The 144,179-nt window shown below is 44.1% G+C and overlaps 1 protein-coding gene and 1 long non-coding RNA gene across 4 annotated transcripts; one reads left to right on the top strand and one right to left on the bottom strand.

Moving 5' to 3' along the window:
• Window positions 1-32,314: 32,314 nt before the first annotated feature.
• Window positions 32,315-49,247, bottom strand: LOC121157094. Of its 2 annotated transcripts, none has more exons than XR_005883982.1 (3): window positions 49,208-49,247; window positions 48,197-48,301; window positions 32,315-32,394 (listed from the first exon to the last, which is right to left on the bottom strand). It is a non-coding gene; the product is annotated as an uncharacterized LOC121157094 (long non-coding RNA). The 2 variants fall into 2 exon arrangements; XR_005883983.1 differs by having other exon boundaries at window positions 48,197-48,370; window positions 49,208-49,221.
• An 11,890-nt stretch (window positions 49,248-61,137) lies between these two features.
• TOP1 (DNA topoisomerase I) lies at window positions 61,138-140,049 on the top strand. 2 transcript variants are annotated; one of them, XM_040981467.1, is made up of 21 exons: window positions 61,138-61,401; window positions 61,773-61,797; window positions 95,038-95,140; window positions 107,914-108,037; window positions 109,985-110,040; window positions 112,265-112,360; window positions 112,916-112,991; window positions 114,769-114,872; window positions 120,966-121,081; window positions 124,369-124,490; window positions 124,884-125,006; window positions 126,845-127,032; window positions 127,660-127,804; window positions 130,281-130,424; window positions 131,764-131,949; window positions 132,806-132,874; window positions 133,393-133,507; window positions 134,404-134,531; window positions 137,229-137,323; window positions 137,530-137,679; window positions 138,755-140,049. In XM_040981467.1, the coding sequence occupies exons 1-21, from the start codon at window positions 61,369-61,371 to the stop codon at window positions 138,855-138,857; spliced, it is 2,301 nt and encodes a 766-aa protein (XP_040837401.1). In that variant the 5' UTR covers window positions 61,138-61,368; the 3' UTR covers window positions 138,858-140,049. The 2 variants fall into 2 exon arrangements, with proteins under 2 accessions (XP_040837401.1, XP_040837402.1); XM_040981468.1 differs by lacking the exons at window positions 61,138-61,401; window positions 61,773-61,797 and adding an exon at window positions 90,982-91,004.
• The last annotated feature ends 4,130 nt before the right edge of the window (window positions 140,050-144,179 follow it).

Genomic DNA, 144,179 nt, shown 5'->3' with positions numbered 1-144,179 from the left:
CCAGCAAAGAGTGGGAAGAGTGGGTAGATGAACACCTGTTTCCTGGCCCCTTGGATGCAGTATCTGTGCTCTGTTCTCTGCAGGCCTTCACAGTTGGTCCTCAGGGGCGATGTTTACAAGGCACACCTTATCAGGCATCTTTTCTCCTCACTCCCCTACCTACCAAATAAAGCACCTGCATTGGGATCTATATCTGCTAAAACAGGGGAAAAGAACAACACCTCTGAGGCCAGTGTTGTGGCATAGCCTGTTAAGCCACTGCCTGTGATTTCAGCATCCCATATGAGTACTTGTTCAGGTCCTGGCTGCTTCACTTCTGATCCAACTCCCTGCTAATGTACCTCGGGAGAAGCAGAGAACAGGCCAGATGCCTGGCCCCTGCCGCCCATGTGGGAGATTCAGATGGAGTTCCTGACACCTGGCTGGCCGAGAAATGAAGGCCATTTGAGGGGTAAACTAGTGGATAGAAAATCTCTCCCCCTCTCTGTCACTCTGTATGTCAGATAAGTAAATATTTAACAAGTAATAACAATACCTTTTGCCCTGGAGGCCACAGAGTTAGCAAGTATAATGGAAATCAACTCCAAACCAGCATGCTGCATAGTAGGAAGTAGCTATGAAACCCAGCGTGATGGCTCAGTGGCTAAATCCTCACCTGGCAAGCGCCAGGACCCCATACGGGTGACTGGTTTGTGTCCTGGCTGTTCTACTTCCCATCTAGATCCCTGTCTCTGGCCTGGGAAAGCAGCAGAGGATGGTCTATGGCCTTGGGACCCTGCACCCATGTGGGAGACCCAGAGGAAGCCCCTGGCTCCTGGCTCCCGGCTTTGGATGGGCTCAACGCCAGCTGTTGTTAGCCACTTGGGGAGCGAACCAGCAGACAGAAGATCTTTCTGTTTCTCCTTCTCTCTGTGAATCTGCATTTCCACTGAAGATAAAAAGAAAACCTTTAAAAAGAAAAAAAAAAGTAGTAGATACGGGCTTTTGGAGCAAGAATGCCCAGAGTTTCAAATTAGGCCCAGATGTTAACTAGCTGTGTGACTCAGATAACAGTAGCTTCATTGAGCCTCACTTTCAGCTTCTTTAAAGTAGGGTTAGTAATGAGAGGCACTGCACACGGCTACTGAAAAGATGCATCGTAAACCTGAAGGTCATTTCCACGGCACATACAGGTGTTTACTCAACAAAATCCAGTAGAGGATTCCTTCCATGCTGGGCTCTGAGAGTGGCACAGCAGGCTGTGCAAAACATGAGGCCACAGACCCCTCTTCTTGATACATTCAGGGATAGAAAATGGAAGAAGCCAACCCAGCCGGGACATTGCTATTCACTGCGCTGGGACGCCTATGCAAGTCAGGGCTCCAAGGTCTCCCAGGGTCTAGAGCCACTCTCTTCAATGTGACAGACACCAAACTAATGTCCCTATTTGCATTTCCACTCACTGAAATCAGAAACAATTCCAGGATCAGCTCCTCTGTCCCACTAGCCACATTCCAAGTGCTCGGTAGCCGCATGTGGCTAGTGCCTGCTGCACTGGGCAGTGCGGATATGTAAACTAGGTCCATCCTCGCAGAAAGCTTTGCACTGGTCTAGTATCACTTAGAATTCAGTCTGGTCCGGTCCTTATTGACTGTAAGAATCTCCATTTTTTTCTACTGTAAAATGGGCTTTACTAACCATCTCACCCTAGCTAGCAGAATTGCCACACTTCCACATGGCTGTAGGGACCCAAGTACTTGGGCCGTCATCCACTGCCTTCCCAGATGTGTTAGTGCTGGATGAAAGCAGAGCAGCCAGGACTGCACCAGCACACCTCTATGGGATACTGGCCCACACACAGCAGCTTAACTCACTATCCCACAACCTCCGCCTTGGAACCTCCAACTTTTCCTTAGCCTTGTAGTGACTCTACAGATGCTCTTTCAAAATTAAGCCCATTTAAACAAAACCAAGGATAGCTCTGGTCTTTCAATAGCATGGTGCAGATGCCAAAGGCAGTAATCAAGCCAGCACACATAGGCCAAAGCTCAGACACTGAAAAAAAAAAATAGAAATAAAAAGATAAAGATTCTGGTCCCACCAGAATGAGAAAAAAAAAAAAAAGAGAACTAGACTTATCTTAGCCCTACGGAACCCAGCACGCCCTGGGACAATGGTGTCCCTCACCAGTCCCAGGCAAGCCCAGCCTTTCTTTCAGTGGAGCATTCGCAGGCTCACGGACATCGCAGCCCCTTTGCCTGACACCTTCATTTCTCTTTATTTGCTCTTTATCTTCATTCCACCACAATATGCTCAAATCACCCAAAACTTTCCCTTTATCACTGAGTCTCCCTAATTAAGCTAACATTATTAGAAGGTTGAAAAAAAAAAAAACCCTCCCAAATTCTCTTTGCGTTTCAGTAGCTCTTTAATATGCGAGGCAACGAGAGATGAGCTGCTCCTAATTGCCAGTCCCTGGAGTAGCCAGTCAGAAAGCGAATTGATGCGTTTTTTCCTTATGAACAATGCATGTAGCACAAATTGCGGGGCCGTCACCAGAGATTTAATTACAAAATATCATTACTTTCACACATCATTTCAGATTTGGCCTGATCAAATCAAAGTTAGGGCGAGAGGGAGAGGAAACTGCACTCTTAGCAGGGTCATTCGTTGAGGGGTGGCTACGAAACGGGTGAGAATTGGTGTGGCTGAAATCTCCCCAGGGCTACTGCAAAGGAAGCAGCTGCCAGAGACATGGTTGGAAAGGAAGATTCCTGGGGTGCGGGGCTGCAGGAGGGCCCCCAGAAACAGCCCTCCAGGAAAGTGAGCAGGCTGCCCAGAATCAGGACCGTGCAACCCACAAGTGCTATCATACGAAGTCTCTTCAACTGCAGGGCTCATATCCTGAGCTCTGCATGCCACGTGTTTCTGTTGAACACCTAAGGTGTGCCAAATGTGGTAGGCCCCAGGGAGATAGAAATAGGGAGCAAATAAATGTGGTCCCTGCCTTCCAAGGGTTCACATGTTGGTTGGAGTAAGAGCTTTGAACCAAACAATCATGATCTGGTGAGAGACAGGAAGGGGTTGTTCAGCCAGACTTCCTGTATTTGGATCCCTGCTCCACCACGGAACAGCTGTATGACCTTGGCTAAGTCACTCATCATCCTGGCACTTTGGCTTCCTCATCTGTGAAATGTAAATGTTGACAGCAGCACTCACCTCCTGTCAAGGATCAGAGACGGGAGGTGATATTTCTAACACATCTGGAACAGTGTGTTTGCTAAATGAGTACAAGCCAGAAGAGGCTAAGATCTCCTCTCTGGAGGGCCTAGACTACAGGGCTTCAATCTAGCCAGAGAAGCCCAGAAGAGCTCAAACTGGAATGCAAAGGAAGGGAACATGTTCATTAAGGAACACACCAAAGAGGAGTGGTCTTGGCCAAGGTCCTGTGGCAGGAATAAATATTTCCAGAAACACAGTGCGAGCTAAGGGTGAGAACAGGAGCAGGGCCAGCCCATGGAGTCCAGGCAAGAATCTGAGCCATAAAAATTACCCACGAACATTAAAGTCTCAAAAACAGTCACCCCTCACTGGCCTCCCTTGTGATAAATTTATTGCAAAGCTGACCCCAAATGTCTCTGTCCTGGTGTCCACATCCCTCGCAACATGAGTTTGCAGTTCCTCTCATCAACAGCCGGGTCTTTTTCCCCTTCCCGTGAACCTGGCCCAGCCTGGCTCACTTGTTTTGCCTAGCGAAATGTCTGGAAGTGGCATTGGTGCCAGGTAGGAGCCCAGGTCTCAAGCTGCTCTGCTTCCTTCTGCTGCTTCTCCTGGAACCCTAGTCAACCACCATTCGAACAAATTTGGCCCGGCCTGGTGGGAGACTGGAGATCACAGAACATAGAAATGAGCCATCCCAGCAAGGCAAGGACTTTAGCCACTAGGCTACTGCTCCAGGTCCAGGGTTTTTTGCAGAGAAATTGTTGAAAGGAAGAGAAAGATGCTTCGTCAACCGTCAAACCCAGCTGCTGCTCAAAGCAACTCTCATGAAGATGCTGCTATCCAGCCCACATTCGGGGAAGGGGATCCTGAGGCTCGGAGCCGGGACCCCAGCTCCCTGGGCTCACAGAGACACAGCTGGGCTTGGAATCCGGGCTGTCTGGAACCAAGGCAGACACGTACTCTCGCTCCATCGCCCACGCAGCAAAAAACCCGGGGAAGCAGCGGAAAACACAACAGCACCTGGTTTCTACCAGCTCCGCCAAGGAACGCAAGTGACAGGGATTGATTGATCTCAATGATCAGCTACAAATGGTCCCTACATGTGGCCATGTTAATCAGCTTCTACCAGCCAGGATCTGACCAGTTTGAAAGGTTTATAGCAACAATGTGCTGTTGATTTATTTCTCCTTAATAAAAAAGTGATCAAGTGAAACCTGCATCTATCATTCTATTTATCACTCGGGATGATTTATTAACTAATTACACTTGCAGTGGTCGCTGGCTCTAAGCACGGACAGAGAGGGGAGATGATGGGGTCAGCTTGGCCATCGGTGCTGCTCTGAGCACACCCACTGCCTTCCACTCGGGCCTTGCCACTCCCACGCCAGCAAGAGCAAGGTCTTGAATATGCATTTTGAGGCTGTGAGAAAAGGGAAAGAGAAGGGGGGAGAGGAGGAAAGGGGGGCGGGAAGTGGAGGGGCTGTCTGGTCCCAGCCAGTGCTCCCTTCTCTCTGTCAGTGAAGAAGACACGGTGCCGTGAGCGGAAGTTGGGATTGCCCAGTTAAACATCGAGCTCAGACAGACAACGAGTAATTCTGTAGTGCCAGAATACCCCAGATGCCGCGTGTGAAACCTGACAACTACTCCTTCTGCACCTGTCCCACCCCCGGCCCAGGAAGGCTCACCTCACCGGCTTGCTTGCCTGAGTGAGTTTCCAGGTGGTGAGAATGCATCTCCTGCAGGGCTGCTGGGCATGTTAACATAACCTTCCTGAGTTATCTGTAAGTCAGGAGCAGCCAGGCTGCCTCACTTCCTCACCTGCATGCTGCACAGGACCCATGGTCATGGGTAAGTCAGCCCCTCACCAACTACATATGGTGGAGCCCACCATGGGGGCTGGTGTGACTGGTCCCCCGCCTGTCCCGTGAAAACGAGGTTTCCTTTTCTCCTGTTGCAGCCCTAAAAGCTAGCACTGCAAACTCTTTTCATCATCCCCCTTGGAACCTTGGGTTTGGGGTGGGGGAAGTCAGAAGGTAACAGAAAAGCACAGTGCAGTAGTGATCAGCACTGACACCATGCTTAAAATAGCAGCACTGGGAGCAGCGACTTGGCCTAGTGTTTGAATGTAGGCCCAGGTTCAATTCCCAGCTCCGGCTCCACCCATGCACACCCAGGGAAGCAGCAGTTACGACTCAAGTAACTGGGTCCTGCTGCCCACATGAGAGACCTGGATTGTGTTCCAAGCTTCCAGCTCTGGCTCTGACCCAGCCCTGGCTACTGTGGACATTTAGGGAATGAACCAGCAGATGGGCGTTCTCTGTCTCTCTGCCTCTAACATTCATTTAAAATAATTTTTTAAAGATTTATTTTTTGAAAGCCCCAGTTAGGAGAGAGAATCTTCCACCCAGTAGTTCACTCCCCCAAAGGGCCACAGTGGCCAGAGATGGGCCATGCTGAAGCCAGAAGCCTCTTCCAGGTCTCCCATGTGTGTGCAGGGGCCGAGGACTTGGGCCATCTCCTGTTGCTTTCCCAGGTGCTTTAGCAAGGAGTGGGACTGGAAGTGGAGCAGCTGGGACTTGAACCACTATTCATACAAAATACTGGCACCACAGGTCGTGGCTTTACTTGCTCAACACCAGCCCCTAAATTATTGTTAACTGAGACACTATGTGAGAACTTAGTCAGCCAACCAGCCAATAACTGTCCCTGCATCCCAACCCCACACCAGGGAAAAACACAAGTGTGTCCACTAATCCTCCCCCAAATCAGAAAAAAAAAACCGACATCCACCAAAATTTAAAACAGCTGGACTACACTATAGTCAACAAAGATACAGAAAAAGGAAAATGGATTTGCTACCTGCCAACATTTCTTAGATACACTATTATTAGAATTAAGGAATCTTCTAAGCGAGGGTCTCTCAGCCCCAACACTATTGACATGCTGGGTGGCAACAGCGCGGAGACCCTCCTGGGTATTGTAGGGTGTTTAGGGCGCCCTCCTCGGTCACAAAGACCAAAAATGTCTCCAGTCGGGCTTAATGTCAGCTGGGGACAGCAACCCCTGCGGGAGAACCAGCATCTCAACGGCATCAAAACTGTGTCCATGAACCAAAGCAAACACCAAAGTACCACACCTACAAGATTTGGGGTAAAATTGCAGACGCCCAGAAAAATAGGAAGGTATGCCAGGTTGGTAGCTGGGTGTACCTCCAGGAAGGGGAGTGGGAGTCTGGGTGGGAGAGGAGGGGCCAAAGGAGACCTTCACCTGGTCCGTATCATCCACACGCTCCACGTGCGTGCAAGACAATAAGGATGAAGGGAGGTGAGAGAATGGAAGGGTGGAGGGAATCAAGGGGTCCCACAAGCCAGCTCTGCAGCTGAGGAGCTCTGGGTCTCAGCCCACTGCCTCACCCTCATTGACCTCACAGCGAAACAAGAGGCTGCAAAACAGAGCTTCAGGGATCCCCTCCTGTCCCCAGGGAGCAGGGCCCCAAGGTGACCCAGCCAGGCCCCCCAGGCCTCCCGCCTGCCTGCCCTGTGGTCACACAAAGGGAAGCTTGGGCCGGCCAGCCCCTCTGTGTGGCCCCGGCTGATTGCGCTCCTTGCTGGGGGAGGAATCAGTCTGGTCAGCCGCCCAGCTCCATGCCGAGGACACGGTCGGGGCTTGATTAAATAATTATACAGAACCTACTGAATAATCACACCGCCTTTCTCAGTGAGGAGTACCTTGCGAAGGAGACCCCATGAGTGATTTGGGGGCGTGGGTGTCTGTCTCCTGCCTGCAATTAAACTCAACCAAAGGCCTCCTTCACATCATATCCTGATCTCCCTTCTGGCTCGGTGTGGATGATGTGAGCCAGCTGGGGGGGTTGGGGCAGGCTCAGAGTTCCAGGGGGAGTTTGGAGACAAGCCTGGTGCTGGCTGCACCACGGGGGCTGCTGGCAAAGGTGGCTACCTGCCCAGAAGTACATCCAAGGCAAGGAGAAGGCTCGGGATGAAAAGACCCTCAACAAAGGCACTTAAGTTGCTGGGATTCAATTTTGGAAAGCAAATCTACAGGCAGCCCTACGAGCCTTCTTCATGTCTTGTGCCACTTGGCTGTTGCTGTCCCGGACAGCCCCAGAGGTCCAGCCCTCTGCTATCAGCCTCACCTCCTCCAGGTCAGGGGGCACCCCCACGGAGATGAGCCCCACAGCCCTCCTGCTCCCCCTCACCAGCTTCCTACCCATCGCTGCTCCTTGCTCTCCCAGCTCCTGGCCACTGGCTGCCCCGATTGGCTCATTTACACTGGAGCAGCCCAAATTCATTAATAATGATTAGCCTCTCCTCGAGAAGAGGCGTGCAATCAAAGGACCATTAAAATTAAGTGCCGGAGGGGCATGGTAGCGAAGGAGGAGGGGTAGGGGGAGGGAAGGAAAGAGCCGACAGAGCGGGCGACAATCCCCATGAGCCCCAGGGACCTCCCTGCCACAGGACCTTGAGTCGGCCGCCACCATCTCACTGCCAGGATTCCATGTCCTCATCGATGAAACGGAGGCAGAGGCAGCGAGGGGGTCAGCGTGACTGTGCAGAAGCCCCCAGCCTGGAGGGAGCTCACGTGACTTGGCCAGGGGGCTCCCAGCACTGCCAACCTTGTAGCAGGCAGGCTGTGGAGAAGCAGCAGAGGTTGACGCCAACCTGCCAAGCCAGGCAGCTGTGCAGCCGGGCAGCCCCAACCTGGTAAGTGCCCGTCGCCTCTGCTATCTAATCCCACCGCCCAAGGGTCCCCAGATTGGTCTCTGGATGGAAGCAGCTAAGGCACTGAAAGCAGCATGGGTAAGGGAACCAAAGGGGGCTGAGACCCCTGACCTCGGGGGAGGCAGGAGCGTCGGAACTCCCAGCCCTGAGCTCTCCTGCTCTCTGCCTGCTCGGAGCCTCGGGTGCCAAGAGACGTCCCCAGCACCCCGCAGCTGTCACAGGGCCTTCCCATGGCAGGGGCCCTGCTCCTTCCTACAGTAACGCCTCAGCATCGGAGTTAGTCATTCCTGGGCTCAGAAAGACACAAAGGCTCGTCTAAACCCACGTGTCAGGAAGGTCCCGGTGCTTAAGCCACAACCCAAGTCAAGGAATATCATCAGATCTGACAGTTGGTGTTTTTGGGTTTTTTTTAAGACAAAAATTCATCCATTCACTGATTCATCCCCCAAATGCCCACACGTGCTGGCATGAGGAGTTCACCGGGGGTCCTCCATGTGGGTAACGGGAACCCAGTGATTTGAGGCCATCACTGCTATCTCCCAGGATGCACATTAGCAGGAAGCTGGAGTGCGAACAGAGCTGGGACTCCACAGGCACCCTGGCCTGAGATGTGGACACCCCAAGCCCAGACGTCCACCACAGGGCATGCTCTTGGCTCTCAAAGATGGTCTGGTCAGGTCGGAGGGAGCCTTCTCCTTCACAATGCCATCCTCAGTTAAGACTTACACTCCCCTGTTGCTCCCAGGAGCTCTGCAGATTTCAGTCACTTGGGACTATCATGCCCATTCCACAGCTAAGATGCTTGAGGCACAGCCCCAGGATTGAAAAAAAAAAAACATAATCGAATGAACATTGCACAAGTGCTAGGGCAAAAGTGTCTGGTTTTGCTCTCGCAAGGGAGCAACAGCCTAATGAATCGTTGGCAGGTGGACAGGCTTCCAGTGGACAGATCAGCCCAGCGCAGAAAAAGAACGGCTAAGAGGTGGTGTCCAGGGGCAAACTACAGGGTACAAATCTCAGCCTTACTACCTGGTACTAGCAAGCTTTTTACCATTTGTCTCTGGGTCAATTTTCTTATCTAAGAAATGAGAGCAACAGGAGCGCTAACCAGCTAGTTCTGCAGAGAATCACGTAAGCCCAGCATGGGCCGGGGACCCTGCACGATAGTGGATAAGCAGGGGACTGAGCACCAGGTCGGCCTCACCTGTGTCCCACCCCATCCCTGAAATCTGGCAACGCCACCCAGCACGAATCTACAGCCTGAGCACGGGGAGTTCGAGTTGACAGCAGAGGTGGTGTGAAGACCCGGGCGCCTGCAGGCAGGATTCTAGCTCAAAAGCTTTTTGTGTAAGGCGCGGGGTTTGCGCATCGCCTGTGCGAATGACCACAGCGCCCCCTAGCGGCCCAGGCGCGGCCCTGCAGCACAGTCTGCGGAAAGGTTCAGTTGGATTTCCAGGACGTTCGAAACGCCCGGCGCCAACACTTCTCTCCGTGTTCCCAGAGCACACGGTGCCACCCTTGCACAGACGATGCCTAGCCCGGGGTTCCCGCGCGCACGTGTGTGTGTGTGTGGTCCCTCGGTGCTGCCCGGTGGTCGCCACGCCCGTGGCGGGGGCTCCTGGCCGGGAGGGCGGCCCCTGCCCCGCCTCCCGCCGCGACCCTTCCCTTCAGAAGCGAGCTGTCCGGCCGGGGTCTCCTCACAAGCAGAGGACGCCAGCTGCCCCCGAGTGAAGTCCGCCTCCTCCCGCGTGTCCGTCCCCCACTCACCCGTGGGGAGTCGGGCCCGGCGGCCCGGGAGGAGCGGAAGTTTCCTCAGGACTGAGAAGGCGCCCCGCGGGCGTGCCTGGCGGTGTGCCCGCTCGGAGAGGCTGCTTGTCAGGGCTCGGGCAGGGGATTCGAGAAAGGAAGCCCGTGAGGCGAGCGAGCGCAGCCGCCGCGGCGGGGCCCGAGCACAGACGGGTCCTGTGCGTGAGGGGGCTGTGGCGCGGGGGTCCCTCGGTCGCCGAGCCCCTGCTGCCCACGGGGTCCCCCTAGCCGGGGCTCCCGGGTGCCGCTTCTCTCCCGGCGGCCTCACAGTCGCCCCCTGTCGGCCGTGAGTCCTGCCGCGGCTGTCGGGCATCCTCCCCCAGGAGCCAGCCGGCCTCACTGGGGATCCTTTTCCTAAGCTACCAGCATCTCAACTCTGGATTCCACTGTATATTATGAAGCTGTTCCAGACGGGATCCCTGTCACCAAGCGAGGCTGATGCAAGAGATGGTCCGCAAGTGTCTCGTTTTTTAGCGGCCGCCTCTTGCTCCCCTTGGTTGGAATGGCCCCCGGCTGCTGCGTCCTCCCCTGCAGCAGTGGACCAGGGCCCGCCGCACGGTGGGCGTCCAATCAGCAAGAGTTAGGGAGGCTGCTCTGGCCAAAACCCTTACCGGCTCTCGCTGTCTCGCTGTCCCAGAAAGGAGATGAATGAACCAATGAGGTCATGATTCGAGACAAAACAGGGTCTTTGAGGACCAAGTTGGCAAGTAGGGGGATGCACTCCAACGAGAGACTCAGTTGGTCCTAAGGACAGTTGCAAGCCTGGACACCGGCCCAGGATGGATGAGAGGAGGAAAGCGTGAGCCGGGTCCCTCAGCCCACCTGCACCGGGAGACACTGAGGCCTTCAACTCAGAAAGCGCTGCACCATCGATTCAGGAAACCTTCAAGGGAGCGTTCAGCCTTCTCAGCATCTCTGTTAGATAAATACTGGGCACTGATATTTTTTAAAAATCACTTTTTTTTTTCTGCGTAGCAAATTAATACGAGGATTTCTGGGTCTGGCCAGATAAGCAGTGAGCATCCTGGGCACCGACTCTCGCTGCAAACACAAGGACGTACAGCAGACATGCCCTGTGCCAGGGAGGAGGGAGGAACGGACACCCGGCCGTGAACTTGAGAGCTGTTGAGTCCCCCGCCCCCTCCCCCACCCCAGCCCAGAAAGATCTGTGCTCTCAAACACCTTGCTGGGAGTGTTGGTTGTAACATCAGAGTGTCAGGCCCCTGACAGGTTGAAACGGACACCTTTGCATGAAGCTGAAACCCTCGAAATATCAGCATCCTGAGAAAACGGATCGACTACCCGAAAGATCCCGCGTGTCACCTGGAAAAGGATCAGCTGGAAACCTGAGTCTTCAGGGAGGAATGAGGAGCACCAGGATGGCGAATGTACCCTGTAACGTAAAGGCTACAGGGGCGCCGGCTTGTCCCCCAGGGCTGTCTCCACACTGCCCCCAGAAGCCCTGGCACTTGTCACAATGCAGACATTTTAGATGTCCAACGTATGAACCAGCGTCCTCACAGCACACACTGGTGAGTCATTTTTAAAGGTAATTTTTTTATTATTATTCAAAAGTCAGATTTACAGAGAGGAGAGACAGAGAGAAAGGTCTTTTGTCTGCTGGTTCACTTCCCAAGTGGCCGCAACAGCTGGAGCTAAGCCTATCCAAAGCCAGGAGCTTCCTCTGGGTCTCCCACGCGGGTACAGGGTCCCAAGGCTTTGGGCCGTCCTCTACTGCTTTCCCAGGCCACGCGTGAAGAGCTGGATGGAAGTGGAGCAGCCAGAACAGGAACCAGCGCCCATACGGGATCCCAGTGCATGCAAGGTGAGCACTTTAGCCACTAGGTTCTCATGCTTGGCTTAGTGAGTTGTTTTAATGCATTTTATTATTTAATGCTTGTATATTCTAAGAAGGGATCATGATACTTTTCAGACTGGACACTGAGCTTAGAGACACAACGTTGATTGTGTCACACAGTTAGTAAGTTGCAGAGCCAACTGGAGCTTAGGCCTGCTGGCTGCACCACCTGCCTTCCTAATCGAAGAAGCTTCTCAGATCCAAGCACAAAAGAAATCTGGCCCCGTGTTGTGACATAGCAGATTAAGCTGCTGCCTATAACACCAGCATCCCAAGTGAGCACTCATGCAAGTCCTGGCTGCTCCACCTCCACTCCTGATCTAGCATCTGGAAAAGCAGTGGAAGACGGTACAAGTGCTTGGGCCACCACCACCACCCATGTGGAGAGAGACCCGGATGGAGTCCCAGGATCCTAGTTATGGCCTGGCCAAGCATCAACGCTTACAGCCATTGAAGAGTAAGCCAGTAGATGCAAGTTCTCTCTCTCTCTCTCTCTCTCTCTCTCTCTCTCTCTCCCTCTCCCTCCTCCCTCCTCCCACGCACTTGCAGAGGAGTTCCCCTGCACATGACCTGTTCTCTAGAACAACTGGTCAGCATCAGTTTGGTGGTGAGGGAGAGAAAAAAAAATTGCAGTTACTAAAAAGCTTGTACATGAAATAAATTCATGCACTAGTTTTTTTGTCCCAGTTGAGGCCACGTTAAGGTGTTTAAAGAAACGTTTGCCAAAATGTCTCTCGCTTTGCTGAAGACCTTATTCTTTCTTTTCTTTTGTGATTCTTTCTCCAGGACACACAGTTTCCTAGGAGATGCGCATAAGGGTTTTTAAGGCTTTTTTGAAGGTTTACACATTATTTATTTATTTATATTTGAAAATCAGAGGCAGAGATAGCTTCCATCTGCTGGTTTAATCCTCCAAATGACCGCAGTGGCCAGTACTTGATCAGGCCACGACCAGAAGCCAGGAATTCCATGCTGGTCTCCCACGAGGGTGACAGTCATCGGCCATTGCCTCCCCCAGACACATTCACGAGAATGGGGATGAGCAGGGCAGCTGGGACTCAGATCGGCACTCTGTTTGGGGCAACTGTGTTACGAATGGTAACTTAACACTGTGCCACAACACTGGCCCAAGAAGTCACTTGTTTGACCAGCTGACTCTCCTGTGGCCTTTAGCCTGGCCGGTCTCAAAGTCGGTGGCACCCCCATCATAACACCATGTCACCTGCAGACGCACTGACCTGGAAGCAGGTGCAAACTGGGAGAGGTGGCCTACGCTGCTACTCAAGGGTAGATCCATCTGTTTGCTGCCCGTCTGTCAGGAGCTTCAGTTGAGAACTGCATTAGGCAGCTCCAGGTTTCCCCCTTGATTCCCAACACCAGATCCAGGTACAGCCATCAATTCCCCCAGAGACATTTTCAAGAGTGACAGGTCCTGGCCCGGCACGATAGCCTAGCGGCTAAAGTCCTCGCCTTGAACGCCCTGGGATCCCGTATGGGCACTGGTTCTAATCCTGGCAGCCCCACTTCCCATCCAGCTCCCTGCTTGTGGCCTGGGAAAGCAGTCGAGAATGGCCCAAAGCCTTGGGACCCTGCATCCATGTAGGAGACCAGGAAGAGCTCCGGGCTCCTGACTTCGGATCAGCGCAGCACCAGCTGTTTTGGCCACTTGGGAGTGAACCATTAGATCTTCCTCTCTATCTCTCCTCTGTATATCTGACTTTCCAATAAAAATAAATAAGTAAATCTGAGGGAGAAGTCAACCCTGACCTTGAGGCGCAGAAAGATGGAGGTGATCGCTCACTGATGGGGAGCAGGGTGCCTGCCTATTCCCAACAACAGTCCTTTCTCTGGCATTGTCCCTGAACCTGGTCACTACTGTGAAGGGTGAGAGGGCCCAGCAGTCAGCCCTCCCCAACTTCTCTACCTCACTCACTCTCCACTCAAAAAACCCCAGGGAGCAGAGCAGCTGATCCGGCAGAAGTTCCACAAATGGACACGAGGGGGCAGCACAGTCCTTGCTCTGGTTCTGGTCTCACTGGCTGATTTAGGCTTTCTCCACCTGACAAGGCATTCCAAATACCACACGCACACACACACACACACACACACCCTCGACCATGCATTCTGAATAATACACACACACACACGCCCCCTCAACCCCAGCCCCCATAGGAAACAGCCCTGCTTGCAGCTATCTCAGGGCCTACAATTAGTTGAGAGTCACTCCAGGCATGCTTGTTCTATTCTGTTGCCCTGGCAGCCTGGGGCAAGTCCAGGAGATGACATGAGCAGACCCAGAACAGTGACCGGCCCCTCCAGAGCCCAACAAGAGGTTCCGACTCCTATCCCTTCACCTACAGCCACAATACTCCAAACCCAGGGTAGGCCTTGGGCCTGGGCCGATTTCAGCCTGGGAAGCCCTTTTCATGGAGCTACTTCAGAAAAAGATAGCAAGGAACAAGAGTCAGCCACGTGCCAAGCCCTGCCTCCTTCCCTGCCCACCCCTCCAGGCTGCCCTTCCCTCACCGACTTTGAACACAGGCCCTTATGCCCCTAGAAGGCCTGGGGTCATCAGGCCAGCACAGCGCCACAGGGGCACCGGCCCCTGGCCCGGCACTTAGCTCCTGGATGCAGAGAAACCTGTGTGGAAGGTGGACAGGGACACACCACCACCCTGAGCCTATGGGCAGGGGGTCCCCAGTTCAGCACTCGCATAGCTGCCTGCACAACCACAGCACCACGCCAGGGCTGTGTGGCCTCCTGTCGTTCCTCTCCTCTCCCAACCCATCAGCCCCTAGAGAGAGCCATGTTCACCCCCGTGACCTCCGGCCCTTGTAGGTGCTCAGAAAGTAACTGTGAGCTATATACAAGAATAACTGGGGGGCTGCGATTGTACCTCAGTGGGCTATGCCACTGCTTGACACCAGCTCCCTGTGTGGGCATAAGTTCAAGTCCTGGCTGCTCTGCTTCCCATCCAGCTCCCTGTTTATGTGCCTGGGAGAGCAACAGAAGATGGCCCAAGTGCCTGGGCTGCTGCCACCCCTATGCGAGACCCCAGTGAAGTTCCTGGCTCCTGACTTTGGCCTGGCGCAGCCCTAGCTGTTACAGTCATTTGGAAAGTGAACCAGCAGATGGAAGAGTTCCTCTCTCTCGTCCCCTCCTGTCTCTTCCCCACCCTCCCCCCAACCCCCCCCCCCGTGTCACTCCGCCTTTCAAATAAGCAATATGTTAACAAGTGTTTCTTTTAAAAAGAGAGAAAATACATGGAGAAATCCCAGAGGAGACCTCTAGCACTTAGCAAATATTCTAGAATTTTTAATAAGTTACACTTCATGGTGATCTCATTTCCTTCTCCTTGCTGGTCTAGGACTGCCCACACATTACAGCAAACTCATTTCCTACCTCTGCAATCACAGATCACTTAGTAGCCGAAACAGCACACGTTTGTTGTCTTCACAATGCCAGAGGGCAGAAGCCCCACACAGTCCCAACCCAGAGCCAGCAGGGCTGCATACATGTGCCACAAAATGTCTTTCCTTGCTCACTCCAGCTTCTAGAAGCCAACCTCATCGCTTGGCTCACAGTGTGCTTTCTCCAGGTTCAAAGGCAGTGGGGCCATCATCTGACTGCCGCCAGGAAAGGGTCTCTGCCCTGGAGGACTCCTGTAGTCACACTGGGCCAGCAGGGCAGTGTCACACGCTGGCCACACAGGGCCAGCACGGCAGCGTCACACCTCGGCCACACAGGGCCAGCAGGGCAGCGTCACACCTCGGCCACACAGGGCCAGCAGGGCAGCATCACACCTCGGCCACACAGGGCCAGCAGGGCAGCATCACACCTCGGCCACACAGGGCCAGCAGGGCAGCATCACACCTCGGCCACACAGGGCCAGCAGGGCAAGGTCACACCTCGGCCACACAGGGCCAGCAGGGCAAGGTCACACCTCGGCCACACTGGGCCAGCAGGGCAGTGTCACACCTTGGCTACGTCTGTAGGGTTGCCACACGCGATGGCATGTCACGAGGTGGGTATCTTCTCAGATACCCAGGAGAGCTCAGGAGTCACGAGATGGGTGTCTTCTCATTTGTACTTTTTCTTTCTTTTTGGTGCAGTGGGGCACTGTATCCTGGCTAACCTGGGCCGCCCTGGAAACAGGAAGGTAAGCTGGCCACCCTGACCCAGCCAGCTGATGACAGAGGAGGTGGGATTCAGGCGCAAAGCCCCGTCCCCACTTGTTCGGTGTAAGCATCCAGGGTCTCCACACCCCTTTCCAACGGGAAGGACACGGGGGCAGGGCAACTGTCTTTTTAGAGTACTATATATTTTTTTCTTTTAAAAAGAGAAGAGTGGGTCCACAGCCATAAAGACCTTACTTAGGGTGCCTGCCTCTCCTATGAGGTTTAAGTCCCAACTCTGCTTCTAATCCCAGCTGCCTGCTCAGACACACCCCGGCTGGCAGATGGTGGATGGTGCCTCCAGTGCTTGTATTCTGCCAACCACATGGGCACCTGGATGGAGTTCCTGGCTCCTGGCTTGGGCCTGGCCCAGCACCAGCTATTGTGGGCATTTGATCAGATGGGAACTCTCTTTCTTCCTTCCAAATAAAATGAGTTAATAATTTAACAATTAATAAGGAAAACAGGTTTGCCTGGGCAGTAAATTATATGAGACAATGCTCTCTCGGTTAGCATTATTTTACCACAAATACACGTTTTCCAACCAGAAGGAAAAAAACAAAAAGATGAACCCTGAAGTTCCCAAGGGAGCCCGATTCCTTTCCTCTGCAATTAAAACATTGGCCACCAGATGGCACATCAGGCTCATGGCAGGTACTTCAACTCCCTGGACTCTGCCAGATTACAGAGTAAAATCCCCTGGAGAAGGAAATGCCCAGAGAGCAAGGACAGGGCAAAAGGTTAGGGAACACTGGCTTCAGAGGAAGCCTGTGGGGGGGTCTGCACCACCCCCTGCCAAGGAGCCAAACCCAAGGACCAAGGGCAGGGGCCAGAACCTGCTGTGTGACTAGTGGGTTAAAATAGCCAACTGGGCTAGGTCTTGGTACCCACCAAACTACACAAGAATTGTGTCTGGGCAAGGACCAGGTATGGCTGGGCAGTAGCACCCAACAGTAAGAACCAGAGTGGATGTGGGCTGCTTGGGCAAGGCCACTGTTCCTGCCAGGACAGGAGATAGATGAACTCGTTATGGGCCAAGGACACACCCATGTGTGTGAGATCTGCTGGCAGGAGCCCCCGGTAGAGGAGCTTGGGGAACTCCTCTGTCGGGATGCAGTCCCTGCAGGTGAATGCAAGAACCAAGGCTTGGAGCAGCCCAGACCAAGCCAGGTTATGGTACCTGCTGGCATATGTATGGATCAGGTCTGGGGGCGGGCCAGGATGGACTAGTTCATATCACCCACTGGGAGATCTGAGAACCTGGATGAAGAGCAGGACAGGACAGGTCAGGCTGCGACACCAGCCAGTTCACATTAGGGCTGGACTGGGGGCTGGGTTAGGCTGGGCTAGGTGGCAACATCCACCAGCATGAGCTGGAACTGGGAGCAGACTGGGCTGGGCCAGGCTAGAACACCCGCCGGCAAATGCCAAGCTGAGATGGGCCATGGCAGACTGGGGTGCAACACCCACCAGTACATGTATGACCCAGGGGGAGGGGTGCAAGCCTAGTAGGGTCACTGTGTGGGGTCTCTCCTGCTCCCACTGGAACCGGGGCGCAGACCAGGCTGGGCAGAGCCACAACACCTGTTGGCCTGCAAGTGAGCTGGATTAGGAGGAGATCCAGGCTGGGCTAACCAACTAGATACACTGGTGCAAGCATGGGCCATAGCAGGAGCAGGGTGGTTGGAATTTGCTACGGTATCAGCTGGCTAATGCTGGGACGGAAGGCAAGTACTGTCGGGCAAAATTGCAGAACCACCTGGAGAGTGCAAGATCTGGGACGAGGAGTGGACCTGTTTAGGGAAATTGGAGACACCCACCTCTCTGATGGGCTACAGCTCCCTCTGGTGAGCATGAGAACCAGGGCTGGGGACAGATCTGGCTAGATAGGCAGTGGCATTTGCTGGGATGAGTGTGGGTTGGATAATGAGGTTGGTTGGGTTGAGTTAGAGTTCAATGCCCATTGCTGGGCCAGTCTGCTGCACATACTGGCAAGCATAGGAACTAGGGATGGGGGCTAGCCTAGTGGGTGCTACTGGGAGTCGCTCCAACTAGGCTGCAGTTCCCACTTGTGTACATGAGGACCAAGTGTGAGGTGGGCAAGGCTGGTCTGGGCCGCAGCATCCATTGGTTTACAGAAGACGTAGAACTGACCCAGCAATTGCCACTAGCAGTATGTGCATAGGCTGATGTCGGTGACAGAACCCCAAACTGGCAAGCACATGCAAGAATCAGGTCTGGGGATCCCCCAACTGAACCACTGGACTCAGAACTCCAACCATGGGGAGAGTCACATTATCTGTGGTCTGACCATGGAGTGTGTGTGTGTCAGAGCTGGGCCTCCTCTGTGGCTCAGATGGAGCAGTGGACAGCCCGCACAGACGCACATGGAGGACATGGCAATCCACCGGGGCCTGCAGAGGACATTGGTGCCATAGTAGAGAAAGGAGGGCAGAACAAACTAGTCAACCGCACCAGCCAAGCATTGGCAGCAAATGTCTGGGTGAACGGAGACTCTGAGGTGGACTATGTCTGCCAATGGGCCTTGGAAGAATTTGCACATCCTTAGATTGTCGAGATCAACAGCATTTTAGAACTGTGGAAACCACTTGAGCAGAGCCCTCAGAACATGTCCACATCGGGCACCCTGGGATGACATCATGTTCCCTATCCCTGGGTACTGAGACAGTTGGAAGGCTGGGTACGGCTTCTCCTCCTATCTCCCTCCTCCCTCCAAGTACAGGAAGAAGAAAAAAGAAAATTTGGAAGCGATGGTGTCACCCACTTTCCCCTAGTCCTCAACCTTTCCCACCCTAGTCAACTATGTAAACATCATCAAAAATAGTTTTTTAAAACCAAGCAGGTCTTATTAATAAAAGCAGAAGATTATCTGAGTCAAAATTAGTTGCTAAGGTAACCCCACCATCACGTAAACATGAGTGGGGAGGCTCAGACCTATCCACGCAAGTGTATACCCACCTGTGTGCTATCCAGTGCTCCCAGGGTGCTCCCCATGACACTGCCTGGCTTGGTGTTTGCCCCACTCATGGGGCAGCAGAGGGAAGCAAGAAGGTGGCAGGTGGACCCAAGAAGAGCAGAACCCTAAAGTAGTCAATATGGAAATCCAACTGAGGAGAATGGCAGCCATGGGAAGGGGTCTTGCCAGGCCCCCAACAACGAGTCCACTGCCATGAATTCTTCGACCCTGACCCACCTGCGTTGGCTTCCAGGACAGAGTTCTCTAGTGCTGCGGGAGCAGGGGGTGGGGAGGGGAGCATTTAAAGGGAGCCAGGAGAGAAGAAGAGCAGAAACAGCCAGAACATATTCGCCCTGTGTGCATTGTAACAGGAGGGCATTCCCGAAGGCAGAGCTGCCATTCTGAACATCTCCATGGTCAAGTTTTGGGCGACTCATTTCACATGAAAGCGAGCAATGGAGAAACCATGTGACCATATCTCATGCAAAGTTATTTTTTGAGCAAAAGAATAAGGAGCGAGACAGCATTCCTGCAAATAGAGCAAGCAGGCCAGAAAGGCATTTCCCAGAACAGAGCGGCCCTTCTGTTTCAAAATGAACTAAAAGGCATTTCTAAATTATGCAAGATGTGAAAGAATAACATAGAAAGCCATATAAAAGCAGTAACAGAACCAAGGAAATAATTAGAAATATAAGGGTAAGATTATTTTAGAGATGAAGATCGAATGGCAGGAACGCAAGAGAAAACTAACCCAACCTTGAGATAATGCCTTAACAGAAAAGCAGGAAATGTTTAAATCAACATGAAAGTGCCCAGCACGATGGCTCAGTGGCTAAAGTCTCATTTTGCAAGTGCCAGGATCCCATATAGGCACCGGTTCATGTCCCGTCTGGCTCCCTGCTTGTGGCCTGGGAAAGCAGAGGAGGATGACCCAAAGCCTTGGGACCCTGCACCTGCGTGGGAGACCCAGCAGAAGCTCCTGGCTCCTGGCTCTGGATCAGCTCAGCTGCAGCTGTTGCGGTTACTTAAAAAGTGAACCAGAGGATGGGAGATCTTTCTCTCTGTGTCTCCTTCTCTGTTTAAATCTGCCTTTCCAGTAAAAATAATGAAATCTTTTCTAAAAAAATATATATAAGATAAATCAACATAAAACAGAGATTTTCTGACGTCGTCTGGAGAAAGTGATAAATATTAGACAGAGAACTTTCAACATATAAATAGTGAGAATTTCTAAAGAAACAAAGCAAGAGACCATAGCACTCAAAACAATTCTAGAAAATTGGTTTTTTTTTAACAATCAAAACTGTGTATTGCAAGAACTTACAGCAAGTGTAAAATATCAATCCAGAGTAATCATTCTTTTTAATATTTACTTTTATTTATTTGAAAGGCACAGTTACAAAGAGAGAGGGAGAGAATTTTTCACCTGCTGATTTATATCCTAAATGGTTGCAACGGACAGCGCTGGGCCAAGTCAAAAGCAGGAGCCAGGAGCTTCATCCAGGTCTCCCGCACGCGTGGAAGAACTGCAAAAAAAAAACGTGGGCTATCCTCCGTTGCTTGTCCCAGGTCGGGAGCAGAGAGCTGGATCAGAAGTGGAGCAGCCGGGACATGAACAGGCTCCCATGTGGGATGCCAGCATCGCTGCAGGCATTGGCTTTACCTGCTGTGCCAAATGCAAGCAAATGAGACATATTCTAATAAAAGTGCAGGAATTCAAGGAAATGGGGGAAAGCCGCTCAGACCCAAGATAAATGACAAGGAAAAATAAGTTAGGTTTTTTTTTTTTTTCAAGAGTACTGCTTCACATCAGAAGAAAGTAAAGTAACATATTTGAGATTAAAAAGGAGAGAGAATTCTGGTAAAGAACTCAGGGAATGACGATCTGATGAGCCCTTCCTGAAGCAGAAACTGTCCTAGAAAAGAGCTTCAGACAACCGGAGTGGCTAGAAAAATGAAAACCCCAAGGACTGGTAGTGAATATTAAACACATAGTTACTTGTACAACCAAGACTACCTGGAAATAGGAAAGACAATGATGGGCTTTGACAGCAGAGCCCACAGTCTCTAACATGTGGGCCTCGACGCAGGTGTTCAGCCTTAAGGTCAAGACGCCCGCGTCCCACACGGGAGCACCGGGGTGTGGTGCACGGTTTTGGTTTCTGATTTAGTTTCCTGCTGATGCAGACTCCAGCAGATTGGAGTTGTGACTCAAATCATCAGATTCCTGACTTCTGCATGGGAAACTGGGCTTGAACTCCAGGCTCCCAGCTTCAGTCCTTTCTAGCTCCTCAGATACGGACATTCTGCCTACTTCCCGGCTGTGGACATCGGAGGAGGAACCGGTGGGTGGGATGCTTGTAGGCAATCTCCAACTCTCTATTCCTCTTCCTTCCTTCCAAATAAATAAATCTAAATAATAGTAATATGGAAAATGGGAAAAAATGCTTTAAAATTTTTAAACTATTTCTAGTAGTTATGCTGGTGGTGGTACGACCATTAGCATTCGAGACCTGTATATATAATGTGAGATAAACTCCCCCCACTAAAAAGGCAATAATGGAATATTCCTTCATTCCCTGCACCCTTGAGCATCTGATTCTCAATTCTCTCTTACAATTTTCTCTTACCAACAATAACGAGGGAAAGTCTCTTTCTAAAAGTAGTCCAACTAACGAATGAAAAACAAAGGCTAGGCTCACGTGTCCTGTTACCACTGTGCAATCCCCAGCAGATTAACAGGCTGACCCGTGAGCATCACCAGCTGCTAACACAGGAACCATACATCATGATGTGTCTCCCATGAAAGAACAGATATCCCCCACCCAGAAATCTAGCCAAAGGGATTGTGGCCAAGCCTGATCAAATCCCTGGATCTAGTCCCAATCTGCAGCAAGTGTAAAGGAATAGAGACACACGTTAAACTACATGGGGAGGGTGCAGTCACCAAACCCAACTTTTGGGACTCTCCAGGCAGGAAAGACAACTGGTAAAGAAGGGGTTGAGGAGGGCCCAGTGCGGTGGCCTAGCAGCTAAAGTCCTCGCCTTGAATGCATTGGGATCTCATATAGGTGCCAGTTCTAATCCTGGCAGCCCTGCTTCCCATCCAGCTCCCAGCTTGTGGCCTGGGAAAGCAATTGAGGATGGCCCAAAGCCTTGGGACCCTGCACCTGCGTGGGAGACATAGAGGAAGTTCCTGGCTCCTGGCTTCAGATCGTCCCAGCTCCTGCTGTTGCAGCCATTTGGGGAGTGAATCATCAAATGGAAGAGCTTCCTCTCTGACTCTCCTCCTCTCTGAATATCAGACTTGCAACAAAAATAAATAAATCTTTTTTTTTTTTAAAGATTTATTTTTATTATTTTTTCATTGGAAAGGCGGATATACAGAGAGGAGAGACAGAGAGGAAGATCTTCCGTCCGATGATTCACTCCCCAAGTGAGCGCAACGGGCCGATACTATGCCGATCCGAAGCCAGGAGCCTCTTCCGGGTCTCCCACGCGGGTGCAGGGTCCCAAAGCTTCGGGCCGTCCTCGACTGCTTTCCCAGGCCACAGGCAGGGAGCTGGAAGGGAAGCGGGGCTGCCGGGATTAGAACCGGCGCCCATATGGGATCCCGGGCGTGCAAAGCGAGGACCTTTAACCACTTGCGCCACCGCGCCGGGCCCCAATAAATCTTTAGAAAAAGAAAAGAAAGTGTGGAAGAGTGTGAGAGGCCAGCTCCGGTCGAGTTCGGAGCTCAAGAAGGGTGTGTGGCGTCGGCAAAAAGAAGGGCCATGGACACGGTGACTCGGTGCCCTCCGCTAACAGCTCAGGAAGCTGTCCTGTTGATTTGCTCACAGCACAAGCTGCCTCCCAGGGTGTGTATAAGCAGTGAACTCAGTTGGAGGTAAGACTTGAATCCAGGTGCTCTAACACTGAATGTGGGCACATTGGGTGCTGTCTTCACTTCAAATGCCCAAGCCAAATGGGCAAGTCTAAGCAACAGTATCTGGGGGTACACATTTACCTGATAAAATATACAAGAAAGTGATTGCTATACAAGTCATGCTACGCATTCACTGTTGGACAAGTGTGGGAGCTCTAGGGAGGGGTATCTATGGTGAGGGCAAGGGACGTTTTTGTAGAGTTCTGGGTCTAACCTTGGGTAGTGGTTACAACAAGGTTTGACTTACGATCACTCATGAAGCCACACACTGGTCTTGTGTGGTTTCCTTTGCACTTGTCTCACAACTTGAAAAAAAAATGCTTTTCTGAAACAAAATATCGAAATGGATGAATGACAGAACAACCCCAGTGGGTCTCACTGTTTTCTCTTGATGATGACAAAGAGGAAACTCAGCAAGGGAAGCAGTTAGCACAGAGTCACACAGCTGTGGAGCTGTGCACCTGGGCTTGAAACCCAAATGAGGTTCATCTGTTCACTCAACAAACAATTGCCTTCACCAGCTGAGAGCGATGTCAGGGAAGGAGCCGAGTGACAACAGCCAGGTGTCCTGTCCACCAGCCCTGTGTGGGGGTGGGCCCAGAAGAGACACTGCCCGATCTTGGCATCCTGCTGGGCGTTGCCAGAGTGTACTCCGGAGCACCCACCAGCACCACCACCCACCACCACCACCACCTTACAAGGCCCACAGGGCTCTCAGAGGCAGCACCCAGGCCCAGGGCCTCCCACCCAGATGCTGGCGTTGAAAATGCATTTGAAATCACCAGACCGTCTGAAGAGGTTTCACTTCTGCTTCTCAATGCCTCTCTGGCCGTAAGAAAAGAGGAGGTCTGGGAAAGAATCTTGGCCTTGAACTAAGACATGGGCTTGGCCCTCCTAGATACCCCAGCTGGGGCAGCAGATACCAGAGTGGGGACACATGGGGAGGAGATAGAAACTCCTTTGTACCGACAACCCTTTATGTCTGCCTTGTCTTGTGGAATGCCTACACTTGACACTCAGCCATGTGGAATGCAGGAACATGACACGTGTTTATAGAATGAATGAGTGAACAACTGAATTTAACGCATTATTTCCATCCATTTCATGGCACACAAAACCCAGTTAACATCATTTAAATATATCTCTTGGGGCAGACATTTGATGCAGCTGCTAACACACTCTAGATCGAAGGGCCTGGGTTCTAGTTGCAGCTCCTTGTTAACGCACAGGAAGCAGTGAATGGTGGTTCAGGTACTTGGGCCAACTGCCAGCCACTGACTGAATTCTCTGCTTCTGGCTTCGGTCTGGCCCAGCTATAGTTGTTGCAGATTTTTGTTTGTTGTTTGTTTGTTTGAATGTTTTTTAGACTTACTTATTTTTATTGGAAGGGCAGATTTACAGAGAGAAGGAGATACAAAGAAAAAAAATCTTCCGTCCACTGGTTCACTCCCCAGATGGTTACAACAGCTAGAACTGAGCCAATCTAAAACCAGGAGCCAGGAGCTTCCCCAGAGCCTCTCTCATGGGTGCAGGATCCCAAAGCTTTAGGCCATCTTCCACTGCCTTTGCAGGCCACAAGCATGAAACTGGATGGGAAGTGGAGTAGCCAGGACATGAACTGGTGCCCATATGGAATCCCAGTGCTTGCAGGGGGAGTATTAGTCAATTGAGCCACTGAGCTGGGCCTGAAAATGAATTTTTTTTTCTTTTTTGAGATTCATTTTTGTTAGAAAGTCAGATTCACAGAAGATGTAGAGAAAAAGATCTTCTGTCCATTGGTTCACTACCCAAGAGGCCACAGTGCCTTGAACTGAGCTGATCTGAAGCCAGAAGCCAGGAGCGTCTTCCAGGTCTCCCATGTGGGTGCAGAGTGCCAAGGCATTTGACCATCCTCTACTGCCTTCACAAATCACAAACAGGGAGCTAGAAGGGTATCGGAGCAGCTGGGATACAAATCAGAGTCCATTTGGGATCCCAGCACGTGCAAGGTGATGAGTTTAGCCACTAGGTTACAGCACTGGGCTCAAAAATGAAATTTCTTAAAACATCTTAATAAAGTAGATGGATGTATCATCTTTTAGTCTAAAATAGGAGTAACAATTCTTCTCTAAGGTCATCAGAAGGACTAAGTCAGTGAATGTAAAACACTTGGTTGTCCAAGATTTGGACCCACTCTGGGTGGGATCGAGGTTCCTGTGGAGACAGGATCAGACACTGAGGGGGAGTACACCTAATGCACAGAACAAGGCTCGGGTTTCAGGACCAGTTTGTGGGCAGTCAGCAGTGGGCAGTCAGCAGTGGGCAGTCAGCAGTGGGCAGACAGCAGCCATAGGTCTTAACTGACCATCTATTTATTTATTATATGCTCACATTGTTCCAGAGGAAGTCAGGGTAGCTTTTTGGAGTAGCAACTGAAGAAATTAAAAAGTGGAAGTTGCTATGTACCAAAAGTTATGCTCAAAATAATGTGTTGAAACCTAGTCCCCAGTGCGAGTGCATGAAGAGGTGGGCACCGTGGGAGTGGACTAGGTCATAAAGGTACAGCCCTCTTAAATAGGATAGTGCCCTATAAGAGGAAACCAGGAGCCAGCGTGTGGCACAAAGCTCAAGCTGCCACTGCCAGCACCCCGCACTGATCAGAACACTGGGTTGAGAGTCCCAGCTGCACCACTTCACATCCAGTCCCTTGCTAATGTGCCTTGGATGGCAGCAGAAGATGGCTTAAACATTTGGGAAACCAGAGGAAGTTCCAAGCTCCTGCTTTTGGCCAGGCCCAGTCCTGGCTCTAGTCATTACAGCCACTTGCAGAGTGAACCCGTGGATGACAGATTTCTCTCTTCTCTTTCTCTTTCTCTCTGTCTCTCTCTGTCATTTTGCCTTCCAAATGCATAAATAAAATCTTTTTTTAAAAGAAAAAGAAGAAATACCAGAGCTCTCTCCCATAATTCTCCCACTCTATGACAATCCAAGACAGCCAGCTACAACCCGGGAGCACGGACCTCACCAAATCCTGCATCTAGCTGCACTGTGAATAATACAGTTCTGCTTTTTAAGCCCTCTAGTTTCTGGAATTCTGTCACAGTGGCCCAAACTGACTAAGACAAAAGTGGATGAGTTGTTCCTAAGTGCATTCATGTTGGGATCCTGAGGCCTTGCAGCCTAGAGCAAATCTCTGACCTCACAATCAACCCAAGGTGCACAGTGCCAACCTTGCAAAGATTTGGTGAGAATTCCTGAGTTAAGCTGAGGACGTTGCTGACCCAGAGTAAGCGCTCCATACATGTTTACTATTCCCATTAGTTCTGGGCTCATACAAAGTCTGGGTGCTTTTTCCCTCTGAGCAGTTCCAGAGTCAGATCCATGCTACCAGGACCTTTGTGAGATCAGCTCCCACCTCCTGTCCTTCAGCAGGCTTGGACAGCTCTAGGAGACCAAACCCCAACTCCACAAATACCCCCTTTATTTGTATGGCTGTATATATTTGCTTACATGAAGAAAGACTCCTCAAGGCATATTTTAAGTGCTGTATGTGCACATGCTAGAGGTTATATCCATATCCATTTGCTCCAACAACCTAACCAGTTAAGCAATACAAGGTGTCTCATGGTCCTGCAAGTCAGAACTAGGCTGAAATCAACACAGAGCCACATTCCTTCTGGAAGCTCCAGGGCAGAGTCTGTTCCCTGCCTCTCCTGGCTTCTAGCAGCTGCCTGTATTTCCCACCGAGTGGCCCCTGCCCACCTGCAAGCCAGCACTCATACCATTCTGGCCTCCACTTCCAGCGTGGCTTCTTCTCAGACGTTGATATTACATCCCTGGGACCACAACCCAGCAAATAGGTCTGACTCAGCAAGAGCATTCAACATCATCTTCCCGACTTGAGATCACTAATTCCTTCACATCGGCTAAGTCACTTTGGCCCTGTTGAGGAAGCACAGTCACAGGTTGAAGGGATTCACGTATGGCATTTCTTTGCAGGGCCTCTGCTCTGTCTACCCAGAGGCATAGCATGATAGGTTACTACAATGCTATGAATCCCCCGCCCTCTGCTCTTCCAAGAAGGAGACAGCAAAACAACCCCATTTCTTCGTCAAAAAATATTTTGGCAAGATGTAAGAAGATGAAGAAGTGAATGGAGGTAGACATCATGGTTTAGTGGGTTACGCGACTCTTTGGGACCCCTAAATCTCTTATCAAAGTGCCTGATTATTCGTGGTTATTCAGTAGCTCTGATCCAGCTTTCAGCTAGTGTGCATGGGAGGCAGTCAGTGACGGGCCAAACATTTGGACTCTTGCTACTTCATGTGAGAGGCCTGGATGGAGTTCCTGGTTCTGGGCTTAGGCCTGGCATAACTCTGGCTATTGTGAGCATTTGGGGAGAGAACCAGTAGATGAAAGATCCTCAATCTTTAACTTTCAAATAAATAAATCTCAAAAAGAAGGAGGATGAGAAAACACAGAAAAAAAGAATTATCCCTTTGAATCTTTCCTCCAGAGTTTGGACAAGACTTTTTGCCTACCACTCTGTAGTCCCAGTATCCACGTTAGGGGCCAGTCAAGGGCAGAGCACAGCATCCAGTATCAAGCTTCACCTGCCCCAGGCAATCCGGGACCATGAAAAACTTTGCCACTCCTGGGTCAAGTGTTTAGATTAGAAATGTCACAAGTTTACCTCCTGATATGACCTAAAGAATGGAGGCCAAGGGAGTATTTGAAGGGGCTGTCTACCAACCGTGCATGAAGTTTAAGGCACAAAGAAAACATTATTATTCATAGGGTTCCAGATCCATGTTCCCCTCAGAACTCCCCATCCTTGCTTTACCTGCTTACTGGGCCTGCATCTAGACTCCAAACCACAAAGACAATACGGGCATGGCAGAAATAAACACTCAGGAGATTCCCGGGAGCCACTCCTGCTGGGAATCAATCAAGTACTGCTCTTGTAAATACAGTTATTTTAGCAAAGGTCATAAATCTCTTTTTGTTTAAATGACAGCCTGGTTGCTGCCTTGACTTTCAGGAGATCTATATGTAGAAAACAGCCAACCTTGGAGTCTGGTCAATGAATCACCAGGTTAGAGTGCTGAAGTAACTAAAACCTTTCCATTGGGTTTTAGAAATATAGAGCTAAATCCTTCCTCAGTGTCAATAATAAGATAACAGAGCCAGTGTGCCTTCAAAGTCACCTATAATCGTTAACAATAAAACTGATCCATTCATATAACCTTATCTGCGTTGCAAGTTTATCCAAAAAGTGATGTCATCAAGTACACACCATCCAGAAAGTCTAAAATGGAAAAGACACAAAGCCTCCAATGAAATGCTGAAGATGTAGAGCAGGTGGAATTTGCATACTGAGCGCTGCATGTCAATCCACACAACCACATCAGGAAACTGTTTATTAGCATCTCCTGAAGCTAAACAAATACGTACCCTGTACTCCTGCAATCCCACCGTAAACGCAAAAATACCTACCTGTGTTTAACCCACAGACATAGAGTCATAGCATCACTGAGTTGGTAAAACAAAAAAAAAAAAAGGAAAAGAAAAGAAAAAAATCTCCAAATGGAAAAACACTCAATGCTTACTGACAGTAGAACAGGTAACCAAGTTGGAATATAAATTCACATGATGAAATACTGAACTTTGATAAATATAAGCAATTAACAACTGCACATAACCATTTGGGTGTACTTCATGGATGCAATGTTGAGCAAAAGAAGCCAGACACCCGCACAGGCAGATGAAAAATTGCTGAACATAGCCGATCAACAGGGAAATGCAAAGCAAAACCACAATGAGACATCATCTTACCCCAATTAGAAGGACTGTTATCAAAAAGACAAAAATAACAAAAGCTGTTGAGGATGCAAAGAAAGAGGAACTCTCATATGCTAATGATGGGGATGTAAATTAGTCCAGCCGTCACAGAAAACAGCATGGAGCTTCCTCAAAACAACTAGCAATAGATCTGCCATACAACCCAGTTCCACTAAGGAACTAAAATCAGCATGCCAGAGAGAAGTATACTTGCATGTCTGTGCAGCTCTGTTCAGAATAGCCAAGATATGGAATAAACCTGTTTGTCCACCAATGGATGAATGGACAACAACAGCAAAAAATGTGATGTCAGAGCCAATACTGTTGGCTTAGTGAGATAAGCAACTATCTGAAATGCAGGCATTTCATCTGGTTGCTGGCTCGAGTCCTGCTTGCTGCACTTCTAATCCAGCTCCTTGCAAATATGCCTGAGAAAGCAGTGAAATATGGCCCAAGTACATAGGACCTCAGATGAAACTCCTGGTTCCAGTTCACCCCAACCTTGGCCATTTTGGCCATTTCAGGGAGTGAGCTGGCAAACTAGTTTCTAGCTCTTTCCCTCACTCTCTCTGTAACTCTACCTTTTCAAATAAATACACAAATCTCTGTTTGAAAGTCTAAGTAACAATTTTTTAAAAGTCATGTCAATACACAATGGAATATTATCCATCCATAAAAAGAAATAAAATCCTGTCACTCGCGGTGACATGGATAAACTCAGAGAACATTTTGCTAAGTGAAATAACAGAATCATAATCAGGCACAAAAGGATAAATACCACATGTTATCACTTGTATTTGGGTGCTGAAAAAAAGTTGAAGTCACAGAAGTAGAGAAAAAGAAGTTACTAGACACTTGGAGTGGTGGGAATGGGGGACGGAAAGAAAAAAGTCCGTGGGTACAGGTGTTTAGCTGGGGGGCAAGACTGAATTCTTGTTGTTGTTGTTGTTATTTATTTATTTTTATATTTTGACTGATCAGGGTGAGAAGGGTCAAGGATTAGGGAAAAGGGGGTGAGACTGTCGCTTCCAAATTTTCTTTTTCTTCTCCTGTGTCTTGGGAAAAGGGAGAAATTAGGGGAGAAGCCTCACCCAGCCTTCCCACCACCTCAGCACCCAGGGATGGGGAACAGTCCCCCCCATATTAACCCAGACTCCCTGATGTGAAACATGCTCCATGGGTTCTGCTTCAGTGGTTTCCACTTAAGTTCTGAAATGCTGTCAATCTCACCAATCCAAGGATGAGGAAATTCTTCCAAGGTCCTTCAGCTGGCGTAGTCCACCTCAGAGTCTCCACTCACTCAACACTTGGCTGTGGTAGTTGTCCAATTTGTTCTGCTCTCCTTCCTCTGCTGTGGTTCTAGGGGAAGACTGGTTTCTATAAGACAATGTTCTGTAAGTCAGTGGGGGTAACTGTGGGTGATAACAATTAATTTCATATTTTAGAATAGCTAATGGGATTTTGGATATTCCCAATACAAAGAAATAATAAATGTTTGAAGTGACACATCTCCCAATGATCTTGATCTGATTATTATACATTACATGTGCATGTGTATAAATAAGTATGTTGATGTAGTCACACTATACCCCATTAATATGTACATTCTGTTCATTAAAAAGATATATGTCTATTAAAAAGCCGGACAAGGAAAGTATATACAATATGATTTCAAATATGTAGCATTATAAGACCAGCCAAAAGTAACACATCAGAAGGCAGGCCAGTGGTTACCCTTAGAGAGGAAGTGAGTAGAGCCCAACGTGAAAGGACTTCTGGGAAGCTGGTGGTGAGAATTCTCATAATACAATGGCTTTTCTGAATATATGTTACACTTCAATAAAAAGAAGTTTAAGGGGTGGGTGGACCTTTGGGCCTTAAACTATTTCCTGGGACAACTACATCCTGTATCAGAATACCTAGTTCAGGTTTTGGCTTTGATCCCAGCTGCCACTTCCCGGGGTGGAAGCAGGTGGCAGCTCAGCTGCTTGGTTCCTGCCGTCTACATGAGACCTTGGTTGAGTTCCGTACTCCCAGGCATTTGGGGAGTGGCCCAGTGCATGAAATAGCCTGTCTAGCAGGTGTGCTCTCTCGCACTCACTTTCTCTTCTCTTTTCATTAAATAAATACATAAATAACAGATAATTTTCAAAATTATTTTTTTAAGTGGTATTAGATCAGGTCATTATAACACAACTTTAAAGTTAGGAGTACTCTTTAAGGAGACGAGGTCTCTGTGTGTGACACAGGCCGGAGCTCATGCTGGGGTGCAGTACTTCAGGATAAAGCTCCACATTGCGGGAGGGAGTCAGGTCAGCCTGGCAGGAGTGCTCCGCCAGTGACTGTTACATTGCCTGCAGATCTTCAGCTTGACTGCTGCCATTCCAGGTTCTGACCACTTGATGTCTCCACTGGACAAAGGATCTGGGCCGGTCTAGGCGGGAGGTACTACTCCGGGCCCCTGCGCAACACCAGGGAATGAATCCCTGTTGGCAGTAGAGCTGGCCAACATGGGAAGAGAGTGCAGGCCCCACAGAACAGGGGGCACCCGTGGATACCACAAGGCAAGCCCAGCTCGGAAACTCCCTGCCTTGCCCTGATTCAGGTAGTGTTGCAACAGCGAGACAGCCCATGAGTCCCCACTCTGCACCAGGAATGGAGGACTCCGTGGAGGTCAAGTAGGGTATAGTCTCCAACTAATGAAGCTCGCAGTCATGCTGGCACCACCTCTCTCCTTCCTGGCCTCTTTCTGCCCAGCCCTCACTGTCCTCTCCATACCTAAAGATGCTCCACAATTAGAACCCAACCCTCAGGCTGGCTCCACAGTCAAGATCTCCTTTTCCCCTTTTCTTGTTCATCTTCTATGTCTCCCACAAGGACAGATGGCCAAAGAGCAGGACCTTCAACTGCCCTCAGGGTGTGATTCACAGTAGTGACCAATAAATATTCATTGAATATAACATGAGTAGAAATGATATGCATCCCTGCAAAAACAAAAACAACACAATCAGGGGCTTCCTCCAGATCTGTTACCCAGCTCTCCAGGTTTTGCAATCCTTGGGGAAGCCTCTGGCAGGGCTTTTTGTAGGGTGGGCATGGGCATGGGCACCTAAGGAGGATTGAGCACTAGCAGTTTCAGGCTGGAAGTCTGCACAATGTCCTGTCATCCCAGCTGGCCGACTCTGAGCAGGTCTACTTCCCCCTTTTCAGTAGTAGATGCTGTGGGGAGAGGGAAGAGCAGGCTGCCACGCAATGCTTTGAGAGGCCCAGAGATCTGGCTGTTGAAAGCAAGAAATAGAAGCCAACAGAAACTTGGTAGGAATGAGGAGGAGTAGCCCTGGGCACCTCTACCTCCAGGCAGCCACCTGCACCCAGACTGTACAGATGAGGAAAGATAAATGGACCAGCCAGACTGGGGCCTGTTGGACTTCCAAAGACAGCCCTGGGAACTGAGGCAGGACATGACTTGCAGGAAACCAGCTAGAGCTACCGGCCAGTGCTGCCTGAAGGAAGAGGTAGGATCAAGAGCCTGAGACAGACTTGGATGGCTACCTGGAAGCTGGCAGCCATCCAAGAACTTCAGAAGATCATTCTGGGGCCCAACACAAAGGTTCAATTGGCTCATCCTCACACTTCAAGCGCCAGGCTCCCATATAATTGTCGGTTCATGTCCCGGCTGCTCCACTTTCCATCCAGCTTCCTGCTTGTGGCCTGAGAAAACAGTGCAGAATGGCCCAAAATCTTGGGACCCTGCACCTACCTGGGAATTGTGGAAGAAACTCTTTGCTCTTGGCTTCAGATGGGTTCAGCTCCAGCCGTTGTAGTCATTTGGGGAGTGAACCATCAGATGGAAGATCTTTCCCTCTGTCTCAGCGTCTCTCCATACATATGATCTACCTCACCAATAAAAATAAACAAATCATACAAAAAAAGAAGACGAAAAAGACCAGTTTGAGCCCAATTTATTGAGCAGCATAGAAAAGGATACTAGCATTGACTTCTAGCACCAGGGCCTGTACTATACAACTCTATGAACATCTAATTAACACTTCCAGATGTGCTATTTCATAAAGTCAAGACATCTGAAAATGTTTTTCCTGTCACTAAAAGGGGCTAGAAACAACCACCAATGCAGTAAGCAAAGTACCCCTAGAGGAAAACAGTCAGATTTAAACATTCAGGGCCCCTGGAAGAGATACTGATCAAAAAGGTTAGGTACCAAAATATGCAAGGTAAACCTGAAAGACCTTGTCACTCCAGGAACAGCAAAGCTCTGGGGTCGTGTCAAAAGGACTCAGAACCAATGTGAAAAGACTCATGCTATAAATCAGGTTTAAAATTCGTAAATGATACTTGAAAAGAAAGAAAGAAAGAAAGAAAGAAAGAAAGAAAGAAAGAAAGAAAGAAAGAAAGAAAGAAAGAAAGAAAGAAAGAAAGAAAGAAAGAAATTAAAAATGAAAGGCAAAATCACATTAGATTCTTTATAAATATTTTGCTGTTGTTGTTTCTGTTACTTGAGGGCCAGAAAGAGAGAATAACAGAGTAAGACACGCAAAGATGCCATGTGCCAAATTCACTTCCCAAATGCCCTAACTAGCCTAGATTGAGAGATTGAGGCCAGGAGCCAAAACCTCAAATCCAGGTCCCCCTGTGGGTGGCAGGGACCCAAGAGCTTGAGCCAGCATTGGCTGCCTCCCAGGGTGCACTTTAGCAGAAAGTTGGAACTCAAACCAGGCTCTCCTGTGTGAGACACAACTGGCATCGGGCGGAAGGTATTCCTCTCTATCTCTCCTCCTCTCTGTATATCTGACTTTGCAATAAAAATAAATGTTTTTTTAAATAAATAAAATAAAATTGGTAAGCAAAAATTGAAGTGCTTTCCTGGATGAATATATGACAGATTTATGAAGAGAAGGAGGAACAGAGATAAAGATCTTCCATCTTCTTCACAAAACCAGGAGCCAGGAGCTTCTTCTGAGTCTCCCATGCAGGGTCCCGAGGACTTGGGCCATCCTCCACTGCTTTCCCAGGCCTTAAGTAGGGAGCTGAAAGGGAAGTGGAGCAGCCTGGACACAAACCGGTGCCCATATGGAATCCTGGCGCTTGAAGGGGGAGGATTTAGCCATTGAGCCATCATGCTAGACCCTAGAGAAAGTTTCTCTGTATATATATATATAAAAAATTTCAGCTTATAAATGAGAAAAAGTTAACAAGATTAGAAATTTTACTTTATGTTCTATAGCCTTTAATGAAGCAATGCACCTAAGTCACAATCCCAAATGGTTAGGAATCATATAGAGTGAGAAAGAAACAGAAAGAATGCGTCTCTTGGTAGAAGCACATGACATCTCTTGCTAAAAGCATTTAACTTGACTCTATTAGGATGCCAGGCACATGGAGCAGAGGGATGGGAATAATGTATTAAAGTGCACCACAGGGATGCAAAATCCAGAGTGCAGAAAACTAAAAAGCAAATACATCTTCAGTAAACAAGCAAAAGACAGAAAAAGGGAGATTCTCTCCCAATCCTGCCTCATGCAACTACCGCACTTTAGAAAGGGAGTCAGAGAGAAAGAGAGAGAGGACTGTGGACTTTGGATCTTGATTTTATACAAACAGATTACTGTTTTTAAATTATGCAATAATAGGGTACATTTAAACACCGACTATATGCTTGATAAAAGTAAGAATTTATTGTTCAGTCTTCTAAGTGTGGTAATGGAATTGTGGTTTCACATTTAAAGTTCTTATTTGGAAAGACAAAAATGTTTACAAATGAAAGAATATAATGTTTAAAATTTGTAAGAAATAACACAAGAGAGGAGGGAAGAAAATATAGAAGTGAATATTTTCTTCTTTTATCTATGTATTTAAATGTTCTGTGATTAAAAACTTAGCGCTAGCACTGTGGTTCAACAGGCTAATCCTCTGCCTGCTAGCACCAACATCCCATATTGGCACTGGTTCGTGTCCCGGTTGCCCCATTTCCAATCCAGTCCATGTTATTGTGTCTGGAAAACCAGTGAAGGATGATCCAAGTGCTTACCACCCATCTGAGAGACCCATATGGAGCTCCTCTATCCTGGATTCATTTTGACTAAACCCCTGCCATTGCAGCTACTAAAGAATAAACCAACAGGTGAAAGATCTCTCTCTCTCTCCCTCCCTCTCCATATCTATCTCTCCTGTCTGTATTACTCTTTGAAATATGTAAAGCTTTTAAAAATATTTTTATTAGAAAGGTAGATTAGGGTCCAAAGCAATGTCCCAGTGGCTAAACTCTTGTCTTGGCACATGCCAGGATACCACATGTACTCCAGTTCATGTCTTGGCTCCTCCACTTCCCTTCCAGCTCCCTGTTTGTCACTTTGGAGAGCAGCAGAGGATGGCCCAAACTCTTGGAACCCTGTACCCACATGGGAGATGCAGAGGAAGCTCCTGGCTCCTCGCTTTGGATTGGCTTAGATGCAGCCATTGTGGCCATTTGGGGAGTGAGCCAGAGGACAAAAGATCTTTCTCTTTGTAACACCTTTTATCTGTAAATATCTGCCTTTCCAATAAAATAAATATATCTTTTCTTAAAAAATCGGCAGATTTTATAGAGAGAGTCTTACACCTGCTGGTTCACTCCCCAAATGGCTGCAACAGTCAGAACTGAGTCGATCCAAGTCCAGGATTCAGGAGCCTCTTCCAGATCTCCCAGGATCCTAAAGATTTGTGGCATCCTCTGCTGCTTTCCCAGACCATAAGCAGAGAGCTGGATCAGAAGTGGAGCATCTGGGCCTGGAGCAATAGCATAGTAGCTAAAGTCTTCACCTTGCATGTGCCAGGATCCCATATGGGTGCCGGTCCCTTCTAGCTCCCTGCCTGTGGCCTGTGAAAGCAGTCGAGGACAGCCCAAAGCCTTGGAAACCTGCACCTGCATGGAAGACCCAGAAGAGGCTCCTGGATTTGGATTGGCTCAGCTCCAGCCACTGCAACTTATTGAGGAGCTATCAGCGAATGGAAGATCTTTCTCTTTGTCTCTTCTTCTCTCTGTAAATCTAACTTTCCAATAATAATAATAAATAGTCTTTAAAAGAAGAAGAAGAGGAGGAGGAAGAAGAAAAAGAGAAGAAGGAGGAGCATCCAAGACAGGGACCAACATCCATTTGGGTTGACGTTTCTGTAGGGAAGGATTAGTTTGCTGTGTCACTGCACCAGTCCCCCATCAAATAAATAAAACCGGAAAACAAAAAAGTCACTCACTCCTCATTCCTCTTTCCCCAGTTCCTGGCAACACCAATCTGCTTTCCATCCTAGAACCTACCAACTTTGGTCATTCCCTATAAATAGATTATATAATATGTAACATTCTGTTTCCAACCACACATGTACCAGGCATTACTTAAGGGCTGGAGGTTGAGATGGAGACAGACATGAGCCCTGACTTCATGGAGCTTACCAGACAGGCATTAGCCAAGTACATGCATCTAATTAACCTCTTATTGTGAATGTGCAAATGCTGAAGGGGTTGAAAAGAATCTAGGTAAGCAAAAATACGGGGCCTGATGTAGCGTGGGCAGTGAGTAGTGGCTTCTCTGAAGGGGTGACACATAAGTTGAATCTTTAAGTAGGTAAAAAAGTTAGACAAACTTTTCGGGCTGTGGACACTGAAAATTTTAAATAGAGGAGTCAGGAAACTTGACTGGTGGTAGGAAAATTTTGGTGTTGATTCAAGGCCACAATTTTCCTTAGGGTTCATTCTTGGTGTTACATACTTCCTTGATTAAAAAAAAAATAACATGTAATGAAACATATTCGTCATGGTAGAATCATTCAGAATGGTTTCGTTAACCTAAAAATATTCTGTGTTTCAGCCTGCCTTCCCTCCCCCGCTCACACCCTCTCCCCAGCTGCTGGCAGCCACTGATCTTTGTCCTATCCTCTAGAGCTTTGCCTCTTCCAAAATGTCATATAATTGAAATCACACAGTAGCCCTTTTAGAGTGATTTCTTCCACTTGGCAGTACGCATTTAAGGTTCCTCTCTGCCTTTTCGTGGTTTGTTAATTCATTCCTGGTGTGTGTGTGTGTGTGTGTGTGTGTGTGGTAAAATATACACTACATAAAATTTGCCATTTGGGCCATTTAAAAATGTACAATTCAGCAGAATTGAATATATTCGCATTATGCAACCATCTTCACCCCCCATTTGAGACCTTAGTTCTTTTTTTTTAAGATTTATATATTTTTATTGGAAAGGCGGATATACAGAGAGGAGGAGAGACAGAGAGAAAGATCTTCCGTCCGATGGTTCACTTCCCAAGTGAGCGCAACGGCTGGAGCTGAGCCAATCCGAAGCCAGGAGAAGGTGCAGGGAAAGCAGTTGAGGTCCCTGCACACGCGTGGGAGACCTGGAGGAAGTTCCTAGCTCCTGGCTTCAGATCGGCACAGCTCCGGTCATTGCAGCCACTTGCGGAGTGAATCATCGAATCAAAGACCTTCCTCTCTGTCTCTCCGCCCCCTCTCTGACTTCGCAGTTAAAAAGCAGAAGAAAGAGGAAAGCCAGGGAGGTGGCAACTACTATAGTGCAGGCAGGTGTCCCTGGCTTCAACAGGAGTGACCTCAGGGAACAGAAGTAGTTAAATGAAAGAAGGAGCAGGGGGCAGGGACCAGACTGGTGGACAGATTGGATGTGGGGGTTAAGAGACAGGGAAGCGTGAAGGATGAGTTGTGGCTTTCTGACTTGGATGACTAAGTGGATGGACAGGTGCATTGGCAGAGCTGGGGAAATATAGAAGACCAGGAGTTATGCTTTGGAGCCAAGGTTTGAATCTGAAGTTTCTGAGAGATATCCGAGTGGAAATATGTTTAATTTATGGGTCTTCTCTCTCACTCTCCACACACTATTGCTGAACAGGCCAAATTCTATCCCACCCTGGAACTGCGGAATAGCTGATCCTTTGCCTAGATCTTTCTCTCCCAGATGGTCACATGACTAGGCCCTTCTAAACATTCGGATCTCAGCTCTAGGGAATCCACATGAGTAAGATTTTGCTGTGATTACACTGCAAAAATTTGCTTTAAAAAAAAAAAAGCCTTTCATAGGGAACCGGGAAGAGGGACGAGAAAAGGACCAAATTACAGTTAGAAGGGAAAAATAAGTTCTACTGGGTGACTAATGTTAACAATAATTGTAGATTTTAAAATAACTAGGAGCAGATTTCGAACATTCTCACTACAAAGAAAAATGCTTGAAGCTAACTCTCCTGACTTGATTACTACACATTGCACACATCTATTGCAATACTACCCTGTGCCTGTTAATATATACAATTATCGTGGTCAACCGAAATAAAAAATCAGGGGAAAAAAACCATCAAATTTCCAGAAACTCGGTGCTTACAATAAGCATTCCTTTGTCACCCGTGCTCTGTGGTCAGCTGGGGCTCAGCAGGCTGTCCTGGGCCAGGCTGTGTGTGGTTCCTGTTGTCTTCTCATTCTGGGTCCAGGTTGAAGGACACTGCCCCATCCTGTCTGTGGTCTTCAGGGCCTGGAAGAGCTGCTCCAGGGAGGTGGGGAAGGGGGGAAAGCTGGCTCCTGTCACTTCTCTACACATTCTTTTGGCCAGAGCAAGTCACATGACCAAGCCTAATATCAACAGGGTGAGGAAGTATATTCCTCCCACGCTGAGAAGGGCTGCAGGAAGCAAATATTCGCTGGATTTACCAGATGACCCAGCTCTGTTTTTCCTAGATGTGCCTGTTCATTGAGTGATTCTTCCACACGCTGATAAAATATCATCTTTTATGAAGGAGTGATTGATAGAATGCCTTTCAAGGCAGGAAGGTATTGTCCACGCTTTAAATGAGGAAATGAGGCTCAGAGAAGGGAAGTGATTTGCCCCGGGTCATAGAAACCACCTGTGACGAGTCGTGTCTGCCTGGCTGCGTCAGCTCCGTTCCATTCCAACAGTGAGGGATGTGGGAGGATTGTGTTTTCTAGGTGGTGAGGCCTCAGCTCCGATTGTTTTCTCACCGAGGCTTGGTGGACAGCACATCATCAAGGAACAAGCACACCAGAGGGGCTCCTTGTGGATTCCATCTCAGTTCTGTCTCCAAAGCCAGGTAGGATGCTAACCCATCATTTCTGAGTCCCTGAGCCCCAAATGATGTGTATTTGTTGAGCAACTCAGTCACTGGCTTCACGGTAGTTTTATATTATTTTATTATTATTTTTTCTATTAGAAAAGCAAATTTAGGGGCCCAGCGCAGTGGCCTAGAAGCTAAAGTCCTCGCCTTGAACACGCCAGGATCCCATATGAGCGCCGGTTCTAAACCCAGCAGCTCCACTTCCCATGCAGCTCCCTGCCTGTGGCCTGGGAAAGCAGTGGAGGACGGCCCAAAGCCTTGGGACGCTGCACCCACGTGGGAGACCTGGAAGAGGTTCCTGGATCCTGGCTTCAGATTGGCACAGTACCGGCTGTTGCGCTCACTTGGGGAGTGAATCATTGGATGGAAGATCTTCCTCTCTGTCTCTCCTCCTCTCTGCATAGCTGACTTTGAAGTAAAAATAAATAAATCTTTTTTTAAAAAGAAAGAAAAACAAATTTACAGAGAGAAGGAGAGACAGAGAGACCGTTCTTCCACCGGTTCACTCCCCCAATGACTGCAATGGCCAGAGACAAGCACATCCAAATCCAGGATCCAGGAGCTTCTTCCGGGTCTCCCACAAGGACGCAGGAGCCTAAAGACTTGAACCATCATCCCCCACTAACTTTCCCAGGCCATCAGCAGAGAGCTAGATCAGAAGTTGAGCAGCCAGCAAAGGAACGAACCCCTATAGGAGATGCTGGTGCTACGGGAGGAGGATTGGCATGCTACGCCACCACACCAGCCTCTTCCCACCACCCCTCCTCCGCCCATCATTGTGATGGTTCTAACTGATGAGTAAGTGTTCCCATAGATTCTCCCTCCTGACCCGCTGTGCCTGTCCCTTTAGGTACAAACAGTCTTCTACTTTTTCAGGAAGTAACTGCAGTATCTAACTGCAGTGTGCAGACAAGAGCACACAGTAGTGCTCAAAAAACAAGATACAGGCACAGGAAAAGTCTGCAAGGCCATGCCCCAGATAAACAGTGGGTGACTGTGAAGCAGGGCTGCTCAGAGCTTTAACTGTCTGGGTTAGAGCTTTGTAAAGCAACACTGTAACAGTTCAAAACATCTAGGGTTCCCTCCTATAGCTATGATACATGCGGTTCTGTCTTGATTCGATTGCAATCAAGGAGAAAGCATCAGCCTGGAACTGTTTTCAAGTTCTCACTAGCGTGCTAGATGCAATTACTTGGTGGTTGGTTGGGAAACTCCTCAACATCATCTTCCTCCAAAATTCTACTCCCACGCATTGTCAGAAACCCATTTGCAGAAACACTGAGTCCATTCCCAACCATCCCTGCAGGGTGCGTGTACCAATGCCAAACTCTGAGTGAGCTACTACGGTGAAGGGTGACAGGCTGGGAGACAGGTGGTAGCCAGAGTCGGCAAAGGCCTGCATTCAGACCGTAGCTCGCAGAGACAGAGCTGGACCGTGGGCCAGACACTGTGCTAAGTGCTCTCTGGGGATTATCACGTTTAATCCACACAACCAGTTGATGAGGTAGAAGCTATTATTATGCTGTTTTACAGCTGGGGATACTGGAGTATACCAAGGCAAAGGCTCTTGCCCAAGGTCACATAACCGCCAGGAACTGACATTTGATTCCCAAGCTTGTGCTGTTAGCTGCTACCCCACACTGCCTCCCATTAGGAACTTGCCCAAATTCCACAGGAAGTAAGTGGAAGAGTCAAAATTCAACCAAAGAAAGGTTCATTGGCCACCAAAAAACATGACCCGAATCCATAAGACATCCTTCTCCCTTCCAATCCTTCTCCATGCTGGAGGGATGCGGGGGTGACCTTGGGTAGCCTCACCGGGCCTCAGTTTTCATAACTGCGAAATGGAAGAACACTGCTTATCCTAAGCGACTGGAGGAGGGCTTCTTTAAGAAGAGAATTCCTCCCATGGAGCAAGGTGGGCGCTCAGTCAAGGTTCATTTGTGCTCTCTTGTTAATTTTCAGTATGTCTGCTGATCTGATGAGCTTTTTCACTGAGGATGCACTAAGTACAGTGAGGCCAAGAGAGGCTGGGCCCAGGAAGAAAGTCCCAGGTTGCTGTGTACTCAGAAACTCAGCTAAGGTATCCCTGAAGCCAACAACCCAGAAGGAGGGAAATCGTGCGTCATCTTTCCTGTTTTCCTAAGCCTGGCCCACTCCCAGAGCCTTTTCTGAATCTTGTCAGGATTCTGGCTCTCTGCCCCAGGAAGGAGCTGCCAGGAGGCCGCGAGAGAGCCAAGACTTCAAGGAAGTGAGGTTTTCTGTGGGTCAAGAGAAGGCAAGAGGCTTCCTGGGAGAGAAAAGGAGGCAGGGGCAGAAACAGAGACAGGCCTCACTAGCAGACCCCACCCTTGAACCAGTGGGTAAACTGAGGCTTGGAACAGAGCAAGGTTACTGATTATGCTGCTGTTAGGGGTGGGAGAGTGAGCCTGTATTTTCTGCTTCCCAGTCTAAAGTTCTCCCCACTGCATACCTTGAGAACTCGGCCCTTTCATTCTCTAGGACTATTCAGGCAGGACAGAGCTGCTCTGCTCCCCCTTTTCCACAGCTGCTTTGCACAGTATCTTCCCATCACTGCACTGGGGACACTAAAAGCATGTTGCTCCAGTCATGCCCACACTAGAGGAAGAAGTAGTAGCTGCAAAGACCTTGGTGGGTTTAACAGTGTGGGAACCCATGGACAGACCCGCTGAGCACCTGCTGTGTGTGTTTGCACAGTCAGGCATGTTTAACATGTTGCATCATCCAATCATCACAGTAGCTTGGGTAAAAAGATGGCATCCCCCATTTTTCAGATTAGAGATCTGTAGCTCACGGGGGGATTACTTCCTGCCCACCTTTATCTCTAGCTCATAACACTTGAACCTCTAGCTCTGGCTGTCCACTTCATTGTAGGCAACCCTTTTATAGACCCTGCATGTCAAATTTAACTTGAATGATTCGAAACTGATTGTCTTCCTCCCTCAAAGATGCCTGGCTTCCCATCACAGCCTCACTACTCAGGAAAGAGGACAGCACCCACCTTAATTGTCTGCATGCCTGTTTCCTTTCTGTAACTGATAGGCTGGGTCACTAGTCTTACCTCTGACTCTGTAGTCCAGGCACTACATTTCCTCAGTTCCAAAGTTTGTAATATACTCCGGAATTTATTATCCTTAATGAGCTTGAGAGAGTCTGACACTGTGACACAGCATGATAAGCCACCAGTTTGGTTTTTGGTAGCCCATATTGAAGTGCCTGCTTGGGTCCCAGCTACACTGCTTCCAATCTACTCCCTGCTCACGTGCCTGGGAGGCAGTAGTTGATGGCTAAGTGTGTGGCTCCCAGCCATCTCGTTATTGCGGCCATTTGGGGAATAACTGGTGGATAGAAGATCTCTTGCTCACTCGCTCTTGCTTTATGTGTGTGCCTCTTAATCATCCTGCCTTTCAAAGATAAAGTCTTTGGTAAATTGTACTTGAGAGGCAATAAGACAGAATGCCTACAATGAGCAGAGCTGGGCCAGGCCAGAGCCAGGGGCTGGGGACTGCAGCTTGGGTCTCCCAAGTGAACAGCAGGGACACACCTACTTCATCCCTCACTTGCTACTTCCCGGGGTGTACTTCGTCAGGAAGCTAGAGTCGGGAGCTAGAGCTTGAACTTGGACCTGGGCACTGCAGTTTGTAGTGTGGGTATCCTGATGGGCTGGTCAGGATACTAGGCCAAATGCCCAACCCTCCAGTGGCTTTGAAATAGTCTGTGCCCAGTAAATTCTTCCCATCCATGTCCCACTTGAATGTTAGGGTAATTTTTCTAACTTGAATCTGCCTAGACTCACCCAACTGAAACCCTTCAGTAGCTTCTCAATACCCTCAAGATAAACACTTGACCCAGGCCCTCCAAACTCTCCAGTCTAGGACGTGTTGGGTCACTCCATAACCCAAGCCACAGTTATCCTGCAATGCACGGTTCCTCTTTCGCGTCAAGATCTGCGTGCTCTTTCCTCTGCCTCTGCCTGGCTGACTCCTTCTCATCTTTCAGATCTCAGTTTAGTCATCACTTCCTGACATCCCACTTCTCCCCTCCCCCCACGGCCTTTCTTTTATGAGCAGCCCCTCCAGTGAATTCCAGGCCCTAGATTTCCTGCGCTGGGCTTCCTATCCCCTCCCTCTCACAGGCCTCTGTCCCAGCCAACAAAGCTTTTATCACTGCCCCAGAATGTTGGAGCAACACTCTCCAATGGAAACAAAAAGGTACTTTGAAAAGTTCATGGAAAATGAAGTAAAAGATAAATTTATTTTTGGTACAAAAAATGTTTGAAATCCATACATGATCTTTTTGGCAACAATATTTTCTATAAATGTTGTTTAAAAGCTGCTTGGATTAATACTTTTTGTACCAAAATGAACATATTTTACTTCCCTTTTTTTAATGACCTTTTTTTTTTAAGGTTTACTTATTTTTTAATTGGAAAAGCATTTTTTTAAATTGGAAACCCAGATATACAGACAGAAGGAGATACAAAGAGTAAGATCTTCTATCCCCTAGCTCACCCTAAGCAGCCGCAACAGCCAAAGCTGAGCCAATCTGAAGCCAGGAGCTTCTTCTGGGTCTCCCACATGAGTGAAGGGTCTCGAGGCTGTGGGCCGTCCTCTACTGCTTTCCTGGCAGGGAGCTGGATGGGAAATAGAACAGCCTGGATTAGAATTGGAGCCCAGCTAGGATCCTGGCGCAGGCAAGGCGAGGACTTTAGCCATTAGGCTACAGTGCTGGGTCCTTCCTGAACTTTTTCTTAAGCTATATTTAAAAAAAAAAAAAAAAGATTTATTTGCTTGAAAGGCAGTGTTACAGATAGAGAGGTAGAGGTATTCCATTCATTAGTTCACGTCACAGGTGGCTACAATGAGCAGTGAGGAACCGGGACAAAGCCAGGAGCTGGGAGCTTCATCTGGATCTCCCATGTGTGTACAGGAACCCAAGAACTTGGGTCATTCTCCCTTGCTTTTTCCCTGATCATTGGCAGGGGGCTGGACCAGAAGTAAAGGCCCTGGCACTCGAACAGTACCCAAACAGGATGCCAGCATCCCAGGTAATGTCTTTACTCACTATGTTACAACCACTGCAAGTTACAACGGCCTACAATAACTTATTCATGCATGTATGCTTGTATTTAAAGGCAAACAGACAGAAAGGAGAGACAGTCATGAGAGCCAGATCTAGGCCGGCCAAACCATCCTGGTCTTCCAAGAAGATGACAGCAGCCTTGTACCTGCACCACTCTGCTGTTTTCCCAGCCACATTAGCAGGAAGCTGGATGAGAGCAGAGCAGATTGAACTCAAACTGTACTTGGATATAGCATGCTAGTGTTTAAGACAGTGGATTGACCCATTGTGTGACAACCATGGCTATTCACAACCCTTTAAAAAGTCCTTGTGGGACCGGCATGATAGCATAGCAGTTAAAGTCCTTGCTTTGAACACACTGGGTGCCGGTTCTAATCCCAGCAGCTCCACTTCCCTTCCAGCTCCCTGCCTGTGGCCTGGGAAAGCAGTCGAGGATGACCCAAAGCTTTGGGACCCTGCACCCGCTTGGGAGACCTGGAAGAGGCTCCTGCCTTTGGATTGGCTCAGCTCTAGCCGTTGCAGCCGCTTGTGGAATGAACCATCAGATGGAAGATCTTCCTCTCTGTCTCTCCTCCTCTCTGTATATCTGCCTATCCAATAAAAATAAATAAATGTTTTTTTTTAAAAAAAGTCCTTGTGTGGCAGGCATTTGGCCTAGTGGTTAGGATGATTTCCACCCACTTGGGAGTGGGTGTTCCCAGCTCCCAGGTCTAAGCAGGCCCACTCCTTCCTGTGGCAGGATTTTGGAAGTGAACCGAGAGATGGAAATCTTCTGCTTCTCTTTGCCCCTAAAATACACATAAAACATTTAAGATTTATTTTTTTTATTGCAAAATCAGATATATTTAGATGAGGAGTGACAGAGAGGAAGGTCTTCCATCCATTGATTCACTCCCCAAGTGGCCAGAATGGTCGGAGCTGAGCCGATCTGAAGCCAGGAGCCTCTTCTGTCTTCTGGATCTCCCATATGGGTGCAGGGTCCCAAGGCTTTGGTCTGTCCTTGACTGTTTTCCCAGACCACAGGCAGGGAGCTAGATAGGAAGCAAGGCCACCGGGATTAAAACCAGTGCCCATATGGCATCCTAACATGCAAAGGTGAGGACTTTAGCCACTAGGCTAATGTGCCAGGCCCACAAAGAGTTTTTTTAGAAATACTTATTTATTTTGAAAATCAGACTTACAAAATAGGGTGGGGGAAAGAGAAAGACACCTCTTCCGTATACTGGTATACTCCTCAGATGACTACAACAGCCAGCCAGAAGTTTCATACAGATTGCACATGTGGGTGGGAGGGGTCCAAATACTTGGGCCATCTAAGCTGTTGTTCCCAGGCCATTAGCAATGAGCTGGATTCGAGGTGGAGCAACTGGGACCCTATGCAGTAGCCTACTGAGCCTAAAGTCTTCACCTTGCACACGTTGGGATCCCATATGGGCGCCAGTTCTAATCCTGTGGCTCCACTTCCCATGCAGCTCCCTGCCTGTGGCCCGGGAAAGCAGTTGAGGATGGCCCAAAGCCTTGGGACGCTGCACTCACGGGGGAGACCCAGAAGAGGTCCTGGCTCCTGGCTTTGGATTGGCTCGGCTCTGGCCATCGTGGCCACTTGGGGAGTGAATCATCGGATGGAACATCTTCCTCACTGTGTCTCCTCCTCTCTGTATATATCTGACTTTCCAATGAGAAGAAATCAAATTGTAAAAAAAAAATAGATATATATATGAAGTGGAGCAACTGGTACTTGAGCCACTATTCACATGAGATACCAGCATCACAAGCAAGTACTTTAGCTACTATGCTACAACATAGGCCTCTAAATAATTTTTAAAATTTAATTAAAAGGGCCCAGTGTAATAGTGTAGTGGTTAAAGTCCTCAACTTGCATGTGCCAGGATCCCATATGGGCGCCAGTTCTAATCCCAGCAGCTCCGCTTCCCATCCAGTTCCCTGCCTGTGGCCTGGGAAAGCAGTTGAGAACAACCCAAAGCTTTGGGACCCTGCACCCGTGTGGGAGACCTGGAAGAGCTCCTGACTCCTAGTTTCGGATTGGCGCGTTACTGGCTGTTGCGCTCACCTGGGGAGTGAATCATTGGATGGAAGATCTTTCTCTCTGTCTCTCCTCCTCTCTGTATATCTGCCTTTCCAATAAAAATAAATTCATCTTTTTAATAATTTTAATTAAAAAGAGAGGGGTGCAAAATGATGGCTCAGTTGGCCTGACCTCCCATTGTAAGTACCAGGAACCCATATGGGGAAGACCTGTTCTTTTCTAAATAGTTTTAGTGGGACAAAACAGGAGCAGAGCCATCTCAGCTGGTAAAGGTCATCAGGACAGTGGTTACTCTCAAGGGTGAGGACAGGAAGCAAGCGCGGGGAGGGGGCGGTTTCAGGGTGCCGGCAATGTTCTGTTTCTTGATTTGGTGCCTGTTTCACAGATGTGTTTAGTTTGTGAAAATTCATCAACCTACACCTTTTCAAAAATTGTGACTTATTTATTTACTTGAAATTTGATCGAGAGATCTTTTATTTGCTGGTTCATACTTCAAATGGCCAGGGCTGTGTCAGGCTGAAACCAGGAGCCAGAGACTCCATCCTGGTCTCCCACGTGGGTGGCAGGGACACAGGTAGTCAGGCCATCTTCTGCTGCCATCTTGGGCTCAGTAACTGGAACCAGGATTGGAGGCACAGCAGCCTAGACTTCCGCTGTCACTCAGCTATAGAATCACAGGTAGCAGCTTAACGTACTGCTCCAAAATTCTTTTTATTTTTTTTAAAGATTTATTTTATTTTCATTAGAAAGTCAGATATAGAGAGGAGAGACACAGAGGAAGATCTTCCATACATTGATATGGGATCCCGGAGCATGCAAGGCAAGAACTTTAGCCACTAGGCTACCATGCTGGGCCCTCTTTTTATTTTTAAAAGCAGGATTACAGACAGAAGGGGAAACAGAGAGATCTTCAATCTTCTGGTTTACCCCAAAATGGTTACAATGGCCTTCACTGAGCCAATCTGAAGCCAGGAGTCAGCAGCTTCTTCTGGATCTCCTATGTGGGTGTAGGGTCCCACTGAGTTGAACTATCTTGTGCTGCTTTCCCAGGCCATAAGTAGAGCAGCTGCGACCGAACCAGCACCCAAATGAGACGCCGGTGCTGCACGTGGAGGCTTAGACTACTACTGCACAGCACTGGCCTCCTGTGATTATTTTATTCTGAGGCAAAGAGACTACATTCTCCAAGAAGCTCACTCACTCTCTCAGTTCTCACGATGACTAGGGCTGGACCAGACCAGGCTAGTGCCAGGAACAGAAAATCAAGCCGGGCCTCCAAGGCAGGGGACAGGGATCCAGCTACCTGAACCATCAGTGCTGCCCCCGGGACTTGCATTCACAGGAAGCTGAGATTAGGAGGTGCAGTGTGATTTCAAAATCAGTTTCTCTGATATGGGACACCAATGTCCTGCCAGTTTAATGGCTTGGGCCATTGTTGATACTTTTATACGTGTATACTATGCTTTGATTTTTAAAAAAGCACCTTTATAAATGATTCTGTGATAATATTTTATTACACAAAATAAAACAAAATCCCTGTGACTATGGTTACCCCGACTAAAATTATTGGGACAATCTGAGATTTGACCCGAGGAGGAAGAGATTAACCATTAGTCAGGTGTTCTTCTCGTGCAGGATCTGAGCAGCATTTTTTTTTGTAAGATTTATGTTATTTTTTATTGGAAAGGCAAATTTACTGCAGAGGAGAGACAGAGAGGAAGATCTTTACTCCCCAAGTGACCGCAATGGTCGGAGCTGGGACGATCTGAAGCCAGGATCCTGAAACCTCTTCCAGGTCTCCCGCACGGGTGCAGGGTCCCAAGGCTTTGGGCCGTCCTCAACTGCTTTCCCAGGCCACAGGCAGGGAGCTGGATGGGAAGTGGAGGTGCTGGGATTAGAACCGGCGCCCATATGGGATTCCGGCGCGTTCAAGCCGAGGACTTTAGCTTCTAGGCCCCACGCTAGGCCCCTGAGCAGCATTTTTATTAACTAAAAGAGAAACTAAAGGTTAGCTGTGCTCCATCTAGGCCCCTAACTGGGCACAGTCCAGGCACAGGCAAAATCTGACTAATCAGTTTAGAGCCCCCGGTGCCCATCAGTATGATTTATCCCGTATTGGTGCTGGTTCAAATCCCAGGTGCTGCTCTTCTGATCCAGTGCCCTGCTAAAGTGCCTGGGAAAGTAGCGGAAGATGGCCAATATGCTTTCATCTCCGCATGCACATGGAAGACTCAAAGATGGAGTTCCAGGCTCCTGGCTTAGACCCGCAAATGGAAGACAGCTCTCTCTGTGATTTTGCCTTTCAAATAAACCTTAAAAAAAAAAAAAAAAAAAACAGTTGGATTTTCTGTCCCTGTGTCAAGCACAGGGCTGAGTACAAAGCAGGTACTCAACTGGGTGTCTCTTCTTCTTACCTGATTTCAGGTGTGGCAGTCCCGGAAGCGCTGAGGCCTGCTGTCAGGAGAGATCGGAGCGCCCCATTTAGAGCCAGCGAGGATCACAAAGGCAGCACAGCTGGGCTAAGAATGGAAGGGGAAACGAAAGTCTTGCAGAGCCCACATGAACTCAAGCAGCTACAAAGAAGCCACCTGTGGTCAGTTGAAGAGAGGATGGGGGAGAAAGAAAGAGCTTCAGAGGAGTGGGTGTGGTGGTGAAATGGGGGGTTTCAGATGGTGAAGACCGGGCAGTCACTGAAAAAGGCGGTTAAAGAGCAGTCACAGGCTACGCAACATCATCGCATGAGAGTAGCAGTTGGGGGAAGGTAAATTTCAGATGGCAGACATGAGTATTGTAAGCTGAAACAGCAGCTAATAACACGTAGCACACCATTGTGCAGAGGAAAGAAACCCTGGACTTAGAGCTGTATGATGTTAGTAAAATACATAACCGACAGTTCTCTAATCTGCAAAAATGACTCAACAGGAGTTGCTTCCTCTTGAGGTTGTGGAGAAGACAAAAGTAGTTGATGCATGAAAAACATTGTACAATCTTGTGGTTTGTAATAATGACATTAATACTATGGTAGGGGGGAGAGTCTGCTTCCAAAAGGAGCCCAGGTACCATGGTTTGGAATCAAAATATGCAGAAATGGAGGAGGCAGAGGAAAAAGAGAACGGAGACCACCCAGAGAAGAGTTTCTAAGCGTCCTTGAACTTCTATGCAAATGCTGTGTCTTACAGATTTTTTGGAGGGAGAGGATCTGCTCACACACACACACACCCCTGATAGTTTAAGGGTTACTGACTTAGAGAAATGGAAGGCAAAGACAAGCACATGAAGCAAGAGACTTACAGTTACTCATGGATGGAAGCAGCCACCTGCATGAACTTGGGACACAGGGTTGGAGTTGGTAGAGAATATAAAGAGAAGAGGCAAAGAAGACAGAATTCATTGTAGTAAAGACTTAGCGAACCAAGCCAACTCACAGTGAGAAGGAATGGGGTCAGCTCAGTCCTCCTGTGGCTGGGAGAAGACTCACTGAAGCCGGTGGCTGAAGCTGAGTGAGTGGATGGATGAGTAGACAGTTTGATCCAGCAGCCCGGGGCCTGGGAAGCTAGAGAGACAGACTGCGGATTGGCAGTGGCCGAATAAGAAACCTTGACTGTGTGTCTAGGAAAGTATGGAGGGACTGAGTGGAGAAATTGTTTCCATTTGCCTGGTGTAATGAGGAAAAAACTACCAATCAGATTGTAATTTCTCCTCGTCTGGAATATTTCTGCCTCTGTGGCTAAGGTTTTGCTACAAGGCATTTTACCAGGGTAGAGACTTCCTTCTCAAATATTTATTTATTCATTTGTGTGTATTTGAAAGGCAGAGAGGGAGTGAGAACATAGGAAGTTAAGGGAGGGCTCAGAGGGAAGCAGTGGCAGTAGGGCCCTTCCCGGAGTGAGGTGGGAGCTGCTGTGCAGAGTGAGCTGAGAGTGACCCGGAGTAAGCTGAGCAGAACAATGACAGGCTTTTGTATTTTATTTTTTTTTTTTAAAGATTTATTTTTATTATTTTTTCATTGGAAAGGTGGATATACAGAGAGGAGAGACAGAGAGGAAGATCCTCCGTCCGATGATTCACTCCCCAAGTGAGCCGCAACGGGCCGATACTATGCCGATCCGAAGCCAGGAGCCTCTTCCGGGTCTCCCACGTTGGTGCAGGTTCCCAAAGCTTTGGGCCGTCCTCGACTGCTTTCCCAGGCCACAGGCAGGGAGCTGGAAGGGAAGTGGGGCTGCCGGGATTAGAACCGGCGCCCATATGGGATCCCGGGCGTGCAGGGCGAGGACCTTTAACCACTTGCGCCACCGCGCCGGGCCCAGGCTTTTGTATTTTAAAAGGGTCATTCTGAGGGCTGGTACTGTGATGCAATGGCTAAGCAGCTGCCTACTGCTCCATTTCTGCTCCAGGTTCTTGCTAATGTGCCTGGGAAGGAGGTAAAATTTGGCCCAGGTACTAGAACCCTGGCCAAGCCCCTGGGAGACCAGGATGAAGTCTCAGGCTGCAGGCTTTGGTCTGGCCCAGACCTCACTGTTGATGGCGTTTGAGAAGTGAACCAAGAAATGAGGATCTTTCTCCTATTTCTGTCATTCTGCTTTTCAAATAAATATGTATTTTATTTTTAAATTTTATTTATTTTTATTTGAAAGGAATATTTACAGTAAAGAGACACAGAGAGAGGTCTTCCATGTGCTAGCTTAGCCCTCAAAATGACCGCAATGGCCAGCCGGGAGTCGGGAACCCTCTCTTGGTCTCCGACACTGGGCAGGATCCCAAGGACTTGAACCATCCTCCACTGCTTTCCTAGGTCAAAACAAAGAACTGATTGGAAGTGGAGCAGCTGGACATGAACCGGTGCCTATATGGGATGATACAGGTGGAGAATTAGCCTGTTGTGCCATAGTGCTGGCCCTCATACACTTTTTAAGGCTCACTTGTCCAGAGTGTATACCAAGGGACAACAAGCACAGATACAGGAGCAACACTTAGGAGACTCCTGCATTAAACCGGATAGAGATGGAAGCTTGAGCTAAAGAAGAAGCAAGGGGAGTAGTGAGAAATGCTTAGCATTTGATGTGTGAAGGTGATGCCAACAGGATTTTCTGACAGACTGGATATGGGGTTGGTGACGTGGGGGGTGGTGGGGAGTGGCCAGCAGAGAGGAAAGAGAAATAAGCAAAGCTTTGGTCTGGGGACTGGTTTTGTGGTACCGCGGATTAAGTTGCAGCCTGTGACATTGGCCTTCAATATGGGTGCCAGATTTGAATACTGGTTGTTCCACTTCCCATGCAGCTCACTTCTAATGTGTCTGGGCAAACAGAAGATGGCCCAAGTGCTTAGACTGCTGTGCCCACATGGGAGATCCAGTGGAAACTCCTGGCTTCTGTCTCTAGCCTGTTCCAGTTTTAGCCACTATGATCATTTGGGGAGTGAGCCAGCACACTGAAGATCTCTCTCTCTCTTTCTGTGTGTGTCTGTCTTCCTCTCTATGTTACTTTACCTTTAAAATAAATTAATTAAACTTAAAAAAGAAGACCTTTTGGTCTAAGCCATTAACTATGATGGGGAAGACTAAGGGAGAATGAGGCTTAGGAGGAAAGACAGAGATTTGATTTGCAACACTTTAAGAAACCCATTAGAAATCCAAATAAGGGTACTGAGTAGGCAGCTGGAAATACCAGTCTGAGATTTGGGGGCAAGGTCTTGATTATATATAGATGAGAAGTATGTTGGTATAATATACTCATATATTACTCATATTATGCTTGCATAATTGGTATTTAAAGTTGTAAGAGTAAGATACTGAGAGATACTAACAGATCTGATCATTGAATCCAAGGGTTCTCCAAACATCCATCCATCAGTGGTGGCTTCATCTGCTTTTAATGTGGAGGTTCTAAGGCTAGATGTGAAAAAGTAAGTTTGTGCAAATATTTTCTCAATGTTCTGTCTCCCAATTCTGAATACAAATGCTTACAGGAAAGAAAAAGTGTGCCAAAGGAAAAATAATCAACATGAATTATCATAATTTCTGCCTAAATAGCAGGAGAGTCACGTTCTGGTTTGTTGGGAGGATTTGAGGTCCTCAATACTGTCTTTTATCAAACCCTTGAATGCGTTCCCAGCCTTGGGTACCCTCTCACAATGTCCCAGAACTCTTTAATTGATGGGTTTCTTGTTTATCCTCTGTACTGTGGCCTCCTCCAGGCAGGAGACTACATTGGCTTGATTCGTAGCCAACCTATTGGCAGGGCCTGGCACCAAACAGGCACCAGAAAGCGTTACTGTAAACAGCAGCTGAAGAACATTTGGACTTCCTGGACTCTGATCCTCTTTCTCCAGTTCCACTACCAGAGTTTTGTGTCTTTTCTGCTAGAGTTCTATGCTGGGAAGGTGGAGCCAGTTCCTGCAGGCCTGGACTCTGCTTAGGAGTAGAATATCCTCAAGGATCTCAATAAACCATCCAGAAAAACCAGTTCTCTGAGTCAGCCTCCAAACGTGTTCCTGTGGGAAAGGGGCCCTAGCCCTGAAGTGAGGTTGGAAGCAACTTGTGGGATCTTAGAGGCAAAGAAGGTGGCTTCCCCCAAAGGGACCTGACTCTATGTGACCCAGCATTTCTGGCACATTGACTACAGTATCACCTTATCAAGGGAAGAGTACAATGATCCCAAAGGTCCTGATGTAGAGATCAGCAGACTCTTTTGTCAGTCCCGAGTGTCGTGGCCTTGTCCATCAAAACAAATAAAATCCCGGTCTGAACCTCAGTTACTGCGGTACATTCCTGCTCTTGTTTATAACTAACGTCTTACTTGCCCAAACTTGTTTTCTCTACTTCTTCACCATCTGTTCACATCGTCACTTGGACCCATCCCTAAAATAAGGCCGTCCTTCCAGGTCCTCCCAAATGACATCATCTTATCAAATCACTTGAAGTAATTCGTTGATGCTGACAATTTCTGATTCCTCTCCTGAGCTTCAACTGCCTACTAGATATTTTTTCCTGTACATATTATTTATTTGCGAATTTGCATACTTTGAAAGGAGGGAGGGTTGGAAAGAGAAAGGGAGAGAAAAAGAGTGCTCCTATCCACTGATCCAGTCCCCAAATGTCTGTGATGGCTGGTGCCACGCTGACATGGTGGTGTAGCAAGCTAATCCTCCATCTGTACCACAGGCCTCTCAATTGGGCACTGGTTTGAGTCCCGGCTGCTTACTTCCAATCCAGCTCCCCCCCAATGGCTTGGAAAGCTAATCAAGAACTTGACCATTCATCATTTTTGCTTAGCTGGTGACAACAATCTTCTTAACTACAATCTAAGAAGCCTCTAATATTAACGATCTCAAAACTATTTTCCATATTGAGGATACAGAAAATGCATTTTATGACCCCACATTGCTTAAAACTCAGTGACTGCCCCATGTTCTGAGACTAACTTGCAAGCTCCTTACCCCAATTCAAGAGATCCTGCATGATTTGGACCTTGCTTACTCCTCTGACCTCATTTCTAATTACTCTTTATTTAACTCTTTACCCCTCAGCCATGCTGAATTACCAGTAGTCCCCTCAATGACTCATACTCCAATTTCCAAGTCTCTGAACATCTACTCTTTACCTCCACTGCTCATCTCTCTCACTCACCTTCTCTGATCTCTCTAACCTTTATCTGCTAACTTCTGTTTCCACATTCAGGACTAACTGAAGCGGCAATTCCTCTGAAAAATCTCACCCGGCCCTCAATTATGAAGGGAAGCTGTAAAGGGCTCCAATCACAAACGTACTATGCTTTATTCTCAAAGCATTTAGCAGTGAGCGCTTGTTCCCTTGTCTGTCTCATGCAGCAGATTTGAGATCTTTCAGGAGAGGAGTCTCATCTTCCTACTTCACATTTCGTGAATTCCTAGCATTAGACATGGCACTCAGCTCATAGTTGGATGTGTGTTTGTGTTTGTATAGCAGCCAGCACATGAACCGGAGCCCAATATGGGATGCTGCTGTCACAGGCTGTGGCTTTATCTGCTATGTCATAAGACCAGTTTTCTATTTTTTTTTTTTTTCACAGTATGCCTTCCTCCTAGGTAGAGAAAAGAAGGTTGATGATGGAACGTTTGGAAGCAAATTGTGCTAAGAGGAGGAGACTTAGATACAGCATTTGGGAGGCAAGTGGAAAACCAGGAGAATTAAGTATCATTGGAGTCAGGTACTAAGGCCCCAAACAGTGTGCTCATCTGTATTACTGAGTATTATGTTACAGAGGGGTGGAGAATAGGACTACTTTGCTGAGGAACTAGGAAGTCCCCTGTTAGAATGGAAGCTCATCAACAGTGCTTAAGGGATGAGAAATAAAGCCGAAAAGGCAACAAGCACAGAGCACTTTTCCCCAATCACTTCACAAAGGGTGAAGGCAACAGGGACCTAAGAAAAACTTTGGGGGTAACAAGGGTGGGGCAGGATAGCAGTTCAGAGACTGAGTTCAAATTGTAGGCCTTGTACCACTTAATAGCCTTGTGACTTTTTGTCCTAAGCCTTAACTGTCCTTGCCTACAAGATAGTATGACTAGTAGTGCCTGTTTCAAATGGCTATTGCAAGGATTAAATATGATTATGTATGTGAAGCAGTTAGCACAGGCTGGAACATTAGTAACCAATTAGTGTGCAAGGCTTTTTAAAAGGTCAAGGAGAGAAGAGAGAGGAGCAGGTAGATACATTGCCATGCAGGGAGGAGAGCAGCGGGCTCTGGAGAGCTTGAGAAGAGGAGGCAGAGGACTTGGAGGGGTTTATGGGTGGGGATTAGAGAGGTAGATCTTTTCAAAGCCTAACCAGGGAGGGCCTGGGAGCAGTGCACACAGCATATTTTCTTTGAAAGGATCATCTTAAAGATGACCACGGTGTTCCGTCCTCCGCCAAAGAGTTCCAACCGTCATAAACGCTTGCCAACTACAGCGAAAATGGTTTAGCCCTAAAGAGTAGTTCCTAAAGCATAAAGGAGGTTTAAATCGCATTGAAGAGTGTCATGGGATGTTGCTGTGACCTCTGTCTGCGTCCCTGAGGTCATGGCAGCGCAGCCAGCACCCAAGACTGGCATCCATGGAAGCATGGTATACCGATGTTTGGTATTAAAGTAAATAAATAAATAAAAAATAATTATGGCCAATCCATTGCCTGCCAGTTATTGAAGGAGACAGCCATTTTTGTTCCATTTTCTTGGCGAGCCATGCTGAGTCGGTTCAGGAAGGTGGTTTCTCTCATGGCTGGAATTTTCCAGCTTTTTCTGGAGCCTTAGCTCCTGCCTCTCTGCCTCTTTCTGCCCATCCAGTGAGTCTCAGGCTGAAGGGAGCTGAACCTGAGCATCCCAGAGTGCCCAGAACACATCTTAGAGCAGGAGTCAGAGACAGCTGCTGTCATAACTTCTTCTTGGGGTGCACCCTGGACACAGGCCAAAATCTTGCTTCCTCTCCCTGTTCCCATCCTCACAGTCATTCCAAATAACCTGCCATGGATATGGATGCTTTGGAAACTCTTGCAATGTTCTCCATAAGTCTCCTAGCTAGTTCCTCTGTCTCCAGTGTCAACTTCACCAAATTATCCCCACTTCTCTGTCCATGGATATTCTTAATCCCATCCAAAACGCTGCTCTAAGTCACCCTCCAGTAGCTCCAATACCTTCTTAGCTTTGTCCTCTGGCATATTGGTTGCATCCTAACCAAAGGTATTCATGTCCATAATTCTGTCTGCACTTTTTGCTCCTCTTCTTCTTTTTAGATTTAATTATTTTTAATTGCAAAATCAGATATACAGAGAGGAGGAGAGGAGGAGAGACAGAGAGGAAGATCTGGTTGTTGGTTCACTCCCCAGTGGCCACAGTGGCCAGAACTGAGTCGATTTGAAGCCAGGAGCTTCTTCCAAGTCTCCCACGTGGGTACAGGGTCCCAGGGCTTTGAGTCGTCCTTGACTGCTTTCCCAGGCCACAAGCAGGGAGCTGGATAGGAAGTGGGGCTGCCAGGACACGAACTAACACCCATATGAGATCCTGACACATGTAAGGTGAGGACTTTAGCCATTAGGCTATCATGTCGGGCCCTGCTTTTCTTCTTGAATCTATTCCCTGCTCCTTTCTTATCTTTCAACAATGGTAACCAATTGCAAATGTTTCCTGGTATTTCCTCTGCTACTACCACTGGTGCATTGGATGTGTTTCCCCCACCCCAGAGTTCCCATAGCAACTGGTGTCTGGCTACTTTTTCTCTATTATTCTTTGTACCTTAGAGTAACAGTTGGGGAATATGTCTGCTCCACTAAGAGACTAGGAACGCCTCCAAAACAAGGATTAAGTCTTATTAATATCTTTAACCTCCAGGGCTTAGCATTGGACCTCACTACTTCATAAGTGTTATTATATCCTCATTCTTTAAGGAATATAGGCTTAATGAACAAATGTCCTCATCACAGAAAGTATGTCTTCTGGCAAGAAATCAAGGAAATGAAAGTGGATTTCCCTCCTTGCCCTGAGCTACATGGCTGGGTTCTTATAGCCTGGTTGCTTGGCCTCCTATCATTTCATACATAATTCAAGGTTGTCAGCTTTCCTGTCAGTTCTGTTCTTTTTGTTCCACAATCTCCACCCTTTGCTGAGCTCTTTCATTGCCAGTAGGGTATTTGTTGTACTGGAATTCCCCGCCAGAATCTCCTTTCTGGAGCACCAAATGCATTCTTTTCTGAGGACATCTAAATCCTAAAAGGGCAGCAGATCCTTAGACCAGGTACCACAAACAGGGAGAACCGGTAGAAGACACTGTGGTTAGAATTGGCAAAGCCAAGAATGTCCCAGTATCCAAATGTCAAAATGTCAGGAGAGACACCCAAGTCCCATAACATGCAAGACCAGAGTGGAGACTAACAGAACAGCAGAGGGCCCAGCGTGATGGTTCAATTGGCTAATCCTCTCTTTGCAAATGCTGTGATCCCATGTAGGCATCAGTTTGTGTCCTAGCTGCTCCACTTCCCATCCAGCTTCCTGCTTATGGCCTGGGAAAGCAGTGAACAACGGCCCAAAACTTTGGGACCCTGCACCCATGTGGGAGACCCAGAAGAAGCTCCTGGCTGCAGAGCAGCTCAGCTCTGGCCATTGCAGCCACTTGGGGAAGAAAGCAGCAGATGGAAGATCTTTGTTTCTGTATCTCTTTCTTTCTATGAATCTGCTTTTCCAATAAAAATGAAAACAACTTTAAAATCAAATAAAGCTATAGAGGTATTAAGAATGCACAGGAATCATTGGCCTACATTCAGAACTCTACTAACAACACTTTCTGGTGTGGATGTGGGGAGAAAGGTACCCTTCTTCACTGCCGGTGGGAGTGTAGGCTAGTACAACCACTATGGAAATCAGTATGGACAGTGCTTAGAGAACTCCATATAAACCTGCCATAGGACCTAGCTATCGCGCTCCTAGGACTATATTGAAAGGAAATGAAAAGCACATACGAGAAGGGGATCCTATATTTACAGCAGCACAATCTACAATAGCAAAGACATGGAAACAACCCAGATGCCTGTCCAAAAAGGAGTGAGTGGATAAAGAAACTGTGGTACAGCTATTCCACGGGATACTACTCCGCAATTAGATGTTCCAAACTAGAAACCATTATGTTCAGTGAAATAAGTCAATCCCCAAAGGACAAATCCCATATCCTCTGTCTGATATAAGGCAGCCTTCATGCAAATTGTAAGATCAGTAACACTTTCCATACTGCTTTTTTGCTGCAACTCATGAGTTTCGATATTTTTGTTTTTATTTTCATTTCTTCCAGTTTCTTTTCTCTTACCCAATCCTTCGCACAATAGCATCATTTTACCCAAGAATCTTTTATGATTTTTTTCATTTCTTCATCGATATGTTGGTTATCAGTAGCATGTTGTTTAACTTCACGTGTTGTACATTTTTTCTTTTAACTTCATTCCTGCTGTTGACTTTGTTTCATGGCTTCTCATGTAAGGGAATGTGTAGTGACGGTGTGATGGAGACCGTCATATCCAGATAGGAAGATACAGCGCAGTATGCATCTCTACTTCAAATCAAAGATAGACTCGCAATGAAGCTGTTGGATTTATCCGGACAATAGGATGCTCCAAGCGCTCATAACCAGTCACTCATGCTGGCAGAGAAGCCAGCTCCTGGTAAGAATTCCAGATAATGGCATGTCCGCTCCCTGGAGCGCATCCTTGATAAGGCATTCTGGAGTCTCTGTTCAGAAGCCACTTCCTGGGACGGACCTGGAAACAAATGCAGAACCTCCTTGGGCCCTGGTGCGCTGGGGTAGGTAGCCCCGTTATTTCTTAGGTGAATTCTCAGATTTGCTAACTGCAGCAAGCAGCTGGAAGCAGATGGCTTCCTGGCTGGTCTGGGATTCCACCGCCAGTGAGAAGACTATAGGAAAAGATGCAGAGAGGAAAGTGAAACTGGCTTTGGCAGGTTGCTTCAGAGAAACAGCACGGGTTTGAAGTTACACTGACGTGTAAAGCCAGGATTTGCCAAATTACTAGGAGCGCTATATCTTTTTGATAGCGTATGAAATAAATGCCCACAGTTATTATCAAAGTCCAGATGAGAAATTGGGACTTAGGTAAACAACTTCTCTGAGGTGACACAGCTATTTAACACAGAGTAACTCAGGCACCAGTTGCTCTGATCCCAGTTACCATGATATTCCATTTGTTCACTTTTCCATTTGGCACTACTCTGAACTGAGGATTGAATGCAAAGCAAGATGGACAAGGTTCCTGCCTTCCCAGACCTTGTGTCGTATTGAAGAGCCTGACATTAAATTGCTAATCATCTCATTAGTAACTGGATAACATTGTGATAACTAGTTAAAAGCTTAAAGACATTCTATAAGCAGCCAGTGATTTGCAATTGGAAGAAGGGTTGGGGAGCTTCGCATTGGGTAGGACTCACTGAAGTGTGAAGCCTTCACAAGAACGTAGCCCTCCCCAGTGCTGACTGCTAGATGCAATAGGGACAATTTTACAGGCCATAGGTGAGCACTGGTATTTACTCTTTTCAAAAAAAATTTATTCATTTTTATTGGAAAGGCAGATTTACAGAGATAAGGAGAGAGCGAGTTCTTCCATTAACTCGTTCACTTCCCAAGTGGCTGCAACAGCCAGAACCGAGCTGATTCAAAACCAGAAGCCAGGAGTCTCCCACACGGGTGCAGGGTCCCAAGGCTTTGGGCCATCCTCTACTGCTCTGCCAGGCCACAGGCAGGGAGCTGGATGGGAAGCATGGCAGTCGGGATACGAACTGGCGCTCATATAGGATCCTGGCACATGCAAGAAAAGGACTTTAGCTACTAGGCTGCCGTACCAGGTGCACTGGTATTTACTTTTTATATACATATAGCTTTTTTTTTTAATCAGATGTTATTTTTTTATTTTTTTAAGACTTATTTTTATTTTTTAATAGCAAAGTCAGATATACAGAGAGGAGGAGAGACAGAAAGGAAGATCTGTCCGATGATTCACTGCCCAAGTGACCACAACGGCTGGAGCTGAGCCGATCTGAAGCCAGGAGCCAGGAACCTCCTCCAGATCTCCCACGCAGGTGCAGGGTCTCAAGGCTTTGGGCTGTCCTCAACTGCTTTCCCAGGCCACAGGCAGGGAGCTGGATGGGAATCAGAACTGCTGCTGGGATTAGAACCGGCGTCCAGATGGGATCCTGGCGCATTCAAGTCGAGGACTTTAGCTGCTAGGCCACCGCACCGGGCCCGGTATTTACTTTTAATGAGTATTTCATCGTATCACTACTTTGAACGAAGCTAACTAAAGAAGGCGATTAATTGAAATATTAAGAATAGTGAACGTGGTGGTACATTTTGCAAAACTCACAAAAGAGATAAGGGTTAGATTGGCAGGTTAGAGATGACCTGGCAGCTGTTCCTGGAGGGGAAGGGGACTGTCCCCTGTTAGGAGCATACACAGATGTCCCCTGAGAGAGAGATACACCCTGCTGGACCCATGAGCAGTGAGGGAGAGCATGATGTGAGGTTGCGATCTGAACTGGGTGATGAGTTCAGCTCTGGAGAAGGCTGTGAAGCACCCAAGGGTAGAAGTCAGGAAGGGTGTAGGTCACCTAACAGCTTGGCTTTCGTAAAGCAGGCCACCAGAGGGGCTACTGTGCAACGTCAAAGCCAGCGACAGAAAAGTTATCAAAGGTAGCTCCGTGCCGCGTCCTTCTTCGCCTTCACAGCGTGCCAGGGATACAGCTGCGGGTAGATCACATTTATCAGGAGTTCGGGTTCCCTTTGGGTCCTTGCGTCATCGCCGGCCCTCACCACATTCCCCTGCCTCCCAACAGATGCTCAGTAAACATTTGTGGCCGGAATGAAGGTTAGGGACACAAGGAGTCCCGTTAGCCTGGCGCGTCCCTATCAGCCTCAAGCTGGGCTTATTCGGGACAAGGAAAACACTGGGAGGAAGAGTGCCTTCGGGGGCTTTTACAGCCAGTGGGGTGAGGAGTCCTGCCCGTGGAGGAGGGGTAGCCGGAACGTACTTCTCCACATCCACCTTCGCCACACATTGTTTTTTTCAACAAATCTGACTCATACTGGCTGTCTTTTGTTTGCGGTGGTCTGGCTCTCTCTCAATACAATGTTGCAAGATACGCTTTCCTGGAACATCCTGGGCAAAACAAGCTCAAGCAAGTCAATTGTTTCAGATTCTCCGCCCGGGTCTCTGTGTCCTGCCCCTCGCCTAAATCCTACGCTGCGTTGGTTACATTCGGCCCCTCGTGAACCAGGGCTGCCAGGCGGAACCCTGCCTTAGCCCAAGAAGTGCAATAATTAAGCTGTGAAGTTGGGCGGGCCGTGAGGAAGGGGCTCTGTGCTCCCCCAAGCAGCCTCAGGGTTGGGTGGGCAACCGAGGCGGCGCTGCGGCTGAGCGACCTGGGGCCCAGGCCTCCACGGTCCCTTTGCAGCTCCCTGCTTCCTCAGGGACGCGGAGAGATGCGGCCCCAGCGGCCTGCCCGGGTCCCGCCGCGGCCTTTAAAGGCCCACCACGTGGCTCTGCCGGTTAACCCGGGTCCGGAGGCGGCGTTCGGGCTGCGCCTGCGCGCTGCGTATCACAGAGACTCCGGGTTTCCCGAAAAGGCGCCGGGTAAAGGAATTGCAGATTGCTCCTTAGGGGAGGAGTCGGCTCCTTATGCAAATCACAGCGGCGCGCGCGCGCGCGCTCGGGCTCGGGGGCGGGGCTTGATATGCAAAAAGCGATCCGCCTTTGGAACCGTGAGGGGGCGGGCCGCCACCCGCGGCCTGCTTCCTCGAGCTCTGACGTCGCCGACGTCCTGTTTAAAAGCGGCTGCGCAGGCGCAGTGAGCGGAAATGCGAACTTAGGCTGTTACACAACTGCTGGGGTCTGTTCTCGCCGCCCGCCGGGCAGTCTGTCAGCGTCGCCGCCGCTGTCGCCGCCTCAGCCGTTCTAGGAATCTGTGGCCCGCCGCCGCCGCAGCTTCCCCTCGCCTCAGCGAGCCACCGCGAGTCCCATCCTTCCGCACAGGCCGGCCCGACGGTCCGCGTCTCCCCTCAGCGCCGCCTCGCCGCTTCGGCCGACATGAGCGGGGACCATCTCCACAACGATTCGCAGGTACGGCCCGGCCGGCTCCCCGCGTCTCCCGGACTCCGCCCTGGCACAGTCCCGGCGACTCCGGGGCACAGGCCCCGGCGGGTCCGGCCGCCGTGACAGGCCGGAGTGTCCCCCCACGAGGAAGCCGTCCGCCTGAAGAGACGGGCTCCGTCAGCCCCCCCTCCCCACCGGGCGAAAACCGCCAAGTTAGAATTTGGGGGTGATGGTGGTGGTGGTGGCGGCGGCGGCTGCCCTTGGAAGCCCTTCCCGAGGACCCTACTCCTCCCGGGGGGCGCAGGGTGGGATAGGGCCCCGACCTCGCTCGCCCGCCCGCCCGCCCGCGGGGGCTCGTTTGCCCCTTGTTTCTCATCCTGTGCTTTTTCTTTCTCTAGATCGAAGCGGATTTCCGATTGAATGGTGAGTGTGCCGCCCCCTCCCCGGCCCCTGAGCCCCCCCAAGTCCTCGGCCGCCTCCCCCGCGGCCGGCCGGAGCCGGGCAGAGGACAGACATGGCGTCCCAGAGACTAAGTCCCGGCTCCTCGCTCACCGGCCCCATTGTTCCCATCGGGCCGCCTCTAGACCCCCTTTCCGGGGACCCCAGCCCCCCCAGATCGCCACCCCCCTTAGAGGGGGTCACGGAGATCCCGCGGCGCCCACCGCCGGGCTCGGGGCGCCTTTTCCGGGCCTGGATTCCTCCCGGGAAAGTCGCCTTGTCGACGGTCGGGACTTAGTCTCTGCGCCATTTTCTTTTTCTCTTTCCTTTCTGTGCCTTTCTCCCTCTCTCGGCTCTTTTCTGGAGCTCTACCCAGGGAGAGCTTTCGGTCGAGCAATGGCATGTAAATCACAGCTCTCACCGGAGAGGGAAGATCGGGGGAAGGAATTGTTACAATTTTTTCCCAAATAGAACTTTTTATTTTGGGAGTTATTCTCGTTCTTCTTGTTGTTCGTTTCCTTTTCTCTGTCCAGAATGGATGCCCTTAAGCAACTGTTGAATTTTTTTTTTTTTTTTTGTAAAGGCAGTTAGATGCCTGTGATACAGATTATGGCTTTTAAAAATTAAAGCCGCTGTTAATGGAATTCTCCGCATTTCGAGGTTGTTTTTTGTGAAGTGTGTTCTTTGGGAAGGTAGTAAGTAGTATCTTCCTTCAGAAAGTTTGCTAGTTCACTGTCACCCGTTGTAAGTGTATTGGTCTTTAAAAAATTGAAATTCATTAACTAGAATTTCTTACTGAGACTTGGGTTTCGAAGACAATGTTGTGCTTTTCTTTCTTTCTTTTTTTTTATAAGCAAAAACCCCACAGTTTAGTGTGTTCGTTGAAGGAAAGATTGTTGAGTATCTCATCTGTATCTGGTGCATTGGCTTTTCTGGCTCTGGTGGAAGGGGAGAAGAATTTTGTTTATTGAAACAAAGAGGACCAGCACCCACCCCTGCTTCCTGCTCATTCTTTTTCAGAAACCACTGTTTTTTGGGAATGGAGAATTAGCTTGCTTGTCCCACTTTTGAATGTTTTTGAACCCTTTTAGCCAGACCAAAGCATTTTAGTATCTACACTTGTTACTTGTGAAGCTTTCTCCAATAAAAAACTTACCCACGTAGACTTTCCATTAATTCCGTTGAAGGAGAAGCCCCTTTCTGTAGGGTGGTGGGAATTCCCACTGATTCCGATGGCACATAATCCTGTTCAGTTGAACTTGGGTTCTGGGAATTTCTTCAGTAGGAGAAGCTGATGAGTAGGTTTTCTGATGTTGTAATCAGTAGTATTTTGCGTTAGCTTGCTGTGCTGAAGGCAGCCTTATGTTCAGATTTGGGAGTGGGACCTCCAGCAAGAGGTGATGCTTGGGAGAAAACCTGGCTAAAATCCAGCATCTTCTGAGCACCTGTTAGTGCGAGACAAGCACTGTGCACAGTACACAGCACCTCAGTTGGTCTATTGGAGAGTACTAGGTTAATTCTAAGGTAGATGCTGGAGCACCTATGCACCCCCAACACTTAAGGCACAGAGGGGTCTGGATGTTGTCTGAGGCGGGGAGGTTGCTCAGAGGAGGTGACTTAAGAACAAGGTGTTGTGCAAGGCTAGGTGCTGAGAGTTGTTGAGTTGGAGAGTTTGTTTCCTAAGAACATTTAGCCAGCCTGTTGGGCTTGGAAAAATGGAGGAGATGGTGCCCCTGCAGCTCAACAAAGCAGAGTTAAGTTTCTTTGGAATGTGGCAGGTTGCAAGTAGCCTTTTTGACTTCTGGAGGAAGGTCAGATCTTAATACAGAAGAAGTGTTCTTTGGATTTTTAAGACTATACATTTAATAGACCTTGTATCTATGTTTAAGGTGTAAAACAAAATTTAGCCCTTTATCTTTAAAGAAAGGTAATGTCATACAATTTGTACAAAAGAACTGGTGACTGAATGATGTGAGCAAGGATAGGTTACTGATCTTTACTGCTGTTTTTGTAGATAGTAAGGTGAAACTATGTTTTATCCTAATTTTCTAGGAATAATAACAAGTGTTTTGAATTCATGCTCAGTGCCAGGCATGAGTCTTGGCTCTTTCCATGGACCATCAAATTGGTAGTTTTTTTTTTTTAAGATTTATTTTTATTGGAAAGTCAGATATACAGAGAAAGATCTTGCATCCATTGATTCATTCTCCAAGAGACCTCTACAGCTGATCCGAAGCCAGGAGCCAGGAGCTTCTCCTGGATTTCCCATGTGGGTGCAGGGTCCTAAGGTTTTCGCCTGTCCTCACTGCTTTCCCAAGCCACAAGCAGGGAGCTGGATGGGAAGCGGGGCTGCCAGGTTTAGAAGCAGTGCCTGGAATCCCAATGTGTGCAAGGCTAGGGTACTGCTTCGGGCCCTATTATTTCTATTTCACAAAAGAGTAAGTTGAGGCTTTGTAATGTTTAAAGAGCTGAGTGAGGAGATATGGGGGAAGATTTGGTAGTTTGCGATTCGCTCTTAATCAAAACCTGCTTCTTAAGAGAAAAAAAACACTGTTTTAGCTGTCTAGGCTCCTACTATCACAAAGGATGTAAAATCTTTGTGACTGAATTCTATAACTTCTTAATTGCAATACTTAAAATTTTAATTCACATTCAGCGGGGAAGATCTTTCATTTGTGAAAGATACTTATATTTGAAATAATGACAGTGTGCTAGGAAGCCTAGGAGCGTAGGCCGCAGCCTCTCTCTTGCCCAAGTGTTGGTAGCACTAACTACAGGGGGGCTGAGTCATTATATTGCTGTATGAGCTGCTTTGCTAGCCACATGGCCAATAATAGCAGGTCGCCCTGCTAGTGATTCTTTTACTGTTTCAAGTTTTTGCTTTTCTGTGGAGCTAGGATGTTGTTTCCTCTCCTCCCCTTGGGTTAAATACTTGACTGCATCAGTGTGTAACATTTGTGTTGATTCTAATTAGCTTACTGCATTGTGTGAGAGCAGTTAAATATGTTATTTCTGCTGTTACTGGATAGGTGTACTTTTACACTGTTTGGTATGGGTTGGGATGGATGATGAAAAGGCTGATAATATGCTTATCTGAACACTTGCATCACATTTTAAAAGCTGAAAGCTTGTAGCACATGAAATGAAATCCTCAGACGCAGTCTGGAAATACCTTAAACATTGCACTCCTGTGTTGTGTTTCCTGAGCTACTAGGATCTTCATATTCCATTTTAACATGAAGCAACGTTGCTTATCAATCTACGTTTTAGTTTTAGTTACTAATTTTTTTTTTTTTTTTTTTTTAAGATTTATTTTTATTATTTTTTTTATTGGAAAGGCGGATATACAGAGAGGAGATACAGAGAGGAAGATCTTCCAACCGATGATTCACTCCCCAAGTGAGCCGCAACGGGTCGATACTATGCCGATCCGAAGCCAGGAGCCTCTTCCGGGTCTCCCACGCGGGTGCAGGTTCCCAAAGCTTTGGGCCGTCCTCAACTGCCTTCCCAGGCCACAGGCAGGGAGCTGGAAGGGAAGCGGGGCTGCCGGGATTAGAACCGGCGCCCATATGGGATCCCGGGCGTGCAAGGCGAGGACTTAACCACTTGCGCCACCGCGCCGGGCCCTTAGTTACTAATTTTTAACATATCTTTTAGGTTGTTAGCAGATCAGCTCTCCCAAGTTTTAGGCTCTAATATTTCTAATAAAATAGGGAATGATAAGTACCCCACGGTTTGAAATGTGGAAGCTAGATAATACTGCCAACCTCACCAACTACTTTTCCTTGGGAAAAAGAATAAAAAGGAAATTAAAAACCTAGGTTAGCCCTCAAATCTCAGCTTTATCCAGCAGAAGGAAAAAGGGAAATGAGTTTTCTTTCCTTGCGGTCAGTTTAAAAATGAGGAACTGTCGGAGTTTAACCGAGATAATCTAATTTGTTTTGGATCACAGTGAATTAATACCAAGTTATATGCATGCCAGGGATTCGTTACCAACATGTCTTAAAGTTTATATTGCTGTGTTAATCTGTGAGATTTTTAAAAATTTGTTCTCAATGTGGAGTGGTACAGTGTAAAAATGACTGTCTTTTGGATCTAAGTATGTTAACAAAACTTTCTCAGCTACTAATGGCTTAGGAAGTGATTATATTTTCTGGATGTTTGTCATTTTAGGAGATTTCAGATTGTACTGAAAATTTGCTATTTCATACTTGTTGGGCATAAATGCGTGTGTACATTATAGATCCTTAATGACTTCTGTCATACTTTTCGTGCACAAGTCAAGCTGGTTTTCAAATCCAGAGTTTTCCTGGAAGTGTTTTGTATCCTTCAAGTATGAAATTATACTGAGCATCAGTAAAGTTCTAGACTCATTTGGAAGAAAGGATTCAGTTGTAATTGTTTTGATTAAGGCTATGAAATGCTTGAAATGAGTGCTTGATGTGGGACCCAGAAATCTTTTTAAAACCTGTTGAAAGACCAGCAAATCCTAGGCCATTCAGTCATCAGTGAATTTTCTGTGTCTTATGGTTTAGATCTGATTATACGTGTGTTATTTTTCAGCCATTAGTTTTGCATAGTAAGGAACATCTTGGTAAAAAGTTGAAATAGCTGAAGATAAAGTATAGGGTAGGAGACGTTCCAAAGTGGCTTTTATGAAGTGAATCATGTATTGTATTTAAAGAACACTCACTAGATTGTGTTCAAACTTACAGTGGTAGCTTTTGGGAATAAGTCTGTTTCCTTGCCTTGTAAATCTGTAGTTTGGGAAACAGCTTTCCATACCCATGGCTCCAGGACAGCAGCTGAAGTAGGAAATAATAAGATATAGTCCTTAGGCTTGGAATAATTATCATTTTGCCAATCAGCCACACCCTCCCTCCCCATGACCTGCCTATCTGGGTGCTGGAAATGTGCACTGTGTTGATACAGGGCCCCGGGCACCCATGGAAGGGGGTGGGTTGAGATGGGCGGAAGGTAGCAGGGTGGCCAGGGCCTGATTAGAGGGAAAAAAGCGATGGAAGGACATCTTTAGATATTAATGGACTTGAACATGTGGTCTTGCTCTCTCTTTCTCTCTCTCTCTCTCTCTCTTTTTTTTTTTAGAAATTTATTTTTACTGGAAAGGCATATGTATAGATAGAAGAAAAGACAGAGAAAGATCTGTCATCCACTGGTTCACTTCCAAAATTGCTGAAATAACTGGTGCTGAGCCAATCCAAAACCAACCAGGAACCAGGAGCTTCTTCTGGTTCTCCCACGTGGGTGCAGTAGCCTAAGGCTTTCGGCCATCCTTACTGTTTTCCTGGACCATAAGCTTGGAGCTGGCTGGGAAGAACAGCCAGGACACAAACTGGTGGTCACATGAGGTCCTGGCGCTTGTAAGGGAGGATTAGCTAGTAGAGCTGCCTTTGTCAGCCCCCCCCCCCTTTTTTTTTCTAAAACTTGTTTTTTCAATAAGTTTTTTTTTAAGATTTATTTAATTTTTATTGGAAAATTAGATTTACAGAGAGGAGAGACTGAGAGAAAGATCTTTGTTCTGCTGATTTATTCCCAAAGTAACCAAAACGACCAGAGCTGAGCCGATCCAAAGCCAGGAACCAGGAACTTGTTCCAGGTCTCCCATGTGGGTGCAGGATCCCAAGGCTTTGGGTCATCCTCTACTGCTTTACCAGGCCACAAGCAGGGAGCTGGATGGGAAGTAGAGCAGCCAGGATTAGAATCTGTGCCCATTACAGATCCCAGTGCATGCAAGGTGAGGACTTTAGTTATTAGACTACTGCACCAGGCCCAGATTATTTTTATTGGCAAGGTAGATTTACAGAGAGGAGAGCTAAAGAGAACATGTAATCTTAAAACAACTAATAGCTTGCAGAAGTGATTTAAAGGAAATAAACACTGTCAACCACTTCTATGGTATATATGATACAGAATACATTTTTGAAACCAGAGAGAAACGATGTTAATATTTGAGTATGTCTCTAAGGTATGTATAGATTATAATGTCACCAAATTGCCCATGTCAAAGTATACATTTAGTATCGATGTGTTTGTCACTTAGGTTTCTAAATTTTAGTAAATAAAGAAATTTCCAGGCAGATAGGAACTTAGGCTTTTTTGTGGTGTGTATTTGAGTGTTAACAGGAGAAACAGATCAGTCAGTCTCTCCCGCGGATTCGCTCTGCAGATGGCTGTGATTGCTGGGGCTGGGCCAGGCTGGAGCTTCTCTGGGTCAGCTGTCCCAGGGAGGTGCAGATGCTTGGGCCGCCTTCTGCTGCCCCTCCCAGGCCGTTTGAAGGGAAGAAGGTGAGAGTTGGTATAGCAGGAACGTGAACTGATGCTGAGGGGCTGTATGGGATGCGGGCATCACTAGACGCATTTTCGCCTAGTGTGTCACAGTGCTGGCCCCTTAGTTTCTTTTTTGTATGTATTCAGTTTTATTTATTTTTAAGCTTCCCCTCCCCTCCCCCAGCTTTACTTTTATGGGAATTTTTCTGAGAAGTATGTATTGTTATTTACCTTTCTACCCTCATCAGATTTGGGCTGGGTATATAGCCCTGCTGTTAATTTCCCTCTGAGCATTTGAAACAGAGGTTTTATTTTTATGGATTTAAGGAACTAAAGAACTTAAATTCATTAGTATTTCTGCGATACATCAGGCAGGTTCTAACAAAGAAGTTAACAAGCCATCAGCTCATCAAAGATCTCGTATCTTTGTTGTGGATGAATGATTTTTGTTGAAACAAATAATAAATGCTTGGTTTATTTTATTTTATTTTATTTATTTTTATTGAAAGGTTTACAGAGAGTAAGAGAGACAGAGAGGAAGATCTTCCGTCCGATGATTGACTCCCCAAGTGAGCGCAGCGGCCAGAGCTGAGCCAATCTGAAGCTAGGAACCCAGAGCCTCTTCCAGGTCCCCCAGGCGGGTGCAGGGTCCCAAGGCTTTGAGCTGTCCTCAACTGCTTTCCCAGGCCATAGGCAGGAAGCCGGGGTTGCTGGGATTAGAACCGGCACCCACATGGGATCTCATTGTGTGCAAGGCAAGGACTTTTAGTCACTAGGCTACTGTGCCTGGCCCAAGAATCCTTGGTATTTATTCTAACATGTTTGTGGAGGGTGTGTACATATATATAGTTAAATCTTAATATATTTGTATTTCAAAGAGTTAGAGAAGGGAAAGACAAAGATTTTCCATCTGCTGGTTTCCTCCCCAAATGACTGCAAAACCAATAGCCTGGAACTCTGTCCTGAACTCGCAAGGATGGTTGGGACATTTGCTTTTTCAGTGCATTAGCTGGGAGTTGTATCAGAAATGGAACTGGGGCAGTAGTACATTGCAGAAGACTTATGTCCCAACACAGGCCCTATATCTTCCTATGTTTTAAGAACATTAGACCAGCTAATGCTTGATCCTAGCCTGTGCTGTGTAGTTTGTTTTTCATTCATTCATTCATTCATTTTATTTGGAGGTCATTTTGACAGGTCTTCCATCTGTTAGTTCACTGCCCGAGAAGATGCAATGACCAGGGCCAGGCTGGAGCCAAGAGTTTCATCTGGGTCTCCATGGCTGGCAGGGACCCAAGTGTTTGGGCCATCTTCAGCTGCTTCTCCAGGCCGTTAGCAGGACATGAGTCAGCACACGTATGGGATGAGAGAGTCACAGGCAGCAACCGTAAAAGGGACCCCTGTACAGTTGTTTTTAGCGTGTACCTAATAAATATAGAGGGTTAGGACCTTTTTTAGACATCATTGGCTGTTGGACATTTTTTTGTTGAAGGTTAATCCTATGCTAGAATAATGCATCTTTTTGCCACTTAGGGGTTTTAATCTTGCTACCAAAACGAAGGCTCACATGTGTAAGGCTTCAAGTCATATTACTGATGTGGCAGACAATGGATCCAGCAGGATCCATTTGTGGATTTCGTTTGAGAAGCTCCTGACTTGATCTCTGCTCCTGTAAGATTCTTGTTCATTTCTTTGTAGTCAGCTGAACTGTTAACCAGCAGAGGAGGAGAGAGTGAGAGGAAGGGAACTAGTGTTTTGTTTTTAAATTCTGTTAATTCATTTTAAAACCACAGTTGCAGAGAAAGGGAGAGAGAGAGAGATCTTGAGAAAGAGATCTTTCATTTACTTGTTCACCTCACCAAATGGCTACAATAACCAGGCTGAAGCCAAAAGCTTCATCCAGGTCTCCAACATGGGTGACAGGGGCTCAAATACTTGGGCAATCATCTGCTTTCAGGCCATTAACAGGGAGCTGGATTGGAAATAGAACAGCCAGAACTTAAACTGATGCTTGTATGGGCAGCGGCTTCATCCACTTTGCCACAATGCTAATTGCAGGAAACTTGCTTTAAGAGTTTATACTGGGCCCGGCACAGTGGCCTAGAGTCTTAAGTCCTTGCCTTAAATGCGCCGGAATCCCATATGGGTGCCGGTTCTAATCCCGGCAGCTCCACTTCCCATCCAGCTCCCTGCTTGTGGCCTGGGAAAGCAGTAGAGGACGGCCCAAAGCTTTGCACCCGTGTGGGAGACCTGGAAGAGGTTCCTGGTTCCCGGCTTCGGATCAGCGCAGAACTGGCCATTGCGCTCACTTGGGGAGTGAATCATCGGACAGAAGATCTTCCTCTCTTCTCCTATCTGTATATCTGACCTTGTAATAAAAAAAATAAAATTTTTAAAAAAAAGAGTTTATACTGGACATGTCTTGAGAGTTTACTACTAGATACCATGTTTTTATTGAATTGAGGGGGATAGCACAGATTGGATTAGGTGTATGGGAGAAGCAGAGATGAGGAAAAGAATTTTTTTCTTTTTCGTTCTCATAAGCCCAGTCTGTTTGTGTGCTGCCTTGGTCCAGATTTTAGAAACACCACTCATACTGTGATTGGTAAGTGTCTAATATAGGTGTGTTGATTGGCCCTCTGTTACCTGTTGTTAGGTGATATCCTAGACTCCTTCAGCTAGGATGTTAGAGCCCAACGGATCTATTGGTATTAAGGGTGGAACTGATTGATACTTAAGGTATAGGAGTGAAAAGGGGGGTTGTAAGGAGATAAGCTCTGCAACAACTGCAGGGAAATAGATATTTGAGTAGAATTTGGAAAAACCTTAGATAAATTTTTGTGCATGCTCTGAAACTTGGGTTGGCCACCAAAACTGAGTGCTACAACTGTAGATAAGGATGTTACTTCTGTTTCACAAGCTATTGAAAAGTAAGAATGTGAGTAAACTTAAACTTAGTTCAGACAGCTAATACGAAATGGGTTTCATTTAAATTTTTTTTCTTAAGGACAATATCTTTATTTTAAAGGATTATGCATTTATTTGAAAGAGACTCACAGATGTTTTTAAAGGGTTATTTATTTATTTATTTCAAAGGCAAATCAGACTTATCCCAAGAGGGAGAGACAGAAAGATCCTCAGTCTGCTGAATGTCCCCCTCTGGACCCCCTCAGGTACTTATAACCACCGGAGCTGAGCTGATCTGAAGCCAGGAGCCAGGAGTAGCTTTTGGGTCTCCCACTTGTGTGCAGGGTCACTCTCAGAGGAAATGTGGTTGGCATTGTGGTATAGTGGGTAAAGCTGCTGCCTGTGGTACTGGGATCCCATGTGGACACTACTTCTATCTTGGATGCTGCACTTCCCATCCAGTTTCTTGCTAATGTACCTGGGAAAGCACAGAGGCTGGCCCCCATCGTGGGTCCCTGTATCCAGACACCCAGATAGCCTCGGCCTGCCCCAGTGCTGGTCTTTGTGGCCATTGGGAGCTGAACTAGCAGATCTTTCTTCTTCATCTATATAACTCTGCCTTTCAAAAAAAAAAAAATACATTTAAAAAAAATTAGAAATACCTCAAAATAAAATTATTGATGTGGTTAATTTCTTAGTCACTTAGTAAAACCGTGAATTTTCTGTGAAAGCTACATGGTGCCTTACTTTTTAGATGTACTTAACAAAATGAAACACCAAATTGTTATTTGTGATGGTGTAAAAGATGTGTTAACAGGAAGCTGGTTCATACATGGAGCAGTTGGACCCAGGAGAGTGAGTGTCCGTGTTACAGGGTTAGCCCACTGCACCACAGCACTGCCCTTGCACCCACAAACATTTTTCACAGGCCCAGCACAGTGTCCTAACGGCTAAAGTCCTCGCCTTGAATGCGCCAGAATCCCATATGGGTGCTGGTTCTAATCCCGGCAGCTCCACTTCCCATTCAGCTCCCTGCCTATGGCCTAGGAAAGCAGTAGAGGACGGACAAAGCCTTGGGATCCTGCACCTGTGTAGAGACCTGGAACAAGTTCCTGGTTTCTGGCTCCAGATCGTCACAGCACTAGCCCTTGCACTCACTTGGGGAGTGAATCATCAGATGGAAGATCTTCCTCTGTCTCTCCTCCTCTATGCATATCTGACTTTGTAATAAAAAAAATAAATCTTTAAAATTCACTTAATCTTAGCCAAAAGGCCGAGAAGCGATCACAAATATTTTTCAAATGAGAAAATTTAAAGCACCTGAGAATTATTTTAATTTTTTTGTTTATATAAATAGTTATTGAAAGTGACTAGCTCTGGGCCCGGTGCGGTGGCACAGTGGTTAAGGTCCTCGCCTTGCACTCCTGGGATCCAGTATGGGCACCGGTTCTAATCCCGGTGGCCCTGCTTCCCATCCAGCTCCCTGCCCGTGGCCCGGGAAAGCAGTCGAGGATGGCCCAAAGCTTTGCTACCCTGCACCCGTGTGGGAGACCCGGAACAGGCTCCTGGCTTCAGATCGGCATGGTATCAGCTGTTGAACTTGCTTGGGGAGTGAATCATCGGACGGAGGATCTTCCTCTCTGTCTCTCCTCTGTGTATATCCGCCTTTCCAATAAAAATAAAAAAAAAAAGAAGAAAGTGACCAGCTCGGCTTCCTATGGCAATAAGAACATCTTAAGTAATAAGGCTTAGGTATGTTAATTTCATAGCAAACTCCAAGTTAACAGTTTTGCGTAAGTATAGGCATTTGGGAAATTCTATGAGGAAAATTATGTAATCAACAGAAATTATAGTAATGGATCAAGTCTAGCTTACACTACATGTTGAATTTCCTTACATTTGTTGTTTCAGAAATGCTTCTTTAAGGAAGTAAGCCAAATAACTTAGGGATGGCATCAGATTAAGGCTAATGTATTTTAGTAGAGATCATATACCATTGATCGAAAGAACTGTTACGGAAGCATCCAAACGGGATTGATTCAGAATGTGAAAACTAATATTCAGTTAGAGGTAAAGCAGGAAAAATAATTTGTGTTACAGAACAGGGTGTAATTTATAACAGTTTTCAAAGATAAACATTTCTGAGAACTAAGATTTTTACAATACGTAAGGGAGAAGCTATGAAAAGATGAGTAGTAATACTATGTATGATCTTATTGCCCTTAGTAATTGTTATGTGAAGCAGTGTCATGATAAGGTTGGAATTAAATCTTCAAAACTTGGACCTCTTTTCTTGTTTAAGGTTTATTTTTTTTTTAAAGATTTATTTTATTTTTTTATTGGAAAGGCGGATAGACAGAGAGGAAGATCTTCAGCCCGATGATTCACTCCCCAAGTGAGCGCAACGGCCGATGCTATGCCGATCCGAAGCCAGGAGTCTCTTCCGGGTCTCCCACGCAGGTGCAGGGTCCCAAAGCTTTGTGCTGTCCTCCACTGCTTTCCCGGGCCTCAGGCAGGGAGCTGGATTAGAACCGTGCCCATACTGGATCCCAGGCGTGCAAGGCGAGGACCTTAACCACTGAGCCATTGCGCTGGGCCCGTTTAAGGTTTATTTTTAAAGGCAAAGCTACTGAGAGACAGAGGGAGAGATCCTCCATCCACTGGTTCACCCCTAAATCGCTGCTGGAGCTGGGCTGAATGAAAGGCAGAAGTTTTTTCTGGGTCTCCCATGTGTGGGTACAGCAACCCAACCAGTTGACCCATCCTTGGATCTTTTAAACCCATTTGTCTTCTGATACAGAATGCGTATAAACTTTGGTCTTTCTCCTTACCACTGCAAGCCAGATACTCATATTCAAATAATAAACTCTTGAGTTAAAGGAAATTTTGAGTTGTTTTGACTCTGTCTAGTAGTAATGTTTGAGCCAATTAATGTTAGAGTGTAAGTTTTTCGCCTGTGAATTAGATATACAACGAGATTGAGAATCATAGTGTTCGTGGTACGCCTAGAACAGTTTTTAGTTTCTTGCCAATCCTTAAATTTTCTTTAAACATCTTTTTCTGAATGTGCTTCATTAGTCTTTTTGTACAAATAAAATACCTTTAATTTCTGTAAACTTGAGTGTATCTCTGTTGCAAGATTGAACCCAAGCTAGGGGGGTCAGTAGGCAGCCTTGGGTATGATACTGTTTGTGTGAGTTGTAGACAGCCTGGCTTGCAAGAGTACTGTCGACAACCCTGACTTTATTGCACCTTGAGTTTGCTTGTTGACAGGTAGAACCACAGTGTATCTTTAAATTACAGATTAAGAATCCTGGATAATGAATAATGTGCCCTCTTTACGCTTGAGGCCAATATTTAGAAAGTCTACTTAGGAAGCTGAAAATGTGGTGTTTTTTATACATGGAAAATTTAAGTTGCCCATTAATTCTTATGAATAGTCAAAAAGGATCTAACTGCCAGCTATGAATGAGCAAGCAAATTCATAGAGCTCTCAGAATGGACATTTTGAAACTAGTAAGTTGTGTATGTACACGATTCAACTCCTTTGAGATTTTTAGTTGGGTCTCTATACAAAGGCTCTTGTCATGTCAAGGTGAGTCAAAACTGACAGTTAATGTCAGTTGGTTCAGGAGAATGATGTGTTGTGATTTTCAGAAATGATTTTCAACATTTTCTGAACAGGTAGATTGTCTCAGTATCTAGAAATGCTCACATTCTGTGTGTGAGATCCATGTGACAATGGCTAACTCAAGTAACTGAATAGTTTAAATTTTTAAGTTGAGTTGACCGAATTTGGAATTGTTATCTAAACGATCTGAAGAAAAAAAATAAAGTGATTAACTCAGTCTTAATTTTGCAAACAGTTTGGGTATATTGACTTGTGCCGTTTTCTAATCAGTGAGGTGTCTTGAAGTAGGAATACATGAAAGCTATTACACTTCTCCGAGGAAACGTGCACAGTGCTCCGAGGTGTGTACAGTAGTGCTCTCTCACCTACAGTTAAAGAATACTTTGAGAGGAAGAGCTCTTTCACTTGCTGGTTCGTTCTTCAAATGCCTTCAATGAATGGTAGGGAACACTAGAGCCAAGAACTGGGAATTCCAGCCCAGTCCTTCAAATGAGAGTTAGGAACCCAGTTGCTTGAGCATCACAGCTCTCTCCCAGGCTGCACATTAGTAGGAATCAAAACTAGAGCTGATTCTTGAACCCCAGTTATGTGTAGGATGAGGGCGTCCGGACCAGTGGTTTTGAGAAACGCAGAAAAGAGTACTCCCATCTGCTGGCTCATCCCGTAGATTCCTGTAGCAGAACCGCTGAGGCTGAGACGCCAATCGCCCCGTCACCACTGCCCCACAGGGTCTGCATTAGCAATGAGCTGGAGGCAGATAATGAATTCAGGCACTCTGATAATGGTAGACTGGTTACCTAACTAGCATCTTAGCCACCAGGTCAAACATTGAGAATTTTATTGTGTGTTAATCATTCCCAAATTAACATGCATTAGAATCACCTGGAAGTACTGTTAAAAACATGTATTTCTAGCACTCTTAGAAATTCATTATGCAATAGAGACTTCTAAAAATTTGCATTTTAAATGTGTCATTATTGGCAATCCCATATGGTTAATGTTAGTGACCCACAGACTGCCTTTGGAGAATGATCAGTCTGCGTTTGTCCCTTATTTGGCAAAAATGTGTATTTTGTTTCATTTTACTAAATTACTCCATTGGTTAAGCTATAAAGCTTACAGGATTTTTCAAAAGGATTACAAGATTGCTTTTCAGTGAATGCTTGTGAGAGCTTTGCTGACCCATTCTAAAACTAGTTTATACTTTTCAGTGAGCATCCAATATAAATAAGTAGCAATGATAATTAACTGCTCTGTATCCTGTCAGAATCCTAATCCTTTTTTTCTGCTTCCATGTTTAACAAGTTAATCCTAATGTCATCCTTCTTGGGTTGAATGATTAAGTGGAACACCAAGAACAAGAGGTTGTTCCTACTGATATTTCTAGGACAGTTTAGACAGGACCTTGGGAGTGAGTGATAGTGTCAGCATTATTCAGAGTACTAAAGATTCAATGTGTGGACATTTAACCCAGATTTGTTGGGAGTGTTCAGGTACCTGTGGCGGTGGTTAAATGGGAGGCTCTTAAGGGCAGTTTCATCATTAGCGTGAGCATTATCTGAGTACTTACTGGGAGTGCAAATTCTTTGCCCTTGCACATCTGTTGACTTAAAAGACTGAGTGGCTGGCTCAGCCGTCTGTATTTAATGACTGCACTAGCTATTCTGATACCCACCAACATTTCAGAACTGGTTGAATAGAGCGAAGATTTGAGAGGTTCCGCTTCTTGATGAAGTTCATGTACGAGTTGGTGAAATACAGGCCTTGGAGTAAGGTACATTTTTTAGTTCAATTGTAAACAGAGGGCCTTGTAAATTATAAAGCTAAATCCTAATTTTCTCATCTGTAAAGGTTGGGATAATTAACTACCTCATAGTCATAAATGACAACTAAAATATTTGGTATTGTGAAGTACAATAGTTGACATGAATGAGAAAAATTGGTTGGTCACAGTATGCTTCTGGCCAAATTCTGTCATCCTAGTAGTTACTCCTTCTTTTTAAGTCCCACAGCTGAGGCACATTACTTGTGCTTCCTTACAGTTATGAAAAGTAGTTATTAGTGAAAGGGGTTCATCTGGAGTGTAAGAATCTTTAAGGAGCCTATTATATGATTTTACACAAAGAAGGCTTTCATTCCTAAAGAGATGTTCAGGCTTATTCTTTTCTAGAGCTAGTTGCTTCAGAATAGCCCATGCATTCCAGGCACAGTTGATAGTGAAAATCCAGACAAAAATGGGCTCTTGCTTGAATTAGTAATAGGATACATGAAGTGATGCATCAACATAACTTGACACATTTATGCCACACGAAGTGTAGACTGCAGGGCATTTTAAGGCCTTTGACTATTAAAAACAATTGAGAGGGGCCAAGCTGTGGAATCCTATGTGATGTAGGCAGAATGTTACTCTCCCTACTTCTCAGGCAATAAGAGATCACTTTATAAAAGCAAAGGAGGACAGGCCTGCAAGAATGGGCCTGTCCCAATTGGACTGGCCTGTGAAGGTACATTTTCAGGTTAGACAAGTTCTTTTTTCCTTTTAGGTTCTGCCTCCTGGGAAAGAGGAAGCATGCGGTATGGGGATGTCCTTGAAAAAACGTGACTGACTGCAGAGAAGTGTGTGAAGTGTGAATGCTGGTCTTAAGGGTCTAGTACTAGCTAATTGCTTGCTGAGGCAGGAATAAAAATTCAACTTTGTTTTGTATTTAGAGAACAAGGAAGAGTTAATAAAAATGGGATTTGTTTGCTGTACAATTGAAGCTTAAAATAATTGCCTTATCTAGGTTTGTCTTACACCTCTGTGGACTAATATTGCAGTTAAAATGTTCTGAGCAGGCACTCTTTGAGGCTCTGATATTTAGCACCTTTGTGTAGAAGCAGGTGGCTTCTGAGGGTGATCAGCTTAATCAGGCATGGTTGTGGCCAGTCTTTAAGGAACAATAAAGCATACTACAGTGCCATGTAGGGGGAAGGCCCTTGACTGCTGCAGCAGGCAGAGCAGACACTGCTAGGTGCAGTCAGGATAAGGAAAGTCTCATTCTTAGTTTTGTCACCTGACCAGAGGAGATCACAGTGTGGTGCTTCAGGCTGCTTCTAGATAAAGGAGGGCGTTGTCTTGGATTAAATCTAAATCCATGCTGTTTGATACAAAACTTTGTCATGATGGAAAAATTCTTTATCTTCCTTAATATGATAAATATCAGCCACATGAGAATTTTGATCCCCTGAAATTTAATTTTATTTAAAAATTTATAAAGATGCATTTAGTTTTAGTTGAAAGGTAGGTTGACAAACAGGAGAGAGAGAGAGATCTTCCATCCACTGGTGCTCTGCACACATAGTTGCAACAGCTAGAGATGGACTTGTCCAAAGCAAGGAGCCTGGAGCTTCTTGCAGGGGCAGGAGAGCTCAAGGACTTGAGGTCATCTCTTGCTGCTTTCCTAGATACATTAGCAGTGAGTTGGGTAGGAAGTGGAGCATTTGGGGATCAAATCAGTACCCATGTGGGATACGGCAGCACAAGTGGAGACCCAAACTGCTACACTGTGGTGCCTGGCCCCCTATTTTAAATTTAATATAGTTGCTAACAGCTGTTACACTAGACAACACAGATTTGGATGAAATGTGAAAGAAAGCTGAAGGGGAGCCTGAGTTACTCCTAGGAACTCTTGATTTGGGACAGATCATTCATTTTACTTTAAAGGATTTATTTATTTATTTATTTATTTATTTGAAGTCAGCATTAGGTAGAGAAAGAGGGATGGACAGAGAGGAATTTTAATTCCCCTTGTTTACTCCCCAGATGACTGTAACAGACAGGGCTCAGCCAGACTTGTCTTCTACCTCACTGGAGCACTATGATCATCTGCTGCTTTTCCAGGTGCGTTAGCAAGAAGCTGGATTGGAGGTTAAGCAGGCAGGACTTGATATTGTACCCGTATGGGCTGCTGGTTTTGCAGGTGGAGGCCAAGTCCCCTGTGCCATAGTGCCCTGCCCAAGGCTCTGCCATACTGTATACTAATGTGTAATCCTTTTCCAATTAAGGAAAAGTTTCGTATTTAGCATCTATTTTTTGTTTGTTTGTTTCAGGTTGTGACTGGAACCAGTTATTTCAGAAACCAGTAAAAATTAGGTATTTGAATATTGAAGAAGAAGGATCTTAGGGCCAGTGTTATGATGTAGCAGATAAAGCTATCCTCTCATGTGGGTGCCTGTTCATGTTGCAGCTTCTCTACTTCCTTATGCAGTTCCCCACTAATGGCCTGGGAAAAAAGGTGGAAAATGGCCTGAGTGATTGGGCCTCTGCCACCCATATAGAAGATTCGGGTGAGGCCTGCCTTCATCCTGGCTCAACCCTGCTTTGGCTGCAGCTGTTGCTTTCCTCTGGGGAGTGAAGCAGTGGGTAAAGGAGCTCTCTAACTCTTAAATAAATAAATGGAAAATCTAAAAAGGAAAAAAAAATGTCTTTGTTACCTAAGGAATAGTTAAAAATTCTGTTGTTAAATAAAAAGATCCCTGAAATTTGCTTATTTCCTAACAAATTTCATCAGAGGTGGTTAATATTAGGTGAACCAATTTGATGTAGTTCCCACCTCACGGAACATATCCAACTTGCCTGGTGCTTAAGAATAAACAGTGAATAAATGAACAGTGGGCCCAGTGCTGATCTGCCTTTAGAATTCTAATTCGTAGGAAATATTTGCCTACATTTTCAGAGCTGTGTACATTTTGACCACTTTCAAATCAGGTTGATTAATGGCTGGCATTCATGTTCTGCTTTAAGGAGAAAGATAGGAAGGAAGCCTAGCATGGTTATAGTTTAGGGGACAGTTAAGAGTTAAAGAAAAGTTGAAAATAAGAAGAGATTTTTTTCAAAGCTGACTGCCAATTTGTTCCCTGGTTGCTCCACTTATCACCCAGCTTCCTGCTAATGTGCCTGGGAAAACTGAAAAATGACCCAAGTGCTTTGGCCATTGGATACACAGGGGGGACCTGGGTGAAGTTGGCTTTGACTTGGCCCAGCCCTGTCTGTGGTAGCCTTTTGGGGAGAGAACCAGTGGATGGGAAATTCCTCTCCTAGAACGGATGAAATGGGCTTCACGGCTACATTATTTGCTAGCCCTTTACTGAAAGACTTGCACTGATCTGAGTGTGCTTTTGTGTATTACAGGAAGTTGATAGGATTCTTATCATGGTAGTTTGTAGCCTCTGCCTCCTGAAGGACACTATAAGCCAAGTGTCAAGAACTTACTGTGAGTTTATAGCTTTATTAAGTCTTCATTTTTTTCCCCTAGAGGTTGCATTTTCTTAATGGAATTGCACAAACAAGTTCTCTCTCATTCTCTAAGCATAGCTGAAGAAAATTTCTATTTTGAAGAGCCTGACTATGCCATCCCTCAGATAAGAATTGGAAGAACAGCAGATGAGAACTTCTGGGAAGGCAGTAGTCTCAGCTCTTAAAAAATTCATGGGGTTCAGCACCTCATGCCTGCCCTTTTGTTTTGGCATGGGGTTGCAGGTGGAGGAGGGCTGAGAGAGGGTTTCCCAGACTTGTTTGATAGGGTGGTTTAAATTAAAGTACATAAGTGGATTTTTTGGTACAGTATATAGAAAGGTAAGGGTATGCACCCAGCTCGTATGCACTGCCTTAGTGCATAGCTAATCAAGTTGCACTCTGGCTGTGGGGAGGATAGCCTAAAGCGTTAGCTTGTGTTATCGCTGTGTCTCAGGTGTGCTTGTCAGGGAAATACTCTGCTATGCCAGATTCCAGGGACTCACGTGTTGCACATGTTGGTTCCATATCACCTAGTCACCTGTTCTTTCAGGTAATGAGGCTCAGTGAAGGCCATACAAGTGGGGTCACTTTTGTCAGTGGCCAATTTGCACATTCTGTTGCATTCAGTCCACTTTCTGTGATGTTATGAAGACAGACTGAACTGCCCTCATTGGTTCTGCAGCTTCATCAGCTTCTCAGTGTGTTCCTTCTGGTGAGACTGGTGGAGAAAGCATTTGGCAAGGCTCTTCATCACAGTCAAAGTAGTAAGACGTGGACAAGTAGACATAGGTAGGGGCTATAGAGCTACAGGCTGATCTGGCAATTGGTCACAGCCTCCCAGTCCTGGTTATAGTTCAGGAGCACGCACGATGGGGACACATGTGTCATGGCTGGCAACCAAGAGGCGGTCGGGGCCTGTGGATGGTCCTAGGGCACTTTGAGGTAGTGACAAAGGGTTCGTGCTGAGTGACCAGTTCGGGTGGGAGTTGAGCACTGTCTAAGCAGGAAACCGAGGTAACTCCGTGAAAACCGTCTATAAAGGAACTAGGAATATAGTTTAATAAAAATTAAAAATCAGTTACATGCCGCTTTTGTAGGTGGCTAGTATTTGATATTAATACTTAGAGATCTTATGAACCAAAGAATAATACGACAGCAATTTTCAAAATATGATTCCAGATAGTATAGGTTGTAGTCATGTGAAGAAATTTGTCTTAACATGTAACTGTTAACATGTAACAGTACTCATACATACAAAGTTTGAGAATCATTGCTTGTAAGCATTTAACATTTTTATCTTTGCCTAAATCCATTTGGACGTAACAGTTTAGTAGGCCTAGCGCAGTAGCCAAGTGGCTAAAGTCCTTGCCTTGCATGCACTGGGATCCCATGTGGGTACTTGTTCGTGTCCCTGCAGCCCCCCTTCCCATCCAGCTCCCTGCTTGTGGTCTGGGAAAGTATTCAAGGATGACCCAAAGCCTTGGGACCCTGTACCCACGTAGGAGACCTGGAAGAAGCTCCTGGCTCCTGGCTTTGGATCGGCTCAGCTCCAGCCATTGCTGCCATTTGGGGAGTGAATCATCAGACAGAAGATCTCTGTCTGCCTCTACTCTCTGTAAAAATCCGACTTTCCAATAAAAATAATAAATACATAAAAAAAAAAAGATCAGTAGAATTCCTGTGCCTGGAATTGTAAGGAATCAAAAGGCAAATTTAAAAATAGTTTTTTTAAAAGGCAGATCAGATTTACAGAGAGAAGAGGAACAGAAAAATCTTTCGTCTGCTGTTTCACTCCCCGAATGACTGCAACTGCTGTAGCTGAGCCCATCTGAAGTCAGGAGCCAGGAGCTGCTTCCAGGTGTCCCACGCAGGTGCAGGGCCCCAAGGCTTTGGGCAGCCCTCTCCTGTTTTCCCAGACCATGAGCAGGGAGTTAGGTGGGAAGTGGAGCAGCTGGGATAGGAACCCGTGCCCATATGGGATCCTGGCACTGGCAAGGTGCAGATTTAGCCATTGAACCATCACACCAGGACCCCAGAACAATTTTACAGATCAGAAACTGAGACCCAAGGCCAAAAAATAGTTTAGCTAAGATCCCTCCAGGACATTACATTAAAATATTTGAAATTGTTCTAAGGATGCCTTTTTACCGTCACAAAGTAGAATTGACTTTTAAAATCTGTCATTTAGTTAGTGCCTGACCTAGTAACAGTGGGTAGTCTTTTGGCCCTTACTTGTGCATAGAATCTCCAGCTCAGAAGATCTGTAGGTAATAAATAACAGACTTTGAAAGACAGTTTTGTGGTCTCATTATTTAAGTTGTTTTCTTTTGGGGGGGGGGGGTGGTGTTTTAAAATATTGGCCCAGGAAATGAGGATCAGAAGAAAGGAAAATGAACTTGAGTGTAAGTGCCATACTGGAAGGAGGTTATGAAATACAGTTTTGAGTGCTTAGACACAAAGGAACCCTGAAAAGACAGATTAAGATAATTGTACTGTTGTAAAAGCATAAAACTTGTCAAAGACGTTTAAATGTGAAAGTAGACAGGAAGAGAAAATATCCTGTGATCATTTAACTATCTTAGTTTGAGGCATAAAGCAGACCACATAAGCTACTGTAATATGTGCCTTTTTCAGGTAAAGATCCTTAAAAATAGTTCTGACCACCAATCTTACACAGGTTCTAATGTTAAAGAGCCCAAATAAGGTTCTTCCAAGTGCTAGTCAAATTTGTGGCATTTGTTCTGAATATCTGATGTTTTTGAAAATGCATTGGGAGGTTTTAGAAATACGAGGTTGTGTTGCAGAGCTGATGAGAACAAAATTGAAAATGCTCACTAGGTTCTTAAGAAGCTTGAGGTTTTTTTTAATGAGTCAGTGAAGAATTTAATGGGAAAGAAAATGTTTTTCAGAGATGAAACTAACAAAAAATTGAAAATCCATGAGATATAGTTTCTGCTGATTTATGTTGGTGAAATGTGTCTCCTGTAGACAACAAATAGATGGGTTTTGTTTTTAAATCCAGTCTACTAATCTATGACATTTGATTGATGAGGCTGCCGTTGACATTCAGGGTTAATATGAATGGGTGGTTATTTGGTACTGTCATATTAGGAATGGGTTGTTCATTGATTTAGTCTTCTGTTATTTTACTGGAATGTTCTTCACATTTGCCTTTGGTTTTGGTGGGTGCTATTCCTCTGTCAAGAGAACATCTTGAAGTATCATTTGTAGGACAGGTTTGGAAGAGGCATATTCTTTTAACTTTTATTTACTGTGGAAGAATTTTATTTCATTTTCAAAGACAAAGGAAAGCTTTGCTTGGTATGTTATCCTGGGCCAACAATTTTTTTGCTTTAGAATCTAGAATATATCGCTCCATTCTCTTCTGGCCTGCAGAGTTTCTTGTGAGAAGTCTCCTGTGAATTTAATTGACATTAGTTTATATGTCCGTTAATTTTTTTCATGTGCACATCTAAGAATCTTTTCATTATGTTCTGTTGAAGAGAGCTTGATTATCATGTGTCATGGTGAAAATTGCTTTTGGTCAACAAGGTTGGGAGTTCTGTGCCCCACCTGGATGTTTTTCCAATTCTTTCTCTAGATTAGGGAAATTTTCCTTTAATATTTCAGTAAATACATTTTTAAAAAAGTATTTATTTTTATTGGAAAGTCAGATATATAGAGAGGAGGAGAGACAGAGAGGAGGATCTCCCATCCAAGATTCACTTCCCGAGTGGTCCCAATGGCCGGAGCTGAGCCTAGGCAAAGCCAGAAACCCAGAGCCTCTTCTGGGTCTCTGATACAGGTGTAGGGTCCCAAGGCTTTGAGCCATCCTTTACTGCTTTCCCAGGCCACAAGCAAGGAGTTGGATGGAAAGCAGGGCTGCCAGCACATGAACCGAGGCCCGTATAGGATCCCAGAGTGTGCGAGGTGAGAATTTTAGCCGCTAGACTACTGCTCCAGGCCTTAGGTACATTTTAAAACCCAGCTTCTGTTTCTGCACCTTCTGGGACTCCCATAACTCTTATATTTGGCCTTTTAGTAGTGTGTTTCAATTCCTGGGTACTTTAAGCTTTTTTTTGAGCTTGAATACTTTTTCCAGCTCTGCTTCCAGCTTTTTGTTTGTTTCCCCTGATGTCAGGAAATATTCTCCAGTTCTGAGATCCTTTCTTCTACTTTCTTCATTCTATTTTGGAGACTCCACTGTACTTTTAATTTGCCTCCTCTGCATTCTTCGTTTCTGATATATCAGCTTTCATTTGATTCATTTTCTGTGTGACATATTCCTTAAATTCCTTGAACTCCTGTATTACGTACTTCTCGTTGTTGACAAGCTTTGTAACAAGTATTTTGAATTCTGTATCCCCCCCCCCCATTTTCTCAATGTCTTCCTCAGTTAACTCTGAGGTTGGCAAAGTCTTTTGCTCCTTTGCAGGGGAGTCTTCAGTAATATTCACTGTGCTTCTGTTTCTTCTTTTGCTCTTGGTCCTCATACTTCTGGTTATCAGATTCTTCTCCTTTGGGCAGGTTTCTAAGCTGTGTCAGCTACAGGTCTACAATTCGATTTTACTTAACTATGGTTGGCACACGGCACTTTGTAGTCTCTTGTGCCACTCTCCCCAGCGAGTTCCACGTCTGGCTTCTTACGTTAGACTTCCACCATGGTCTCTGTAGCCCCAGCTTCTGGCTCACCACTCTCTACCTCCTGTGATACTGTGTTGAGGCTGTATCATTTTGTACATTTTCTGTACAACTTTTTTCCCATTTCTAGTTCTAGTAGTTAACAGGTTTAGGGAGACACCAGGCATCCTATATAGCTAGGTTGTTGGTGGTGCTCATCTTGTTGGAACCTGTTGGCCGTTAAGTCTGAGGGTCATATGGACCTATTTTGGCCTGCACGATGCTGAAGTCGGTATTATTTACCCTGTGGGACCAGTGCAATGAGTTTGCTCCCAGCTCAGCGCATTCACAGTCTCACTGTTGTCCCTGCACACTGTACAAAATGGCACCTGATGTGCCACTGGTGGAGTTTTTGATCTGCTGGCCATCAGGTCTGAGGGCTACTTGTACCTATCTTGGGTGGAATCATCAGGATGCCACATTGTTGCAGTTCACTGAGCCAGAAATGAGTTCACTTCCAGCTAACTGCATGTGCAGTCCTGTCCCATAGTCTTTGCTTCCCTACTCAAAATGGTGCCAGTTTCCACTTTAGGGGGTAGACTGTGCTGTGAAATCCACCCTGTTGCGACGCCACCCATCTGGGACCTGCCGCTCTGTCTCTGCTCCTGGTCAAATCTAAGACCAGCAGGACAGGCAGTTTTTTTGTCTGGGGTCACCTCCTGGACTCCCTGTGATTGTCCCTTCCCACCTTGCTTCTGATGGGATTCTGGCTGCTGGTGCAATTCAGATCGCCACTCCCTGAATGCCGCTGGGGTATCAGTCACTGAAGCACCACACTGTTGTGTCCACTGCTTTTCTGTGTCTGTCATTCTCCAGATGCCCCTGTGATGTCGTCCTGTCCTCTCCTATTTCCTGGAACCTGGAATGTTTTCCCTCTGCTTCACACTAATGTTTCTCCCTCTGTTTAAACGTGTTATTGCCCTATTCTGCCATCTTGATTCTTCCTTTCTTTTTCCCCCAAGTTTTTTTTATTTTTATTTTTACTGGAAAGGCAGATCTACAGAGATAAAGTGATAAAGATCTTCCAATGCTGGTTCACTTCCCAAGTGGCTGCAGTGGCCAGGGCTGAGCCAATCCAAAGGCAGGGGCCTCTTCCAGGTCTTCCAAGCAGGTGCTAGGTCCCAAATGTTTGGGTCCTTGTTACGCTTATTGGAGAGCCAAAATAAAAAGTTCCTGTTTGGTTGGCTTTGCCCTGGCTATTGTAGTCATCTGGGGAGTGAACTAGTGAATGTAGGATCTCTCTAGCTATCTCTGTGTAGCTTTCAGATAAAAAAGTAAATCTTTTATAATTGAGGTTGATAAAGATCTTTAAAAATGATGCTTTCTTTATTCAGTGTGTTTATTTAAATGCTAAATGGTTTCAATGTCTACTTTCCTAATGGCCTGTTTGTATATTTATATGTCAAGGAGTGTGTACTTATATGTCAAGGAGGGGCAGAGATTATCTTTGACAGAAATTTTATTGAGTGCTTTTGACAGAAAGCAGGTTTTGATTGTGCATGTTGGTGCTGGGCAGCGAGGGCTGCCTGAAACTCAGGTCCTTGAAACAATTAAGAGAAAACAACGGATATAGTAAACAGCAGGTGTTTTCTTGAGACAGGAAAAGATGCACACTCCATAGAAAATAGTGTGGACAACCGGAAGTATACTGGCCCCCTCTCTGCTGAACTACGTTTAATATTGCATGAGTTATTGAGTTATAAAAATGATGTGTGTTCTAAGAAGGTGGAGGAATATTGATTCTTCTGGGAAATAAAAACCCTCTCCCTGGTCAAGAAGTATTTTTTTCAAACCTTAAATGTCTTGTGTTTTCTCTCATGGCCGCTGATATAGGTGTGTTTTAGAATGCTCATGTATTAAAGTGAACATATAAGACTAAGGGTCAATCCAGCTTGGATGTGGTTCACAGAGCTGTTGGGAACCTGATCCAAGCAAGAGGTCTATTTAGAGCAACAGGAACCAAATTCATATCCTCTAGGGTCTTGAGATAGTACATTTGCATATGGCTCAACTGCTGTCTTGGCTTCTCTGTCTCATTATTCCTCTTTTCCAGTTCCATCCACTACGTGCTTGACTTGATTACTATTTTTGGAGGAGGAGCCTATCATATTGTATGGTTACTTTAATTCTCAAAAATTGAGAATTAATAATGCATTGCAAAGAGCCCCCTTCTTACCAGAAAACTTTGCTTTTGTGAGGAAGTAAAGGTCTCTTCTCAAACTTGGCTGATTTGATTGTTCTAAAGCTTTGAGAGCTTGGAGTAGTGTTGGTGACGCTTAGCTTTTTCTCCAAGAAAGTGTATACTTGTTAAGTTGTGACTGCTTTAGTGATTCTAGGTGAATGCAGTAAGGTTGGCAGCATCATTGGCCACCTACTGGCTGCAGCTAAGCTAATACAGCTGCTCTTTTTGCATAAGAGATGTTGACCTATGTGATCAATGCATCTCACCAAAAAAATCTTCAGCTTTCTGAATATACCAGAGTTTCATGTCGTTCTTCATAACTGGTTTCTTTTCCCGGTCTTAGGAAAGAAAGTAACAAATTTTTGTATGTTGGTGGTTGGGCATGGGTGAATGGGCATGGGTGTTACCGTAACTGAGCATATAGAAAGTAAATTCTATGCCATATGAAATGATTGGATAGCTCAGATCAGTTTATTTAAATTAATCAGGAGATTTTTAAATAATGATTGTTACCTGACTGACAATTTTTCAGCAAGTTTATTAGTTCTTAGAGATTACCTCACAATTCTGTATGTACATAAATTTAAAATGCTTTTGGGATCATTTAAAATTTTCTGAACTCCAGTTACTGTGTATGTATTTATACACACACATACACATATTACTTTGAAAGACAGAGTTACACAGAGAAAAATGAGAGACAGAGAGATCTTAGATCTTCATCTGCTAGTTCATTCACCATATGGCCACAACAGCCGGAACTGAGCTGATCCTAAGCCGAGTATCAGGAGCTTCTTCTGGGTCTTCATGTTGGTGGAGGGCCTAAGGACTTGGGCCAGCCTCTGCTGTTTTCTCAGGCCATAGCAGGGAACTGGTTCAGAAGTGGAGCAGCAAGGATTTGTACCCACGTCCATATGAGATGTTGGTGTTGCAGATGGAGGTGTAGTATGCTATGCCACCCCACTGCTGTACCACTCCCTTCCCCCTGCCATTTGTCTATTTCTAGCTTTATTTTTATTTGAAAGGCAGATTTTCAGAGAGAAAGTGAAGCAGAGAAAAATCTTCCATCCTCTGGTTTCTTCCTCATGGCCACAATGGCCAGCGTTGAGATCATCCCAAAGCTAGGAGCTTGGAGCTTTGAATTTCTTCTAGGTGTCCCACATGGGTGCAGGGTACATCCTCTGCTGTTTTTCCCAAGCCATAAGCAGAGGGCTGAATTGGAAGTGAAGCAGCCTAAACATGAATCTGTGCTTATATGAGATGCCAGTACTACAGGCAGAGGGTTTGCTAGCTACATCTCTGTGCCCCTCATTGTTTCTTTGCCAAAGTTGTAGGTATCAGTAGAGGATGGACTGAAATGTCAAAGTTCTTAACTGCTGGTTCTGTCCTCTTAGAGATGTGAGGTAAGTGACTTGTACCCATGATCATAGTAAGTGGTAGGACTGGAATTTGAATCCGATGCTTTCCCCAGTGGTTGCTCCCATTCTGTGCTGTTTCATGATGTCTGTAATTACACTAGTGTTTTGGCCATGGCCTTTTGTGCTGTGCTTTACCCTTCAACGTGTTTATCCAAGGTTTCGTTGATTTGACTTCCTTTTTCATATAATTTGTGTATGGCGAATGAAGGCCTGGTTTCCCTGTGGCAAATGAAGAACTATTAGCCCTAATTTGACCACTTGGGGGCAGTTCCTGTGCTTGGTTTACAATCGTGGAGCTTCATTGTTATTCTGGTATTAGCCCAGCTTTCAAAGATGTAAAAACAGTTGGATCAGATTTTACTGGAGAGATTTAATACTAAAGTTTCTTATTCCTGGGTGTCTTGTTTCTCTTTCTAAGCAGAAGGAGAAATATGTAACTTTAAAAAATTATGAGAAATACGTAACTTTTAAAAAATTACTTTTATTTAACTTGGTCAATTCACAGATGGCTGAAGTAAGGGCTGGGCTAGTTAGTCACGAGCTCCGTCTTGGTCTTCCACATGGGTGTCGGGCCCACACACATAGGTCATTTTCTACTGCTTTCCCGTGCATGTTAGCAGGAGCTGGGACTTGATATCAGGTCTGGGATGTGGGATTACTTACACTGTGACAGAGGTGCCTACGAGAAAAGTTAACACTAGCTTTCACCTTTCACAGGTTACATGTTCACTGAAAACATGTATTCTTTTTGGTAAATGGAGTTATTTTCTTACAATATGAATAGTAAAGAAAATTAAAACAAGAGTGGGTATTGTGGCAGTGTGGGTTAAGCTGCTGCTAGGGATTCCACACATTTCAAACCAGAGAATCAGTTAAAATCCTGACTACTTCATGCTTCTGATCCGGTTCCTTGCTGTTCAGATAGTGGCTCAGGTACTTGTCCATGCTACCCATATGAGAGACCTGGTAGTTTTGCCTCCTGGCTCTTTAGCCTAGTCCAGTTTTGGCTGTTGTAGCCGTTTGGGTATGAGCATCCAGATAGAAGATCTCTTTTTCTGTCCCTATTCTGTCACTCTGCCTTTTAAACAGGTAGATAGATTGATCTTTTATAAAGATCGAGTAAGACTGTATGTAAGTCCCCTAGCATGGTACTTGGAGAAGTGCCCTTTCTCTGTGTGCTTTGGGCAGTGGCTGTTTGAGCTTCTGTCTTAATTGCCTTCCTGGAATGTTAACTCAGTGAGGGCAGAGTCCATCACTTGTGGGGCCTCACAGAGTTTGGGACTTGGATATATTTGATGGTTGTAAATTGAGTTCGTCTCAGGATATAATGTTGAATCCTGTAGTAGAAGGGTATCTTCTATTGTACATTAACCATCAAGTTCTTGTGTAATGCTAACCAACATACACACATTTCCCTTTTGTTATTTCCAAATCATTTTTTTAACCTTAGGAGTGACTTTCTGTTGCAACAACAAAAGATATTGATTCCTGTCCTATTAATTTTCTGGACTGTCTTTATGGATTAACTCCTGTTGAACTTTCAGTCTTCTGTTTCTTCAAGGCTGCCTTATTTCTGGGTCTTTCTTTTTCTTTTCTTTTTTTTTTTTTTTTTTTTTATCTAAATGGTAAGAATTGAAGCATTTGTTCTTGGAGCCTTTAGGTGACTTGAATTCCAAAGAGTCGAAGTTACTGATGATTTATTATATAGTATGTAGTGATTTTTGGTTCTTTTTTCATAGCTACAAAGTTCTTTTTGCAAATAACAGATGTTTGAAGTAGTAGGATTGCTTCTTCAAAAACATTTTAACTGAAGAATTCTAATTTCGGGGAAAAGATATATACTGAAAGTTACTTTTAAAATCATTGATGTACTTACTCTGCAACAGTTTGACAACCAGGGTTAGGGAGGGTTAGGGATAACATTCGCATGGTGTGCTTGGCTTTTCCACCTTCGCTTACTGGCTCCTCTTCTGACCATTGTCTCGATTGGTTTAGAAGAAGGAGAGAGAGTGAGAGTGAGGGAGCTAGAGACTCCTGATGCCTACAAAGGCTGGGGGTGGAAACCAGGAGGTGGAATTCAAGTCAAGTTTCGCATGTGGATGTCAGAAACCTGATTGCTTTAGTCATTGCTGCCACCTCCCAGGGTCTGCCATAGCAAGAATCTGGAGTGTTGAACTGGAGCTGGGTATCATACACTGAGGTACCCCAGCATGGGGTGTGGCAAGTTAACTGTAGCCTAATGCTCTCTGACAACAGCAACAAAAAGTGTTTATTTATTTGAGGCAAAGTTTTACAGAGAGGGAAAGTCAGAGAAACATCGATTGGTTCACTCGTGCAAGAGTTTTAGAGAGAGGGAGAGAGAAGGAAACTAACATTGGTTGGTTCATTCCTGAAATAGCCACAATGGGGCTAGACACTGCTTTCCCAGATGCATTCACAGGAATCGAGCGCATGGGGACTTGAAGTGGCGATCATATGGGATGCCAGCATTGCAAGTTGTGTTTTAATTTGTTGTGCAACAACACCAGCCCTGCTGACCAACATCTTTGGTCAAATGTCCCACTGTTAAGTTAAAATTCAATTTTAGTTAATTTAAAAAAAATTCTATCTTTTTGACAGGCAGAGAGACACAGAGACTCTTTGACCTGCTGATTGATTCATTCCTAAATGGCTTCAATAACTTCTCCAGTATAGAAGTTCTGGAGCCCCAGCCAGATTTCCCGGATGGGTACAGCGTGCTGAGTACTTAGTCCATTCTCCCCTGTATTCTCAGGCACGTTGGAACTTGAAGTGGCATTCCCACAATGAAAGGCAAGTGTCGCGGATGATAGCTCTACCTGTTGTGCCACAGCGCGACCCTTCACCCCTTTTTTTAACTCTTTCTCCTCTCCACTTTTATTCACAGCTTTTCTGTTTTGCCAAGGTCCATGGTCATCTGGACCCAGAGACTTTGCCAGTGAGTCTCTGGAACTGGGTTTTACTTTTGTTTTTCTATACTCTAATTTGTTTATATTCTTTTTTGCTTCTTAATTCTTTTGCTGTCATTTTTCTCTAGATTGGTTCAGAAACATCCTTATTTACCTTTTTTTAACCCTTCTGCGTACACTGCCCTTTTATTAACCTTAAGTATGATCTTTATTTTTATTCCTTTTTTTGTTTTAAAAAACTTGTTGCTAGAGTAGGACACCCTGATTCTAAGGTTAGTTTTATCTGTTAGACTATTTTTTGCTGTTCCTTAACACAAATCTTCTGTTATCTTGCACCCTTACAAGTATAGTAACCATGTGAAGAAATTGAGAGACAGTCTTAGGCTGTTACAGGCTTAACACATGCACATACAGTGCAGTAATGGATTCCCATGTGCTCATCACTTGAGCAACTGTCAGACAGCCTGTTTGCTGATCTTACCCTGTGTTTCACTCCTCCACAGCCCATTTATCCCAGCAAACCCCAGATATCGTTTACTTTGTACATAAAATCTTGAGGTTATTTAGCCTATTAATTTATCTATCCATGTACCAGGTAATCTTCACAGTTAAGAGTCAACTATTTTGTTAGGTGTGTAGAAGGTTCTGTCATGTTGAGGACAGTTCTGCTTCTGTACTGATCATGACTTGCTTCCCAGTCATTTACCAGAATTCCTAGTCTGCCATACTAAGTCAAGTCATGTAATAGCTATTCTTATACTTGTAACAAGTTGCTATGTAGTGTACTTAGGTATTTGTCACAGCATGTGAAATGCAACTTGAGATATGGTACACATACAGCACTGGTTTTTTTCCCTCTAAATTTCAGGACACTTGGCATTTAGATCTTGCCCTAGGTGAGATAAGGGGCTATAGCCCTAAGTTTTGCAGTTTTCGTTAGTAATTTAAAAAACAAACAAATAAACAAACAAAAAAAGCCACCTGAGGATCTGACTTCAAGATCAGTATTGAAGGTTTGTACATTGGAAAAAGATGTTTTTGGTGAACTGTGAAGTTACTGGTGTACTTCTTATCTGGAACTGACTGGAATTGCTTTCAGTATATCTTCCACTTAATGTCCTCTCTAAGTTTATGCTTGGTAGTGAATGTTACCTTTCCTTTATGTACTGCAGCACTTGTCATAAGATTGTGAAACTTGGTAATCTTGAAATAAACTTTTTTTGATTATAAAAATGACTTATTTGACAACTGGAAAAGAAGATGAAGTGAACACCCAGTACCTCAAATTGGAAAAGTCATATGTTGAGGCTGGAGCAGGTGAGGATGCTGCCTGCCACACTGAAGTTGCATATGAGTCCTGGCTAAGTCTCACTGCTCCATCCCCCCCCCCTTTTTTAAGATTTATTTATTTCGGGCCCAGCATCGTAGCCTGGCGGCTGAGTTCCTCGCCTTGCACACACAGGGATCCTACATAGTTCCCGATTCTAATCCTGGAGGCCCCACTTCTTATCCAGCTCCCTGCCTGTGGCCTGGCAAAGCAGTTGAGGATGGCTCAAAGCCTTGGGACCCTGCATCCACGTGGTAGACCTGGAAGGGACTCCTGATTCCTGACTTCGGATCAGTGCAGCTCCAGCCATTGTGGATGCTTGGGGAGTGAATTAGCAGACAGAAGATCTTTCTCTCTGTCTCTCTTCTCTGTATATCTGCCTTCCCAATGGAGATGAATACATCTTTTAAAAATATTTATTTATTGGGCCCAGCGGCGTGGCCTAGCGGCTAAAGTCCTCGCCTTGAGCGCCCCGGGATCCCATATGGGCACCGGTTCTAATTCCGGCAGCTCCACTTCCCATCCAGCTCCCTGCTTGTGGCCTGGGAAAGCAGTTGAGGACGGCCCAAAGCTTTGGGACCCTGCACCCGTGTGGAAGACCTGAAAGAAGTTCCTGGATTCTGGCTTTGGATCGGCATAGCATCGACTGTTGCACTCACTTGGGGAGTGAATCATCAGACAGAAGATTTTCCTCTCTGTCTCTCCTCCTCTCTGTATATCTGACTTTCCAATAAATAAATAAATCTTAAAAAAAAGTTGCATACTGTTGTTTTCACTTTATTTATCAACAGTGAGTTACTAAGTCCATTTACACACTCAAGAAGAAAATTAGGTTATAGCTTTCGAAAAATGTAAAGAATCTATTGGATTACGTTTCAGAACTTAAAACACATGTGTTTATTTAAGAGAGAGATATGGGCCCGGTGCAGTAGCCTAGTGGCTAAAGTCCTCACTTTGCATGCACTGGGATCCCATATGGGCTCCAGTCATGTCCCAGTGGCCCCACTTCCCATTTAGTTCCCTGCTTGTGGCCTGGGAAAGCCGTCAAGGACGGCTCAAAGCCTTGGGACACGAACTAGTACCTACATGGTATCCTGGCATGTGCAAGGTGAGGACTAGGCTACTGTGCCGGGCCCCTTAAATATACTTTTAAAAATAAAAATTTATATGATACAGAAAATTTAATGGAGAGATGTAAGTAGATGCTTGGTTCAGAGGAGAAACGAGTGGGTACGAAGTACATGAAAAGATGATTATCATTAAGCATTTACTGATTGCGAGTTAGTGGGTAAGTACTTGGAATGGTGGTTAGGATGTCACTTGATGCTTGCATCCCACATCAGGGTGCCCAGGTTCGAGTCCTAGCTCTGCTCCCCATCCCAGCTTCCTGGTCAGTACCCTGGGAGGCGTCGGGGGCTGGAACCCGCAGCCCAGCCTTGCTGTGCACAACTAGCGAGTGAGCAGGCTGATGGGCGATGTCTCTCTTTTTGTCTTTCAAATTAATAAAAAAATAATTTTAAACAGGGACATGAGTTTAAAGCACAGTGAGCTGTTGCTATACACCTGCTGGAATGGCGGGAAATCTGTCTTGTTGGTGTGAATTAGTGGCTCTTAGAACTGCTAATGGATTACTGGTTGGAATGGTATGACCTTTTGGGAATACAATTTGCTAGTTTCCAGTAAAGTTGAACATACACTTACTGTATGACCCACTCCTAAGTGTTTTCACTCCTAAGTAATACTCAAGACAAATGAAACGGACATGCCTATCAAAAACGTGCATGTGAGTGCTTACGGCAGATGTTTATAATAACCGATGCCTAGAGAGAAGCCAGTCTGTTAATGGGTGAATGGATAAGTAGGAATACTGCATAATGAAATAACCATTCAGCAGCAGATATCAAGATATCAATATTATGGGTAGATATCAAGAATATTATGCTGAATGAAATAAATACAGAAGAATGAATTCTTTATAATCTCATTCAAATGGAACTTAATCCAGTCCTTATTGCACTCAGATTAAGTACTTGGGTGTGGGCTAGGAGGTGGAAGATGGGATTGACCGGGAAGAGGGTGTGGGAACTTTCTGGGATGATGGAATTGTTTTAATTATTTTTTTCGGATGTACCAGTGTATATGTTTGTATGGATTTTATTGTATAGAAATTATACTTTATTGAAGTTCATTTAAAAATGTAACTTGTGGGATTTGGGGTTTTTGGAACTTAATTAGATAAGCATTTGATTTTAGAGTCCATGTGCAGAATTTATCCTGTTGTGTCATTTTTTGGTTAGGCTTAGTAGTATATCAAAGTTAGGGGAGAAGAATGCCAGACTGTTTTCTTCACTTTAGAATGGATATGGCTCCCTTCTCTTATCCTCTCATCTGCTAGTGTAAAGTCTTGGTGTTAGAGACAGGCTAATGGGGTACCTTTTTGTGGCTTTTTACGAAATCTTCTAGTGTAGTATGCTGTGCTGCCATTGTTGTCGGGTTATTAGAATCCTGTCATTGTGGTTCTTGACTGGTGTGTTAAGTTAGGAGGGTAGCTTAGGACGCCTTTTAACGGATGAATCTCTTGTGGTTGCAGATTCTCATAAACACAAAGATAAACACAAAGACAGAGAACACCGGCACAAAGAACACAAGAAGGACAAAGAGAAGGACCGAGAAAAGTCCAAGCACAGCAACAGGTAAGGGCTGAAGCAGCAAGTACCTACTGCCTCATTTGGTGCAGTATATTGGCCATTGCTTGGTGTACCTGGAATAAGAATTCAGTTGGCTCGTGGGTAATTAGCATGCAAAGCAAATTAAGCAAAGATTGTGTTTGATATTGGAGTTGCTAAGAACATGGCGTTTACCAAGGCCTTACTTGGGGTGCTGCTGCTTAACTCAAGGTGAACAAAGCAAATGTGATGAAGTCTCTTTCTAATAGATGACACCGTAAAAACATGGTCTTTGGGAATATCTTGTTCTTAGAAAGGTGTCTGCAAGTCACATTAAAACTGTTAAAAATTAAAAAACTTTGAAAAAGGATGATCTTCAAAGTCAGATATTTGTTCTTTGTAACACCTTGTGGCATTTAATCAAGTATCTGAGATTTGCCTCAGTGAAAGGTGACTAATTGGAGAACTGCTTTTTTTTTCTCCTTCCTATGATTTAAAGGCTGCATTTTATTAAATTCTAATTTAGGCCTCCATGGTCTGTGAGCCCCTGGAATTGTATGCAAGTGGTTGAGTTCATGTGCAATTCTCAGGCTAGGATATTCCTAGTGCTCATAAGATTATCAGAGGGTTTCAGTTCCTGGCTCCCAAACCAGTGACCACTGTTATAGAAACATGTTTTTTCTTGTTCATTTTGCTGTTGTTTCTTGATTGTAAGAGGCAGGTAGCTAAACTCCTCATTTAAAATGAGATTTATACTTCCATTTTGATTTAACGGCAGTCGTGGGGCAGATTTGTGGTGTATGTAGCAGTTAGATGTCCCTTGGATGCCTGTATCCCTTGTCATTGTGCCTAGCTTTGATTCTTGACCGTGTTTCAGTCCCAGCTTCCGGCTAATGTGCATCCTGGCAGGGAGCAGGTGATGGCTCCAGTGGTTGGATTCCTACCACACTTGAGAGACTTGGCTTAAATTCCTAGAAAAGGGCATGGATGAGAAAGCTGTATGTGGTAATACCATTGAGCTGACTTGAGCTTCTGGGCTATTGTGGGCCTTTGTGTAATGAGCCACTCAGTGCAGCTTTTCTCTGTCTCCCTCTGTCTTTTGTGTTTCTTAAATATGTTAATCATTTTTTACACTTTGTGGTTTTGAATTTTTTTTTCCTTAAAACTTACAGTAACCCGAAAATTTGTGTTAGGAATCTTTATCCTGGCTCATTCATTTAGTTCTGTGATGTTTGCTAGATTACCAAATGTTCCTCAACTCGTATTAACATACTCTTCATAAACTATAAGAGTCACAAAATATAGAGGGAGTCCATTCCTTGTTTACTCCTACAGATTTTAAGAGGTAACATCCTATATGTGTATATTAAAAACACACTTTTTCAAGATGATAGCGTAAGTGGTTTCAGTAGCTTGCTGAATATGTTTTAGTGCCTTTGGAAATTTCCTTCATTTTAAAGCAAATGCTTAGGAAAATGGTGACCTGTTTCCAAAGCACCTTGGCAAACTCTCCTGAATCTGTACATCACTAAATCTAGCCCTAGGTTTCTAGGTAAGTAGTAAACTTAAAGGAGTTTAACCAGATGTGTTGTATGCAAAATGTTGTTTCCTGTTGTGACCTTGCTGACACAACCTCTGTGCGACAAAGCCAGGTGTGTATTTTATTCCAGTAAGATCCTGTGCACTGTATACATTTTGAGTAAATGAAGCTCTTTCTAGTAGTGTTAGTTGTTTCAGATTTTTTCTGTGATCGACTAAGAAAATCTTCAGGATTGTTTCATCACTCCTGAGCCCAAAGTAGTTAACACTTGGCATGTTCTGTTGTTACGGTACTTTGTTCCTTGACATAGTCCATATATGTTAAGTAAGCTTAGCCAGTGTATTTTGTGAGAAAACAAGTGTTGCTGTCTCCCTCTTTTCTCTCCTGCATGTTGGCATCAGTCATTTGTCATCAGGTTGGCTGTTACTCTGCTGCCAGTGGCAGAGCTTTAGACTGGGATCGTTAGCTGGAGTGTAGCTGTTCTGTTGGGAATGAATGGGTCTGTGACCCCATTCCCAGAATCTTACTTTATTTTGTAATTCTGCATTGCCTCTACTCAAAATGCAACTTAAGGATGATAGTAAATGTATATTAAAGTTAATTTCATCCCTGCTTCCAGACAAAAGATGGATTTCCAGTGAAACTGTTGGACAAGCGTAGACAATGGGATGCTGGACTGTCTGACTTTGTATCAGCAATGTTGGGGTACACTTAAATAAGAGCCTGATGGAATTATAATTCTTTTTTTTTAAAGATTTATTTTTATTATTTTTTTCATTGGAAAGGCAGATATACAGAGAGGAGAGACAGAGAGGAAGATCCTCCGTCCGATGATTCACTCCCCAAGTGAGTGCAACGGCCGATGCTATGCCGATCCGAAGCCAGGAAGCTCTTCCAGGTCTCCCACGCAGGTGCAGGGTCCCAAAGCTTTGTGCTGTCCTCGACTGCTTTCCCAGGCCACAGGCAGGGAGCTGGATGGGAAGTGGGGCTGCCGGGATTAGAACCGGTGCCCATATGGGATCCCGGGTGTGCAAGGCGAGGGCTTTAACCACTGTGCCACCGCGCTGGGCCCAAGAATTATAATTCTTTATGAAGGATTATACCACTGTAGCCAAACCGGGAAAAATCTGAGAGGGGGTGGGAGTTTGGGGGCGTGAGAGGAATCCCAGTCTACTTGAAATTGTAACACATAATACAAAAATTCAAAATAAAAAAATTTGAAAGTTAAAAAAGAATGCTGTTGGCTTCTCTTCAATTTTAAATTCTGCCTGAATTAAATTGAGACAATGTAGTATTTCAGGAAAACACACTTGAATTGACATCCCAGTCAGAGAATAGGGGCAGTTTTTCTGAAAGTAATCACATTCAAAAGATTTGTCTGTTGCTTTCATTGTGAGCAGTTCACATAAAGATTTTCATTTTTCTGCACATCCTTGTATCTGCTTGTCCAGAAAAAGTGGACAGTTAACAGAGGTAATAGGTAGAAAGGCTGAGTTGTTCAGGTGAGGTAACTGAGTACCACCACTACTCACACTGAATTCACTACAAGTCAGAAGGCTGGGTTTTATTTGTAAACTGTGTGTTCTGATTCAAGTTGTTTAACTTGTAAGGCTCATTCTTTATTTTGGTCAAGTGTTGGTAACAGTTCCTGCCTTGTCAACGTTTTCAAGCTTGTTTGTGCACGTGACAGCTAATTGAAAGGCACAGCATACCAAATACTTTAGATGATGGTGCTGATAGTTCTCAGGAAGCCTGATAGTGTATCAGAAGGAATTGGAGCTGTACCTTTTGGTAGTTGAAGTTAACTGAGCATTTACTGATAGCATCTTATCATCTCATTTGCATCCTCATATTTGCAATTATATCACACCAATTTTAATGAACTTGATATAGCCATTTAAAGTTTAAGAATTTTTAAAAAGATTTATTTATGTATGTATTTATTTGAGAAGTGGAGTCACAGGAGTGGTGAGAGAGAGATCTTTTATCCACTGGTTCATTCCTCAAGGAAAAAAAATAAATCTTAAAAAAAAAAAAAACAACACAGAAAAAAAAATGAGGCCTGAAATTGCAGTTTGAAGTAAGACTATGCAGTGCTGTTTCAAGAACTTGGAACCTGATTCCAAAGAATAAGAAGACAGGGCCTGACGCAATAGTCTGGTGGCTAAAGTCCTCTTCTTGAATGTGCCGGGATCCCATATAGGCGCTGGTTCTAACCCGGCAGCACTGCTTTCCATCCAAGTCCCTGCTTGTGGCCTGGGAAGGCAATCGAGGACGGCCCAAAGCCTTAGGACCCTGCACCTGCTTGGGAGTTCCGGAAAAAACTCCTGGCCTCAGATTGGCTCAGCTCCAGCCATTGCAGCTGCTTGGGGAATGAACCATTGAAGGGAGGGTCTTCCTCTCTGTGCTTAGTTAAACTAACCCTGATTTTACTTGTAATAATGGCTGCAAAGTGCAGAAGTAATGCTGTTGAGAATTTGGATATACCAAGGTATAAAGTGCTTTCTAAATATAAGGGAAGGGAAAAATTGTATGCTAAAGTTACTAAAATCTGTGCTTATTGTTAATCTGTTAATATGCTTAATGTATCAGTTTATCATAGGTATGTTTATATAGGCAAATATGCATATAGGATCGGCACTGTGCTTGATTTTAGGCACCCACCAGGACTCTTGGGCCACATTCCCCCTGAGTAAGGAGGGACTACTCTAATATAATTATTAGAGTTTTTGTGGATTTTTTTTTCCCCCCTTTTTTCTTTTGGGGTAAGATTAAGAAAGCTTTTTTTCTCTTGGAACCTTTCAGAAACTACTTGCTGTATAATCTTTTCCCAGAGATAACTTTTGAAATTACCTGGAATTTTTATTTAACAAACTTCATTATTTAACTGCTTTGCTTGAAAGAGCGATTGATTTCCCCTCTTTCTCAGCTTTGAAGCTCTCTTCAGCTCTCACACAGAAATCTCCTGTGATCTAAGTGCTTGTGTCCAGCAGGAGTGTGTTACTTGAAGGAACGCGCAGCGAGTTGTGCCATTAGAGGCTAAGTAGTGTTCTCCGAGGACAAGGAGGTTCCTTCTGCCTCCAACAGTGCTGCTTTCTTCCTTTGGGGAGAGAGTGAGTGGTCACGTGTATGGTTTGGAGCATCTGTTGAAATCTTGGCTCTTTCTTATTAGATTTGCCTTTTTGGTTAAGTACTTAACTCTTCTCAGCCACTGTTCCCACATCTGTAAAAGGACAGCCATACTTACCTCAGAGTACTGGTACAGAGATGAAGTGTGCTCAGTGGGTGTCACACAGCTTTTTTTCCAGAGACAGCAAATGTTTTCTCAGGGAAAAGGGAAACATTTCCTATCTAACTTCCTTCTGCTACCTCTCTACTTTGGCTTCGCCCCTTCTCCTTCCTAAGTGTCTTAGAAGAACCCTAGTTGTCGCTGTCCCTCCATCAAACCAAAGACATCTGCGTTGGGCCTGCAGACTGCCTCAAGTAACACAGAGCTGCTGCTCACTAGAAGGCAAAATCTGAAGAAAATTTAAGGTGAATAACACCAAATTAATGCACGCACAGGGGTAGCATATTCCCCCCTCTGATTTTAAAACATATATTGTTGGACAAAGTAAATTAGATTTAGTAACAGTTTAAAATCATGTAGATACTTTTATAAATCTATCAGAAAGCTCTGGGGAGTGGCTGTAGGTTGCCATAATCCCAAGGCCACCTGCTCTTGTTGCTAAACAAACAGCAACACATGATAACAATTTTAAACAACTTTTACAAAAGACAAAATGTTAAGACACACATGTATGTGCACACACACACACACACACACATACTTTTGGAGACTTAAAATATCATTCTCAACCAAGCTTAGTAGTAGTGTTCACCAGAAATCTGTAAGTGAAATGATATTAAATCAATAATCTTGAACCAAGAAACTCAGTGAAAAACATTGATCGCCGCTATGAAATCCCTCTATCAATCTAAAAATGCAAATTTCAGTCTTCCCAGTAATATAGGCATCCTAAGAATACATAGTTAACAACCAGATACAACTTTAGAGCTAAATCATTAAAAGCATGTAAACTAAAATTTAAACCTTCACAATTCCATGGAAGCATACACCATTTTGACACAGTAAAATTTTACTCCATGTTGCATTTGGCAATAATCTTAATATAATTCAATAGTCTGGTCAACTGTCTCCACAAAATGGGAGATAGATCCGTTGGCATTCTTGAGGCCTCGTAAGAATACCAAGGGAAGCCCTAGGATTTGAAACCTTTGAATAATTAAATGCTTTTTTAAAGGTAGCTGAAAATATCTGAAAGGTTTGTTGTCGAAGTTAGCATGACACATTATACATTACAATTGGTTATTGATGTGAGAACGTCACTCAAATATCTTTAAAACAAATACAAAACCTTGACACATTAAAGGCAGTGAGAGATTTGATTACTAGTCAAAAATACGAGAATTACATTAATGCATGCAAACACTTTGTAGACGATATCACATTAATTTAACTTATAGCTTGAAATAATCTAACAGTGTGTTACAGTTCAATTCTATAGCAAAATTACGATAAAATTTCACTCCTTTTTTTAAAATGTCTCCCCAAAAAACCTTCAAGATTTACAAAAGCCCAGTCTTTTCTTTGAATTCCAAGTTCCCAAAAGTTGCAATGGATATGCAGATGAAATCAGTTAGCTAAACATTTATCACAACAAAAGACCTTGAAATTGGTCAATATTGTGAAATCTAGCAGTTAAACTGAAGGCCTGTATCCCAGTTTTCTCATATTCCAGTGTCCTCAGCATTATAAAATATTCCTAAAGACATGCAGTTACAACCTGGGTACATTAACACAGAAACAGCAAACTTTCACCTTATAACGATATGATGCCGTCGCCCAAATACTCTTTAAAGCAAGAACATCACTTTGTTAATTTTAAACAATAAGAACTTAATGAGACAGAGAACATAACTTAATGTAAAAACTTGTACTTAAAAATTGGCATACATGATTAAGCAATGCTGTATAGAAAAAGTGCTATATGAATAATATGCATTCACCACAATTGATTGAAATTTCAGCCTCCAGGATTTATTTGTTGGCTATTTTAAGTTTGAAGCTTCTCTGCAGGCACAAATTGAATAGGATGTTCCTGTTTTGTAAACTCCTGAATGTTTGGGACCTGGGAATGGCTTATCCAGGAGTCTTCTGGCCACAGGCGTCTGCCACCATGATCAACTTTAGATTTACATTCCTTTTTGCAGTGCCGGCCTCTTTGGCACTTAGGACATATTCCTGGGGAGTGACTGTTAGAAATATCAGCGTGGTGACATCTTTCATTAGGAGAATTTCTCCTGAGTTTTCTTTTCCTAATTTCCACATCTGCAGCATAAGGCCTTTCTCTTTTAGCTGCATTACAGTGGCATCTAGGAGGGTCTCTCACATGTTCTTTTTCATTTTCTTCATCTGTAGTATAAGCCATTTCTTTCCTAGCCATGTTAAGGTGGCGTCTCCGTTAGGGAAATCTCTCACAGGCTGCTCTTTGCCATCCTCCTCATCTGTACTATGAGACGTTTCTTTTTTAGAAATATTACAGTTGCCTTTCCTGTTACGTGGACCTCTTAAGAGTTCCCTTTTTCTTTCTTCCTTGTCCGTATTATGAAACACTTCTTTTTTGGCTACATTTTGGGGGTGTCTCCTCTTAGAGGAGTTTCTTGCACATTCCCCTTCTAAAATTATAATAACAGCTCTAATTAAAGCTGATATAATCCAAAAACTAACTTGATTATCTTCTATCCTTCCGGCTTTGTCAGCATTTTTCTGAGTAAAATTCTTAAGTCCAGTTTCTAGTGTCCATTCATCTGGAGACCAACAATTATATTCACCAGTAAGCTCTAAATAAGAACACAATTGCTGCCTAGTTACCTTTGCTCCACTTTTCACTAAAAAATTCTGCATAAGAGAGATAAACGACTGTGTTCTACACTGGTTCTGGCCCATTGTCCCACTCACCACTTTCTGTGGGGGTCTCCACTGCACTTTTCTCTTCTTCTTTCAAGTCCCTGTTCAGGCGCCACTTGTCGCTGTCCCGCAGCGACGGACTTGGTGCACGGAGCCGATAATAACACGCGTGGACCCTGACTGATGGTCAAAGCCTAAGTTTATTAGGGGCATCAGACTTTATACACTGAGAGTCCGTACTGTTTCCCTCTCTTGATTGGAATTCCTTTTGTTTTGTATATCCCACCAGGTGTTCTCGTTTACATGCTGTTTATACCAAAGGTAGCCATTTGGTTGTTGTCATGCAAATACTGTCCAATGAACTGCAAACCTGTGCTCACTGACCTCCCAGGCTCACAATGTCCTCCTACACCTAGTCATGCTTTTCTGTTGTCTGTAGTTTTCTAAGAAATGTCACAGTCCAAAATTCTTGTTACCAGCACTCTGTTTTTTTAGAGATGAATTTATTTGTTTGAAAATTAAGGGAAGGGGAGGAGAGGTCCTCCATATGCTGGTTCACTCCCAGATGGCTGCAGTGGCCAGAGCTCAGTGCCATGGGCTCCAGGTCTCCCACGTGAGTGGCGGTGGCCCCATACATTTGCTGCCTTTCCTAGGCTGTTAGCTGAGAGCCGGGTTGGAAGTGGAGCAGTGGAGAGGGGAAGTGATGTGCATATGTGATGCTGGCCCTGCTGGCAGTGGCTTTGCTCCTCATTCCATAAGACGGCCCCTGCAGCCCGCACTGTTAAAAATAGTGTAGTTTACTATTTCCCCACATTATCATTATTGGTGGAATTTAGCTAATTGAAGCATAAGTGGACATAAACACCCTGGAAAGATGATTCAGTCTTTTCTGTTTGTGCTAAAGCACTGACACTAACGTTTGCTTATCTAGACTCTGCTGATGTGATGGAATCTTATCATTAGGCAGACATAAACCCTGTGTCTGAGATCCACTGGGGTGTTTCCTCTCTGGTTGCTTTGGAGGTAAATTTGCTTTCCGTGCCCATGTGTGGCCATTACAAAAAATCCAGGAATGATACTGTATAGTTTGATCTTCAGCATATTCCAGACTAAGCTAGAAATGTTTGTTCTCACCTTTGGATTACTTTTCAGATCAGTATTAAACCTTCCACTTTATTTTGCTTATTTAGTCATATTGACATTTCAGTATTCAGCCAGCTATTCTGTAGCAGTATTTTAATCTTGAGTCGCTTCAGTGGTTTGAACATACTGTGTATATTCTGTATGGAGAAGTGGCAGATTCACTGAAACTAGGCAGTCATCAATTGTGAATATCTGTTATTGCACTGGTAAAAGTTTTTATCATTTCATTGTCACTGGAAAGGTGCAGCTCTTAAACCATGTGAGAGTAGTCTTAAACTTTCTGGCAATCAATGTAGTATAAGAAAATCCATAATGAATGCTGACTGACCCCTCATTGGCTCCATTTTGTACTACTGACTGTATTCTGCCACTGACTTCCGTGGCAGCGCTGCAGACAAGCTCCTCTCTGTGAGGACTTTGACCTTTGCCTTGCTGCTTCAGAGAAGGACTGTTGTAGGTTCCTAGGAAAGGCTGGCAGAAGAGCTCGCTGCTTGTTGGCATTTCTGCCAGTGCAGCAAGTGTGGATGAAAAGTTGGATCTCTCATCCCCCTCCCATTTTCTCCTCTTTTTCACCCCACCCTGTCCCTTTCCCTGTCTGTCTCTCTTGCCCCATCTCCTCTCTTCTTTGAGGCAGGAACACAGTGCTTGACAAGTAGAAATAATACTGTATTCAGAGTTGGGCAGTAAGCCCCAGTTTCTTAGTCACCAGTGAATTTCCTTGTGCCACAAGTTTTCTTTACCCTGAATCATCCGAGTTTAACTAATGTAGAAATCCAGACCCTCTCTTATGTGTTAAACAATTAAATAGAGGAGAGTGGGGCTGGCATTCCGTGTTTGAGCTGGTTTGAGTCCCAGCTGCTCCACTTCTGATCCAACTCCCTGCTTATTGCATAGGAGAGCAGCAGAGGATGGCTCAAGTGCTTGGATCCCTGTACCCATGGAGAGACTTGGAAAAAATTCCTGGCTTTGAATCAGCCTAGTCTTGGCTGTTGCAGCCTGTTTAGGCAGTGATCCCTTCTTCTCCCTCTTTCTGTAACTTTTAAGTAAAAACAAATCTTCTTTGGAACAGCCGGTTCATAATTTCATCCTGTTCTGCTGGTGTGGTTAATTATGACCTACCAATGGGACTGCTGTTCCAGAAGGAACATAGACTTTCTTGTGTAGATTTTCTGTCTAGTTAAGAGAAAGTATGTTTGACTTTTTAGCTTTCCTGGAGAAGCCTGGGAATAGTAGCATTGCCTTGCTATTGTTCTTTTATCTGTTTGGCATGATAGTGAAACAGAGCTAAAAACTGGAGGGTTGTATGACCTCATTCTGCTGATACGTCAGAAAGATAGTTGTTGTCCCTCTCCCCATTATTTATTTATTTATTTATTTAAAAAGTGAAATAATGGGGAGATCTGATCTGCTGATTTACTCCCGAGTTACTCAAATGGCCGCAGTTGGGCCAGGATTTTCATCCAGATCTCCCAATTTGGTGCAAGGACCCAGCATTTGGGCCATCCTCTGCTGCTTTCCTATGCAATAAGCAAGGAGCTGGATTGGAAGTGGAGCAACCAGAACCCTATCTAGTGCTCATAGGGGATGCCAGAATTGCAGGCAGTGTCTTGACCCGTTGCATCATAATGCTGGCCCCAGAAAAAGTTTTCTAGTAAAGCAGTCTGATGTTACTTTCTCTGAAAGGAAGAAACGGAAAACGGAATATTCATAAACTTAGATCTGGGTCCTAAAGTCAGCCATGGAGAGCTCTTATGGAAAGACAAAATGAGAAGCAATTCTGAAAGTTTAATCTTTCTGGGCATTTAAATTATCTTTGAATGTGTCTACTTGATGGTAAAGTAATGATTTTAATAAATTGCATCTTAGATTGGCAATGCATTTGTCTCTAGCAAGCAGTCTACCTTAAGTGGTGTCAATTTATTAGAAATGTGACATCAGTGTAGCAGAATTTGCTCTGAAGTTGGAAATGATAGCACTAAATTCCATCTTCATTTCTCTAGCATTATATTTTGAGTTATAATGAGTTTATAACTTTCAGCCACTGTTCTCCATTTTAAGTTAGTATAAGGGATAATAAACTACCTCATAGGAATGTTGTAGAGATCGAATGACATAATTAACATGAGCGCATCAAGAATAATGCATGTTAAGTGAGGTTTCCTTCCCTATTTTGGGGAGACATACCCATCCATCTGTATTATGCATGGTTATTTCCAAGTTTTGCCTTCGGATGAAAGGTTACATAGATTTTTATAGCTGATGTATCACAAACAAAATTAAAGTGCTTTTATGCTGGTTTATAGTAAGCAGTTAAGTTTTTGCTGATTGTATCACAACAGTATGCCTATTACAGTATATGTGTAAGCTCTTGTAAGTATATGTGTATGGGTTAGTAGAATTTCTTCTGGGACTAGTACTGTGGGGTAGCAGGTTAGGCTGCCATTTGGGATTTCTTGTATAGATTTTCATACCCATGTTGATATGCCTGGTTTGATTCTCAGCTGTTCTGTGCTTCCAATCCAGCTTCATGCTAATGTGTCTAGGAGGCAGCAGTTGATGACCTAAGTGGTTGGGCTGACCTAAGTGTAGGTGGCAGACCCAGATGGAGTTCGTGGCCCTGGGCCTTGGCCAGTCCCAGCTGTTGCAGACACTTGGGGTGTGAACCATCAGATGAAAGATCTCCTTCTTTCTGTTACTCTCCCTTTCAAATAAAGAAGTAAGTCTTTAAAGCAATAAAAATTTCCTTCATATAACACGCAATTATAGACTGAGCAATCGTTATTTTAAAATTGGAAAAATGAATGAGAACTGGTAATAAGAGTGTTATTGCATTTGAGAACCTGTACTTTTCTTTTCCCCCTCCCGCCCTGGCTCTGTGTCTGCTAACAGAGTTTGATAAGGTATTGCAGCTTGGTAAAAGCACGCTGTGAGAACACCTAGTAGAACAATAGTCAGATTGGTGCTAAGAACAAACAGTATAGTGGGGAAACTTGGTCAGAATGTTCCTTTTGAGTTTAAATAGCAGCCTGATGAGAGCAACCTAAAGAGAAGTATCTAAGTAAGAGGGAACATGTGCATTCCTTTCATATAAGTCTGTGACAGCGTCTGAATCATAAAAGTCTTATTTCTGTGTAGTTACCTGTTCTGCCTCTCCTGGGTACATTTTAAGAGTTAAGGCTTATTTGTAACCCAAATGCCTTACCTTCTCAAGTTGTGACTGCTGCTGTAAAGAGATGTGTCACAGCAGAAGTTCCCATGACCCAGGTTCTCTGGTTCTGCCTAGATGCCATTATTAGTTTCTACTTTTTTGGTCATCTGTGTAGTCAAGTGTCAACTCTGAAGATATTTATTCAAATTAAACTTTTTGGGATAAGCATAGCTTAATCACCTCATTACTAGTGAAAAAATTTTTTTTCTTCTTTGATGGTTGCTAAGTATGACTGTACATATGATGGGAAAGGTTATAGGCCTGTTTCTATCCACTGGGGGGTTCGGGTGCTGCCTCTCCTTCAGTTGAGAGCCCTTGAGTTTGTTAACTTATTAATAACCAGCTGGGCTCCTTGACTGAGTGCCCTGGTACACTAAGGAGAGCAGTCACAATCTTCTGCCATCTTAAACTAGTGATTTTTCCTTCTTGCCTCTGTAGTCTTTTAACAACATCCATGTTTTTTCACAGTATCAATTATTTCATATAGTTTTTTTTTCATCTCTGATCATTTTCTTGTGTGTTTGTAATTCAAATCATGGTATGGAGTTACATACTTTTATGCCCTCTCATTAATTATTAATGTTACATTCAGTTTCTTGGGGGATTGGGATGGTTTTTCTTTTGTCTTTATGGGAAGCACCAAAACAAACATCTTTGTGTGTAATGCGTTTTCCTAGGAGAAATCTCAGGAGCTAGAGCCCAGCATAAACAGATATGAATGTTTTTAATGGCTCTTGCCTTAAAATATCATATTGGTCTTCCCAAATAAAAATATTTAATGGACATAAAATGTGATGTTATTTAAGAGCCTCTGCTTGAACAGTTAGACCTGTTTAAAATTACAAGTTCATGTTATCTTAGTGTGTCTTGTGAATTGGTCTTGTGAAAAGAACCTACGTGCTCCCTCTCTGGGTTAACTGTTGCTTATTTTTTTACAGTGAACATAAAGATTCTGAAAAGAAACATAAAGAGAAGGAGAAAACAAAACACAAAGATGGAAGCTCAGAAAAACATAAAGACAAACACAAAGACAGAGACAAGGAAAAGCGAAAGGAGGAAAAGGTACAAAACTTTCAGTGGAGGAAAAAGGGATGTATGGTGTATTTTTGTTCTCTTTACCTTTAACAACCATCAAATTTTGTTTTATAACTTTCCAAGGTTTATTTTGAAAGTCAGAGTTATAGAGGGAAAGATAGAGCACTGCTGGTTCATATCACATGGTCACAGTGGCTTGAGGCTGGGCCACACAGAGCAATGTGCTCCATTTGGGTTTCTGTATAAGTGGCAAGGGTCCATACCCTTGGGTTATCTTGGGTTGCCTTCCCCAAGCCATTGTAAGCAGGGAACTGGATTGAAAGCTGAGCAACTGGAACTTGAATCAATGGCAGAAGACAGTGGCTTTACCCACTGCGCCACAACACTGGCCCCACTACTGTCATTTTGATGATCTGATTATTTTTAAAATTCACTGTATATGGGTTAAGACAATTTTCCATTCAGTTATTCTTTATAGTCATTGCCTATATTTCCATTATACTAGGGTTTTTGATTTTTATTTGGTGAAACATTAAGCCTTTTTACTGTAGTATAACTTTAAAATGTTATCTCAAAAAAGCTTAAAAAAAAGAAGAAACAGGAAAGAAGGGTAATATTTTATATTTATATATTTAAAATTTTGTTTGAAAGGCAGAGTTAGAGGAAAAGACAGAATAAGATCTTCCGTCTGCTTGTTCACCTCCTAAAAGGCTGCAGTGACTAGAGCTGGGTCAGGGTTAAGCCAGGAGTCAGGCGATTCTTTCCATTCTTCAGTGTGGATGCAGGAGCCTTCTGCTTTCCTGCTTAGCTGGGAGCCTAATCTGAAGTGGAGCAGACAGGATTTGAACCAGTGTCATGGAATGTTGGTGGTACAGATAGTAGCTTAATTTCTGTGCCCCGGCCCCGGGAATATCATATTTTTTAGAATTGGATATGTGAAGTAAACATTAAATCTGTTAAAAAGATTAATTAAAATTTAAAGGACAGGTGAAAGTATCTTTGTTGCAGAGTAAAGTCCTTTGACCTTGGGTTGGGGAAAAAAAGTTCACATTTTCAAGTCAACCTCAGATCTAAAACTATGAAAACTGATCTACTTACCCACTGTGTAAACGCCTTAGCTATCCATTGCTTCTAACTTACTGAATTATCAGTGTATAAATTTGTGTTCAATATCTAGAAATTTCAATTGTTTTTGTTAGGGAAAATTGCTTCTGTCTTTGAAGACACCCCAATACCATGTTCCTTACATTGATGAAAGTTTCTTCCTTTGTAAGAATTTGATAATACTGGTCCCCTTTGTGATTTCTGCTTCCAACATATAACCAGTGCAAGCCTTTTTTAAAAGCCTAAGCTGAAATGAATAGTATGGTGTAATTTTTTTTTTAAGTATTTTTTACAAGTTTAGTTTTGGATAAGTAATGTTGGTGTTTGATAAACTCAGGCATTATGAAATCAGGATGTGGTGAAGCAGACAGCTCCTTCTCACTCCCTGTCCCTCATCCTGCAGGCCGGCACTGTGCCAGTTATGTTTTCTGTCCTTTCAGAGTCTGTGTGTGTGTGTGTGTGTGTGTGTGTGTGCGCGCGCGTGCGCGCACACACAGTAGAATATTTGTTTTTGTTTTGCTTTTTGTTTGGTTCTTGTCTGGTTTTGTGTTTTGTTTCTTCTCTGCATTGTGAATGGCAGATCCTTGAGTAATGGAAAATATTTATTGGGGAATGGAAAATGACATCACTTGAAGATTGAAAAAAAGAAAACAGCACCATTTTGAAGTCTGTTGGACAGTTTTATGCAGAATTATCAAAATAAATTTCATAAAAATATTGAGACTTTAATTAATCAGTTCAGCTTTGCTAACAAGAACTAGACTAGGATCAAGATGCCCTGAGGATTCATGGTACACATTTCTAAATAAAAGAGAGATTCATTCGGATTCAGTCTTTCCAAGGGTAATCAGTCACTGTTTTGCCTTTCAGCTTAAAGCCTCTGGGGATGCCAAAATAAAGAAGGAGAAGGAAAATGGCTTCTCCAGGTAAGTGTCTTCTATTCTGTTACTCAGCCTTGTCCGAGCCTTACAGGGCACATGTCTGCCCACCTCCTGTGTTGTCTGGGCTTAGCTCGAATACAAATGTGGCTCCCCCCAATACCCCGGAAATGGCTCTGAGGAGGTCAGCAGCGAGAAGGCTGAAGTATTTTTGAAGTGCCATTTAGTGAAATTTACCAACACTTTTCCCAGGTTATTTTGAATGGAGAATGTTGTCAGAGAATATCTTTAAGCAACTGGGATACAATTTACCTACCGTAGGATTAACCTAAGACGTGTAGCTTGAAGTTTTAGTGCAATTTCTTTGCTAATTTCAATGTACTTTAATGTTCTAAAAAAGAAATGCTCAATTTAATGGTAATCACAATGTCTTAAAATAGCTTACTTCAAATTCTTTACTAGTAGTACTGTGAGGCTCATGCAGGAATACTTATTTAACCTTCCTTTGGCAGTGGACATAGATTAGGGTAGAAATAGGATAGTCTCTTTTATAAAAAGAGGAAAATGTGGATACTTAAGAGGTTACTTCTCCTGAATTACTTTTGCCCCTTTTTTTTTTTTTTTATTTGTTTTCCTCCTTAGCCTCAACTCCTGAAAATAAGTCTGAAAGGCCCCTCTAGTTTAAAAACAATTGAAAATTTGTGATATATATCGTAATGATATATTATGATATAGCCTCACTGCATTGAATGACAGATGCATTTGTTAGAAATTATTGAAAGTGTTTGTATTGACTTGAACAAAGTATTTTAGAAGTTGTACTTCTTTGAAACTTCTACTTTGTGGCTTTTTGAGAATTTTGCCATGTACTCTGGATCCTCTTGACAAGGAGAAGCAAATACCTTCTTGAGGCATATTTTGTAACTGCTCCGGGAATGCAGAAAAATAACGTTCAAGAAGCATTGGAGCTGCAAGTTACCCTGGGAATTCTGATTCCTCAGATAAGATGGCTGAAGCACAGAATGATGAATCTTGGCCAAGAAACTGCCTAGGACTTTTATTAAATAATACCAGGTTATCAGTGAAATCTTTCGACCTTGTGTGTGGTGATGGGTTTGTTTTCAGTTTTTTTTTTTTTTTTCCTGGTTTAAAAGTTAGGAACACACCCTCCTTTCAATCATTGACCTCTATATTCACCTAGCTTGAGCTTGCTTTATTTGTAAACAATCTATAGATTCTTCACTGAATCCTTCCCACATGATTTTGATTTTAATTGTGACAATCCTAGCATCTAGCAATTTAACTATTTGGCTAAATTGTAGTGTTTCTCTCCTTGTAGAACCTCGGATGTCTCAGTGATGAGGTGAGAGGCATACCTGTAGAAACTGGCATTTTAAGAGTGTGCTGAGGAGAGCCAAAATCTGGGCACACTACATGCTGTCGAAAGGGAATCCAGTCTGTTAATAGGGCAACAGGGAATGCATCGTCTACTCATGAAATGCTGAGGATATACTTTGCAGCTGAATTTGAATTACTATTCTGTCAGCCCCTTCACAAACAGCAGTTTTCTGTAGGGATCCCATTCCCTGTTTTAAATTAGTGTAGGAAGGTTCTGAAAAGATGCCCCCAGTCAGACAGCGCTGCAAGGACCTGGTGAGTATTTGTTCCTTCTTCTTGGTTGAAGATAATGGCCTCACAGAATCACTCTGTTAAATTGAGGCATGCAGAATCTCAAAAATGGTGTGGTACCTCTGTGGATAACATAAGCCAGTTTCTAAGTGGACAGCTGAATAAGAATGAATATGGTTAAATGCTTCGCTTCTGGACTATTCGTTTAACATGTGGTTTCCTTTGGTGTTAGCTTTGGTTAGTATAGCTATTTCCCTATGTAACTGGATAAATGTATATGTTGTTGGCAAATTGTTAGAGAACTTTATCATGCCAAGTTTGAGAGAGATTTTGTTTTAAAGATTTTTTTTTCTCTTTGTAAGGCAGAGTCAGAGAGAAAGGAAGGTCATCATACAGCAGAAAAAATAGTGTCTTGTAATAAGGAGTCTAGATCCTGAATCCAAATGTTACTTGTTTATCTGTAAGTTGAGAGCTGTACTGTACTGTATGTCACAGGATTGTATTGAAAATTGAGAAAAAAATGTTTATTGGAAATATTTATTAATAATATATGTTATCATTACATTAACATTTTTAAGCTAAAGTGTGTCTATTATAATATATTTTTAATATTGAGTGATTAGCAACTGTTTTTCTTTCGTAGTCCACCACGGATTAAAGATGAACCTGAAGACGATGGCTATTTTGCTCCTCCTAAAGAGGACATAAAGCCGTTAAAGAGACCTCGAGATGAGGATGAGTGAGTGTCATTTCTTCATACTCTAAAGGAGTTGTTTAAAGAACAGATGTGTTGTGTCTTTGTAATACACAGAGAAACTGCATTGATTGGTCTTTACTTATTTAGAATCGATGAGTAATGGATTAGAAGACATTGCATTTTGGATTAAAGCAGGAGAGGCTCAATATAATTGTTTTTATTAAAAAGGCAGTGTGTGTGAATTACAGTTTTCAAATGTACCCATTTCAAGGATACCCAAACTACCCAAGTGAGCACATATACGGAGCCAGGAGCTAAGTTGGAGTCTTCCGTGTATGTGGCAGAAGCCCAGGCACTTGGGGCATCTGCTTCTGCTTTTCCCAGTGCATCATCAGAGAGCTTGCAAGGCACAAATGAGTGTTCCTGAGGGGTGCTGCTGTTGCAGGCAGTGGCTTCTCCCTGCTAGTGCTACAGCAGTGCCAGTCCCTGTTGCCTGACCATAGAGTACCCAGTCAAGAATAACTGCAGTCCTGCCTGTTGTCGATGAGAATGCATGAGTCGCAACTGCATTAACTGCATGTTATGTTCCCTTTCTAGTGCTGATTATAAGCCTAAGAAAATTAAAACAGAAGATATCAAGAAGGAGAAGAAGCGAAAACTAGAGGAAGAAGAGGTTGGTAAAGCAACTTAGACTCTCTGGGACTTGAGTTTAGAAGTGGGAATTTTCCCATAAAACAAGATTGTACCCACTGTGATTGGCTTACCAGAAGAATCAGAGTTTGTAGGACTTTGTAACTATACTTACTTATTAGTATGTTCATGTCTTTGAGTATACAAATAGCAGTGATAGGAAGTATTACACAGTGAATGATTTGGAAAGCCTCTTTCGATTGAGCTATTACATATCTAATGTTGGACCTCTTATATCCATTGTGGAGGCTAAGGACAAGCTGGATTTTTTTTTAAGTATTTGAGAGGCAAATACACATAAAAGATCAGAGTTGAACTGCATGAATGCTAAAATCTGTGAATTCAAACATGGGTGTCAGGAACCTAGTTTCTTGACCCATCACTCCTGTTCCCAAGGTCTGCATTAGCAGGAAGCTGTAGTGAAGAGCTGGATACAGACATACCCAGACCCTTCCATTTTAAGGTGCTAGGCGAAGTGCAACTCCAAGATTAGAAAATGGACGGGCTGGCGACATGGCATAGCAAGCTAATTCTTAGCATGCAGCAGCATACCGTATGGCAGATTTATAGAGCCTCCACCTGCAACATGAGCATCCCATATGGGTACTGGTTAAGTCCAGAATGCTTCGCTTATGACCTGGGAAAGCAGCAGAGGATGGCTCAAGTTCTTGGGCCCTGATACCCACATGGGAGACTTGGAAGAACCTCCAGACTCTGCTTCAGATTGACTCAGCTTTGGCCATTGTGGCCATTTTGGGGGTGTAAATCAGCATTTGGAAGATCTCTCTCTTCTCTTCCCTTCTCTGTAAATCTGTCTTTCAAATAAAAATAAGTAAATATTTAAGGAAAAAAATATGTAAATGGGAAAAATACCTATATCCCAGGGCTACTGTCTAGCAGTGCTCTTTTAAACTTTTCTTGGATGACTATTAGAGAGTTTGGGGAGATAATGCTCTAGAGTGAAATTACAGGTAAGTTTCCATTCATCTGTCAGGTTAAAGGATTATATCAGGAGTATTTACAGTCCTGATGTGTGTACACACGTATTATTTTTAAATGTTTAATTGTTTTTATTGGAAAGATTTACAGAGAGGGAAGGAGATACAGAAGGATCTTCTATCTGCTGATTCAGTCACCAAGTGGCCACAACGGTTCAGAACTGAGCTGGTCCAAAGCCAGGAGCCAGGAGCTTCTTCTGAATCTCCCATGCCAGTGCAGGATCCTAAGGCCTTGGGCCATCCTCAGCTGTTTTCTCAGGTCACAACAGGAGCTGGGTGGGAAGTGGGACAGCTGGAACTTGAACTGGCACCTGCAAAACAAGGACTTGAGCCACTGGGCTACTGCACTGAGCCCCTTGATAGATTTTTTTTTTTTCTGTATTTATAAAGCAGGTTTTACGGAGAGAGATAGATCCACATCTGCTAGCTCACTCCTTAAATGACCGCAATCCTAGAGCTAGGCCAGTCAGAAGCCAAGAGCTTCTTTTGTGTCTTCCTTGTGGGTGCAGGGTCCAAGGACTTGGGGCATCCTCTGTTGTTTTCCCAGACCATTAACAGGGAGCTGGATCAGAAGTAGAGCATTTGGGACTTAACCAGTATCCATGTGGGATACTCATTTTGCGAGCGGAGGCTCAACTTGCCATGCTATGGTGCTGGCCTCCACTTCTCATGTTTTATAGTTAGAGTTCTTCATGGTCCTCAAAAAAATATTTCTAGAAGTTTGGTCAGTTCTTTATTATTTCTCTTATTGTTTCTTTGTAGGATGGAAAATTGAAAAAACCCAAGAATAAGGATAAAGATAAAAAAGTTCCTGATGCAGATAAGAAAAAGAAGCCGAAGAAAGAAGAAGAGCAAAAATGGAAATGGTAACTGCTAGCATTGGGTAAAATGTGTGCCCTTTCATTGGCCAGCCTCATTGAGGAATAATGTTAAATTTTTAAAATCAGCAATCTGGTATTTGAGGGAGGAGGATTGTCTAAAAGAATCTCTCCAGAATAACAATCTGAAATAGGTTTTCAGGTCCTAGTGAAGTGATTACTGGCTGTAAACTTAGTAAGTCTCAAAATTATGCTCCTCCCAGTGGAGCATAGTAGAATGTAGAAGTAGACCTAAATAACAGTGGAAATTCAACATGTGAAGAAAGTGCATATATATGCATTTAAAACACAGGAGAACGCATGGATTCTTCTATAAATCATGTTGGGAAAACTGCTTATTTGTTAAAACAACAGCAGCGGGGCCCAGCACTGTGGCCTAGCGTCTAAAGTCCTCACCTTGAATATGCTGGGATCCCAGGTGGGCGCTGGTTCTGATCCCGGCAGCTCTGCTTCCCATTCAGCTCCCTACTTGTGACCTGGGAAAAGCAGTTGTGGACAGCCCAAAGCCTTGGGGCGCTATTCCTCTGTGTGAGACCTGGAGCTGGTTCCTGGCTCCTGGCTTCTGATCGGCTCAGCACCGGCATCGTCGGATGCAAGATCTTCCTCTCTCCTCCTCTCTGTATATCTAACTTTGCAATAAAAATAAATAAATATTTTTAAAAAAAGCAGTCAATGAGCAATCAAAATATAAATTCAAGATCCTTTAAAAAAAACAGCAGCAACAATGTAATATGTATATTTGTATAATTTTAGAATGGTCAAGATTTTTTTGAAGGAACATACGTAAATTAAATCGTATGATTGCAAATCTTAGAAAGGAAAGAGCGAGTACTGAGGGAGGAAATATGGTGATGTTCCTAGAAAAATATTTATCTATGAAATGCATGAAGTCTGTTCTCAGTGTTAATAAAATTAAAAGAATGAGCCTAAGGATAGGATTTATAAATTTGGTAAATCAAAATTAAATTTCTGTGTGGCAAACAGTTTATTCCCATTAAATCCTCAAGAAAAACACTTGTTATAGAAATGGTTAGCATTCATAACATTGAAAATAGCAATCTAATTAAAAGTGAGGAGGAGTTCATTAGAAAAGAAGTGGTTAATATCTTAAAATGTGATTATTTCACAATTATTCATAAATATGAAGAAACATTACAAATTTAATATCTTTGTTTAATACCATTCAGGGAATAATTAATTAATGAAAATATGTTGATTGTGAGTATGAGATGCATTTTTTATGTGTAAGGTTCATATAGGCTGAGTACCATTGAGTAATAGCACAGGTTAAGTTACTTTAAAAGTATGTTCAGGATTTATTCTTCATTGTGAATTGTTGTGTCATTTTTACTAGAAAGCCAGAGACTGTTGGTAGAGATCTTTGTTCATTATTTCACTGGTCAGCTGCTCACCATGGCAGTTATGGGATTTCCCACATGGGTGGCAGATAGCCAGGCATTTGAGCCATCAGCAGCTACCTCCTAAGGTGTTTACGTATCAGTAGGACGCTGGATTGGAAGTGGAAGCCAGGAACAGAGCTAAGCTCTCTGCTGTGGAACGTGAGCATCCATGCAGCATCTGTACCAAATCCAGTGGAGATAGGCTGTGACTGCCGCTGATCTGTATTTATGTTAGAAAAATTTCAAATCAGAGGTTGATTTCTTAGAAAAATGGAATTTTCCTTTATCTCTTTTTCATTTCTTAGTGGATCAGTGACAAGGGGCGTGGTTGAGAGTGGCTGAAGCATGGCAGAATGGTGACTGCTGTGTGATCATGTTGATAGGAAGCTGTAACTTCAAAAGTGAACTTGTAGAATAGGAAAACAGCAAAGCAGAGAAAATCTGATCCTTTTTAGAGGTAATAGTCCAGGTCCTCATTTTCATCTCACTTTGTTCTTTGAACCTAACCAAAGGTTTTTACTGATCTTTCTCAAATTGTGTTTTTTAGTGAAAGGCTTCTGTGACCTTAGTGAAATAATAGTATAAATTGGTGATTATTGTTGGATAGGTCTCAGTGTGTCTCAGGGTTCTGTGGTGGTGCCCAGTGAATGCTTACTGAATGAGCAAGGTACTTGCTTGTCATTCCGAGTTCTGCTGTCTCTGCTTTTCCTTTGGCGCCTGGCCTCTTTCCTTACGCAGGTGCTCATTCTTACCAAGGTCCCGCCTCGTGTGTGTACAGTTAGGTGTCCTAGAGGGATCTAGTAACTTAATTTTGCTTTCATAGTTGATATCAGTGTTACCACACATAATTTCTGAGAAAACATAGTTGTTGGTTTTTTTCTTGATTTTCTTTAAAGGCAAATTGCCTGATCTTCAGCTAAAGATGATTGGTTTCAGGATGAGCAGTTCTTTGCCACAGCTTCCAAGGTACGCTTTTTTAAAAGTCTGAGTGCTAAAGTTCTCCCATTCTTATACAATACTTCCTGGCACAGTAACTTTTTAGAAGTAGAGCTTGGGATGTAGATCCTCTATTATTGTATTCTGAAGCACAGCTTGCTCTAGTAATGTTTCTGTGTCTCTAGGTCTTTGCTGTATCCCGTTTTTCCTGTAGTGACAGCAGTATGTTCATGCCCATTTCTGAAAACCTGCGGAATCCAGATGATTTGTTTTAACTGTTACACATTGTTTTCGGCTCTGTATTGGATTAAGTGCACTTCTGTGTCAGGACTGATCTGTTTAAAACTAACTTGCAAGTTTTAACGATTCAGAAATTAAGGAGCTGGTGTAATGGCTCAATGGCTACTCCTCTACCTATAAAAGCCAGCATCTCTTTTGGGTGTTGGTTCTAGTCTTGGTTGCTCCATTCCTGATCCAGTTCCCTGCTTGTGGCCTGGGAAAGCAGTGGAGGACGCCCAAAGTCTTGGATCATTGCACCAGCATGGGAGACCCAGAAGAAGCGCCTGGCTCTGGAGCAGCTCAGCTGTAGCCATAAGGGACATTTGGGAAGTGAAACAGTGAATGGAAGACTCTATAAATCTGCCTTTCCAGTAAAAATAAATAAATCTTTAGAAAAGTATTAAAATATATTACTTCACTGCTGATGGAGGATCTTTCTGTTGCTCCTTCTCTAAAATTGACTTTCCAATAAAAGTAAATAAGTCAAAATAATTTGGAGAGTTTATTACCTGAGTTACATTGCTTGAATTTTTGATTAACAAAGGTACACTGAGGAAATAGGGGTACAATACATTATAGTGTTGAAAGATCAAGACCCAGAAATGCTATCAAATAATAGTGATGAGACATTTATGGAAATGTATTACTGATGTTTTTCTCATACCAGATAAACTGTTTAATTGCTGAGATGAGTTTCTAGAGAGTTGTAGTGAGTGACATTTCTGAATTACTGAACCTGAAATAATAAGACCTCTGTTTGGCATAGATTAAGTGGCTCTCTGTGACACAAGATTCTGTAATACAACTTTAGTTCGAGTCCTAGTGGTTCTGTTTCTTATCAGACTCCTTGCAATGCACCTGGGGAAGCAGTAGAAGATGACACAGCACTTGGGCCCCTGTAACAAATGTGGGACACCTACCTGGAAGGAGACCTAGACTGTTGGAACTCTGTGCAGAGTGAACCAGTGGATAGAATAGTGATGGAATGCTTGCTCTGTCTTGCCCTCTCTGTCTTTCATATGAATAAATATTTAAAACATTAAAAACCTTAAAGAATTAATTTTACAGTAACCAGGACATACTTAACTCCAAACAAACTTGATTATAGTCTGTGGAACTTTGTTTCGTGTCTTACATACATTTCTAGCACTTTTTTTTAATCTTCCCCTTTTCAAGGAGATTTTATTATAAATTCCCAACCTTACTTGAATTTGTAAGCCACAAGGAATTCATTTTGACATCTAAGTGTGTGTCTTTGTTTTTAGTGTGTGTGTGTGTGTGTGTGTGTGTGTGTGTTTAATCAGGATTTATTTGGTCCTGGCATTGTGGTTCAGTATATAAACCTCCTGCCTGCAATGCCAGCATCCCATATGGTTGACTGGTTTGTGTCCCTGCTGCTCCCCTTGCTGACAAGCTCCCTGCTAATGGCCTGGGGAAGCAGTGGAAGATGGCCGAAGTGCTGAGGCTGCTGTCACTCATGTTGGAGACCTGAAAGAAGCTCTTGGCGTCAGTTTGCCCCGATGCTGACCATTGTGGCCATCTGGGAGTGAATCAGTAGGTGGAAGGTGTCTCTTTGTAACTCTTTCAGAATAAACAAAACAGTTTTTAGATAAAATTAGCAAGTTTTCTATTAAAATTGAGAGACAGGAAATTTCTTCCACCTATTGAAACACTCCCCAAATTCTTACATAGCCCATGTCAGCAGTCTGTGTCTCCCACCTGGGTGGCAGAAACCTGGCTACTTGGGCCATGTCTGCTTCATCCTGGGGTCAGATGAAGATTTTAAAGTATGAATTACTAGAATAATACTAGGAAGTTAATTTTGTTAAATGTGATCATAGTATTATGTAGTTTGTTGGCAGGAAGAAACTTACATACTGAAGACATTGTCTGCTGCCTTCCAGTGAGTGTTATCAGGAAGCTGACATTGGCAGTAGAACCAGTCCTAGAGCCTAGGCACCTTTATAGGGAATGCAGGGACCCCAGACACCTTAAGGGTTTTTGGGCACATTGTTTGTGTTTTTAACTTACTTTAAATGTAGAGAGCTAGAGTTAGATTTTCTAGTCACTGGTTTGTGTCTCAGCTGCAATAGCTGGTACTGAGCCAGGCAAAAATCAAAAGCCAAGAATTCTGTCTAGGTCTTTTACATGGTGGCAGTATGTAATATCAGTGTTCCAAGTGGTGTCTTAACCATATGCACAACATCTGCCTACAGAAAACTTGCTGAAATATTTAGCATCAGATCTGTACTTAGCTTTGATACGGTTCAGCCAAGATTGGAAACTTAGCAAAGCAGTAACAATGAAAAATAGGTGGTGGCTGTGTTGTATTAATGATAAAATGAAATATTATTAGCAGATTATTGCCACCAAGTTTTAGATGCATTTATCAGTATCTGCTAGATAGTTTGGGGTAAGCTGTACATACTCGGTATGCTCCAGTTGGGGCTATTGTTTTCTAGTTTTATTATATTAATGCATTTTCTTATAGGATTATTTCCTCTGATGCCTTTTCACATAACATCTCCACTTTCAGGATACCTTTTCCTACATACCAGCAAATTTAGCCCCTCAGATTTTTTTTTAAGGTTTGTTTTTATTGGAAAGGCGGATCATATTTATAGAGAAGAGAGAAAGAACCCCCATCTTCTTTGTTCAAAAACCTCCCAAATGCGGCACTGGCCAGAGCTGACCTGAAGAAGCTCCCAGCTTCCTACCAACCCAGCTGTGGCTCGTACAGCCATTTGTGGGGTGAGCCTGTGGGTGGGAGATTTCTGTTTCTCCTTCTTGTTCTATAACTTTGCCTTTCCAATGAAAATAAAACAAAAACAAAAAAGGTGGTCTGGCTCAGTGGCTATATCTTTTCCTTGTAAGCACTGGGAACCCGTATGGGCACTGATTTGTGTCCCAGTTGCTCCACTTTTTTTCAGCTTCCTGCTTGTGTACTGGGCAAGCAGTAAAGGATGGCCCAAAGTCTTGGGACCCAACAGACAGGAAGAAGCTCCTGACTCCTGGCTTTGAATTGGCTCAGCTGGAGCCACCTGCGGAGTGAACAGGCAGAATGAAGATCTTTCTGTCTCTCCTTTTCATAAATCTAATCTGCCTTTCCAATAAAAATAAATCTTTAAAACAAAAAATCTCTAGTATATATTGTGATATATTGACAGCCGTATGGTAGAAAAATTGTTTCCATTTCTGTATCCACCACTTGATTCTTAATTCCTTGATAAACTAAGATTTATCTTTAGATCTATATCTATGAACTGAAATGTTAAATGTATTTTCTCCATTCATTTGAATATTTCATCTTGTGAATGCTGATGTCTTGAAAATGAAAGACTTGGTTATAGAGCTGTCATTTCAGATCACCACTCACTTGAGCAGATTATTTTTAGCATTTAGTAGGTAATAAACTCTGTGCTAGGGAAAGTGATTGCTAAATGAAGTTGTGCCTTTTCTTTGAAAGGTGGGAAGAAGAACGCTATCCTGAAGGCATTAAATGGAAATTCTTAGAACATAAAGGTCCTGTATTTGCTCCACCATATGAGCCACTTCCGGAGAGTGTCAAGTTTTACTATGATGGTGAGTTATAAGAATGTCTAATTCTTAGCCAAGAAAAGAGTCTGCTTACTGATAGAAAGTGAAAAAGATTCTGTCTTGGATAATCCTTTTTTGTTTCATTGTTTCATTTTTGTGTGGTTTGGTGGAAGAATCAACATGTATTGCTATTTCTTTTCTATTCTTTTGTTTTTTTATAGGTGAGCTCAAAAAAATTTTTTTTTTAAGATTTATTTTATCTTTGTGGGAAAGTCAGATATAAAGGGAAGAGGAGAGACAGAGGAAGAACTTCTGTCCATTGATGATTTGCTCCCAACCGGGTGCAATAGCTGGAACCACACTGATCTGAAGCCAGGAGGCAGGAACCTCCTCCAAGTCTCCCACATGGGTGCAGGGTCCCAAGACTTTGGGCCGTCCTAAACTGCCTAGGCCTCAAACAGGGAACTGGATAGTAAGTGGGTCTGTTGTGATAGGGGCCAGTGCCCATATAGGATCCTGACATGTGCAAGGTGAGGATTTTAGCCACTAGGTTACTATTGCCAGGCCTGTGTTGTTATTTCCTAAAAGGCATTTTGATACTGAATATGTGCATCGAGAAAGGGGCTCTTAGTTTTTGTAGTCTGAAAAAATGGAGTCATCTGCATGACTCTCAGAGCACATAGTTTGTAATCTGGAGACTTTTAGCTAAACTTCATTTCTAGAGAGCTACTCTGGAAGAAGAATCATCAGAAAACCTTCCCTAAAATGGTAGTATTTTATTTAGTGTTAATAACACAAGATAGAAAGCTGCTTATCGGTGCCTAGTTAAATCTTTATGGGTTTAAAATTCCTCCAAGGTTGTCCTGGATCCATTTAACACAATTGAATACTTCCGAAGCTTCTGGTACACTGACCAAGCAAAATTGAGAAACACTGGGCAGCTCTGTATAAAATAATCAGTGGCAAACATTCAAGAGAATTATGGTGCATCTCCCTGCCCACCAGCAGTAACCTCAGGGTTACAGGGTTACAGGTGTAGGTAATAATTTATACTAAAGAGCTGGATCTGTAAGTGAGGAGAGTGTCAATCCTGCTATATTGGAACTTGTTCTTCAAAATGGTGTATCTAGGGACTATACTCATGACACCAAGGCACTCTTGTCCTTTAATGGATAGTTTTATCTACTAATGGCAGAGCAGGACCCTTTGTCTCTGTGTTGATCAGAGTACACACGATGGTTTTTTTCTTTAACCTTTACACTGAATCATTCCTAGAAAATCTTAAATATGACTTGGAGTCAAAATTCTTGCTGGAAAGAAAGGATCTAAGACCATGAAGATAACTTGTTACAGCTGTAGGTGTTTTGTAGCCTTGGTCTGACTGAGGTCTTTATAAAACTCAGTAAATTTAAAACCTCACTTGCAGGTTCAAGGAGGTTAGAGAGAAAAACTAAATGCCTTAATCTAAGGTTGTTTCTTTTCAGGGTGGTAAGTCAAGGCCTAGACTAGACAACTGATCACTGTAGCACTGGGTCCAGGACTAGTATTTTAGTCTTCCTTCTGGGATTTCCTTTCCTTGTCTATCTGAATCTCACTGTTCAGTAAGTGAAGAAGTTGCCTTTGACTTGACTTTAGTCTATTTTAAGTGCTGCCTACTCTGGAGGAGATTTCTGATTCCTTCAGAGCCTGCAAGAGAGGTGGGAGAAGGACTCAGCTGAAGCCTGAAGTTGCTAAGGAAGTTTTTGGCTCTGACTCAGCAGTTTCCTTATCCACCAAGTACTACCATTGCCAGGAGCCTTCTCGTGCTCGTCCTCCTCCTACTCTGCTGACAGGAATTGTCATTTTATTCTTAACTAATCATCCACAATAGGAATCATTGTAAGTGCACCCTTCCCTGGGATAGAGTCCCATAAAATAGCCCAAAGAGTCCATTTTTCCCCCAAATGTTGTTAGTATTTTGTTTATACTAAATAGATGAGTTTATGTTTTTCTTTCCATTTAGTTGATTCTTAGCAACTTAATGTTTTCCCTTATGTTGGAAACATGTGGTTCTGAGTTGACTGAAGGAATTCTTAAAAACAGGATATCTTTGAATCCAACCATTCCTCCACAGTGTCTTGAAGCGAATGTTTCAAAGGCTTAGAGGGGAAAATGCGCCACCTGTTGACTTGTTGTATAGGGCAGGTTCTGTCGCCACATTTTTAAAATTTTGTGCCCTTCATTCCTACAATCGGGGATGATGACTTTTTTCTAATGACCATTAGGCAAGATGTCTTCTAAGTTTTGACCTAATCAATTTCTGGTTGAGTTTTTGTTTTCTGAAATGAATGTGGAAAATATTAGTGAATTATTAATATTTATATGCTAGTAAGGCTGTAGAATTAGATTTACATAATAGCAAAATGCTATTATGGCCTGGATTAGTTCCAGATGATCTTGAAAATTGGATTTGAAGAAAAAAATGGAAAATATCCAGACTAGGGATAGTGTTAGCAGCAGTATTCCATTTTAAAATCCATTAAACTTGATTACTACTTGTTCTATTCAGTTGGCATTCAGGGTTTCCTAAACAATTAGCAGCTTTCCTTGTCAAATGTCCAAGTTCCTATAGAATAGCTTTTTATGGGAAAACTTGGATAGTGCAGCATACATTGTGCTGTGGATGAATCCTGTTTCCTCGAGCGAGGTTGTCTCAGAATACCTGTACCCTGAGCAGTGCAAGTTCTGCTGTGTGCTGTCATGATGCAGTCTCTGACTCAGTGGGTAGAGTCCAACATCGCGCATGCCTGACAGAACGCACGTTGATTTTGATGCCGGCAATCTGTCAGGACACTACAGCTGGCCTCGCGAGGTTCTAGAGGGTGGGCTTATTTAGGGTTTTTATATGGGAAGTCTGGGCTTGCCTGCTGTTCAGTGTGTATGCCACCACCTAAGTTTGAAGAAGAAAGATACCTATTTCTTCACAATTCCCTTCTTCCATTATTTTCCCTGTTCTTTCCTGCTTAGCTTGGCAGTGGCAAGAATCTCTTTGAAGATTTGATTTTTTAAAAATTGAGCAGGTATAAAGGACCTTAAAAGGAAAAGGAGTGTGGTTGGGCCTTCACAAGGTGCTCAGCAGAAATATGGGGATAATGGACAGATAGTAAGCAGGTAAATGTCTTTTAAAGGGGAAGGAGAATTTGTATGTGCAGATACAAAGCAGTACATTGGTGGTGTTGGTCTGTGTCACCAGACACATAATATTCTCTGAGAAGGTGAACCATTAATTTAAAAAATCTCCAGTGCTCAGCATTGGTATTTAGAACACTTTTTGGAACCACTTTTCTTTCCAGGTAAAGCCATGAAGCTGAGCCCCAAAGCGGAAGAAGTTGCTACATTCTTTGCAAAAATGCTTGACCATGAATATACTACTAATGAAATATTTAGAAAAAATTTCTTTAAGGACTGGAGGAAGGTATTGTAGATCTTATTTTAATATTCTAGAATCTTATAGAATGTTGATTTAATGCCAAGTACAAAGTATAACTTTTCAGAAAGTTCCCTAATGTAAAATTTTAATTTTAAATTATAGGTTTAATATATTTTTGAGCTCTTCATTTATTATATTAAAAATCTAGCTAGCAGTTTGGTCTTATAGTGTGATAAGTCTTTAACAATTTAAAAAATGCCTATTTTATAATAGCATGTTATACAATTGTACATGTGTTTTCCAAACTTCACTAAAATGAAATGGATAGCTCTCCAGGTACTTATGACTGAAAAAAATCATGCTTTGCTTAATGGAAAAGAAATCCACTCACTTAACAGTATATTTACATTTTTATATCTCTGCTTTTCTTTTGACTAGGAAATGACCAATGAAGAGAAGAATACTATCACCAGTCTAAGCAAATGTGATTTCAACCCTATGAGCCAGTATTTCAAAGCCCAATCAGAAGCTCGAAAACAGATGAGCAAGGAAGAGAAACAGGTGCCACATACTTTATGAACTCTGGCGAATCTCAAAATACTGATTAGTTACCTGCAAATAACTCTTATTAGATATTACATATAGCTGCCTACTTACATGTATCATGTGTCTGCTTTTATTCAGTTGTGATAGAAACTATTGTGTGGCCCTCAAGCCTAAGATCCTTTCTGTCTAAAACATTTTCCAACCCAATATTTTTTTTTCCCTTAAAGATTTATTTCATTTATTTAAAAGGCAGAGTTAGAGATCTTCATCCACTAGCTCACTCTTGAAATCTCAGCAACAGCTAAGGTAGGGCCAGGTTGAAGCTGAAAGCCAGGAACTCCACACAGGTCTCCTGCATAGGTGAAAGAAGCTAAGACATTTACTACTCATTAGATGGATCAGAAGTGGAGCAACTGAGACCTGAATGAATACTAAGGGAATGCTGGCTTTGTAGCGGTCATCTTAATTTGTTGTTAATTTTGGCCCCTATCAGTTCCTAATCTTGAGAGCGCTAAGATAGAATTTCATTTTTCCTAATCAAAGATACAGGAGTTAAGGATCTTTAAGAAATTTTTTTATACTTAAAAAGCTTTGCCTTTTCAATTTCAAAAGAGTTATCATTTCTCTTAGACTTTCATTTATTATTTGTTACATGCAAATTATACAGTAGAGGTCAGGTGTTCACACATCAGTTGACATGGGGGATGCCCGAATCCTGTACAGAGTCCCTGGTTGAAGTCCTGGTTACTACACTTCTGATCCAGGTTTCAGCTAATGTATACTCTGCAAGATTGTAGGTCAAGGGTGGAAAACCTTTATTTGGGTCAGATATTTATTATTTATATAAAGAAAAACCTTTATTTGGGACAGATATATCAGTCAGATATTTAGAACATCTTTTGTGGGCATACAAAATTGTCAACTTAAAAATTAGCCTATTCTGCACATACTGAGTTTAGAGAAGACCAAAACTGATGATTCCAAAGGCTTATATGACTTGTGGGCCAGACTTTCCCACCTCTGCACTAGGTGATGTCTGAAGTAGTCAAATGCCTGTCACCCACTTGGAAAAGCCAGATTGAGTTCCAGGCTCCTGACCCTTAACCCAGTCCTGGCTATTGTCCACATTTGGACACTGCACTAGTAGAAAGAAGACCTGTGTTTCTGTTTTTCTACCTTTTAAATAAAATGAAAATAAGAAGTTACATTAAATATGAAAATATGCTGATAAAACTCCCAATCATACTCAGTGCTTTAAGATATGAGGATTGATTTTGGATCTGTAAGTCGAACTTTATAGGTTGGTGATTTGGAGAATTTTATTGGATATACTTAGCTGAAAATTCGAGTATAGCCTTTTCCTTTATTTAAGCTCAATTTCTTGGTGATAATTAGGCTTTTCTTTACCTTTACTATTTTTTTTTATAAAGATTTATTTATTTTACTATAAAATCAGATATACAGAGAGGAGGAGAGACAGGAAGGACTTCTGTCCGATGATTCACTCTCCAAGTGAGTGCAACAGCTGGTGTTGTGCTGATCTGAAGCTGGGTACCAGGAACCTCTTCCAGGTATCCATCCCACCATAGGTACAGGGTCCCAAAGCTTTGGGCCGTCCTCAACTGCTTTCCCAGGCCACAAGCAGGGAGCTGGATGGGAAGTGGAGCTGCCGGGATTAAAACCGGCGCCCATATGGGATCCTGGCGGGTTTAAGGCAAGGACTTTAGCCGCTAGGCCACGGTGCCGGGCCCTCTCTACCTTTACTATTCATCCTGTAAGAGATAAAAACATGTGAGTAGATGTGAGTAGGGAATGGCAATTTGTATTCATTTTGGTTTCTTCTTGTCTTTCAGAAAATCAAAGAAGAGAATGAAAAAATACTCAAAGAATATGGCTTCTGTATTATGGATAATCACAGAGAGAGGATTGCCAACTTCAAGATTGAACCTCCTGGGCTTTTTCGTGGGCGTGGCAACCATCCCAAGATGGGCATGCTGAAAAGGCGGATCATGCCAGAGGATATAATCATCAATTGTAGCAAGTGAGCAACTAGTATTCTGGGCCGGAAATGAGGTGGAAGCCTTCCTGTGTGGTTGGTACCTGGAAATATCTCCCACAATACACAGGATTATTTGGAAAGTAGACACTTAGAAATTTAGTTTTCCCCTGTACAGATCTCCCAGTAACTTTCACAGAGTGACTCCTGAGGAGGAATATTGGAAATGCTTAGCAGTTGTTTTTTCTGATTGTGGAAGGTAAAACTGTCGCTCACTTATCATTCTTTTTTTTTTTTTTTTAAAGATTTATTTTTATTATTTTTTCATTGGAAAGGCGGATATACAGAGAGAGGAGAGACAGAGAGGAAGATCTTCCGTCCGATGATTCACTCCCCAAGTGAGCGCAACGGGCCGATACTATGCCGATCCGAAGCCAGGAGCCTCTTCCGGGTCTCCCACGCGGGTGCAGGGTCCCAAAGCTTCGGGCCGTCCTCGACTGCTTTCCCAGGCCACAGGCAGGGAGCTGGAAGGGAAGCGGGGCTGCCGGGATTAGAACCGGCGCCCATATGGGATCCCGGGCGTGCAAGGCGAGGACCTTTAACCACTTGTGCCACCGCGCCGGGCCCCACTTATCATTCTTTCACTGTTCTACTGCTCTCTTTGTTTCACAGAGATTCGAAGGTTCCTTCTCCTCCTCCAGGACATAAGTGGAAAGAGGTTCGGCATGATAACAAAGTTACTTGGCTGGTGTCCTGGACGCAAAACATCCAAGGTTCCATTAAGTACATCATGTTGAACCCCAGTTCACGGATCAAGGTAAGGGGATAGAGAAGGTTTTTACCAGTTAGTAGAAGTGATGCTTGCTTTTTGATGAAATGTGGTATTCTTGTCATCATTTTAACAAAAGTTAAAAATGAAAGTTATTTTCATTGTTAGAATTATGTGGGGGTTTTTTTGTGTGTGTGTAACAGGACAGTCGTGTTTTTAGTGCACAAATCATTCTGAAAATCTCAGTATGTGCCACGCACATTGTGTATCTGGCGCTGTGAATTATGTTGGTACAGAAGACAGATGCTGCTGCCTTCACGTTGCTTACTATCCAGCGGTAGGAGCATGAGGGCAAGTGGGGATAGCCTACAAGGGCTCTTGAAAAAGTTTGTGGAAAAGGAAATTTTACAAATTTCATTTTGGTGCAGAAATACTTGAAAGCCATACATGGTTTTTTCGTAATACACATTTCCCATAAATGTTTACAAGTATCTTTATCTGTTGGCTTTTATAGCTTTTCTTCCTCACAGCTATGAGGAGGGTCATGTCATTGTTCTGAATCCAGGCAGAAGTAGCAAAATACAAACTAGATTCATACCTGCTTTTTCTGGTTATCTGAGATCGCATCTGGGTATCAGGATCAGATGGTGGATGGGTGTGAATGTTTATTGTATTATTTATTCATGTAAATTGTCTTGATAAATTTGGGTTTCAGCTAGCTCTAGTTATACCCTGTTGTTGGAGAGTGCTATGAACATGTGTATGTGAACAGCGATCTTAATGAGGACCGCATTAATCCCTTCTCGGCCTTTTGGTTAAGATCAAGTGTAATGAGAGGACCTCATTAGGTAGGTAGGTAGATAGATAGATTGATTGATTTGAATAACGTATGCCTGTGTAGATTGTGACTTGCATGTAGAAGACTGAGATGTCAAGTCAGTCCTGGCTTATAGATATTTAACATGCTAAGATGTCAAAGCTTCAGCTCAAAGGACAATGTGAGTATCAAGACTGGAATGTACATTTCTAATAGCTGGTCCAGTTTATCAGTGGATGCAATGGCTAGGGCTGGGCCCGGCTGAAGTCAAGAGTTTCCTATGGCTTCCTTGTGTGGGTGAAGGCCCAAGGACTTGGACTAGCCTACATTGTTTTCCCAAGCCATGAGCAGGATCTGGATCAGAAGTGAACTGCTGGCATTTGAATTAGCACCCATATATGAAATGGCAGAGTCACAGGTACTGACTTATTGTGCCACAACTCTGGCTTCAGGGTTTTTCCTCATTTTCTAGTGGCATGAGTAAAAACTTGAGCAAACGTCACAGAGGGCTTTGAGACAGGGTTTGATAGACCTGTGTTGAAGATAAATCTTTTTAGTCTAACTTTGTGTGTGTGTGTACAAAACTCATACGTAAGGACAACTTATATCATACCATCTCTTATTCACCCTTTTAAATATCAGAATGTACTGAGAAAAATTAGTGAGAAATTTTCACTTACCTAGGAAATAAGACTACCAACTACTAAATCACTTAGTCTCAACAGGTAGTAGTTGAACTTCATTTTATAGGGACAGCAGTATATGGAAATCATACACACACATTGTTGCAGAATGTTAATGACTCCATAATATGTCTACATAAGGTTTAATTTCTGAGAATTTGTTAGGATCTAAAAGTCAAAGACATTTCTTGTTCAGTGTATTCCATACAGTTTCACCCTCTGTGTAATTATGCCTGAAGAACCATGTGTGTATGTCCTGGGCAGGAACTAGGCTATATGAGGTTAGAAATAACTACCTATCTCATTGAAGAATGGAGGTACTTAGAAAAAAAAAATTATTCTATTGACAAGGCAGGTTTATATAGAGGAGACAGAAAGAGAAACATTTTCTATTCATTGGATTGCTCCCCAAATGGCCACAGTGGCCAGAGCTGAGATAATCCGAAGCCAGGAACCTCTTCTGGGTCTCCCATGTGGGTGCAAGGTCCAGCCATCCTCTGCTGATTTCTCAGGCCATACACAGGAAGCTGGATGGGAAATGGGAGCAGCTGGGACATAAATTGATGTCAATATAGAATTATGGCACTTGCAGATGATTAGCCAGTCGAGTCATTATACTGGCTCAGTAAACAAGGTTTTGATGCTGATGTGGGAATGTGTACGTTTTCTGTTTATGTTGACAGAAGTAAATTTTTGGAATATCCATGTGGGCTTTCCCCAAGAACATGAACTTTTTTTGCTTTATTTTGAAGTCAGAGAAAGGGAAAAACATTTTACAGACTGAAAGTCAGCCTTTTTAGCGATTAGGCAGGAACTAGCTGTTCTGTCAGTTGTATAACAGGACACTTGGCTTTCTCCTTGGGATAAATAATTTCACACTTTCACTTCACTAATGATCGCTCACAGTCTTGCTTACGCTCAAGTTCCTGCTCTTTGGGTCAGAGCTTTTAAATTATGATATTCACTGCCTTGTTTTTATTTTGCCATCCCTGGGTAACTGACTTTTGGAATTGGATATTTGCAGGGTGAAAAAGATTGGCAGAAATATGAGACTGCTCGACGACTGAAGAAATGTGTGGACAAGATCCGGAACCAGTATCGAGAAGACTGGAAGTCCAAAGAGATGAAAGTTCGACAGAGAGCTGTAGCCCTGTACTTCATTGACAAGGTGAAGGCATCTTGCTGTGTGCTTTTCTTTAGTATTCAGCTTAACAAGGTGTAGGGAGTGTGTGCTTTGCTTCAGCCACTGCACAGTGCAGGAGATTGTGACACTTTACACCAAACCTAGTCCAGAAGGAAGATAAAGAATTGGGGCAAGAGGAATCCACGCTGTGTCTACCGCTGTATAAATGTAGTCTACACAAACAATTGCACCAGAATTGCTTAGCTTTACTGTGAGCAGTGAATCCTGATACTTTGTGCTTTCATTCTTTTAGAGAAAGGTTGTTGTAAATTTCTCAATTTTGCACTGCTGATATTTTACTATAAAATCTGAATTGTTTCAAAATTAAACAGAAAACAAGAACATAGGCTGTTTCAGATCCTTCAAAAAATACTCATTTGTTGCCTTTTGTTTTAAAAAAAATTTTCTTTTCCTCTTCTGATTTCAGAGTAAAGAGAAGGTTAGGTATTTAGTGTTCCTGGGACAGCATTATGCGTCTTTATGCTAAGTTGCCACCTAAAGTGCCAAGATCTCATATGGGTGCCATTCAAGTTCTCCTTGCTCTGCTTCCAGAACAGCTCCCTGCTAATGTACCTGGGAAAACAGTGAATGCCTCCAAGTACTAGGGCCTTTGCACCTTTAGGGCATGCTTGGATAGAATTCCAGGTTCCTGGCTTCAGCCTGGCCCAGCACTGACTGTTAAATTTATGAGTACATACCTGATATGTAATTGTACACATATGGCATGTATTTATATGTGTGTGTACATATTTTTTATATGTGCACACATGTGATTTTATGATGAGATTGTGTGTGTATATATATACTTATAAAATCTTAAATTATGAACATGTTTGAAAGAATTAGAGGAAAACATCTATATTTTTAAAATATTTGTTAGAAAGAAGTAAAACTGCAGAATCCAGTTTCCAGACTTTGCATGCTGCTAAACTGTCACCAAAGAGAATTGGGAAGACTATTTTGTGTTTTTTTTTTTTTAAGATTTTATTTTCATTGGAAAGTCAGATATACACAGCGGAGGAGATTCATTCCACAACGGACCGCAGTGGCCAGGTCTCCCTTGTGGGTGCAGGGTCCCAAGGCCCTGGGCTGTCCTCGACTGCTTTCCCAGACCACAACAGGGAGCTGAATGGGAAGCAGGGCCACTAGGACCAGAACTGGTGCCATAGGGGATCACGGTGCGTGCAAGGCTGGGACCCTACTCGCGAGGCTGCCCCTCTGGGCCCAGGAAGACTTCTATGTGTCCTAAAGATCCTTTGAGTTTGCACCCTTGTGTTCATGCTAATGTTTTGTCTACCTCCCACCCTCTCTCTTTTCTGGACAGCTTGCTCTGAGAGCAGGCAATGAAAAGGAAGAAGGAGAAACAGCTGACACTGTGGGCTGCTGCTCCCTGCGCGTGGAGCACATCAATCTGCATCCAGAGTTGGATGGCCAGGAGTATGTGGTGGAGTTTGACTTCCTTGGGAAGGACTCAATCAGATACTATAACAAGGTCCCTGTGGAGAAGAGAGTAAGTTAATGTGGCCTGTGCTGCTTGCTTGTTTCTTCATCCATTCAAAAAGCATTTATTGAGGGCTTTTTGTGAACTGTGCACTCTGCTGGGCATTAAGTAGAAACGACATTAGATGTTTGGTACCTCTTTCAGATACTGACCCTGACCCTGACTGTTTTCTGGGAATGGAGGGTCTTCTTCTGTAGCAGTATTCAGCAGCATACTGGAGAGAATAGCAAATCCAACGTGAGGTTCAAACCTTGTTTTCATGACTGAACAACAACCTTGGTGTTCCCTGGTCATTTTTTATCCTGATTCCTTTGTACTTTTTGCTCAGCCTCTCTAGTTAAGTGAAATGGGTAAGCTGATAGTCCCCAGTCTCAGCCCATTACTGAGGAGGTTGCTGTGGCTCCCCTCTAATTTTAACTGAAATACTGAGCTTGAGTCAGAGTCTGGAGTGCAGGCTTCAACAATCTTAGCAAGCATTAGCAGTCTGATGCTTAATTAGAAGTTAGATTTGCTGGTTGTGGACATATTCCATGTTAAAACAAACTCAAAGTGACCTAAAGCTGAATTTAATACCTAACCTTACATTGGAGTCTTCACTGGGGTAGACAAAGTGAAAATATAGACATAAGGTAACATTGTGCTATTTTAAAATAGTATGTTTATGTATTAGATATACACACATGTACGTACTCGCACAGAGAGAAAGCAGTGAGTGCCCTGCATGCATAATGACTAAATTGTGAAGGATCAGTGGATCTGGGTAAAAGAATACATCGGTGTTCTTTTTTGCCTTTTACTTTTTTTGAAATAATTGTTTGAAATTATTCCTAAACTAATTTTTTAAATGGTCACTTATTTTTGATAGGTTTTTAAGAACCTACAATTATTTATGGAGAACAAGCAGCCTGAGGATGATCTTTTTGACCGACTGAATGTAAGTGGAAAACAGGCAGGCATTGGCTGAAGGATGTCCCAGACAGAGCCTTACGAGCCCTGAATGCAGTTGCAGGGTGCTGATGGGGGCTCGGTCTTCAGCCTAGTCCTGTAGCATTCTCTATACTCTTACTGTCTTGGGGCATGCTAGAGTCCCTGGCCTGGAGCTGAATCTCTTCTAAAGCTTCCAGGCATGAAGGCAGATAAGCCTTGCCTTAAATCTTCCTTTGGCTCCTTCCGAGCCTCCTGGCTTGATTCTCAGCACCTGTGTTAGGGACATAACCCTTATCACTGATATTTTAATTGGGAAATGCCAAGTTTGCTTAATTGGCCCGCTCAAGATTGAAGTTCTTCAATCTTTATACAGTTCTATATTCTCATTCTTTTCCTGACTTCGATTTGCAGGGCAATAAACATGCAAAGATTGTGATTACAGTGGCCAGCATGACCCCAAGGGGCAAGGTGATCATGAATTCTGCCTAAAATCCCAACATCTTCTCTGTTGTTTGTTTCTTTCAGACTGGTATTCTAAATAAGCACTTACAGGATCTCATGGAGGGCTTGACGGCGAAGGTGTTCCGCACATACAATGCCTCCATCACGCTACAGCAGCAGCTAAAAGAGCTCACAGCTCGTAAGTCTTGGTTTTGGCCAGATAGGGCCAGCACTCCTGCTGATAGTATCCACTGTCCTTTTTAACAAAGTCCTACATCAGTTCTATTTTTTGTTATTGCTAATATGACTGAAATTTATTCCCTCCAGATTTCTCATGAAGAGCTAAGTAAATCTGTATTATATAGACTCATACTTTCTTCATTCCCTTATCAGCTTCTGTTCTGAAAATGCCTGCATTTTGTACAAACATTATTTATAAGCTCACAATGTAAAGACATTGCTGAGATTCTGTTAAACTGGAGGTAGTAAAGTTGACATTGATAGACTTGCCAGAAAAATACAGGAGCAAGTCCTTTTCCTGAGGTTTCTTTCCCTCCCACGACTTCTCCCTGCAGTAAGAGTAAGCAGCAGGCTAAAAGCTAGTCATAGAAGATAACCACAAAGACTTATGGGCTTTTTTCCCCCTCTGGAGCCCAGTCACTAATAAGTTTTAACTGCCATCCATAAATACATGAACATATAATTTTATTTGGATGACAGCTGTAATTTTAAGAAAATAATAGTATACTGCCTTGTTGCTTAAAAAATGTGAAACTAAGGTTCCTTTGTCTCATTCTCCGTTCACAAACTTTCTCTGTCTTCATTCCATATTTTCTTTGGTTGTATTGTATGTCAAGGCTGGGAATGAGGATAAAGAGTTCCTAAATATACTTTGGCAGGGGGAAGCAGGGATGGGGATTTATTCAGAAGGCTGAACTTAAATAGAAACTTCTTGCTGTCAGATTTTAGCTTTATGCCTTGGAGGGGAGGGGAGTCATCTAAGTGCAGTAACATCAGAGAGATCCTGGGGAAGACATTTACATGTTTTTTATTAAATCATCAAACCTCTTACTGTTGTGCTTTATTTCTTCACAGCGGATGAAAACATCCCAGCAAAGATCCTTTCTTACAATCGTGCCAATCGAGCTGTTGCCATTCTTTGTAACCATCAGAGGGCACCACCCAAGACTTTTGAGAAGTCCATGATGAACTTGCAGTCTAAGGTATTTTGCGTATGGCTGGTGGGGTAACAAATGTTTTTCTTTCTATAGTCCAGTCCACCTTTTTGGGTTGGGATATTAGCAGGCCAATTCTGTTCTAGCAGAAAGGTCCATGCTAGAAATGAACAAATGGAAATAGGGTACTGGTTATCCCTGATCGGGATGCTAAATGTCATAATATCCATCATTCAGGAGCTCTTGTGTAGACAGAAATTCCACATTTATGACATGATATTTTTAAAAAGTTAACTTTGATGTATCCTTTAATTGCTAATTGTTATCTGACTATGAAAGTGGATATAAAGAGTATTAGTTTTCATAGTTCTTGCTACAGCCCAGAAATAACTATTTCCAAATTAATTTAGAATTTTTAAAAAAATGAATTGACACTATTTGTTTCCACGTATCCTAGTACAGCTGTTGTTATTTTTACATGTTCTACGTTAATCATTTATTTATAGTTCATCATCAGACATCTATTGAATACTGTGTGGCAGACAGCTGGTATGCCTTATAGGGGAGAAACTGACATGCAACCATGAGTTTCTGTGCCTCTTCCCCATGCCCTTCTCCTCCCTACAACTGTGCCTCGTACAGAGCTTTTAAGCCATTAGGCACTTAACATTTGGTGGTGAGCATTTCTGTCTGCAGTGGCTACATAACCCATCCCAATTTGCTAACCCACCGTGAGCATTTATAGGAATAAAGTCTGGTATAATAGAAATGTATTTCCTTAAATAAAGTCTTGGTGGTTCTGACTACTGTAAATTCCAGAGTAATTAATGAGTAGAAATATTTAGAATTTCTGTAACATTGTGATACAAAAATATTTATTAGTGATAAGAACAGATATTGTTGATATTACTATGGTTCATTGACCACATTCATAGTGAAGGAAAAAAATACTAAATTTCAACCAGAGGTTAAGGAAATCACAGTATAATTTTTTTTTTTCAGCTAAGTTTGTAGAATTTAAAAACCATTGCTATGGAGTGAGATTTAGCAGGTACATGTTAATGTGTAGAATATATCTATATCTTGACGATAAATATGCAGCTGTTAGTACAGCTGGGTGAAGACATGGCCTGTAGTTGATGCTGCCATCTGGCTGTCCTGGAGGGATATACATGCCTGTGGTGAAGCACTGAGTGTATGTAGAGTACCAGTCTTTGAACTGAGTAGGTAAGCAAAGAACTTTATAGAGTGCCCACCCTAGCAGTTCCCATTTGCTGCTACCACTGTTAGGTGGTGGTCATCTCATATTGTTTACTCTTCTCATGTTGTTCCAATCCAGAAATAAATGCATAAATATTCAAGTACTGTTTACCTAATTCAGGAGACCCCTCCCTGGAACATGAGGAGGTCTTTTGTTGCTCTCACTCTGAAACCACTGTTTGCGCAGCCCAGGCTGCCTGCCAGACGAGCCCTCCAAGCCTCGGAACCTTCTCCTGTGTGCCCACAAAGCAAACACATGCCTCTGTTCGCCAAGTGAATCAATGGATTCTTTGATGCTTTGAGAGAATTTGACACAGCCTGCCAATTTAGCATTCACAGAAATGGTTAAAAGATTGTGGTTTGCTGCATTTCTAGCCTGAGAAAAATCTGGCTTGTGCTGCCTGTGATGCTTTTGTATTTAGAATCCATTCCTTCAGCTTGGCTTTGGACAACAACATAGATGTTGGAAGTAAGCCATTCATAGTAAAACATATTTAATGATTCTCTCACAATGATGGTCTGTTTTACTCTTGGACTGTGTGTGTGTCTGTGTACCTAACAAACAGTTCTAGACAGAGCAGTAGGCCAGTGTGTATGAATCAAGCATGTATTTATTCTCTCTGTGGAGGTTCTGTTGAACTCGGGTCAGCCACGTGATTACAGGTACAGGGTTCTACTGTCCTTGTGAGTCACTGGTTTGGGGCTCTGGCTTCCTAAAAACTTAGGCTTTCCAGAAATGTTTTAAGGATTTTAAAATTGCAAGAAAGGCTGAAGCAACTCCTTTTTCTTCATCAGTATACTTTCTACCATATTTCATTAAGGGGAAAAGTTCCATAGCTAAAAATATTTTGACTCCTCATTTCCCTTCACATGCTTCTCTCCTTTTAAAAACGGAGTACCAGACCCAGTCCATGGTTTGCATTGATTTGGGATAGATAGACTATCAGACTTCCTGCCATGTCATTAGCTTCTTGGGTGCTCTCCAGTGCATCGTTCTTTCTTGAGAAGCTAATAGCTCATTTGTAGAATGCTGGTGGAATCTGAGAAGTGAACTAAACTTCGTTAATATTTGCAAGGATTTCTGTCTCAGCTTCCTCAAATATATCTCCTTGTAGTGAAGCCCAAAACCTGGCATAGGATCCATTTGATAAACAAATGCCATCTCTCTAGTTTTGATACCTATAACTGGTAGATTATTATTCAAAAAATCCTAATCCCCCCAGGTTCTTTTCTCTGAGTTTCCACTTCCCTATCAAATTCTCATTTCTTGAAAGGTCACTAAAGAAAATAGATGAATAATCAACAGCCATTGGACTTGGCAGTTGTTGTGCATCTCCTCAAGCCACCCTTGGTGTTTTCACCTGGCAATCCACCAAGAGAAATAGCCTGCCTGCTGGAGATTGCTTTCAGGTCTCCTCTGACAGAGCACTTCCTTTTTTTCTCTTGGGCTCACTTGGCTCCTACCACGTGTTCTTCCCTCTTCAGATTGATGCCAAGAAGGAACAGCTTGCAGATGCTCGGAGAGACCTAAAAAGCGCTAAGGCTGATGCCAAGGTCATGAAGGATGCTAAGACCAAGAAGTATGTACCTAGTATTGTACAAAATTGGGGGTTGATGGAGAAAAGTGTGCATGATCTCTTCAGAGGACCCAGTCCTTAAGAGGCTTCAGAATGATGTCTTTTGGGATTTCCTGGTTTTGGACCTTTGTGTTTGTACTGTCCCAAACGTGGCAGGATAAGGTAGCAGGGTCCGGGCCTGTTTTTTGATGACTCATTCATTCTTGCAGGGTAGTGGAGTCAAAGAAGAAAGCTGTGCAAAGACTGGAGGAGCAGCTAATGAAGCTGGAAGTTCAGGCTACAGACCGGGAAGAGAATAAACAAATTGCCTTGGGAACCTCCAAACTCAATTATCTGGACCCTAGGATCACAGTGGCTTGGTAAGCATTGTGCCCCATTGGCTGACTGGAGACAGCAGAGGAGTTCTGAAAACACTGTGTGGGGCTCTACCTAGCATTCTAAGGCACACTTGTCTTCTAAGGAAACTTCTTAGTTCCACATGTATGTGATGCTCTGGGTGCTAAACTTTGTCAAGCACACTGAATCAACTTGGATGGTCAATAATAGTAGCTTGTGTTTTGTTGAATGTATTTATGTTCTGTTTTTCCAAGGCAGGTGTCATCTCTATCCCCTCTGGAAATTTAGAACAGAGATGGAAAGTCCTAACCCTTATTGAAGGAAAAATAGAAAAGAGCCTGCCCAGCTACTCTTTAACAAAACTTGCTAATGTTTTCTTTCCAAGTGAAGAAAGAAAGGCAGGAAAAAGGGCAGAAAGGAGAGTACATATCTGAACTGCCCACAGAGGCAAAAGGAATCTTCGACGGACATACGGAAATTCTCCGTACATGCATGTGTATACAGTCCTGTAATAATATCCCAAACAAGGCTCTTGGGGATAATGTGAATTGTTTCCCTCATTCTTCTAAATCCAAGGTTCCATCCAGATCTTTTTACCTTTTTTGCTTAGTTTGATATTATAGGTTTGGTTACCTATTTATTTAATTTTATAATTATTTGAAAGATTTAGAAAGAGGAAAGACAGAGGAAAGGACTTGCATTTGTTGGTTCATCCTCAAATAGTCACAACAGCCAGAGCTGAACTGACTCAAAGCTGCAAGTCAGGAGCTTTCTAGTCTCCCATGTGGGTGCAGGGTTGCAAGGACTTGGACCATCCGCTGCTGCTTTCCCAGGCTATAAGCAGAGATCCAGATCACAAGTTTAGCAGCCTGGACACAAACTGCATAGCAGTCAGGATCAGCCTACTATGCCACCATGCCAGTCTCTTGGTTACCTTTTAGAGGCAGTGTCTATGACACAATGGTTAAAAGTTTGGCTGTGGGTACAAATTTAGGTCTGTTACCTAAGAGCTATATGTGGCACATGTGAACCTGCATCTTGAGTCTGGGCCATTGCTAATGAACCACACTAATGGCTTTTTTTCTCCTTTGTTTGCAGGTGCAAAAAATGGGGTGTCCCAATTGAGAAAATTTACAACAAAACCCAGCGGGAAAAGTTTGCCTGGGCTATTGATATGGCTGATGAGGACTATGAGTTTTAGCCAGTCTCAAAGGGCAGGGTTCTCTGAAAAGGAACAGTGTGGGTTGGGGAAGATGGATCAACTGTGAGCCTTACTCGCCCTCCAGCTTGAGGAAGAGAGGCAATAAGTCTTAACAGACCATCTTTGCGAAAAGATAAGCCTGGAGATATTATAAGGGAGAGCTGAGCCAGTTGTCCTATGGACAACTTATTTAAAAATATTTCAGATATCAAAATTCTAGCTGTATGATTTGTTTTGAATTTTGTTTTTATTTTCAAGAGGGCAAGTGGATGGGAATTTGTCAGCATTCTGCCAAATTCACTGTTTCACTGAAATGTTTGGATTCTCTTAGCTACTGTATGCGAAGTCTGATTACATTGGTGCGTTTTTACAGTTAGGGTTTTGCAATAACTTCTATATTTTAATAGAAATGAATTCCTAACTTCCCTTCCCTCTTCCCCATTTCAGGAATTAAAAATTAAGTAGAACAAAAACCCAGCGCACCTGTTAGAGTTGTCACTCTGTATTGTCATGGGAATCAGTTTTCATTAAACTTGAAGCCGTTTGTGACATCGGCAGTGTTTTGGTTCAGACACCTATTCACAGAAAAGCATGATGGGAAAATATTTCCTGACTTGAGTGTTCCTTTTTAAATGTGAATTTTTATTTCTTTTTAATTATTTTAAAATATTTAAACCTTTTTCTTGATCTTAAAGATCGTGTAGATTGGGGTTGGGGAGGGGTGAAGGGCGAGTGAGTCTAAGGATAATGAAATAATCAGTGACTGAAACCATTTTCCCATCATCCTTTGTTCTGAGCATTCTCTGTACCCTTTAAGATGTCCATCTTTTTCTTTTTAAACCCCAGTCTTGAAAAAATTTATGATATGAAAAGTTCCACAGGTCAGTAATTCACAGGAAAATGAGTATTTGGTCCAAAAAAAAAAAAAAAAGGAAAAATAATCAAGATTTTAGGGCTTTTATTTTTTCTTTTGTAATTGTGTAAAAACTGAAAAAAAAAACCCATAAAAAGCAGAATTTTAATGTGAAGACATTTTTTTGCTATAATCATTAGTTTTAGAGCATTGTTAGTTTAGCGTGTGTGCAGAGTCCATTTCCCACATCTTTCCTCAAGTATCTTCTATTTTTATCATGAATTCCCTTTTAATCAACTGTAGGTTATTTAAAATAAATTCCTACAACTTAACGGAAAATTAGTGTCTGCCTCTTTGTTACCAAGGGACCCAAACCAGAATTAGAACCCTTGGGCTGCCATTTAGTCTGTAATATGACATAATCACTCCGATCCGAAGAGTAAATTCCTTTCCCCAAGCAGAGGGGGCCTGCATCTTCTCTGCTATGGATGTGAGGTGAAAGGGATCCAAAGTCCACAGCTCTAGTTAAAGACAGGCCCCGAAAATGAGGGTGAAGCAGAAAATCCACAAGAACGATCAAGTTTGGTGTAAGACAGTGTCTGTTGCAGGATGGAATATGTGTTTAAAAAGGCGGCAGTTTGTGACTGCTTCCCAGGGTTCCAGGTACCTACGTGGCTGTGCCTATCAAAATCGTTCCTTTCCTCTTGCTCGGTTATACCTGTGAGTTGAATTGAGGATGGATGGTGAGGTCTTTGGATGAAATGGGAGGAAGAAAGCTCAAGTGTTTAGCTCAAAAAGAGATCCATCTTATTGATGGTGTTGGTTCATCCTAGAGCCAGTCAATGGCTCACAGCAGGGAACCCTAGAGGCCCTTGGTAGCTTATTTTTCATTGACCAGAAGATAACCATCATTGCTCTGGAGCAAGGCATCATAGCCACGTGACTGAGTTCTAGGATTTTTAGGTAGCTATTAGATTCTGTATAAGTAATAGCAACAGGTTCTTCTAGTGCCCAATTGATTGTTGTGGTGGGCAGCTGTGCAACAAGATAAATCAGATTGGAACTTGAGAAGTACAGGGGACAAACCTTTGTCTACAACTAGAAATCAAGAACAGGAATTTTTGCCAACAGACAGTCTTACTGGTAAGTTGCAAATACTGTTCTCTGGTCTTCCAAGGACAGAGGGCATGGGAACAGGACACTGGTCAGTACATCTGTGAAGGACATCTTGGGAAGTGTCAGCAGGAGAGCAAAGTCAGAGAACAGGAGGCTGTCTTGATTCCTGAGGATAAGAAAAGAAAAAAGAGGCTGGAAAGAAAGGACTTGAAAGATTGAACCTGGAGCCAGGAGTAAAATCTCACTTCCAGCTGTCCCCGCACGCACAGCGTGAGGTCTTTCCATGATGCCTTACTCCAGCAGTGGGCCAACAGGAATGGCTCTCTCTGCTGTTTGTACCACACATGTGGTGCAAGCCCTGGCTTCACTTCCATCAGCTCTTGTGATTGGTCAGCAAGTCTTGTCTGCTCTCCTTGTCAAAAGCTGCCAAATCCAGCTCAGGCCCCTGACATATTTACAACTGAAAACAAACGAAAAAAAAAAAAAAACCCAACCAACCAACCCCCATCCCTTTGTAGCCACAAACCCTTCCCATCTCCTTCATTCCATAAACTAGCACCTGCCATGAGTCATCAACTCCTCCCAGTCACTCCCCACCCACATCAGCTAGCTTCTGTCCCAGCTTCCCCTAGTTCCCTCCCTCCCCTCTGACCACAATGACTAAGTAACCAAAATCAATAAACAGATTCTGCATCTTTCTTTAAGCTGTTCTGTTTTTTGTTTTTTTTTTTAATTGAGCTGTCACCAAGTCATCTCTTACTAGGGCCTTCCTTAGGTGCCATTGTTCTTGGCTTGCCACCTGATTTTACTCACTCTTGAGGGTGATGACTCCTGTATCGTCAGCGTTGAATTCTTGGAGCTCCAGACATGCTGCTGACCCAAAGGTACCTCAATCTCCAGATCTCTAGAAATGTGTTCAGATCCTGTTCCTCCAAGCTCTCTAAGCTACGCTGTCCCCCAAACCAGACATCAGTAGTCACCGTCCATGTCATTCTCATTTCCACATCTGGTAGTTACCAACCGAAGTCACTCCGAATACCATACACACTTAATACAGGAGAAAAGTTGACATCTTTTAGAACCTAAAAAATTCCCTTACGTAACAGACACTGAACTTGCTTTGAACTGAAAATCACTTTCAAGAAAACATTATCCTGAAATTACCTCACTGAAGCTAGTTTTGGATATTTTAAGTAGCCCCTGATAAAATCAGTGAAAAAAGCAAAAAGAAATATAGCACAAACTTAGTAATTTTATCACATCCTAAGTATTATGAAAAATAAGCTTCAAAGATTACTAGTTAATTTGTAATATGTGTACCTATTTTAGAAAAATGCAAGTGTTGCTTAATAATGTAGTAGAATCAGGATTTGGATCAGTACAGGGAGGGCTACTGTGAGACTCTGGTTCAAACAGTGGCCAGCAGTTCATCATTTTTGAAGCTACATAAAGTAATAAGGGATTGTGAAGACAATATTTATGAAAGAAATGGGGGAGAAATCCTGTGTTAATGTTCTGCTAAGTTATTTTTGTTTAAATTAGGTCTAATGACAGGTCATATACTCATTTGAAAAGAAAAAAAAATCAGTACTAATGCTTTGGTAAGGGTGCCACTTGGGAGACCTGCATTCCATATTGAAGTACCTGGATCGAAGCCTTGGCTTTGTTCCCAATGCCAGCTTCCTGCCAATGTCTTCCCTGGGAGGCAGCAAGTGATGGCTCAGAGCTCAGTCCCCATCACGCACGGGAAAGACTCAGATTGACCTGGGTCAGCTCTGGCTGTTGTGGGCATTTGGGGAGTGAATCAACATGGGGGATATTTGTCTCTACCCTTCCAATAATAATTTTCTAGAAAGTATTCTCTTTGTAACAATGTTAAATCTCAAAAACGTGCTAAAAGTAGACATGCACACATACCTATTTACATCAAACTCTAGGCAGAGCTAAATTTAGTGAGAAAGTAAATTAGTGGCTGCTAGGGTCTGGGGACAGACTGCTAGCTGAGGCATGATGAAAATGTTCTAAAGTCTGTGGCAGTTACAGGAAGGATTTGTCAAAGCTTATCAAACTTTACAAGTTAAAATTGATATTTTTATGTGCATTCCTCAAAGTGGAGTTTTCAAGACAGTAAAGGTGGGTGATATTTTAGAAATTAAATGACTTGAAAAGTGGCTCTCATGTTGGAAAAGCAAGGTTCATGTACAAGGCTGAATTTATTACTACAAGTGGTAGAAAACATTTTTGGTACATAAATACTTGATGCTTCTATGAAGGCATTTGAATCATGAATCCCTAAAAACGCTAAAATTTTAAAAAAATGTACCCCCTGCCCATCAGAACACCTCCAAATACATCATCATGAAAACAACAGCTCGCCCTATGTTTGGAGTGGTCATATCCTCCGGCATAAATACTGTCACTTTTCTTCCCACAGCTACCAGCAGATTTAGTGGAAGTCAGGTGTCCCTTGTTTGTGCTCCCTGAGCCCTCAGCCCATTGAACCATCCTGGGATGTAGGCATCTCTGTGCCTGCTACTGGAGGGCAGACTTGGCCTGACCCTACTTAGTGTTCCAGAGGCCACATCAGCAAGTTTGCTGGAAGAAAGTGAGAAGAAAGCAAGGTGGTCCTTTCCTGGGTCATGATTGCCCAGGGATTCCCCCTCTCTTCAGTGAAGCCTGCCCAAAGAGGAAGGATAAATGTCTGCAGCCCAGCTGGGGGCCCTCTGGGTCCATCAGCATGGACGCAGCAAAGTGTCTGGGAGTGGCTGGGCCAGACTTGAAGTTTGCCTTAAGCAAGAGAAAACAGGACTCTTGAGGCACTGAGCTATGTCTCAGGAGGAGAGGAAAGCAAAAGGACATGGTTTCCCAAGTGTTAGGAACCATGGAGAGATACTGGGGCCAGAAGTCAAGATCCTGGACAAGCAGGTCTGAAGTGAGTACTGGCTGAGGGGTAGGGCAGCTCACCAGCCTAGAAAGGGCCACAGTGCAGACAGCTAGTACAAGATGGCAGAAATTAAAGAACAGGCCTGTGCATTGATCAAATCAGACTTGGCAAGTCTATAAGCCTATATGGAATATGTTTCACTGAGATACCTTTTTATACTATGCTTGCTATATTCACTCGAGGGACCAAAAAAAAAAAAAAATCCTCTAAGCATTTGTAACTGAACTGCTGAGAAAATTTCTCAATGATTTCAATCAGGTGAGCATCCAAGTTAGAAATTTCTTTGATAATTTAACCACAGGGTAAATTTTATCTTAAGGAATTGGTTATCAGAAAGAAAGTAAACTGCTCTGGCTACTAGGAAGCTCAGCCAGACTGGATCCCGTCACCACAGCTATGTTAGCTTATA

The sequence above is a fragment of the Ochotona curzoniae genome, unplaced genomic scaffold (genome assembly GCF_017591425.1).
Source record: "Ochotona curzoniae isolate NIBS_2020 unplaced genomic scaffold, NIBS_Ocur_1.0 contig_3520, whole genome shotgun sequence".
NCBI lineage: Eukaryota > Metazoa > Chordata > Mammalia > Lagomorpha > Ochotonidae > Ochotona > Ochotona curzoniae.
This window is presented reverse-complemented; position numbering and strand designations above follow the sequence as displayed.

Coding starts and splice junctions, on each gene's coding strand:
- TOP1 (XM_040981467.1), top strand. CDS start 61,369: ATGAGCGGGGACCATCTCCACAACGATTCGCAG. Junction 114,873..120,965: donor GAAGAGCAAAAATGGAAATG/GTAACTGCTAGC, acceptor TTTCTTTGAAAG/GTGGGAAGAAGAACGCTATC. Junction 130,425..131,763: donor CCCTGTACTTCATTGACAAG/GTGAAGGCATCT, acceptor TTTTCTGGACAG/CTTGCTCTGAGAGCAGGCAA.